This window comes from Neopelma chrysocephalum, unplaced genomic scaffold, assembly GCF_003984885.1.
Source record: "Neopelma chrysocephalum unplaced genomic scaffold, ASM398488v2 Primary Assembly neopelma1_67, whole genome shotgun sequence".
Classification (NCBI taxonomy): domain Eukaryota; kingdom Metazoa; phylum Chordata; class Aves; order Passeriformes; family Pipridae; genus Neopelma; species Neopelma chrysocephalum.
The window spans coordinates 1991700-2135878 of NW_020897726.1; the positions used below are offsets into that span (position 1 = coordinate 1991700).

The window sequence follows — 144179 nt, forward strand, 5'->3', positions numbered from 1 at the left end:
AGCAGGAATGAAAAGACAACCAGAAGTAATTCCAAGGGAAATGTATTGGTGACAACAGCTAGAAAATTAGTCATGAGTTTGCTACCAAAATAGAAAAAAATATTTTTGCTGTGAGTTCAGTATCATTTGAGAAGGCTTTTTTTTCTCAAAATAGCTAAAAACGGCACTTTTAGAATACTGTTTCTTTATATCAGATCTTACATAACTACAACTACTACCTCTTGGAGGACCATTATTAAAAATAAGAAAGGACCACACACTTGACATAGTTGGCCTACAATGAAAAGCTAACAGATTTAGAAAGTAATTCTTTTATTTTTCTGAAATGCAGGTCTCTCTGCATTGCTATACATATCCCATTTCCTTTATATTATCACATATTCTCTCTCTTCCTGTGATATGAATTGAAGATTGGGAGTTTTTTTGATGTCATTGACAGCAGAGAACAAATTCTGCTCCACTTTGGTTTATGCCAAGTTTCCTGGTTTGGTTTTTTGGGTTTTTTTTCTTTCAATGATTTTTAAAAAAGCTCATAAATTCCATAGTGCTTAAAACTGTATGTTTTTTGCAGCTGTTGCCACTGAGCTCATCTCAGTTAAGCAAAGTATGGCTTCAGGCTGGAGATGACTTTGGCCAGTAAACACTGCTAAATATAGATAATTTAATTCTGTACCATTCTGAGGCACTGGCTGACAACCACAGTTGTCTTTTTGTCTTTGATGCTATACCTTATAAACTGCTTAAAGTGTCCTTAAAACAGTCGGATTCCTTTTGTCATCGAGAAATCTCTTCAAACAGCAGCTGCCTCCCCTCAGCCTAGTGAGGAAGGAGAGGAAGGGTGTCCTCAAGCCCATTGCAGGGCTCAGACGTGAGGTATAGTGGTCACCACACTTGTTGCTTCCTCTGCTGAAGTAACGATCCGTGATAGAGCTTCTGCTTTTGCTGCAGGGAGATCTGCTCGCACCTACTTCATGATGGGCTACAGCTGCCTCTTAGCAGGTGGCATGTACCTTGGTGTAGAGGAGGATGCTCCTTACTCATATAATCATTTTTCTGTACTTAAGCAGACATCTTCTTACTGTTTTATGAGCCCAGTTTCTCACAAGGCAAGGCTTAGGCAGTCCTGCTCTCTCATGACCCTACATGTTTTTTAACTGGCTACTTTGAACCAGATTTGAAGGAACCAGGAAGGGGTTCATAGATAATAAATTGCTGCAAGTTTCTTGAAACTTGGTAGCTGTATGGTGCAGAGTCTTCATTTGTACTGCCACCAAGAGAGAGGCTGAAATACCTACGCAGCAGTTACCTGCTCAGCAGTTACCTGTTCTGCTTGGCTCAGACCGTGGCCAGGCAGCAGGTGGGACATGAACAGTTTCTGTGTTGTTTAAAAAAATGGGCCTTTTTTTTTTTTTGTTACAGTAACAAAACCCCAGGCCTGATCAGCTGTATTTGATTTATTTCATCCACTTAAAACTTAACATGTAGATCCAATACAAGCCTGTGATCCGAGGAACAAAAATGATGACTTATATGGTTTGATAAATGGATCTCCTTAGTTGGTAAAATAAGGAAGGAGACTCCCCAAAAATTTTTTACTACTCAGAATGATGTTAATTCAGTTGCTCGTGGAGGAATAACGATGCCTAACTGCAAATCAAAAATGTTTCAACTTCTTTTTCTTCTTTTTTTTTCTTTCTGAAGTGCAAATATGACTTTTGCTGGATATGCTTAGAAGAATGGAAGAAGCACAGCTCTTCCACTGGAGGCTACTACAGATGCACACGCTATGAGGTTATTCAGCACGTAGAGGAGCAGTCCAAGGAGATGACTGTAGAGGTAACAAATGAATATGTGTTTTTGAAAAATACCACTAAGGCTGCAATTCTCCATTTATGATAAGTTTAATCAAAATTCTTTCAAAACCAACTCCCAAATGGAAAAATGCAACCTTAAATATATCAAAGAGACAGAAAGAAAGCACTACTTATTTGTGGATAGAAACATAAGATTTTTGACTTTGGTAATAATCACTGGTGACTTGGCTCAAGACATTTTACTTCTCTGTGCCATGGTTTCCTTTTGTGAAATGGGCATGCTGATCCTGTAATTAACTGCTGTGCACTGCAGAAGACTTGCCTTAATTTTGGCATTTGGAAAGCCGCTTTGAATAGCAGGCACTCACCGTGTATCAATTCTTTGGCTACAGTATTTGCAGACTTGTGAATTTCACAAATTACTTTCGTCTCTTTACTTACGTGGCGCAATCAGCATTGCATACAATAGTTTATGTAGAAAAGAAAAAGTCGGTTATTTAATTATATCTAATGGTGATTCTGTATTAATTCATAAGATTTATTTTGGTTTATTTTGTTTCCAGGCTGAAAAGAAGCATAGAAGATTTCAAGAGCTTGATAGATTTATGCACTATTATACAAGATTTAAGAACCATGAACTTAGCTACCAGGTGTGGGTCAAGCCATTTTTATTGATTTTTGTTTTTATTAATCCAAAAATAATTATCTTATTGTGTTTTATTTATTTTATTTTTATAGTTAGAACAGCGCCTTCTAAAAACAGCCAAAGAAAAGATGGAGCAGTTGAGTAGAGCTCTCAGTGGAAGTAAGTATTTGCTGTGATCTATGAATTTGATTTGAAATCACATGTGATTGGCTAAACCTTTCTTTTTTGCATAGAGCTCACATTGGTCTGCTGTGTGATGTGATCCCTTCAGTACTAGAATTCGTAAGCATTGGATGAAAGCTAAATGTACAGTAAATCTTACCTATTCCAAAGACTCAAGGAGATAGTAGCATTAATAAGAAATTATTGTTCTGTGCTTACCTCTTTTAGTAAGAACACTGTGCAGCCACCAAGAACCTGCTGCTGTTTACTTGCAAAATATTTAACTGATATGCACAAAAGTAATGCTGACATCAGCAGGAAAATATTTTCACAATGGTTGTTTCATATTGCAGCTGAGGGAGGCTGTCCTGATACCACATTCATTGAAGATGCAGTGCAAGAGCTTCTAAAAACTCGCCGCATTCTTAAGTGTTCTTATCCATATGGATTCTTCTTGGAGCCTAAAAGCACAAAGAAAGAAATATTTGAACTTATGCAGGTAATACATGGATATATTTTGCTTTTCTAATGGCACTTTATTTTTTTATATTAGTTTTCAGTGTCTTTTTGCCATTTTTGTAGTATAAAACTGATATACCTGTTTTGTATTTGTAACCAAGTTTGGAAAAGTAGCACATTTTTTTTTACAACACTTGCTGCAAAAGGAGGGGGATAAAGACAGATAGAAGGAGAAAGAAAAAAAATTTCCTGTTAATCTGTGAGGGTAACATTTTAGCTTCAGTCTTTGTCTCCTTCTCTAGCTCCTCTATCCTGTCTTTCCCTACTGATGTATCTTTACATCTGGGTGAAGGCAAAAGTGGGGGACTACATGGGACTGCTGCCTCCTTTCCTTTCCCTTAGGTCCCTTGAAGATGTTCAATATGTCTGAGTGCAGGGAAATCCTGCTCCAAGGTGTAGGACAGCATGTATGTCAGTAACAGAGGAGGCTAGAGGGCAGACATTTCAGGGTATTTTGGTATTTCAAAAGGTATTTTCAGGAAAATGGATATCACTCTTCAGTATATATGGCAAAGAGCTCTGCCTCAGTCACGTTTTACTGTAAAACTGTTTTATTCTGTATTATTAACTATTGCAGACAGACCTAGAAATGGTCACTGAAGACCTTGCACAGAAAGTGAACAGGCCTTACCTTCGGACGCCTCGCCATAAAATCATCCGCGCAGCTTGTCTTGTGCAGCAGAAGCGGCAAGAATTCCTGGCCTCTGTGGCCCGTGGTGTTGCTCCTGCGGACTCTCCAGAAGCACCCAGGCGCAGGTAATCCTCGCAAAACACTGCACAAGTCAAAAAAAGTTCATTTGATAGCTGCCAAAGTGGGTGAATCCACTGTTGTTTTTTGACTATGAGATAGATGCTAAGTGCAGTGGTTGTAAATGATTGTGAAGGTGATATTTCTTGGACATTCAATCCTTATGGGGATTACAGCCTTTGGGGAAAAATGTATTTGAGGATCACTGCTCTGCTGTTGCAATCTAAATTGCTTCCTCATTTGTGATATGTTAATGATTAGATTAGGCTTCCATTTAACTTTTTTTAATCAAGATTCCCACTAAGTGCCTGGTACACTTCAAAAATCTCTTAAGCATTTGCTAAAAATATCAGGTACTTCTGTCATAGTCAAAAATTTATTTGTAGGGCTTTCTAGATTAATTTTGAGGCAAGAATTAAAGGAGAAAACTTGTTAAGTTTAGAGAGTTACAATTGCACTAGTTTTTAAATTTCAATAGGTTTTGAAGCTCTGGAGGTTGTTCATATTTGTTCTACTTCTAAACTCGATGGTATATCTTTCCATTTTATAGCTTTGCTGGTGGAACATGGGATTGGGAATATTTAGGATTTGCATCCCCTGAGGTAAACTATTTCCTTTTAATTTTTTTAACTTAGTTCTGCATATTCTAGAAACACAGGTACGATCGCAATCTGCATGAAGAGCTTCTTTATTTTGAGTCAAAGCATTTCAAGTTGGTTAAGCTTTCATTTCATTTATTTCACAATAGAAGGAAATATATTCATAGCTAATTGTGCAATGACTCTAAGCAATGCCTCTATGTGATATAGTTATTTAATGGGACATTAGAGAAGCTATTTTGCGTTCATCATTTTCCAAGTACATAACCAGTTTTATAACTGAATATAAACTGGTGTCTGTGTGCTGCAGAACCTTAATGTAATAAATATATGAAATTGTTTAGATTACTTTTGAATGCAACATTAGTCCAGCAGAATTTGACAAAAAGCCTAAGAAATTTCCATCCTTCTGTCACAATCCAAGAAAAACATGCAATCATACACCTAAATATTGTTAACTATTTCAAATGTTTATTTTTATTGTTATGTATTGAAGCAGGATGGAAATTGCATACTCAAATGACATTAACTTTTGCTACTAAACTAAGAATAAAAATTATAATTTTTAAATGAATGTTCTATGATCTGTGTATGGGAAAGAGTAAGTAGTTTTTGAGACTCTGCCCTAAAATATGAGAAGTTTCCTATAAAGCTTTCCTTTAGCATCTTAATTTTTATTAGATGTTTTGAGAACATTAGATTAAAGCATTCAGTCAGGAAGGAAACTTCATTTCAATATTTCCTTGGTGCTGTTTTCTTTCTATCTAGTCATTTTTAAGCATCCTAGAAAACTCCATGTACTTTTTCTATATATTTCCTTTACTATTGTTGCTGGTGAGCATCACGCTGGTGAGAAAATGGCTCGCTTCTCTACAAAAGATCAGCTTGCTTCTCCTGTCCAGTTCCTTTAGTTCTTTCTTTTGAAATAATGCCACATTTGATAATGTCAAACTCATTATGATGTTACTGTATCATCAATGGAACTGGTTATGAGAAAAAGCTGGTAAGAAATGTGTTGATAAGCTGTTCAGCAGTAGGTGCCATTGCAGCCGTGCTTAGATCATTGCTTATGAGTTTTTATGATTTGGCTAAATGTGGCACTGTGTAATGCAAGTTGGTTTCTTTGCTATGTAGCTATCATGAATACTTGCAACCACCTATGCTGAAGGAATTTTGTAGAAATAGTAATGATTATCTTTGTTTATTTTAGTTCATTTCACTACAAAGTGTTTTACATAGCGCTGTACTTTTACTGACAAGCAGTAGAATGACTGTGTATAGCAGATTATTACAGAAAACAAAATCTTACTGATTTTAGCCAGGAATGCTGATTGTTGTAGAACACTGTGTGAAACCAAGATATTCTTACCCAACACAATTAAAACTCCTTTTGCTTACATGTAGAAAATTGTTCCTTGTAATTAGAAATAAACTTTCATACGTAGTAATTAAGATCTCTTTCTAAAGGTTAATAAGCAACCAAAAGTTAAATGGCTCTTGGTTAAATCTATTATTTTATTGCAAATAAATGACAGATAAGATCTGCTATGATTAATAAATCTTAGTGTTCAGTAATCGCTTCCCATTATTACTTTCCTGATTCATAATGTTATAATTATATATTTTTAAAATAATTCAGTTATATTGTTCTATATCAGGGTTTGATTTTGTGTTATTTGGGGCACTACCTTCCATTTAGAAAAGCTCTGAACTCACTAAGAGCTGGAAGAATATTTTAGAGAAGAATCACTTCCTTTTTACCCTGTTTTTTTATGGTGTTCCACAGACTAACAAGCATATACTACTAACCACAGTTGAAGACAGTATTGGGCTAAATGGACCTTTTGTCCAGCTCAGTAATGCTGTTTTTATGTTCTTACCGTTTTCATGGATCTTGTTACATAGATAAAAATCTGCCCATGCTGATGATTTTGTGACTATTCCTTTTGGCTTGCATATGTCACGATGAATAAGAACTTGGTCTGAGACAGTTCATGGAAAGAAAACATACTCCCATAATATCATCTACACATTGTGTAAGAGAAATGATACTTCTGGATTTAAGTTTTAGGTACTTTATATATTGAGGTATTCTATGATGAAGAGTTAATGTAAGAAAGGAAAAGTAATGGTACTGGTATCTTTCCCAGTTCATTTGGCCAAATGAAGCCTTTGGGTTACAGATTTCCAAACTTGGGACTCAGGAAAATAAAGAGCAGTATTCTTTTCTGAAGAGAAGCTCTAGTACTGTGTGTATATTTTTATTGCCTTGTGTAAATTAATAACTGCAATTAACAAAAAACCTGCAATTAACAAAAGGTTTGGTGTCAGCTGTACAAACCAAAAGCATATCTGGAAATTTGCCCTCAAGCAATATAAAATAAGTTTCTTAGTATTAGGAAAGGTATGGAAATCAAACATTTATTTTCAAGTATTAAGATAATTAACCCTTGGGATGTTAGCTTGATGTGGTCAAGTGTGAGTCTTTTCCATAAATGTTATATAAACTGGTTTTGGTAAATACACATAATATGAGAAAATACAGGCTGTAGGAGTTAATACCCATGGGGTATGGCTCGTTAACAGCTTAGGTTAGGCAAAAATAGAGGAGATTTGTAATTCATGGAATAAAAACCTATCAAAGACAGCTCAGTAGAAGAGTATCCAACTGTGGCTCAAGAAGTTCCTGAGCCATAGTGTCCTGGAGGCTGGGAAAAGTATATCAAGTCCTGATGTATGTCTGCCAGCTTTCTGTCGTCTATCAAAAGTTATTTTCTACTGGGAGTTGCTGGCAACAGAGATTCTGAGATAACAATTGGTCTGATTCACATTAATTGTTTTTATGTTCCAAAATCACTAGGTATACATTTATTAAAAAGTGTGTCAGTGTGTGTGTATATAAAGTTTGGCATCAAAGCTTGTAGACAAAAAATGTGTACTTAATGGAATTCTTAAAAAGGGAGATTGCAAGTATTAAAATGTTGGTAGTACATCAAGTATTTTTCTTTGCAAATTCATTATTTTATAGATAGGATTACCTTGGAATTATTTTTGTTGTTTATGTTAAGCCTTGCATGATACAACTTGCAATTCATTTTTCTGGAAGCAGGTGATTTTATAATAAACTTATAAAATCACACATTTTTTATAAAAATGTGGTGCTTGTAACTCACAAAAATAGTACTGCATGCTGCCCTGTGTTTTGTAACCTTTGGTTTATGCAGGAATATGCTGAATTTCAGTATCGGAGGAGGCACAGACAGCGTCGACGTGGAGACATGCATAGTCTGCTCAGTAATACTCCGGACCCTGACGACCCCAGTGAGAGTACATTAGGTACGAACCTGCCTGGGGCTGGGTTTTTTCTCTTCCTGACTCAGAAATTGCTAGAAGTGACCACAATATTTGTTCTTCTGTGGATATGATTTAAAGAAGTTTCTAATACATTGCTGTATACAACGTAAAGGCTTGTCTCTGTTAGAAGTGTTGTTGACTTCATTGTGGCTGCTCCTCTTCTTAAAGAGAAATGCATTGATCTTCCCACTAACAACTCCTCAGCTGTTTAGCGCAGGTTTGCTTTCCTGAAGAAATTTTGAAGGGCACTCTTATATAGACGAGCTCTTTTACACCAATTAAAGGACCAGTTGTGTATAGAGTGTAGAAGAAGGTTCCCCTGCTACAGGCCTGTGGAAGGTTGTCTTAAGGCTGTGTTTCAAAATCCCGCTCAGAGGCTGTGTTGGCAAAGGTAGACAGGAAAGAAGTTGGCCTGGGCTGTGACTTCCAGCATTCTACTCTTCTGAGCAGTGCTACAGCTGCTAGCACAGTCCCTTAAGGTCACTGTAATTCGGCTGGGATGTCTCAGTTCCACCAGGACCTTGGCAAAGGTAAAAAATAGCTTGAATCCAAATCATACTGTGACACTGTTTCTGCAGTGTTGCCAGTTTGTGTGCTCTAAGCCATGCTGCACAAACTCTCATTGTTGTGTCTCATGAACTAAAGTCCTATACTTAGCTTGTTCTTTAAAACCAAAAGGAGAAATCCTTTACTGAGGAGAAAGAATCAAATGCTTTGGTTCTTCCCTATTGCAAATAAAATGCAAAACCATCTTGTTAGTTTGAGGACCAGAATTTGACTGAACACTTAGATGTGGTAGTGACAACCAGTGCAATGTTAAAGCATGCAAGAGAGTATTAGGTTGTCTCAGCCTATTTCATTTTGAGTTTTGCAGTGGAAGATTCCATTTTCCAAAGTCAAAAGAGCTACATTTATTTTTATTACAGAACATTTCTTTCTGAAAACAGCATTTTACTTCTATTTTTTGTTAGTTGTTTTAAGAAAACAGCAATATCAGTAATTAAGTTTACACTAATGACTCTATTCTTAATTATGCTGCAATGTTAGGGTAAAAATTACTGTAATGTTCACATTACAGCTGAGGTTTTGTCTTTGAAAGAACAGAGAAATGGGCAAACATTTGTAATCCACCTGTAAATGCATCATGTCTGTGCCTTTGCCCCTTCTGCCAACAGGCTCATGCTCCTGATAGCATAACCCATCCTTTCAAGATGGAGAAGAAGGGCATTGAGAGTAGAAAGGTATAAATGAGCCAGGCAGTCAGTGAGAAACAGTGAGACTGGTGTTTTGCCATTGTGTAAGAGTTGGTGTGGAAGGAGTGGTTTGGGTTGTTTCATTCAGAGTGAATAAAGGAGTAAAATTACACAATTGGAATCCAAAAGGAAGAGATTCTGTAAGTAGATAATAGTGGAGAAAGTTTCCTCACTGGTTCTTCAACCATTTTTGTTTCAATTGCCCAAACAGACACTCAGGAAGGTGGCAGTAGTAGAAGACATGGCACCTCCATGGTGAGTTCAGCTTCTATGGGTATTCTGCACAGCTCTTCGCTTCATGACTATACCCCTGTCAGTCGCTCTGAAAACCAGGATTCTCTTCAGGTATCTCTCCTAATCTCTTTTCCATTCTCTCTGCTTTGCTTGCCTTCCTCTGCTCTGCTTTTCTATGTCATTTTGTCTCTCTGCAAATTTTCTTAATTCTTCAATGAGACAGGGAAAATCTAGGACAACAAATTACACATTCACACTGGTAAGAATTGCTAAACAATCACTAATGTAACAATAGTCACCTTTTTAAATTGTGTTGTCAGTCTGTCAGTAAGAATTGATTCTGATGAGTGACCAATAGGAATAATGAATGAATTTCAGATTTGAGCCCAAATTACTTTTCATCCAAAATATGTAACAAGAGGCAAGTTTTATACTGAGAGCAACTTTATGTATTTCCACAGGCTCTGAGTTCTTTGGATGAAGATGACCCAAACATCCTGCTAGCTATCCAGCTGTCATTACAAGAATCTGGCTTGGCCATAGATGAAGAAACGAGAGACTTTCTAAATAATGAGGCATCTTTAGGAGCAATAGGTACCTCTTTGCCTACAAGATTGGACTCTGCTCCCATAAGTATAGACAACCCAAGAGGCGCTTTGAGCAGCTCTGAGCTGTTAGAACTTGGTGACAGTCTGATGAGACTGGGTGCAGGCAATGATCCCTTTTCAGCTGATCGTCTTCATTCACACCCCTGCAGTGATACGAGAAGTGGATTATACTCAACATCTAGTGATGCTGATTCCAGCAGTCAAGATCCCAATACCAATGAAAATCTACTTGGAAATATTATGGCCTGGTTTCATGACATGAACCCACAGAGTATTGCTCTGATCCCCTCAACAAGTACAGAAACAGATGAGGAGTCACAGCAACCCAGTACTGAAGATGGGTCAGCAGGGCAACCAAATCTTATAGACACAGGGCTGGAGCCTCAGGAAGAGCATGCACTATTTGAGGATGCACTCAAAAACGAAGGCAGAGGAACCCAAACAGAGGAAAGCACTTCTGAAGAAAACATTATTCCAAGTGAAACAGTATCACAAATTGGTGATAATAACAGGGAGGTAACAAGCACTCTGGATGCTTCAGGAGATACTGCTAGTCAGACTTCTCAAACCTCAAGTGAATGGATTGAACATGTGCATCTGGTATGAACAAAAACTAAATCTGGAGTAAAAGAATGGCAGTGACAGATGGTACAGTATGTGGAGTAAGCATTATGGAGGCTTTGATCCACATAACTACAGCTCAGTTGTAACCACTGATGTAACAACGGATATTTAGGAGTTCTCTTGAATTGTAGTTCTTCATAATAATGTGAACCTTTCAAGGAATATCCTTCGCATTTATTTAGGTAGTAATTGCCTTTTTGCTCTCAAGAGAAAGGAATAAGTAGGTTGTATTCCACATTCCTAATACAATGCAGCATCTGTTTAGCCTTAGGTTGATGATCCTTAACTTGAAAGTACGGATTAAAGGCTTACACTGATTATTTTGGTTGGTTTTCCTAAAAAATAGTTTATTCCATTTTTTTAGAACTCATTATTTCACCAAAATAACATCTGGCAGTTCATTTGCATTTTGGTTTTTGTTTTCCATAACTTTTCCTTACTCATTTTGCATTTTTGTTAGCAGTGTGAACGGAGGTATTTAATGCTTCTCTTTAGTACTGCTCCAGGAACAAGTTTTAGGGGATATTCTTTCCCATTAAAATCAAAGATTTTTTCATGTCTATTTACAGTCCAAATGTGCCAAACTGTGAACGGTTAACTGGCGGTAGCCTAATGAAACAGTGCAGTGTTACTCTATCCAACTAATCCCACAATTCTTAGCAGTGAAAGAAACCACTGGGTAGCATTGCTTCTCTAAATTTAACTGGCATGTGTTGCCACGGTGACTGCATTTAATTAAATGTAGCCTGTATCTTAAGTTAATAAACCTAATGCTGCTGTTAAACAGTTATTTTAAATATTAAAATACAGTGAGCTAGCAACAGCTATGCTGTATTTTAAGAGACACTTTAACGGAAGTGCAATCATAGTTCTTTGTTTTCATAATTCTACAAAGCATTTTATGCACTAATAGTGCAATTACTTTTAATGATAACATTTTATAAAAATATAGGAATACAGAATTTTCATATATTAGTCCCACAATTAAACCTTCAGATAACACATTCTGCTCAACATGTTATGGTGCCTTTGCCTAACCCAACTGGATAGTTGCCACAGTTAAACAAGTAATTCAAATTCAGTGTCTGTTCTGGAGTAACTATGCTATTAATTGCAAAGACCTCCATAAAACCACCCATGGCCTTGCCTTTACAGTAAATAACTAAATGTTCAGTCAGTGTTTTTGCATAAACAAAACACTACTAGGTATTTGTTCAATTGCACAATATTCATTTGCTGTGTGATTACTGTTTAGTGTAAGAAAAAAAATTTAAAAAAAAAACAAACAACAAAAAACCTTTTCCTAGTTGTTGTACCGTGAAAAAAACAAAATATACTGGTTTTAGATTTGCTTAAAAGCATCAATCTACAGTTAGTGAAATACAATGGTACAGTATGTAATTACAACTAGAGTAAGTTGTTCAAATGGCTGTTTTAATTACATATAATCAAAACTCGTCATAACATGAGCAAATTACATACACTCCATTTTAAGTTTTGCTTAACTGTTACCGGAGATTTGTTGATATGATATAAAAGTTTATTACTACTGAGTGTGCATAGGCAAGTGTCATGATAGCAAAGTTTATGTATTGATTACTGTGAGTTCAAGTGAGTGTTTTGGTAACTAATTCATGCAAATCCAGCTTTGGAACCTTGCAGTCATAAGGTTCATATTAGTAAAAAAACAAAGTAAGAGTATTTTACCTTTACCCCATAAAAACCTTGTCCATTTTGCAAGCATCTTTAGAGAGAATGAATAGAATAGTCTCAAATAATTTTCCAACTTTTCCTCTAGCCACCCTACTCCTGACATAATATTGAGCCTTTGAAAAATACCTGTAGGTATAAAGTCCTTCAACTAAAACAGTCCTTCATGACCTGCCATCATGAATTGGTCTGAAAGTTGTTTAACTCACATAGCTTCCTTGAATTTCTGAATAGAAAGATTCTCACAAAAAGAATATGTATTGCATTGAGATGTCTTGCAAAGTTACAGTAAGATATGTAAGAGTGCTCTCTGTGAAGATAGTGAAGTTTGTGGGTTCTGGTTTTTTGTAATTTGGTTAGGTTGTGCAGTATATCCATTGTTTCCGTGTTACTCTTATGAGCATGAAATTAGCCTATTAAATTTGTATTTTCTTGGTACTTATTTTAACACCATATTCATTGACTTTACAATTCAAAAATAAAAGTTTGGCAAGACTATTTTGTAAACCTGTTAATTTTATAATGTAAAAAAATTACTCTAACCTTGAATTGTTATTTGCACTTTCATAGTCTATACTTGATACATTCCCACTTTATATACAAGTAGGATACTACGACCATGTAGATGTTTGGCCAAATGAATGCTGTTAATAATATGTAAAATTCTTTGATTAAACATTTATTACTTAAACTAATTCCGTTCTGTCTTATTACATCTTAGACTTACTGTAGCAGATCCTTGAGACTGCTGACAGACATTTTTAGGATATGTTTAATCATGTGTCACATTAGTTTGGGACCACGTAGTAAGTTGAATATTTTGATTTGTAAATATTAGGTACCATCATTAAGCTTTGAAAACAAAATCTAAACCAGACATTAATTGCTACAGCCGTATTTTGCACTTGTTCTTTGTAGAATAAAGCCTTGTCAGTACAAAAAGTGGTGCTAAAGAGGGGGTGGGGCTAATTTTTGTGGAAGATTCTGCTAATCAGCGTTACTTAAGTGCCACTTAATATCCAGTCTTCATTGTTACCAGGCAATTCCAGAGCGCCTCTGTTACATTAATAGGCACTAAACTGTTCTGCTCCTTGTTACAGTAATGCCATCAACTTCCTCCACCACTCATTCCAAGATCACAGAATGTTTTTAGTTGAAAGGGACCTTAAAGATCATCCAGTTCCAACCCCCCTGCCATGAGCAGGGACACCTTCCACTAGACCAGGTTGCTCAGAGCTCCATCCAGTCTGGCCTTGAACACTTCCAAGGATGGAGCATCCACAGCTTCTCTTAGCAACCTGTTCCAGTGCCTCACCACCCTCACAGAAGGCATCCCACTTTAATACTCACGGAGGCTGGTAAAAATGGAAGCCAAACATGGATAAGGATAGCTAGTTTCTTTACAAAATATTGTCTAGACAATCTCCTTAGAACTGGACAATGTAGTGATTATTGTCCTTATTACTCTTCCATAGATCAGCCAGATATGGAAACTTGAGAGATGTAGAGAAACCAGTGATCATGCAAGACTGAGTGTCATTTTTAGCATCTTCTCCTCTTAACTGAAGAGTAAGGCAAAAGATGTGCATCAAAAAGATCAACTGTAAATACTGCATAGAGCTGTTTGCTGTCAGTCTTTGTATGAGAGCAAAGAAATGAATGGAGCCTTGACTTTCTGCAATGACATGCTTTCATTCCACTTCAAAAACAGACAAGCACAGAATTAATACTATTCCCCAAATGCATAACAACATAAAACAATTTAAGTAGTTCATAAAAAATTACTAAAAATAGAATAATGGAGTAAAGAAAAAATGTTTTCTAACTTAACTGCAAAGCTCTTGCTTCCTCAACTCTTCATAGTCACTTAAGGTTACCTCTTACTAGTGGAATGTTAAAGTTAATTGTTAACAGGGTGGCATTATTTTTAAATTATGCAGGTCTTCATCTTTACAGAAATCCTTTCTGCATTGAAATGCAAACTTGAGAAGGTTTTTGCATAGTTTTTTTTCTTTTTAGGTCATTTAGATGAATATCCAGATAAATGGAATATAAGCAAGAAAATATTTAATATAGGTGTTCAGTACTGCTCATACATAATCTTCAGGATTCGTATTATAGTGATATTTTCATCCAAGCATAAGTGTCTTATCCACCATAAGGTACTGGAAAAATGGTGGGGGATTTTATCTTGGGGTTTTTACACTGGAGTTGTTCACTCCATTAAAATGATTTACCTTTACATAGTTTCAGGGAGTATTTATCAGTTTATGAACCCAGATGTTTTTCTCTGAGCAACAGTGAACTATGCAAATTATTCATCAGTTATATTTTGGCCACTGCACCTTCTGCTCTAATTATCAGATCAGTTTTATTTATAATAATCTATTGGAAAGATGGTCTTGTTTGAACACTAGTATTTTTTACTCTGCAAATTCTACAGTCAGTCTTGTTGTCTACATTGTTTAATCTGGCAGTCCATGTAGCCAACCTCAACATGCCTTTAGGGAGCCAAACAAACAGCAATGTCATATTAATTATCCAGCCAAGATTCACTAACGTGATTGCAAAGAATGCTAGAGTTTATACATGTTGTAGCAGAAAACTATAAGTTCTCCAATTTAAAAAGCAAAACAAACTTACTTTGAAATTAGTGGTCTTTATTTTCAGTTCAGGCGCCTGGAGTTTGAGGCCCTCTCTCTGACCGTGACTCTTTGATGGCCTAAGTAAAAACCACGTTTACCCTATTTGTACAAAGTGAGCAGGGAGCTGCCTACCCCAGAGGGAAAGTTCATTAAAAAATACTACAATGCCAATCCTAAGTTTTTGACTGTTTTTGAAATCTCAGTGTAATAAATCAGCAATGGTAAATAACTGAGGTTGGTTTGCACTTATTGTGAAATTATGTACAACTGGCAGATCTCCTTTATATATTTTTACTAATTAATTAAAAAGAAAGTCTATATGATTAACAAGTTAATTTACATGTACAATGGGAATGTGCATGTTGTGCCTTCAGGCACACATCAGTGTTGACTCACAGCCATCATACAGGCTTATAATGGAGACACGAAAACATTCGTTAACAAAAAAAATAAAGAAAATGAATTTCCATAGTCACAGTTAACAGCAGTACCTACTATTGGCACTAGTGCAAAGAGAGTTAATTCCAAAGTCACAAGTGAGGTTGCACCTAAGGCCCACATCATTGCAGCAGAATTGTATAGGCTAAAAACCAAGCCTGAAGTATTTTTAGTGGCATGCAGTTTAGCTGGAACTACTAATTCAAATCCTGTTCAAAGACTTAATATCAAAAGTGCTCCAAGTCCTCAAGAACTGTCTCAAATGAAGCAGAAACAGTAACCTATGAAGATAACCTGCTAAACAGAAAGCTGGTACTATGAGATCCCCATTTGCAAGGAGATGTAATGGTGACAAATTGCCAGTTGTTACAGGAATAAGTCCTGAGGGCCCAAACCAACAAAACATGACAAGGGCAGAAATACTAACTTTTGTTAAAAGGTGTTATTTCTTGCTGTTCTTGTATCACAGAAGCATTCTAGAGTACAAATAAAGTCGCTTCAGAGACAGCTTTGGCAGGCTTTAAAAGAACCAAGTACTTGTGGTCATTTTATGTTATCTCTGCCATTGGTTTAACTATCCATCTCCCACAGGGCCAAAAACCAAAGACTTCACAAAATCTGAGGTTAGTTCATGGCTCTACCACACACTTGAAGGAGTAATTAAGACCCAGAAGCTGCAAAAAAGATGCATGCTACCTATGCAAGTAATAATTGTGCAGCATATCTCAAGAATAGCCTCAGTTTTGGCTATGGGAATTAAGAGAATAAAACCTGCTTTTCTCGCAAAAGACGTAATAAGTACCATAGTACAGGACCATGCGGAAATGCAGAGTGCACCAGTCCATCAGATTCATACCCAATTTCATGCATTTACAACACAAATATTTCTGGAAAAGCATTCCAGGTGCATCGTCTGCAGCTGACTGTGGAATAGTGACACTCAGAAAATAAGACCAAAGGATTCTTCAGCTGTGTGCCAGCAGACTATCAGATAGCAGTAGGAAGCTAAGAGGAAACAATGCAATGAAATCCACTGCACAGCAATTCAACTCCTCAAGCAGGAAATGAACAGAGCGTGTGTGGATGTGCAACATTTCCAATAAAAAACTCTCACTGAGCGCTCCCAGGAAGAAATGGTTCTGTATTGACAGCCAGTGTGTTTCTAACACAGTCCCCTCCCCTGGTGGAGCCAAGATTTTGTTTTCTCCACTTCTTTCTCCTGTCTATTTACATCTGAAGTATCTCAGAGCAGGGATGGGTTCTGATGACTCCAGCGGGCAGCCCTTTCTCTTACTGGGGCAAAAATAAAATGAAGTGGAAATTCCCATCAATTGCAAGAAAAGAGTTTTACTCTCCAACTTCATCTGAGCTTACACTGTGTGAAATCCCTCAGCTAAATCAGGCACTTCCAATCAGGCCATAGACTAAGAGTTGCCTTTCAACCCACTTCAAAGACAGGCTAGTTCTATTAAGGAGAATCAGAAAACTGAAGAGGATGCTCAAATTTTAGGATCAACATTCTAAAACTTGGGATCTGCCAGAGAGGAACTTAGAGAGGGGTACTTTTAAGAGGTCCTGAGCCCTCCTTCCCTGCTACCCATAATTGCCAGGTATTCAACAGCTCTTAAATCAAAATATTTCAGCTATTGCCTACACAAAAGTAACCAAGAAAGGTCACCCATGCTAGTTCTGTTGGGCAGAACTAAAATAAAAGACATGCTGGTTTTAATTTTTTGACAAAATATGCTAACCACTGCTCTTTCCATTACCCCTCAGGTGAGGTAGGGAGTGATCAAACAGCACTGACAGCCATCCTTGCCTCTCCCTGGTCTTTCATGAGGCCAGCAGAATAACATACCAAGTGCACTGTAATCTCAACATGTTGTTTGACCTTGAATTACATTGAAATGATAGTCAAAGCCCTGCTTTGACTTGCCAAGAAATGCTGAAATAAAACCCTTATGGACAACATAACATAAATATGGTTGGCTAATACCCATTGAATTATCACCTCAAATTAGCTTTCTTAAAGCTTGAGCTTTTTCGGTTTGAGTTTTTTTATTCAAGTAATAATTTAAAAGCAGAAAGAAAAATCACAGCAAATAAGTTATCACAATATACAGTAGCATATTTAATTAAGAATATACAGATATATGTAAAACACACACATTCTACATTTGTGGCAAAAAAGACCCTGCAGCATTGTTTTGGAAAGACCAAAGGGTTAGAAGCCCCGGAGTTGGGAAGATGGTAGGAAGGCTGGAGCAAAACTGGAGTTGAAAAAACCTATTTCTAATATTACTTGTTATCCATTAGCAATGTATCTTATAAAAAGTCGCAAAATGAAAACTTTCACAAAGTATTAAATACTTATCTGGACAGAAATGGACACTGTCATTCATTTCTAGCCCTTTTCTACACAGACTACTGATGCTATGCCAACGTGATGGCACTGAGAGGGGACCCAGCAGTGGAGAACTGCTGAGGTGGGTGGTTGGGAAGAAAAGCAGGCAGAAGCTGGAAAAAAAGTGGTGGGAAGAGTTTAAAAGTCTCTGTGAGATCACTGATCAGCAAGATAAAAGTATAGAGGGATGCATTAAAGAAGTAGGAAACAAAAACAGTGCCGAAGAAGTATAAACAGCTTGAAGGTAAATTGGGATTTAAATCAAAATCGAGGAAATAAGTTGAGGACTCGAGACAAGTAAGTCAAAGCTGGTATGAAAAAGAGGAGCGCAAGAGGTTAAGCATAGCTGTCCATGAGCCAGGACCAACCCAGGCAAGGCCTCTAGCCACTGCACACTGCATGAATGGAACATCTGTAAATAGATCCCTGGAAATTATGTCTATTTGTGTCCACTGAGAACAGAACAAAAAGAAATCAATTTAATTTGCACCAAAGAAGGTTTAAATAAAACCTAAGACGAACACTGAGTATGGGAACTAAGAGGCTGCAAATCATCGTGCATGAGTGGGCATTTCTTTCTTAACATCAGACTAGAGAAACATCTCCATGTGATGGTCAGAGACCATGTGAGTGGCATCAGGGTGAGGATGTTAGATCCATGGTTCCTCTATGTAGCTCTAAAAGTTTCACAAAGACACACATTCATTACCTTAGGTTTTAAACTATTTGATATGTGACAAAGGATTCATGCAAGAGGGGCGGTTGGCTTAATGAAGACCAAAACTTCATGTATGTTGAGGGTACTATTCTCCTGAATTGGGACAGCTATTGGAGTCCATCTCCTATCCTCCGACTTCATGTTGAACAGGAAGGATGACTGCTTGTAAATCCTGGGATGACAGTGCATGGTGTCCGCCTGCAAATGGGAATGGCACAGGTACCAGAGGCAGCTTCTGTGCTCTGCTTCACAGAATCACAGAATGCTAAGGGAGCTTAAAGATCACCTAGCCCCAAACCCCATGCCGTGGGCAGGGACACTCCCACTAGACCAGGTTGCTCAAGGCCTTGTGCAACCTGGCTCTGAACACTGCCAGGGTTGCGGCATCCACAGCTTTCCTGGGCAACTTCTTCCAGTGTCTCACCACCCTCGAAGCAAAAAATTTCTTACTAATATCTAACCTAAATTTCTCCTCTTTCGGTTTGTACGCATTACCCCTTATCCAATCACTACAGTTCCTGACGAAGGGCCCCTCTCTGCCTTCCCTGTAGAGCCCCCTCAGGAGGTTGCTGTAAGGTCTCCGTGCGACCTTCCCTTCTCCAGGCAGAACAGCCCCAGCCGCCCCCATCGGGTCTCCTCCCGCCCGCCTCTTTCCCTGGGAAGCACCGCTCTCTCTGCCGCGGCTTCTGCCGACGCACGAGGTGTTCCCTACGAGTGCCAGGGCTCCTTTCCCTGCGGGGGCCGAGCGCCGCTGCCGCCAGCAGAGGGCAGGGCCGGCCCCGCCGCTCCGGCCCCGCCGCCGCCACATCCGCCGCCGGCGGGAAGGGGCCGGCGCCGGGGCCCGTGAGGCCGCCGCGCTCCCGCCGCTCGCAGCCGGGCCCGCGGGCCCCGCGCCGGGCGCACGATGCCGCTGGGGCTGAAGCCCACCTGCAGCGTGTGCCGCAGCACGTCCTCCTCCATGTGGAAGAAGGGCGGGCAGGGCGAGATCCTGTGCAACAACTGCACGGCGCGCTCGGCGCCGCCCGCGCCCGCCGCCTTCGCCACCACCTCGGCCGCCGCCCAGCACAGCAACGGGGGCGGCGGCGGCGGCGGCGGGAAGCAGGTGGGAAGGGTGACGAGGGTGAGGGTGACGGGGTGAGGGTGAGCAGGGTGAGGGTGATGGAGCTGCCGAGGCTGGGCGGGGCAGCGGTGTTTCGGTGTTCCCCCGCGTGTTCATCCCGCCGTTCCCCCCAGAGCAAGCAGGAGATCCACCGCCGCTCCGCGCGGCTCAGGAACACCAAGTACAAGTCGGCGCCCGCCGCGGAGAAGAAGGTTTCCACGAAGGGAAAGGGCAGGAGGCACATCTTCAAGCTGAAGAACGTAAGTCGGTGTGTGGCGGAGCGGGGCGGGGGCGGGAGTGGGTCGGGAGCCTGTGCCGGGCTGGGGCGGACCCGGAGCCCGCAGGAGGGGCTGTAAATATAAACCGGTCACGAGAGTTCTGTGCTCCCTTCTCCACGTAAAGTCCTGGGGATTAAAATGTTAACGCTGTTGTTTTCAGTTTTAAAGTAGAAATTCTTGTGTTTGTAATTTTCTTAGAGAATAATATATCAGTATGTTGTCTAAAAAGAAAAAAAAATCCTGGTATTTTATGGTTGGTTTGTTTTAACGCTCTTGATTTTCTATTTTTGTGTTCTTTTCTTAGCCCATCAAGGCTCCTGAGTCCGTATCCACTATAATTACAGCAGAATCAATCTTTTATAAGGTATGGTTAATGCAAATCTATTTGCAAAAAAGATCATGCCGTTTCTATTTCAAATTTCAAAAATTATCACAGATAGTGAAAGCACTAGGGATATATTCACAGAAACTGTTCTTCCTTGCCTAGCAGTTGTGTAGGATATTGTTTTGCCTTAGTTATTGCTTTTAAGTCTTGCAAGGTAGTTTACCTAAGTAGTTTACATAGTTACCATTGTCCCATTTGTTGTTTTTTCTTTCAAGAAAAAGATGCATCTGGTTTCCTTAGTAATTTTTGCAATCAACATTTTTAAACTTTTTGATTTTCACATTGCAGAGGCCAAGCAAAACTGACTAGAGCTGACTGTTTAGATTTGTATAATGTTTCCTACCTTAGGCACAGAGGATATTGCCCATAGAGGGGATTAGCTGCAGTGCCCCAACATCTAAACTGGTTCCTGTTTCCAAGCTGATGGAAGCAGTCTTGAACACCCTGGGAACAAGATCTGTGGACTTCTGCAATGAAAGCAGAAGGGGGACTTCTCACATCATTCATGCTTGAGGGCACCTTCACCAGCATGCCAAGATGTTAGGGTTTTGAGGTTCTGAAATTTGCTTCTGTTTCCCAGCAGTACAAGCAAACAATTTGAATTGTTTTTCCTCCCAGAGAAAATTTCAGGATAGTCGGTGGAAGACTGCGCAGCCAGTGGTGGACTGAGATTCTATATACTCTCTAGGGACCTGATGCTTCACACCTGATATCCCAGATGAATGTTTGCTGTTGACTAGTTCAGAAAAGAATTACTGACTTGTGTGTTTTTAGCAGAAATTCCTAAGAATTATAACAAAACTTCAACTTAACCTCCATATGCAAAATGTTGCTGGTTTGGTACTTTACTGTGTTGTTGTGAAGGGGATTTTTGGGGGGCTTTTGTGTTCTTTTTATCTGTTTTAAAAATAAAAAAGAACCCTCCTGGGTGATTCTTGACTGATCTTGACAGTGCAGGGGCTGCATTGGGCTCTGCGAAGCCGCTGCAGCTCAGAGTGAGTCGCCTCTGATGCGCAGCCTCACGTGTTAGAGAGCACCATGGAAAATGACAGGAGGTGGATCTGTGTTTTGGAACTCTTTTGCACTCGAATGAGTGAACTTTTTCATACACAGAAAGCTGCTTCCCCTGCACACACAAGGAAACCACTACAGTTGCTTTTCCTAGAAGGTGGTGTTGCACTCTTCTGCTTTTGGCAGAATGAGACCATCTCTGCTCTGCAATCAGGAGTTGTAGCCTCAAACTCCTGGATATTGGGGGACTGCACAAGCAGTGCTGATGACTGGTTAGGTGAAACAGCTGTCTTTCTTAGGCCACCCTTCTTTTGCATGTGGCTGAATTAAAGCTGCCTTTCAAGACTGGCGTAATTTGAGATGAAATTTTAGGTATCGATACCTAAAATATTAATCAGAATCACAGAGTGAAGCTGACAAAATCAGATTGTTTGATTTCAGTGTAATTTGTTTGTCTTCTAGGGTGTATACTATCAAATTGGAGATGTTGTCTCAGTGGTTGATGAGCAGGATGGAAAAACATACTACGCTCAGATCCGCGGGTTTATTCAGGACCAATACTGTGAAAAGAGTGCTGCACTAACCTGGCTCATTCCTACACAAGCCAGCCCCAAAGACTGTTTTGACCCAGCATCCTATATCATAGGTAATTTCTAAGCCTTCACTTTACACAAGTAATTGTATGTGCCTAGACTAATGCAGAATTGTATTTTTTAAATGAATTTTATAGCTTCTCATTTCATTTATGCAAGTTCCACATTTAAGACCCTAATCCTGTAAACATTTACTGTAATAGCATTTATCTTGTGTGTATAATATGATTAGCACTACTGCAGTGAGTGTGATTATCTTGTACTGTGATTATCTGAGTGTGCTCACGGGGGCAGTTACACTTTTGGGAGTTTAAAGATCAAATTATTATTCCATAGATAGGTTTATACTGTAGTAACTTTGATTCTGATATACCAGTCCAAGTTGTTTCTTTTAAAGTTACCTGAATTACCTGATCTTTATCCTGGATATTTAAAATACACTGTGTGGAAGCACTAGCATAGAGAATGTTTTGCTAACAATGAGAAAATTATTAATAATTCAGAAAAATCCTTTTGACAGGCAGGCCACAAATAGCATACATTCAAAATAACTACAGTACTTCACATAAATAACTGAATGTTTCAAATGAAGTGGGGAAAAAAGACCAGCCCAGCAAAAATAAAGGTAGATGTTTCTTGCCTAGTATTTTAGGCCACTTGGCCAGGAAAGTCATTGATTGCAAAAGCAAATTCTCTAAATATTGTTGTTGCATATTTTTGAGTCCTGCATACTCCAACTTTATCCCTTTAAATTTTGTCTTTGATGATTTATTTTTTTTCCTAGGCCCAGAAGAAGATCTCCCAAGGAAAATGGAATATTTAGAATTTGTTTGTCATGCGCCTTCGGAATATTTCAAATCTCGATCATCTCCCTTCCCTACTGTTCCTACAAGGCCAGAGAAGGGCTATATATGGACTCATGTGGGACCTACTCCTGCAATCTCCATTAAAGAAACTGTTACCAATAATTTATAATTTTTTTTAAGGAATACTTCGGACAGGTTATTTTACGTCTATTCTCAGGCCTGTGAGCCTCATACAAGAGTTTTTTAAAAGTTATAAAATATGCCATTTTACTTTATGGATTACAGGATTTATTTATTTTAAATATATCATATCTTTAAAGAGGAAGTTTCCATTCCAGTTTATGCATCATTTCAGTGCTCTGCTCTTCAGACATTATTGCTCATTTTGGGACAAACCCACAAGTTTCATGTCATCTTTTGACTTCTGAAAGTTGCCTTTAGTTTTCTTACTTTCTAAATTATTTTCCAGAAAAGGAGTTAAATATATAATCATCCAGCACTTTATATACTTGTTTAATTTAGTTAACTGTGACTGCAGTTATTTACTTGTTAAATAATTTAAGACTACCTTCAGATAAACACTAAACATGGTCAGTGATGCAGTTAATGAATTTCTGTTACATGGAAAGGAGCGATCTACCTGGATTTCTCCAGACTGAAACCTCTCATCTGCAAGGAGGGACTTGTATTTAACAGTCACCTTTTAAGGTGAATCTGAATCTGAAACGTAATGTATGTAGCTTTCTGCTAAACTTTACATAAATTTCTTGGAAAGTTGGATGCAAATTATTGTTATTTGGCTTTGCCATCCTGGCATCCTTATGGCAGGAATGTATCTGCATTTCCAGAGCAAGCCAACACTGAGGTATGATTTGAGTTTCAGATGGTTAATATTTGTATGCATGTTAGCTTAGTCTCTTAAAATTGATTTTAAAATGGTTTTTCAGTCTTTCCAATTAATGATGACTAAAAAAATCCTCAAGCAATTAAAATGAAAAAAAACATTTGCTAAGGGAAATAAAAACTAATTTTATGTATTGACAGTCTCAGTATACCAATGAAAATATGTAAATAGCAGAACAGGAGAAATGACACATACTAATGTCCAAGTTTTCTGCTCTATAAACTTTTTACAAGCCAGTCAGCTCCAAACACTATGAGATGTGCTTGTATGGCCTAAATTCCCAGGGCTTACTGGTTCCTGCTGCCTGTGAAGGATAATAGCTATAAGTGGCCTTAAATTTAAATGTACGGATCTCTTCAGCTTTTTGTTTTCTTTTTGTGAACATATGTGACCATAGTACCCAGGAGCCCCAAATCAATTTCAATATATTGTATGAAAGCCTGTAAAAGTTGCACTGGGCCTATGTTTTAACTTTTAGTACAGTGGGACTCACGAGAGCAGGAAGCAGATATTGTTTCAGCCTGCAGCCTCTGTTATGCCCTCTTCAAATACCAGGAAGAACAGTCAACCTTAAGGGAGTAGGTGCTAGTTAATTTCAATAGTTCAAAATGTTCAGAATTTAGCAGTATATTGCTAATACAGAGTTAAATCTTAATCTTCAATTTCTTACAAACATGAGATGTGCACTCATGTTCTGTGTGTTGCAGAAATTAATCCCAAGGTGACCTTGCTCCTGACCTTCCTCTCCCTTCTCTCCTTTCACTTCCTCTAGATTTTTTTCTGATTTATCTTTATTAAATTAACAACTATAAGAAGATAAAAATAACAACTCTTAAAAGATATGTATAGTAACCAGAATGATTTCCTCCACTCAAGCATTTTCCTTCCTTTCTCTGCAGTCCACGGGGTATTCACTTGGGATCACTGTAAAGTCCCTGTGCTGCGTCAGCATAATCCGTGGACCTTTGCTCTTCTGTGGGCTGTCTTAGCTAGATTGGAATCGTATCTTACCTGCTTTATTTAGGTTGAAAAAGACCTTTAAGATCATTGAGTCCAGTGACGCTCAGGTGCTTTCCTTGACAAATCCTCATAGGGAGAGGGAAGAAAACAATGCTTTCATTCACAGAATCGACTAGGTTGGAAAAGACCTCTGAGATCATCGAGTCCAACATCTGACCTAACACCACCTTGAAGTTTTGCTTTTTTGAGCTACACCACATAAAAAGTACTTGCTTACCCTTTGCCTTATTTATCAGTAAATTGTAATGTAAAAGGAACAATTAATTTTTATCAGAATACACCTGTCTTAAATTTAGTGCTGCTGATGATTCCAAGTATTATACTTCCAACTATAGTCTAAATAGACAAATTTTTTTTTTTCGGAGAACTATGGAACAACTTCCCTTAGTAACCACAGAGCATTTTTATTTTAGTGTTTTATTATACAGGGAAATGTAAAAAAAATAATACAAATAGGCAAAAATTATGGTGATAAAATCTCTAAAGAGAGTGGGTCCGCAAACAGTGACTGTTATTAAAGCATTATAACTTTATTTATAGGTATTTGAATGGTTGCATTGTCCTGTTTTTCTTGTGTTCAGGACATCACCCAGTTACATGGGGAAATGACTGACTCTCCAGACAGCACCTTAGGGATGGACATAGCTGAAGAATGAGACCTCTGAGAGGAGTATCTCTCTCTGAAAATTTCCTATGTTAAAAAAATGAAGAACAAAAGGAAGACCTGCAAAATGGACTCAACAGCAGAAGGGATATCAGGATCCCATGGGAATGTGCTTCGATGCCCTGCAATTGAAGAAGCTGAGCTGGTCACCCATTTTTCTCCCTTTCCTTTGGCATCCCCTGTGCCAAAATGTAGGTAGGTTTCAAACTCGCATCAGTGGACTGTAAGTGGATACACTATTAGTGAACTTATGGCCTTGTGTCAAGCTTCAGAGCTTTGTGACCAGCCAGCAGTCGTTTTCATTAAGGCATTTTAGTTCTAAAGATGGAACATGTAGCTAAGAGCTGAAATCCACAGAGCTTGTATAATATACTGAGTAATGCATGGTACATGTGCCTGTGCCCTGAGGCGTAACACTGCAGTTCCTTCTGCCTGCAGGAAACTTGTGGGAGGAGTGGCCCACCTTTTCACCTGAACTTTACCAAAACAATACATAGTGGAGAGCAGTTTGCATTTGGGCAATGGCTTTGTTGGGAGCACAATGCTACTCTCTTCTGGGAAAAAGTGATGCAAACCCAATGGATAAATAAACGTGGCTCCTTGGGCTCTTTTTGAATTGATGCAAGGGTTCCCCTCTTGCTGCCGTGCTGTCCCACTCGACAATCATCTCAGTAACCCTGGCAAAGTTTGCATACACACAAAACCCAGGAACTGAGCCCCACAGTTTGGACTTAGCCATAGGTATCCAATCCAATCCAATAGCCTTGCTTTGAGGTAATGCAGCCTTATGAATATTATACAAGAAACAAAGAGCACAATTTATTGTAATTGGCAATATATTGTATACTATGATAAATAAACACCTTAAATGGTCTTACAGAACTGAGAACAAAAATATTAATATAGTATTGTAATTTCAACTGCTCTTTACACTTACTGAATTACAAAGTTCAGACAAATAAATCATAATTTTATTCTATTTTCACACAGATAGAATTGGTACATCTCTTAGCTAACAGAGTACATCTCTCCAAAATTATAAATGAGCATTATGTTCAAGCAGAAATACTTTTACAATAGTTAATACTTGTTAATAGTTATTTTTGTGTGCCCCCCACCACAGAGTCTTGTGATCGACAACAGAATTTTGTATTTAGCAACTGTCTCACCCACACAGTCACACTCATCTTTTGGAAAATGGCTTTCTTTTTTATTTTCAGCCCTTCTAGTTGGTGATTTGTTTTTCTTGCATTTGGTTTACAGCTTCAGTGAGATTATTTTTCTTCTCTATTTCAGTAACTTCAGTCTCAATAACAACTTCTTCATGGATGACATCTCCAGGTGGTTCATGCATCTTTATGAAACGCTGAAGTACTTTAATGTCTGTTTAACAAAACAGAAGTAGAACTGGAATCTAGTTGTGGATAGAGAGGTTAGTTTTACCTGAAAATACCAAGATTATCATGTGCTGGACATTGCCCCTGTAGCTGACCCAGAACAGTAAACTCAGGCATCTGTTTGCTTACATATGACAATTTGGGCTCCTGCAAAATCTTCTGAACTCCTTCATTTAGGGAGAACAGAGCAGGAGTGTTCCTCTTTTTTCATGAAGCAGTTTAGGTTTTCTTTAGGGGCAAAGTTGCATTCTTTGTAGGACAACAGTTCCTGCTGTCCTCCTACACAATCTGTGTTCATGGTCCACTTCCTTCCTGAAGACCATCCCCTCTGCCTTTTTTGGTGTAATGTACCTTGCTGTAAACCAGCCCTGTCAGCTGAGCCAGGTTCAAAACACACACAGGCTATTTTTTGTTTCCTTAACATAAATCTTTCTCTAGGGAATTTCAGTAGGAATGTTTATTTTTGTCTTCAGAGGGTCAAACTCTGATAATCCTTTTCAATGTTTGTAGTATCCTCCACAATTGATGTTCCCTTTCATTCTGATTAGGTCACATTTAGATAAAATCACATGGTAAGGCTGCTTGTGGCAGTGAATCTGAATTATGTAAGCAGAATTTGGGAACCCCTTCTCTCCCAAGCCTAGATTTCAGTAGGCCATTAAGAATCAAAGCAAAGATAACCTGTCCTTTTAATCAGTGTGCCCTTCTCAGGAGTATCTATTTCCCAAATTGTGGGAATCCATGTAGGGAATTTTCGAGTTACCTCTCCTCAAGGAGTTAGGACATGGCAGAGTGAAGATGTCATCTTGCTCATCCCGCATACAGAGGTAGAATTCCAGGGGATCTTCCCTGTTCGGTCTTCTGGTGGGATGCCTGTTTCCCCGGGATCTCGCTAGCCCATCTATTTCACTGATGGTTGTTTTGCGCCAGGTTGTTTTTATCACGTTTCTCACCTTCCAAAATGTCACAAAAGAGCTACTTACTATGAACTTCAAGGTGAGAATCGACTGTAGCAGCATACTGAATGACCAAGGGAAAGCTTGGTCAATGCTGCTGAAAAAACAAAGCCTGTGAGATCTCCATCAGATCTCCATGATCTCTGTGCACCTATCAGTTCAGTGCTGAGTGCATAAGCCAGCTATAAAGTCTGACTGCACAAAGTAGTCATGGCATAAGTGTTTAGAAATTAAATACACATTCAACAGAACATCATCAAAGGTTATAACAAATAAAAGGTAGTAAATCTAATTGAAAATCTTACCTATGTTCATCTTCTCATACAACCAAGAGTGGGATGGTCATACAGAGTGTGAGAAAGCAAAGCCTTTTGTGTCAGGAGAATCAATAGTTCTCCGTGGTGCTGATCCTGATAACTTCTGTTTTGATCTTCCTGCTTCTTTAGAGCTCTGTTTCTAAAGTGCTTTGTAACAGACTGCTGCTAGGCAAGATATCAGATTTGTCCCTTTTCATGAGAAGTTGACTGCAAACTGTGGAGGAAATGGAAGTAGATTTGGCATTTTATTGTTGGCCAAAACAAAACCAAAAGCAACCGCTTCATGTCTGATAAGTTTGCAGAGCCTGACTAGGTCTTAATTGCTCTTTTGGTATGTGGAAATGGTATGTTGAAACTTAACATATCCATATATGGCTATACATAGAAACAAATACTGTGGGACAATGACAGGAACACACTGCAATATGCAGCTTCAGTAGGCTTTTAAATCAAGCTTAACCTGTTTGGCAGGACTAACAGCTCACCCTGAATAAGTTGAGACCATCAGAAAAGAAACTGAAACATTCACCTCAGCTTTCAGTTACCAACAATATTTTTGACCAAGTTTCTGCCGTACTTCAAGGCAGAAGAAAGTCTTATATGTCTCTTATGGAAAATTAGTGTAAAACTCAGTGCAAGATCTGGGGGAACTCTATTTCACAGATCTTTTAACAAGATAAAAGAAAAATAAATCACATTACTGCCATAAAGGAGTGGCATGTGTGATACACTCTTGCCATTCTCATGTAGAGCAAAGATCTCTCTGTTTATCTGTCTGCACCAACCCTCTGCTCCTTGGTCAGACCAACTGGGAACGGAGGCAGAAGTTTCGAGTTAACATAAGAACAGATGTATTGGGGCAAACCTAAACTCTGTGTAGAAGTCCACCTCCAGCAATGGCCAAATCCCAGCTTTTGATGCCTCAGGAAGGGTATTAAGACTATGGGAATCACTGTATTACTGGCTGAAACACATTTCAGAGGTGCATGTTTAGGGCTCCTCTGCAGACTGAAGCGAATTTTCCAGTTCTGCTGTATCCTTTTTGATGCAATGGGACATGAACAGTACATAACCTTCAACAGCACACATGCAGGAACAGCAAGGGGTTTTTTTGAAAAAAACAGAATACTTCCTGAAGTATTTTCTACTTCTTTTCTTATAATTTCTAACATGCACATTCTTTTTAACAACAGGCTCATGTTTCATGGGGGATTATCACTGAAGAGTAATGAGCATTACACCCTATAATATTTTTTCTTTGCTTTTATGTAATAGGAAATTTCATCTGCCAAGTGCAGTCAGCAAGTTTTGTGAAAGTCTTCTGTAGTATTTTATTACCAACCCTTGTTTTTACAGGTCTGAAAAGCTTGCTCATTAGGGGTTTTTGCTGTTTCACTGCTCACTCCCTATCAAGATCAGGTGAGGATTTTAAACACCACAGATCTCTCTACACAGCACTAGTGTGACACATCCACAGTGCTGGGACACAGGTTCTGTGCTCTGCAGAACAAGAAAGACATGGACATGCTGGAACAAGTCCAGTGAAAGGTCTCAACAACAATTAAGGGACCAGAACATCTGAAATACAAGGAGAGAGTGAGAGCTGGGACTGTTCAGCATGGAACAGAAATGACTCGGCGGGGGGGGGGATCTTATTGGAGTATATAAATACTGGACAAAAGCATTTACCAAAAGTATAGGGATCAGTGAGACAATCCTACTGTACCTCTATAACAGCAATCTATTAATTTTGCAGTTCTAGTTTTCTCTCACCAAACCTAAATAATTGAGCAAACTGGGAATTAATTCTGCAAATACTTAAAAAACCACCCCAACAACTATCAAAAACAAAACAAAAAAGTCCCCATACAATGCTGTCAACTGAATATACATTACAGATCTCCAAGGGGTTTTTATAGTTAATGTATGAAAATGCTATCCAGTCAATACAGGCACACAGAAATAATCTGAAAGGGAGCTGAGGGCAAAAATCTAAATGCTTCCTCAGAAAGTACTCACTTAGCATGATATACAAAAAGATGTATACAATACTTGAGAGTTGTGTATGTTTAGAGAGAGCTCATGAATATAAAAAACATTTTGCCAGATACAAAATTTGAGTATTCCCTGATTCAGTACTCTCAGTATTCTGGTTAAAATATACAGTCCATAATATGTAGTAATATGCACAACGATAGCACAAGCTTTCAAGATTAAATGTTTTAACATGGGGTGTTGCATTATTACTTCATGCTTGGGATAAACTTGAAATTAAATAATTATGTTTTGTTTCCGTATTTTTAATGTTTAGAAAACCTCACCCAGTGCAAATTCTCACTCCACCCAAGACTCCTCCAAATCAGATTATTTGCAAAGACTAACTCCCAAAGAACTCTAGAAAATAAAGTTCAGTGATGAGGAAGCCCTGATACTTCCCACAAGGGAAGTGCAATGTCTCTGAATGTCAGTGGGTACTGTGAGCAAGACCTTCACAAGCAGTGAACCTTCAGTGTATTGCCTTTGATTCCAGCTACAAGAAGAAATTACCTGAGAGTATATTTAGTGTATGTGACCTCTGATGTGTCCTAAGCAGAAGATGCTGACTGAGGCTTTTATTGATTGTTCATAGGTTCAACTGCTCTGGGATGGCAGTTTCACAATTGCTTTTCTAGCCTAGTCCCTCCAGCTATTTATGATATTACACGTACCCAAAGAAGGTGTCTATAATATGATTCATGAGAACATTTTCAGCTCCAGAAGGCTGACAAACACATGCAAAGCTCTAAAGAGTTAATCTGGTCTGTGATCCATCCTGACAGCCACAGTGATGCAGCAGGGATGTGGGCTGCCTCCCTCTGCTAGGAAAAAGTGGGAAGGGTCTGAATGCTCAGGCTCCCATGGGCTGGCAAAGACACAGACAGATGGTGTCTAAACACAGCACCATGCTGATAAAGCAATTAGATAACTAGGACAGCTTCAATATATAAAAAAAAATGTTAGGCACACATTTGTGTGTATCCAAAACACCTACTTTTTTATATGTCACCTTCCTTGAAACTGAGCTTTCTAAGTGACCTGCCTTGTAACAATATGCTTTGTCTATTGTTTAAACCTAGTTTTCTATCCTGGAACAGGATACAAGAAGTCCCTCTCGCTTCATGTTTTAAAACATCATTACCATCATCACCACATCTTTGGTAAAATATTTTACTGTGCTGTTGTATTGTTTTGCCTGTGTTGCCACTGTTGGATCTTTTCAAGGAAGAGCACAAACACTTCAGTGTGCGTGCATTTATAATTTTCCATCAAGTGAATGAATTATGAGTATCAAGACAAAAAAATCAGGAAACAATTTAGCCTGGTGAGCACTATCTTGTGGACATTTACAAAACCAAGCATTTCCACAGGGAAGAAAAGCAGTTTAAAATACAGAAAGGCATGTTAGAAAAAAAATTATATGTGACAAGCAATACTGTCCCCATTTATGCAGTCCCAGTCAGAACAGAATCACTTATCACGCTAAGTATTTTGAACTAATTAAGTTTACTAAACTCTGGAAAAATTACATTTGTAATTTTTTGTTTGTTGGCAATTTCTTGTTAGCTAGAACTAAGAAGAACCCTCTTCAAAATCATATTGGATGTATTTCTTTAATTATCTGAGTAGGTTGTTACAGTAGCATTGTTTCTCTTCTGAGGGTCAGAACAATATCTTTTTAAAACACTTTGAATTCCATTACAATCTACAGAGAAAGAAACTTGATCTCAAAAAAAAAATTTAAGATCTGTTCTTCATAAAATACAGTCAGGGAGTTTCTCTGCATTTTGTTACAGTGCCCAGATTATAAAATCAACTCTTGCTGCCAGAGTTGGACCCACCTGAGTCACAAGACTGAAAATCTGCAGAGATGAAACCATACATGGGCTTCAATGCTGAGAACATATGCTGCTTACAAAATAACGAGGAAAGCATGAAAATCTGAGATCAGTGTTATTGGTACCTGCTTTTTAGCTCTGTGTAATGCAGCTTCTAATTTTTCAACTGTTAACTGAAAAGGGTGACTTCCTTCATCAGTCACCTACAGGAGAAAAAAAATCAGCAAGATAAAAAGACTGAGCTTTCCAAGGGGAAAACAATGTTACACAACTTAGGTGACAGAAACATCTTGCAATGCTTAAGGGAAAACATTTGCAAATCAAATTTACTCATAGTAGGAGTGACAGAGCTGACAAATTATAATCCCACCTGTCAGTGTGCACAGAATGGACACAATCCTGCACATCTGATGGCAGCAGCCTACTGCCATGCTGCAGTCTCAGAAAGAGATGGGCTGTCTCGAAAAGCTCTTCACGGGTCCCATCTCTTCATTTGGCCTCAGTTTGCACTTTCAGGTTTTTTGGATTGTTTTCTGTGAAACGTCTGCTAATGTATGTGAATGCCTCAAGCTTCACTTCACTGGACAAAGGCACGTGAACAGGCTGTGTTCTGACATACAGCCACATTTTGGAATTTACATCACCATAGTATGAAGCTGGAATAAGACATTCACCTAAAAACATTAGAAAATTAACACTTCCGATAAGCATTCCTCCCTCTGCCTGCCACCCACACCAGCTGCTTGTGGAATGAGGAACACGGCGGGGAGGCTGCTCGTGGCACTGGGGCGGCTCCCAACCACCGCCCCGTAGGACAGACCGACCTTCCCTGGTGCTCTACGGTGCAGGGCCCCGCATCCCTCACCAACAGAGGACAACAATCCCCGTGCGCCTCATGCCATCCCAGCAGACCTCCTGCTTTCCAGTGCAGGAATTCTGCTTTAGACCCACCATCTTCACCAAGACGTGGCTCCGTCAGCAGGACCTGTGGCACCAGGACAGCTGGTGGGGAAGGACGATGGGATCCACTCACCTAGATGTGGGAAGAAGGAGAGCTGGGGTCAGTGTGGGGGCAGGTGCTGATGTGAGGGAAGCCATGACCTTTTTCTCCCCAGGATCCATAGAAGAAGGAAGCTTCAATACTCTGACTTCAAGTGGGTTTTTTTCTACATTATATTTTAAACCTGTCCTTAATGAAGGACATTTTGGTCTTTTAGACATTGAGAAAATTATCAGGTTTTAAACTCCCGGAAAAATGGGCATTAGAAAATGGGATAAGAGTTAATTCTGGGGGAACTCTAAAACAGTAATGCACCAAAAAGCTCCTGTTGTAGCTTTTTAGCATCTAAAAAAGGTCATGATGCTCTAGTTATTGCATTATTTCAGCAGCACTTCAGCAATATACAAGCATTGTATTAAATATGTATTATTAAGAAACAATTTTATTACTGTTTCCTGAAACTTGGCAATCAATAAGGAAATGGAGATTAGCACTGAATCTGTAACAAGTTCATCTGAAGTACTCAATTATCTTCTGAACAGAAAGATGGCACAAAACCATGTAAATGGCTTTAATCCTCACAGTGCTTGTGGTGGAGAAATATGGCATTGACAGCATTTTATGGGTGGTTCTAAATATTTTGGGGTTTATTCTTTGCTTTTTATTCTACAAAGTTGCTGATCTCTAGAAATAAGGGAAATTGCCCAACAGCTTATGATTTCTTATAATTTCTGATGTACCAAAATCTAGTGTCACCATCCACTTATCCACTAGGTCTCACAAGATATGTAGTGTGCTACAGCTGTGCCTAAATCAGATAATAATCATTACTGCAGGGTCTCAAGAGCTGGTTTTGTGCAAACAATGAAGAAAAGGATCATCTTTTTGCACCCAGGATTTGCAGAGTGACTTTTCCCCTGAAATACCAGTTTTCACAAAACCATTTAAACTAATTCAAGCTATTAAAGACTTTTGGAGGCTGGTGTGTGACAGCAGCTGAGAGGTGCAAGATCTGCCCTGGTTATCTAATAGCAGCTGACATGACACTGCTGCTGTAGGACGTCACAGGAAGGTCGAATACTTTGGGTACTTGGGAGCCTTACAAAAGCCCTGCCAGCTGCTAGAGGATATAGAGGATTGATTTTTCCCACTTCATTTCTTAGTCTGACTCACACTTGTGATGTGAACACCAGCGAACTGATTTAGTATTTCTTTACCTACCACTACCTGAGCATCTGAAAGTATGTTATCCTATATCTCTTTGCTGCATCACTGGAACAGTTACTAAACCTTAGGCAAGAGAATTTCATTTCAGTGTGCCTATGGCAGATTGTTACCACTTGGGCTATTTCAGAAACAGGAAAACTAAAGCAGTTGAACTTTAAACCCAGGTTCTCAAGTGGCAGCTGTACGTGGGTTATTCTCAAACGATGCTTGTGAGAGAGAAGCGAATCCTTACCTGCCCACTGACATCAACAGGTTGTAGTCCAGTCTCCCAACTCCGTGTGGTGCAAATACCTACAGACCTCATGCAAGAAACTCTCTTCTGCTTCTGATCTCTTCCAAGTTCCTGCATTGCTTGTGGGTTTATGATTGCTATCTTAACTTCTTGGAAAGCAGGTTTCACACTGCATTCAAGGACAGTAGGCTAATGAAAGGATTCCCAGTGGAAAGATAGTACAATAATCTATGGAATTGTCTTTGTTAAAATCATCATTAGCCTGTGACTGGTCCTTTCAGATTTAATATCAGTGCATTATGAGATTATCAGTACTAGAAAGTAGTATTTCTAATAGTAATTTCCATTCTTAATGAATTTGGTAAACCATTATCTAGACCTAAATTAAATTAAAGTCCAGATGCTGCTACTAATTTGGGCTAATCTGGATGCTTTTGTAATAGTTGAAAATTTCTTTACCAAACAGAATAGATGTACTAAACCACAATGTACTTTAAACAACTTCAGTAAGGAAAGAGCTAGAAGACCACATTCTTATAGAGGTGCTAGGTGCAGAAAGGAACCTTTGACTGAAAGTTGTTAAGACAGTAGGTGAAAGAAGAAGTGGAAAGCTCCTGTTGCTATCTGAGAAACTACAGCAACTAATCAATTAAATTAACTGGGCTGAAGTTTCAAATACAAGTATGTAAAATAGAAGGTAATAAAACATTTCCTTAGGTCAGAGATGAAAACTAACTAAATGAAAACTATTTGAAATTTTAATCTCAAGGAAGAAAAAAAATATTTTGAATAAGCTCAAAATGTCACTGCACAAATAATCATAGGAAAAGAGATGACAAGAAACTGAAACACAAACAAACTACATCCTGAAGGCCAGAACCATAGAATCATTAAGGTTGGAAAAGACCTCTTAGATCATAAAGTCAAACCGTTTACCCAGCACTGCTGGGTTAACACACACTGCTGGGTGTGTGCTCACCACTAAACCAAATCCACATGCCTTTTGAACACTTCCAGGGATAGTGATTCCACAATTTCCCTGGGTAGCCTATTCCAACGCCTGACCACCCTTTCAGAGAAGAAATTTTTCCTGTTATCTAGTCTAAATCTCCCCAGGCACAACTTGAGGCCATTTCCTCTGGTCCTGTCACTTGTTATCCAGGAGAAGAGACCGACCCCCACCTCACTACAACCTCCTTACTGGACCTGAAAAAGTAAATAAACCCCCATGAAATTTTTGAGTTTCAACACATAACCAAAGCAGAGTAACTAGTTACAGTTTGCCAGCTCTTGCATTTCATTAACAATATCCATGGAGTTTGGCCTGCTTCTGTCAAAAGATAAATTACTTCAAACTACCTTACATTTCCCACAGTGTAAGTATGAGTTACCATGGAGCATCTGACAGGGAATGACTTGCTCCTTTGCATCAAATTGCTTCTCTGTTCAACCTCTCTTCACATTCACCTCTACAGCCATTTAAAACATGGTGAACCAGGAAAGAAATGACACTTTTATATAAGAAAGGTGAATGCAAGGTTAGAGGTAATCTAGGGCATGGCTCTAATGCTAAACAAACACATATCCACTTTTATAAAATAAGCATGATGCAAATGGCACAGTTGTATTGACAACAGTGGAGCTTTGTAGAAATACAACAAGGATTTTCAGTTTCAAAACCTACTGAAGCAAGAGTTGAGCATGAATAAATAGCAATAGCTTAGTAAAACTGAGGAAATCAGGGGGATTAACTGCTTCAAGCCAAGGCTTGTAGCATACCCATACAGGCTGCACCTGTACCAGGCTGCAAGAATAAACAGACAGATTATACATTCTTTGGCCCAGGGAATAGAAACTACAAATAGACAGCATGAACAATATAATCACATGGTGAATATGATGTGTTCTAATTACTGACATGGCATAGTACATTTCAATGAATTGAATAAGAAATTGGAACATGAAGTAGCACCATACAATTAAACATTCAGGAGCAGCTTAAGGAAGGCTGCTACTACCAATGTACCCGAAGAAGTGATCAGAGGAAGCCGAGAACATAATCTCAGCGCAGAAAGGGTAATAACGCCCGATAGCCCAAAGAAGTACTGGTGTGAAAAGACACATAACAGCTATGAAAAACCATCAAAAACCTGTTTTCTAATTGAAAAATTACCTACCTCAGGCACGTAAATAGGGAAGGAGGACTAGTAAAAAACCAACCAAGCTAAACCCTCCAGTATTGGCAAAATGCTGTCAAAGGGTTGTGTAGACTAATGGGAAACATCTCTAGTTTTCTCTCCTGTCCCCCTCTTCTTTTCCCCTCCTCTGTTAAGACCTGTTTATTGATGTAGCAGCTTCTCCATGCGAGACAATAATTGTGAATAATTTCAGGACGTAACATCAGAAAGCTTTCAAGCATCAGAAATGTTTTTATGGTGTCCAAGAAGAAAAGGTAGGGATAAGAAGGAACTTCTGAAATGTAACTTGATATTCTTCTGATTAATAAACAGTGGCATACAACAAGATATAATTATCCTGGTTGGGTTTTTTTTTTTTGCTATAGTTATTCCGAAAGTATTAGTCTAGCTGCCTACCAATAAACACATAAAGGACCCTCCTCTAAGCCCTCCAAAGGCCATTAGAGAATGGCTTTATAGTTTTTTTTTAAAAAAAACATTTCCACCATTAGATATTACAGTTCATTTGAACTGATTCTATTTTTGTGAGGGAATAAATAGGGACAGGTAATCATTGTTAGGATTTGGCAACTATATTGATAAAACCCAAGATTTAAAAGTTTATGTGATAAACAACAGGACAGAACGTAACCAATGTTCTCTCAAAAAATTTAATATCAATCTGAAGGAAGACAATTTTCTTCAAAATAAAATGTGACATAATCTTACAGCATGTAAATTTAAAAGAAACTTATCTTCAACTGCTGCATTAATAAATCCATATGAATATAAATAATCTGATTTAATCACATTTGTCATTTCCAGTTACAGTTTAGCAATTACAAACAAATACAAGTTACTAAGCTAGAGTAATTTTTTGTCCTGGTCTGAATGTTGAGCCACCTTGTCCTTTCCTCTTCTTGGGATTCTGAAAATTATCATACCTGGAATGAGAAAAAGATATTAGAAAATTCTTCTGACATGCACATGCCTCTTCAGATGCACAATAAAGCAACACAAAACTACAGATGTTTAAATATATTTTTATGGAAATGAAGAGTGCATGTCTTCTCAGACCTGGGGACCTGGAGAACTTTTCACCCACAAATTTAACTCAGAGAGCCCTCTGCCCTGCTTCCTCTTTTTCCCCAGCTTTTTTACTTCAGTCACTTCCAAGTCGAAGGAGACACATTCTCCTTTTCAGTATGTTTATACTTCTACAGATTATTGCCTTTTCCCAAACACGGTAGCTACAGAGACCACCCAGCAATTTGAAAATATGAGGGGCTACTACTAAGTGGGAGCAGGAAGGACCTAGCTCTAAGTCTTAGAGAATCGGTGCCTCTTTGTACCGGTCTAGCTCTTAACATAAAACAATCAGCTGTGATTTCTAGGTCCTACATTAATAAAAAACAATAAAAACCAATTCACTGATGAAATATTTTTCCTTTTTCAGTATCTAATTTAATATTTCGGAAAAAATTGCTGCAAGAAGTTATTCAACTCTGCTGCCATTCCCTACGTTTATTTAAAACTACTTTGTTCTGATGCATAAGGAACGTGAAAAATCAAATCTTAACTGAACTCACAATTACAAAAGAAGTAATACTTACAGTTCAGTAAAATTCTTCCAGTCATCTTGACTAATGGATGGTCTCATACCCTGAAGTGCAGTCATCAGATGGGACTGGGTAATAATTAAAGTGGTCTTGGCAAGCCCTGACTGATTAAGGGTGCTGTCCTCCTTGAAAACAGAACCATGAACAGACAGTGAAGAACGTGAACAGAAACACAGTGCCATCAATATCACTAACTCTGGAACCTCCTCATTACACGTACAGACAAATGTATTATAAACACAGTCACAACCTCCCCCTTGCCCCAAATTAATAACACAGAAATAACTGCTTAGTTACATGAATGTTAACTTCTGCCTTATTTTCCTCAAACTAAGCATCACTTTGCTATTTTTGTTACATTATATTTAATATTATTGCAGGAATTCTTTATTGAAATACCAAGAAGTGTGGGAAAACAATAGGGAACTGTTAAGACTAAGTAATAAAAAAAAAAAAATAAAAGCCATACTCCGTTCTTGCTTCTGTTATTGGCTTTGATAGCACTGACTTCTGTCCTCAGGTGCTCTATTTGCTGCTCCTGGTTGTTCTCCAGAGAGCCTTCTTGAGAAGCTACTCTGAGCATTGAAGGTTGTGAGGATGCTACATCTCTCTGAGTCAGGCTGGTAAAGTCGTAAGTGATGGAGTTTGGTCCGGAGAAACACAAAGAGCTCTAAATTGACCATAAGGAGAAATATATTAACTCATTATGGATCCAAAAGAGCTACTCCATCATTAGGAATTAGTCTACAGTTCAGTACAAGCTTGCCTCTGTGACAAAAGAGTAGTTTCTCTTTGAACTATATACATAGTTTTTTAACAGGAAGATTTAGGTTAATTTGCTCAGGTGTTTGGGCAATGAAAATGAAGTGTTTCATGCTTGGAAAAAATGTAAATATTTTCACAATGGCACATCTCAAAAAGAATAAAGGTCTGCTAAATCCATTGTTTTATTTACTTACAAAAATCTGGTTCTGAAATCTGGGCAAATTTCTATAGTTAGCTTTGGAATTACTTTGGAATTTAAATATTCATCACCTCCATATTCTTTGTGCACTTGGTAAAACATGCACCTTTCAAATTCAATAATTTTAGGAGATCAAAGTCCTTGTAGCCTTGCTGAAGAATTTTCACAGTCAGAGGAAAACTGAAGTCTCTAAAGATACATTAATTGCACACTGTCATCTATAATGTGAGATAGAACGTACCAAAGCACCTTAGCAGTCAGTAGTTAGTTCTCTAATGTCAAGGTAAGTTATTTTTGCCTTTAAGAATCAATGTAAGACAGTTTTGAAAACAAGAACTTTGATAACTACCTGTAATAAAAGTCCTACAACAGATTTTGAAAATGAATGTACCATGGATCACACCCAAACTCTGAAATCATCTGTTCACCATATGGAGCTCAGAGGCAGCATATCCTCTTGTGCTGACCTGTCAGCCAAGCAAGACGAGCTGGGAGTTGATCACTGTGCAGGTGCTGGGCAGCCAACCTGCACATTCCTGCCTGCAAGCTGGTCAGGGAATGCTGCTCTCTGTGCAACATGACACTACCACATCAGGAATTCTGCTTTGTAACAACAGTGATAGAAGCTAAGGTTTAGTTCTGTTCTTGACACAATTCCATGGTCAGATTATTCTATTAACACACATTTCACTAGAAACCAAAAAAAGTTTGTTGATTCTTAAGATTATAACTTAATTCTTGAAAGCTGGATGGTCATTCTTTAATGAATGACTAAGTTGAAAAAAAACAACAAGCAAACCAACCACCAAAAAGTCAAAAACTGTTTTAGTATTAAAGTAGCAGAAAAGTCCACATCATATTTTGTCAGATCACATCCTTCCATCCTGTTCCCCACTGTCGACTACAAGGTATAGACTGAAGACAGTTTGAAGGTCAAAGCAGACATAATTGTATTTATAAAACCCTATCATACTTCAGTTTTTCTGCTTCACAACTAATAATATTTAGAAAATTCAAAATATTGAGTAATTTACCAGTTCTGAAGGAGTTCCATTTCCCATCTCTGATTCATAAGAGCTTCCAAAATAAATACGATACATGTTGGACCTTGGGTCTTCAGGAAGCAAGTCAGACATGTCTAAAGAAACAAGAGATTGCTCTAGCCCTGCTTCTCCATCTATTGCTGAATCATCTGAGCCACTGCTGTGGTTTAGAAAAACCATGGAAGAGAGACTGAAGTCACTATCAGAACTAGATCCAAAATCCTGTAACAAAGAACAGAACATTAGAAGAGTTAATTCCTAAGTGCAATCTGAAATACATGAAAAATTTCATATACAATACATATGAAAGTATTGATAAATATTTTATTCTAGTAATCTGTCTTTCTCTAGGGGTGTATTTCCAAATATTTTGCTAAGAATATCCAATGCTTTTAAGCAGAACTTTCTGTCTTCATACTAGAAAAATAATTTGAGGAGATAATCTTAAATTTATTAGTTTCAACTGTCTCACTCAGCAAGTAACAGCAAGTAACAGCAAGTGTTACTTCTTTTGTAGATCTGTATCACTTCTGTCTCAATCTTTCCCTCCAGGCAATTTAATATCCTGCGTAAAGTGCTCTAGGATATTGAAGTGAGTCTAATTTTACCGTGCCTAATTGCAGTACTCATTTTTAGTCCTTTCCAACACATTTTAAGTGCTGATATGGAAATCATAGTTGTTGCTTTAGACTGGTGTCTGCAAACCTGTTTGATTGTACACCTCTATCAGTAAAAAATTTCTGAGCACACTCCACCAAGTTTATGCATAACTTATATACATGTACTATGAAGTTCTTATATTTTCTGCCTGCACCTCAATGGACTCTCCTGTGCACACTCTGGGGTGTGTGCACACCACTCTGGAGACCTCTGCTTCAGACAACAGATTACTCTTGTGATGGATAATCATGAGGTACCAACTACTTACTGATGCTACAAGTGACGGGAGAGTTAGGGAAGATCCTTCCCAATATTAAGAGATGCAACCTCAGAGTCCCATTCTTTGATAACAGCTGGGGCAAAAAGAACTCAAGAAGTCTCCTTGATTTTGCATCCCTGACCCAACCCTTCCCTTTGGCCCCTGAGTAGTGGAAGCCATGCCTGTCCATTTCCAGCTAGAACCAGAACACAGGCATTAAAAATGTGAAGAGAAGTGGCTGAACAGAGGCTAAAAGAGGAAAGGACCTGTCAGTCTGATAAGGAATACAAGGTGTGATTCTGTACTTTGAGATGGTGCCTGAAAGATGAACCAAAACAGGTCATTTCAGATATCACCACCCTCTTGCCACTTCTCTCCTGACTTCAATCAAACTCAATCTGTTGGAACAACTCCACAAAACCCACCAATTTTTTGCTTCCTCCATCATCCAAAATGTGCCATCTCAAAACCGAATTTGTTAGCTGTTCCTAAGAAACTCTGAGTGGGATCCCTCCTATTGATCTGTCAGTCATTCCTCACAACTGTGATAAACAGATTTGGGCTTACATAAATCTATTTAACATTAAACACCTATCATGAATGAAGGTGTTTAAGAGGTATTCAAACTAATTTGTTACATTACTCTTTATTTTTCTGCAAACATATTAAAATTTTAATCCTCTCTATAAAAGAAAACTAAATCTTATTCAACATAATTTGCTAAAAAACGTGGATAACATGAACCCTTTCAAACATATCAACATAAAAAGTGGAGAGGCTTCTTTTATATCAGTTTTATTTACCTGTGTTAAACTTAAATTTAGGTTAGAATGGATTGCCTCTAATTGGGCATTGTATAATAAAGCTTTTAGGTCAGCCCCTGTGAACTGCTCTGTTTTTGCTGCCAAATCCTGCAAGTCCACATCATTTGCCAAGGACAGGGAATGACTGAGAGCTTTTAAGATTTCATAGCGTGAATTCTGTAAAAGAAGGAAAAAAATGTCAGTAAAGCAACCTGTTATTTTACTTGTCCTGATTGCTAGATGGTACTTTGGCGCTGTCACAAGCAACTTCCTCTCTGAGGGAGAAAGGTGCTTTTTTAAAGAAGATACTACCCTAATACTAGAAAGATACTACCCCTAACCAAATGCAGTATACAAGGAAATTTATTTCTCTAAATATCCAGTTAATATCTGGGATTTTTATACATGAAATACATAAAAATATGAAGGTGAAGTCTGCTACTCATATGTCCTTTTGTAAAGAGAAGGATGACGGAAGTGAAAAATTTCTGTTTACTTGAATGATTTTACTCTAAACCAGAAGTTTAAAACACACAAAAAAATATAAAAAGAGAGAATACCTATGCTCTTAAGGCACAGGATTAACTTCTTCATGTGTGTGTCAGAACGAAATGATGTGGTACTTGTTAAATGTGTGAACTAATCTGAAAATGAACAGCACTAGTTTTTTCTCATAAAATGGGAATCAAATGCACATATTGTGCAGCCTCAAAGGAATGGCTACGGTTCAAGCAAATCGCATATTTACTGGACTCATAATTCAAAGGAAGATGCAGAACATTACAAACACTACGCTGCATCCAATTTCTTTCTGCAGATTAGTTCCTGTTTTAATTTTTAATTTTTTTTTTTTAAATCAGCCATATCCACAGGATATGACTTGATCCTGAAGACTGTGGTAAACAGCCTTTTCTTTCTCCAGTTTTATGTGAACACATTGACACTGAAGTCAGAATTTATACTGTTGTATAATTGGAGTTGGACAATCAATTCAACCTAGTCCAGGTTTGAAACGCCATATATATAGAAAAGGAGAACAAAGACCATTAGTTTGATTTTTTTCCCTTGCCTCTTATGTGAAATCATTTGTTTCCTCACCTGATCAGGAGGTGGACAGTACAGGCACTTGTCCAGTCGACCTGGCCTTAGCAAAGCAGGGTCAATCAAATCTGGGCGACTAGTAGCAGCTAGCACATAAACCCCTTAGGAAAGTGCAGAAAAATGCCATTAACATCTGCTGAACCTTTTCTTAAAAAGAAGCACACAGATGAATTGTTACCTTGTAAGCCTTCCACACCATCTAACTGAGTCAACAGTTGGTTAACCACTCGGTCAGTAACTCCTGTGTTGTCATGACCTCGGCGTGGAGCAATAGAATCAAACTCATCGAAGAAAATGATACAAGGCTTAGCTGCCTGAGCTCTAAAAGGAAAAAAAAAGGTAATACTTACAGTCTGTTTAAGTTTCAGTCACAGGTAAAATTGCTTAGAAATATTAAAGGTAATTGTTTTTGCTTCAGAGAACAGTTATCTTTAATGAAAGAACAGCAAATCTGTTTTCTGTAGAATTTAAGAGGTTCTGACTAACTGGATTGCAGTGTAATCACCACTCATTTTTATGACATACCTTGCACTTGCTTTATCATTTCAGAAGTGCTTAACTGTTATTTTAATATACATGAAAGTTCTAAAATCCAATCGCTCCAGAGATCTTGGCTTATGCACATCTAACAAAAAGACTGCCCACACCATAAATTGCATGAGAAGCAAAGGCTATGTAGGACATGTTTACATTACTGAGCACTGAGAGTCAGTAAGGGCAGACTTGTTAAACAGAAAAACCTACTGGCACTGAGGAACTCAATACCAAGTCTAATATGATCCTATGTATTAAGTGTGCATTACTAGTTGCAGCACACTTGATTGTCTTCTGGAATCATCTGAAAGGAATTCAGCATGTGTTTTCCAAGGCAGTTCCGTGATGTGAACCAGCGTGCTGTAAAATGGAGAGAACTGGGAGTTCAGCTTCAGAAGTGCACTCCTGATCGGAGCCAAACATGCAGTTCTTGAATAATGATGGTCAAGCTGAACCTGCTGAGACACACATCTGGTTCAGAACAACTGATTATTTCAGGTGATTTTGTGATCTGATGCCATGTCTCTCCTCAGACAACAAAATTACTTCTTGGTGCTTCAACCAATAAAATTAACTGATAATATCACAAATCTTTACAAAACGAACCTGTTAAAGATATCTCGAACTGCTTGTTCACTTGCTCCAATGTATTTGCTGAGCAGCTCTGGTCCCTAAAAAATAATCAGAAAAGAACACTCATGACACGTTTCTTAGTTTTAATGTTTAATTAAACATCAGCATAGATTTTGTGTACTAGAGTGAATTTTCTTGTAACCAAGACAGTGGCATCTTTGAACAGAAGAGCCAAGGGGTCTAGATAAGCCAAAAAAAAATTTTGAGTATTCCAACGTATTTTAAAGTAGTCATTTCCATTTTTCTACTATAACAGAACATGTATTACAGTATCACAAGGCATTCTATTTTAAAAATCTGTTTTAAATATATTGCTCAACTTCACTGTTCAGTGGAAACAAAATCCAAGGTCTTTAAAAAATGAAAAACTAAGAAGACCTAATTAGATTTTATAATTCTGCATAATGAGTAAGTAGACAAAAGAACCTCAGTAATAAAACTGTGAAGTTCCAGAAATCAGATAGCGGGATATCCAGAGACATGCAAAATTTTGAATGTGAGTTTCTTACTTTGTTCTTTTGCCATCACAAGCACATAATTTCAGCTACTATTAAGTTATTTCTTTCAGTCAATAAAATTAATCAATTAATCTTAAAATCTTGCTACCTTGATACTGATGAAGTTCATTCCACTCTCTCTTGCAACTACTCCTGCTAACAGTGTTTTTCCTGTTCCAGGCGCTCCATACAGCAAGACTCCTGATCTCTGTCGTATGGGCAAGTTTGCAAATAACTCTGGATACTGGAAAAGAGTTTCAATGTGATATATTCTAAAATACATAATGTACTGTAACATCACTGACTACTGATCACTTTTGTCTAAACAGAATGTGTGTCATTTATTTTTTCCACACTATTATCCCAGCAGCTCATTTGGACTGTTGTTAGTTTACCTGGGGCTGTAGTAGGTTCTGAGGTTTAACAGATACTTAAAATACAAGCAAGTGGGATTTTCTACCAAGACGAAACAGGACAGAATAGGGATGGACTAAAGCTTTATAATGTTCATGCTGCTACTTCTAAATTCCTATTATAACACTGAATTATATTATATAATTAATTCAAATTAATTCAAATATACTGTTCAGTCATTTCTCTGAAGACTGAAATGGATGGCTCATCTCAATGCTCAAGTTTAAAGCAAGGCAGAAAGGCCAAAGTAACCCAAGGGAGATTGATGGATTGGCATTCATCCTAAAGAAAATACTCCTCTAGCAAAAGCACCGGAGAAGACAGTTGGAATTGTTATTTTTAGAGAGCTTAATCACAAACCTTGCAACAGAGAGTGTAGCTATACTCCCATATTCTAGAGTAACACTTGATCTGTAGTAAAGCTCAAGCCATTGCCTTTTGTATTTGGAAAAGGGAAGGAGAAAGAGTTTTTCAGTAGCTGAAGACAGCTGAAGAATGTAAAGCTAGAAAAGTAGCTTAAAATCATGCCTGTCTTCTTTCTCTCAAACAGTGTGTCACATCTTAAAAATCATTCTTTCCCTACTAACATTATGAACAAAATTCAACTAACTAATTTAAAAGAACTTGGTACCTTTGCAGGTAAATAATAATAATGGCCCATCTTCGCGAACGAAGATTTGGGGAAAGGTCTTTTACCTTTCCAGCCTGCGCAATGGATTTTTTAGGTGAGACACAGCCTGCGCTGAACTGAGCCCACCCTTTAATCCTAAGGTTCATCTGCCGGGGCCAAGCAAGCTTGGACAATGGCAGTGAGGTCCTCAGGACGTAGGTTTGTTTAGAGTGTCCTTCTCATAGATGGATGGCCACACAGGGCTAACGACCTCCATCAGGCCAGGAGACCGGGATTTGAACCCGTGGTCGCAGCAGTGAAAGTCCTGCACGCTAACCACTAGGCCACCAGGGGTCTCACCTTTGCAGGTAACATGATGGTATCCGTGAGTATTTGCTTCACATCTTTTAAGCCTCCAATCCTGTCCCAGCCAAGGTCTTTAGGTTTATGAAGGTTGACATTTCTCAGAGATACTGGAGTAAAATCTTTTAGAACTTTCTGAAAATCCACAGTTGATAGGTTCAATTCTGCTTAAAAATGAAAGAAAAAAATTCTGAACAAAAAAAAAGAACACAAAGACTACCAGTAACGAATTCCTCACAATATGCAATAATTAAATACATTTTAAACATAAAAACTGGCTTTTTATTTCTGTACCAATCCACCACTTCTGGATAACAGAAGTGAGACCATGAAAAAAGGTATTTTGTTTTCAACATACCACCATTATCCAATGCATTTTGGTTAGAAACACAGGTATGAATGGCACGATCAACCAGCATAGTAAAATCTCTGGCAACAAAACCTTCTGTTTCCTTTGCAATACATTGGAGGTCAAGATCAGAGAAGTTCTTAGGATCAGAATTCAGTTTCTTCTTTATTATGGAATACAGCATTTCACATCTTTGCTTCTGAAAAACAGAATTGTGCAGCAAGCGTATATTGGGTTAACTATATATATGGAGTTCAGGAATTCAAAGAGTAAATAGCTATAAGTTACTAAAATTTCCTTAAATATTTGCATGTCACCAAACCTTCAAATAACAAACCTGAGCAGGCATGAACACAAATCAATGTTAGTTCTTAAGGTGCATTTCAATAAATTCACCAGTTTTATAACTTTAAGTATTTACCTCACCATGGCTACCTTAAATCCAACAACAATAATGAAACAACCCTCCACCCCTGGATTCTACTGTTTTAAACCCATTTTTTCTGTTTCACAGGAAAAGGAACCTCTTTCATCTTGTCAATATGAGTAGAAAATACATTTGAGATGAAATAACATTGCATTAGATAAAAATACTTGGGATAATTCAATATCTTTCGAAATCTTGACTTTTCCAGTGATGTCTCATCCTTATTTGTGTATTAGTATTAAAAATAATAAAAGCAGACTTGCAGGAGGTGGGAGAAAGCTACACTGCATCTAACATAGAATCCACTCCTCAGTGGCTTTTAATAGCTGGCCTGTGATGGAACCAACAGGAACAACTCATGTTAAATACAAATGAATCATTAGGGGTTCAAAGTATTTGCTTTTTCCTGCAAGAATGTTAATACTGTTTATTCTTCTCTCTATCCATTTTTCTTTTTAAAATGGACTACATTCAAAAGTAGAGGGATACAATTAATATAGAAATCCAAAAACCTTCCAATAAAATTAATATTTAGTTTTAATAACACCTAAAATACACTTTCTAGGGACATACTTATTTCTCTAAGCTGTGAAAAAACATACCTAGGTTTAATTTCATTTATCTACCTGTGGTGACTTAAATGTTTTTACAGAGTTGCTCCTTTAGCATCCCCTTCTATGTAACATGCCTATCTCACCTGTGTTAGATGACTTATTTTACATTGAACTGAAATATCCTCTGAATACACTGAAGGGTGGGGCCAACTGGGAGTTTTGACTGGATTACTTTTTTTTTTTTTAAACTTTATACTGACAGATGTAAGTTCTGAGGTATTTAAGCATCATGAAAGAATTTCTAAGATTTCCAGATTTTTTTTCTCATCTTCGGGTGTAACCTACTATTCTTGCAGCTGCTCCAATATCATATTTAAGGCTGATGGAAAGGCAAAGTACATTTTAACCATTTTATTTGAAATTACCTGATCTGGAGATCGGATACATTTGAAGCACTGGAATATGTGTGTTCCCTGTGCTGAAACCAGGGAAGGATGAAGGGAATGTTCAGACTCACTTGTGGCAATTAATGCAATCAAACTCCCCATGGAAATAACTTCTTTGATTAGATCTTTCAAAACTAAACACAGAAGACATTGCTCCATAAATTACAAAATAACAAAAGATTCTGCATTTCAGAACAGACATTTTTACTGTACTGGAGAGCAGCATTACGGCACACAAGAATTAACAGCTTATAACATATTATTTTTATTCCCATGTTTACAGGTTTTTTTTATAAATAAAAAAAAGAAGATGTACAGTAATTTTCTCTAGGAGAGTACATTCCATTAATAAAAGGACATCAGAAGTGCTCTTGAAAAGCTAATTTTGTTACATCACTGATGATGGCTACCACAGGATATTAAACATGGATTTTTTGTGTGTGCTATTATTCCCTCCATGCAAACAAAAAGTGAAAAATTATAAGAATAAAAACAGATGTTGAGTCTAGAACATAAGCACTCTAAGAAAAAAGTAATACATGAAAGTAAGAGAAATTAAGGGTGCAAAGTAGATCTTCCAGGAATAATCTTTAAAACTCTAAAGCTCTGTTGTATGCATTATACCTTTAAATAAAGTAGTAAGAAACCCAAACAATTCTGCATGTAACCTAAGAACACATTTTAAAAAAAGAAATTATAGTAAAATTTTCTGAACTTCAAAAGTAATTTAGTAAAAATTACACTAACTTCCTCAAAGTGAGCTAAGAAATGGGAGATATTTTTGCTATGGTTTTATTAATCTTGATCATTTAAATTTAATTTGCAATTTAACCCTGCCTAGATTTTTGGGAATAAAAAGGAACTGTATAATATAGGATATCAAACTACAATTGATTGTCTAATTTTTAACATCTGTGGATTGTTACATTGTAAAACAAATTAGAAGTTCTAAAAAGTATACCAAGTACAACGATAAAGAAGTTGGTACTCATCTAAAAGAAGTTGGTTATAAACATCAGTAAGAATCAAATTTATGTATTGCTGTAATTATAAATAATTATGGGAAACACACAATCAAATTATCAATAGTTGTCAGTTAAAGACTCATCTGCAGTTTGTAATCAACTGCAATGTATTTGAGTGCATGAACAACTAAAAAAAAAAAAAGAGAAGCCTTTACCACTGGCAGTGGTACTGACAACAGACATCACCATCAGCAGTAGTGGTGGAACCACCACTGGCAAGCACTACTCCAAGTTCCAGAGCGGACTATTTTGATTCAGCTAGTGGTCCACAAATGGCCTACATACCAAAATTTGTGCATCTCCGCCTGAATATCACATGGTCCAGAGGCAATAATGATACAGACAGAATTGTTCAGGTAGGAGAGGACAAATCAAGTGCAAGAAATTCTAAATTACGTTATATTTGTATCCAGACACAGGTAGCACAGTATTACCATAAGCAAGTCTATTGCTTTGAACGGTTTCAGGGCTGTTCTCATGTTCCGGTGTAGAAGGTACTCCAACAATGTGATCAAGATCATCCATCAAAAGAATGGATGGTTGTCTCCATGCTGCCTCTAAAAAAGCTTCTTCCACGTTTTTCCTTATGTTTACTAATCTTTTTCCTAAAACAAAATACTATTATAATGACAGAACGTATCAGGAAAAAAAAATCAGACTGACTGTATCTTGCTCACATAATACCACAATGTTTTGATTTGTCTAGCTTAACTTTACACCCATAAATCCAGGTACCAAGATTAAACCAGACAACAATCAGTAAAGAAAGGAGTCTACATCTTCTATAAAAAAGTACTAGAAGGATACACGTCCTAAAATGCGATTAATCATCTTTCAATAACTGCTATAGAAACCTACAGGTTTAATTTCCAGACAGTTAAAACCAGAGCAGTATCAGCAGCATTTCTAAAATAGCAGCATCAGTAGCTATTCTAAAACAGCTACTAAAGAGTCCTGCAATTGGAAGAATTTTCCAGAGCAAAGGACCAAGCTCTTCATCAATCCTTCCCTTTTTCTCTGAAGCAAGAAGCTTAGTAGGATCTTAAGCAAAAAGAGTACATCCATGCAACATAAGGGCTCCGTAAGAAAACAGTTAAGTATCTTCTGCTCTATAACAGCAAGACTATTTAGAAAACCCAGCAAATGAAAGAGCAAAAAAAAAATCCTTTTTTTTCCTGTTCCATCTCTGCGCAAAATACTCATTTTGAAGTCACAAAATGTAAGGATTCATCTCATCATCATCATCTATAATTACGAGCGCTAGATGACTATTGCCAAATATACTACTAGGTTAGTAAACATGCCATCATAATGAGGTTTCAGTTGGTCTTTTGATCCTTCTTTGGTGCCTGTATTATCCTTTCACCGAGCAATACAGGTATCCTTTAACACTTGCTTCACCTGGCACAGCTGAAAAAACACACAGTTCAACTTGCAGCTTCTTCCTATTTTGTAACAATTAGAAATAAGCATGGCAAGCATAGTTTGAATATGGTGGTAGTATGTGGAACAGAAACTGATAAAAGTGTGACATAAGCTTACAGCGGCTGTATTTTCATGAGACTGTTGAAGACAATAATTGTGAGGCATCAAACATCCTTGCAAAAGCAGCAATAATACTAGAATAATTATTAAGACTAAATAGAGTAACTTCATAACTGTGCCTCTTTATCCTACAGCAAACATTTGAGATTTAAAAAAAATCATCATACCTCTTAAAGCTTTACAATCAATTACTTCTACATGAGCATCCAGTCTATCGAAAGCTTCTCTGCAGATGGCCTTTGCTAACATTGACTTTCCACTTCCCTACAAAAGTAAATGTGAGCTGCTGTAAATTGACACAACCACTCCCTTCTTTTTCTGTGGTTTTGTCACAGTATACACCAATACACAAGCTTGAAAAGCTGTACAAATGCTGGGTTTATTCCTCACTAAAAGTATATATGGTATTCTGTCTTTGTATCACTTGGCAGAGACCAAAGCCCTAGAGTGAAACAAGTATAAACAAATTCAGAGTGGATACATCATACATATAGTGTTCTGATTCCACTGAGTTCAGTCCTAAGACATGCGCTAGTTTCAGTGGAATATAGTATTAAATAGATCACTGTAAGAAGCAACAGGAAAAGAATACTATCAACTCCATTGCCATTTTATGTTAGAACACAGGAGAAAATATTTTATCTTATTTTCATTCAATATTTCAGAGATGAGAGGTGTTCATCAAACTATAAACACAAAGTAGATTAATTCCCTATGGGAACAAACTGAAAGTGCATTGGTAGCAGTCTTTAAAACTTACATTTTTTATATAAATACACATGAAATATGAATATATGCTGAAGAAGTGTGCATATAATCCATATACATATCTACAAGATGATGTTTTGCTGAATTACCTCTGTTCAGTTAACTGCTGTTTTTTCAGCTTTGGAATTTGTGTGGTAACGAAGAAAACTAATGAAAATGATTTTGTAACTATGGAAAAACAATCTGGAAGGGTTTGGAAAGTGGAAGTAGCAAAGTATGTACCTTTCCTCCTGTGAGAAGCACCCCTCCACTTCGCAGTCCCACAGCAATAGTAGCCAGCTTTTGAGACAAAGGACGCCCCAGAAGACTGTGGCTTATGTGTTCAAACAAAGATGTTCCTAATTTGTCCACTCCTCTGAAAGGTAAAGGAAACATTAAATGGCCTAGGGTAGCATCCGTACACACAGAAGCAGCAACAGCCTGCACTACGGGAAAGTTACAATGCTGACAGATTGTGATGTACTTCACCCCTTCAACAAAAAGATGAAGACAACTCAATCTGAAGAGACAGCACTTCTATTCTGCAGTGGTGACACAAGGGACACAGACAGACATTGCAGAACACGCCCACAAAGGAAGGGCTATCTATTATTGTACACCACACTAGCATAAGGTAGGTCTCAGAAGTTAAAAATTAACCATCTTTTGGGGCTTCATCTACTTGAGTGTCTGAGTAACAACCTACTAAGGAATGTAACGAACTGGTAAAACACAGAGCATGGCTGGGTCAGAAAACTCAGCCTTTTCAGAAATGAAACAACCCATAGTTCATTTGAAGACATCCTTATCCTTCACTCATCCTCAATCTTTGTGACTTTCAACATAATAGTGCTCCTGTCAGGTCCACAAACAGCAAAGCTACCAGTTTTGTATTTCAACTTTAAACAGGAAGTGTTGTTCCGTGAGAAACGGAATGAACAAATGAATCCTAGTTTCTAACATTCCTACCCTACCACATCCCATCACTACCAGACTGCCACCGTATCAGTTCCCCTTTTCTCTTCAATAATGGTATGCTGAGTTGCTTTTCACAATCTCAGTAATATCCTCAGTCGCCCTTCGCAACACTGACAGCATACTATCACAACACTCCGAGCCTCTCAAGTCTCCTCTGCCCCATCCCTACTTCTAGTTGGCTACACAGTGCCACTGTTTTCCCTTGTACTAAGGACCACAGCACTCTGCATTTCTCTCCTCAGCTGACAATTCTGGTAAAACTTTTAGGAACCACAATTCTTTCAGACCCATACTATTAAATACAGTTAAACAAGTAAACAGGTTGAACTTATTGTGGGAAGAGGATTGACTGACAGACTGCAACTTGTCATCTATTTTGCTTTACTGGGAAACCTCAGAAGACGTAGAAGTCTTTTTATACTGCTTAGAACAACAGCAGAAGCTGCTGAACTATCAGTATTTCTTCTAAAACTCTCCAGTTCTGAGTTCCAGTTCTGATGTGGTCTCAGTTCTGAGACCTTCCATTCTATTGACAGAGATGCCAAAATTTTCAGTGTGACTGCCTTTAGTCACATGAAGTTTTCTATTCACTGCAGTAAGACCATTCAAGGACAAAATTAACCATCTACATGGACTACAATAAGGTCTGAACCTGATCTACCAAAAGATGCAGAGTTTTGTTTAAATCCGGCTTAGTTTTCAAAAACTCTGAATTTCCATCAATAGTATTTTTTTCTAATTCTCATTCCCATTCCCTCCCATGTTTTTTTCTATGAAAATATCTCACCCTAAACTGTTTAGTTTGTGGTATGGAAGGTTCTTGTCTGTATCACGCATAGGTGGCTGGCTGTCACCATCAGCTTTTCTAGTTACAGGATGTAAAAGAACCTAAAAGGAAAGAGTTAGGACTTTAGATTAAATATAACTATAGAAGAAGGACATAGAAGTGACTAGCCATTTTTGGAATTGTGTAAAGAAAATGTTGCATATATGCTTTGCTGAAGCTTATTGCGCTTGAAAGATGCATGCAATGGTGAAATGGAATAGATACAAATATTTCCAAAATACAATCCAGTGTTGACAGTGATGTAATAACCTATGATGAGATGTTGAGCCAATTGCTGTTTGTACCAGACTTTGCAGCCCACCATCTCTTTTCCTACCTGTAACTTGCTCCTTCTCCTGTGCCCTCACCTGTTGTGCTGGCAGGAGTACTCGTGAGGCAGAACAGTGAAACAGATCAGGAATCTGATCTGGGTGACAAGTAATTTGACAAAACACCTGGCATGAATTTTTCAGTCTTGTTCACCAGGGAGTTAGTATGGAAAGCTGGGCAGGCACACAGGGTTAACAGAGGTTCACAGACAAGAACAGGCTGGTAGGAGATGCTGACACTGCTAGTAAGAAATGCATTTTGCCCTTTCATCTTAGTACCACTCACTAGAACAATTTGTAGAAGCCTTATTGTACTTTACTACTAGTAAAAATAAAGCTCTAGTTTTACTTTTTCTTTTTTTTTAACAGAAATCCTAAATTTTGCAGAAAAATTCTATTCCAAACAGCCAAAAAGACACCATAATTCTCCACTAAAATTTCACTTTATGAGTTTAAAGACGAAAATTGTTATCCCAGTCCTATAACCACAATCCTGGAGTAATGGGCACTGGTTCAAGCAGGATTATTAATGGATTATTCTCCCAAGAAAGGAAACATGGAAGAAACAAAAGGCACAGAAACTGTATCAGAGAGAAGGCAGGGTGAGAGTGGTAGGTTTGAATGGGGAATATGTCTCATGTTTGGCAGAACAATATACTGTTCCTGCCAGTTACACGGTGAAGTGGTTTAGTTTAGCAAGGGAAAAAACAACTAAGTATAAAGATGTTCAAACTTGGACAATACTGACTTTCCCGTGTTCTAACTGATTTTTCTGACATTTTGATATAGACTATGAAACTCAGTGACAAGCATTGCATGCCTGGAATCTCAAGCTACAAAATAACAAAGATATAATTATATGAACAGACTAACATTATTTATTTTAAAAGGGAAACCAAAATACATAATATACAAAATGCAATATATTCGACACAAGTATAACAATTTAAATTACTTGATACCTGACTATGTGATATTTACTTGTATATTAGTCTTTTGCAGCAAACTGGGACTCAGTATAAAAATATTCTCAGACTTATTCTCTTCAGTGTGCACAGGATGCACTACACTAAGGACAAACTCCTCCATTCCTGTAAAAAGCCAAGGAACAACTATTAAAATTCCAAATAAATTCAGTCTTCATTCCTGACAAGGTAAACCAGATTAGAGTATTATTATGATAGAATCCGAAAGAATAAAAAACATTAATCATTATTAAAGCATACTTCAAGCTTACACTTTCCATGTAAAGAGGTATCAGTTATGTTAAATGGTGTATACAGAAATTAAACGGTATATTGGCTAACTAAATTCCATAGTGGACAGTCAAGACAGCTACAGCATAAGACAGTATTATCCTTACCTTCTTTAAAAGATAGATGTATACAGTCTCTGCTTGTCATCATCCATGGGTGATCATCAGTACTTGAATCCTGCAGCCAAGAACTGAAAGCACATTTAACATCATCTTCATGTATATCTTTATGCTAAATAGGAAAAAGGAAAGATGTAAATAAAACAAAACTAGGTGTAAGCAAAAATCTTTTCCTCCTATGCACAAGGCATTTGTTTCTTTTATGGCAGTAGACAGACAGAAGAAGATATAGAAGTTTTAGTAATTTAGAAAAGAGCATTTTGCCAACAAGCACCATTTCTACCACCTGCTCTATGGAAAGCACCTGTCTAGCCCTTGCTACAGTCACAGTTGAATCTCTAAAGATTTTATCTTTGGAACACTGACGTGAGGGCAAGGAAAAGCTTTTATTTTTGTTTTACTCATCTGTCTTGCCAGACCCAAGGGCACTGCTCAGCTCCTGGGTTTGAAGGTATGCACCAATATTGACCTGAGACTTATTTTAGGTGCTTGTTAGACCCCTCCCTTCCCTGTATACCCTTTTCCCATATAAGGAACCCTGGGCTCATACAACTCAGGGGCATCACCAACAAACTTCAACAAGCAGGCAAAATGACTTATCCCAGATCATCTAGATAAATGGAACAGGAGAAGAGATCGCGTATCTCTTGGCTAAGCTCCTAATCAGAGAAGCAAAACTCCTATCTAGAAAAGGAGGAATCAACAAAGATCTTGGAAGCAGTGTTCAGAAAGGAAAACTAAAGCTACTGTCATAATTGTTTCTGCATTTGTCTGTTTTTTTTCAAGAACTAAAAAAAATTCAACTGAATTAGAAAGGAAAGACAGAAATCTGTATTCAAAACATACAAAAGCACACATAACTACTTTTTCTTTACAATTTTAGCGGATTACTGCCGGAATATCACAGAATCTTCTGAGTTGAAACGGACTCACAAAGATCATCAAGTCCATCTAATACTTCTTTGATCTCCAACAAGAAAAAATATGCAGTTCAACCATTTTTCTGTAGGTAAGAAACCAAATTAAAATACTAGGGATAAAGAACAAACCTGCATAAGTCTTGTTATGATGGCAAGTGCTGTACTTAAAGCATGGGAAATAATCAGGCCAGTGTTACATAGTAAAAAGCATACAGTACTTTACAGAGAAATACATCCTTCCAGAGCTACATCTTATGGACTATGAGAACTGGTACTAAGTGTGTTCTTATTGTCACAGATGCTCACTCAGAATGTGTCCCACTTACAGGAAAACCAGAGGGATTCAATGATATAACTCTAGAAGATTAAATCTTTAGCATGAGGAAAAGAAAAATTAAAAGAAAGTCAAAAACTAAACAGCACATAAAAATTATGATAATTTCACTGCAACTGTCTTTCTTAGGAAATCCATTGGGCATTGCAATGTCTGGAAAATATAAGGATGTCTTCTCCCAGAAGACTTAAACTGGATATTTACTCTTTAACTGTATGATTATTTTTTGTGTTTGTTTTCATAGGTTTAAATGTATACATTTCAAATTTGCTAGGTTTGAACCCATATTAATGTACTTCAAATGAGGGTCTGATGCAAAATTATTATTGGTTATTGTTGCTATTTTGACAGTGTTTATGTTTGAGACCTAATTTAACAGAAAATTTATCTTTCCCCTACCAATGCCATTTCTCATTCATGTCAACATGCTTTTTAATATGAAAGACACCAGAAATTGTCACAATTTGAGAAAATGGAAGACCCTATGATTTAAAATGTGCTATACAGCATTCCTCTAACGGCTTCAGGAAACAAAAAGTCAAAATTTAGAAGTCCTGTTTCCTCTACCCTCTGTGACCTCTACCAGTTCCTTTAAATAGAAAATCTTTACAATTAGCATGCTAAACTAAACTATTTGAAATATCTACCAAGTCTAAACCAAAATTATAAAAAAACCTAGATAAGCCCTGTTTAAGTAGATCATAGCAACCTATTAACTTTAACATACACAGTCAAAAGAAAAAGCCAGGAATTATACAAAAAAAGAAATTCCTTTGGAGTTATGTCATACACAACAGACAACTTCCAAACCATCATCTAACAAACTAAAACAAATAAACATAACCCCCCCTCAACTTGACCAGAGTAACATTACCAGTTTTCCAATACATGAACAAGTACGTGACCAAGAATATCAACTTACTAAGTTCTGTTTGGGTTGCAGCATAAGAGACACAGGAATTTTAGGAATAGATTCAACTGATTGAATTCGGACTGCTGAGTGTATTTCAATACTTAGTTTTTTTCTCAGACCATCTGGAATCTGAAATATTTTAAATAAAAGCAAGTATTAGAAAGTAAAACAGTTATAACATTGCATATATCATACAAAGAATTTCTTCATCACTAATAAAACCTCTACATTTGATCATTGATCTGTTTGTAATCTGCAAGAGAATTAATAAGGAAACCATAAAATTGATGGTGGTATCAGACTCTCATTCTTTTATGCACACTTCTAATTACCTTTTATCCTATTTGTTAAAGTGCTCACTACAGCTGATCTTCTTCTAACTTCTTTAAATAAAACCCAAAAGCTTGAAAAAAAAGATTTAGGAGGAATTCTTAGAATGTTGTAAGAATGCTTTTAGTATTGGAGAAAAATAGCAATGCTATTTTCATTTGCTGATTAAAATTAATTTTACATGGGCAGGTAAATATACATAGGCCATTACAGAGACCAGAACTAAGCACGGCTGCAGCACAGAGAAAGAAAATCCAGTCTCCCTAAATTCTACTAGTCAGTTTACCCTTTTAAAAATAAAACTCCTTTTCAATCATTCTGTGTTCTTTTAAACTTATATCCAAATTGAAAACATTTCATAAATATTTATTAAGTCTGAGAGACTTTATGATTGGTGGCATTTGGAAAATTGTTATGTCTCTCAGAAGATTTCATAGCAAAGACCACTGCAGGCTCTTGCTCTCATTCTTAACAGAGCAATAAGTGAATGGTGAGAAGCGTATTATGTCAAAATAGTCAAATGGTGATTTGGAGCACATCTTATTTATTTTTGATAATCCCACGTGCTTTCAGGAAAGAAAGAACATAATCAGGCAGTAGTTCTGTCAGAACAACATGAAATATCAGCATCTCCACACCAGGACTTGTGCCACCTTGCCAAATGGCATATAAAAACTAAAACAGTGTAAATTATATAAAAACCAGTTATTTGATATTAATTTTTAAGATGTATTTTAAAGAGCATATAAAAAGACTCACAAACGTCATGTAGCACCTAGGATACGTGATCCCGTTACTTTACAGTTTGATGACCCCTAGAGTGCAAGGCACATTTCAAAAGTGTTAAGTGATGGTAAGAGCCTCATTTTGCAGTACTGAATGTATGTAAGTAGATACTTTCACTTTCTCATGAATACAATAGCTACCTACAGATTTTGGAACAAGCATGCATTCCCTCCAGAAACACTGAAGCACTTTCCTCACTTGGTGAAAAAATGCTGAGGGTGCAGAAACCCAGAGTACATTGTACATCTTGGAGTATGATGGTAAGTAATGTAGTCCAGAATGACTGCAAAGCACAGCTCTAGTAAACAGTACTTGATTCTAGCATACTCTACTTCAGAGCTTAACACAAAGTCTATATCCCAAAACTGCACATTAAGTAGCCAGTTCCACAATTATCCAAAAGAAAATACTATCAAATAAAAGGTCCAAAAGATAGTGTACTCAAACTGACCCAAACTCTTCCAACATGTAGGGCTTCCCCATTGTGGTCATACTCTATGACACTCTTTAGGTCTTCAAATCCATTCCAAACGATTTGAACAACAGATCCCTCACTGGACGCTTGACTGCTATTAGAATCAGAATGACTTTTGTCTTGCGTACTAGTCAAAGGCTTTTGCTTTTCAAGTGGCAGATTTTGCTTTGCTTCTTGGTGACGCTGTCTCGGGGAAAGCAGCTCATTAATCTTCCCATAAGATACTACCGGATTTGGATCCAAATCAATAAATTCTAAATTCCAAGGAAAAACATGAATAGCATTGCATTTCAGAAATGCATGAGTGGCAGATGCATTCTGTACGCTGGGAGGCTGGGACTGACATACTCTAAAAATGGAATCCATGTGAATTAAGTTCAGCAGCTTGTCTTTGAAGGTGCTCGTTTCATCTTTATCACACAAAGTCTTTTGTTTCTGCAAAGACGTATGAGAGAAAATGTTCCCTATGAAATTCCATATATTTGGGAGAACATTTGAGCCAAACGCCATGTTTGCATCAGCCTTACTCTGTTCAAGGATTCCAGGCTTTAAGTAAGGTTGTTTGGCAAAAGGATCCTTTACTGTTTCTTCTTGCTCCATGTTATTTTTCACAAAATTTCTGAGTAAGATGTCACTTTCTGTGGAAGGTGTGCTGGTGACATTCTCCTCTGGTCCATGCGTTTTGGGACATACCAGAAGCTCCGTGCACGGTTCCAATCTCCCATATGGGGCTGCTGGCATAAGTGTACCTAAGTATGAACAAAACATGCCAATGAATGCATCCACTCCAGCAAAACACCTTCCTGGAGATGCCACAAGAGCCTTCAGGTCTGCTTACCGATTCTGATGTAAACATGAGTGTGCTGTTCAATCCATACGGGAAAGATAGCTCTTGGAAATACTACTCGAATCTGGTCCAGAAGATGTTTTTCAAGAGAGGAAGCGTGCAGCTCCTGAGAAAATGTGATATCATTAAAAATGAAATACTGCATACATTTTTAGCATTTGTTTGAAGATAAAAACACTATATCTCTTTCTAATAAACCACTTGAAATATAAAATACAACTAAACCCCACATTTAGTATTTCCTTAGGGGCTGAAAAGAATGGGGCATTGTGCAAAAAACTGCTTGTGTCAGAACCTCTGTCATCTGTAAGACAAAGACATGAACACTAGAAAGGGTTTTATTACCAGAATTTCCCAATCATCTGCTGTGAGTGGTTCCACTTCTACTTGCTGACAGGAGGAGACATGGGAACAGGGTTCAAGAAATACCTGACAAAAGTAACACCAAAATATTTAACTTCTTATTTTTAGGCATATAAAAGCTCCATCTTTTATTTCAAGTAGAAAATTGACATCTCCTTCATTATATGTTTTCAGTACTTGGAACATACATCATCTTAATGACATCAGGTAATTCATAAACAGATTAATGCTCAATGGATTGGAAAAAGATTGCATTGGGCACACTTGGGGACTTCAACAAACCATGAATGGAATGAATGTGAAAAGCATCAAGAGCTTGATCAGGCGATAACAAACAATCAATTTTTAATACACCTTGATCACATAATCATCTTTCCATTTTTTATTCTTTATTTTTAAATGTACAGGACTTTAGAAAGCTGAAAAATTCATTGAGTTGTGCACAAATTTAGACAAGGAAACACCAGCTGAAAAATGAGGAAAAAGTACAATACAAAACAAGCCCAGGTCCTTTATGAATGGTTTCATAGGATGCAGCCTCACCTCCACAGAACAGTTTTAATGTCCGGTGTATCAGGAACAATGATAAAAGCTATTGTGGCTTAGGTTTTTCAGAATGCATTACACATGTATTTCAAAAGTCATTTTTTACCAAAGGTTTCATTTGACAAAAAATAATAATTTTCAAACAACATCATGTCATGACTTTTTAAACAAACTTCATTATTTTTTTCTTGAGATAAAACTAGTTACCTGCACTGTGAGAGAGAGAATTATATCAGGTCACCTTTTATAAAAGTACCAATCGATTTTAAATTCCTCTAGGCCCTCGGTTTGAAGTAAAAATTGAGAGGAATCTTTTCCCCAACATGGCAAATAGAAGATCTTATTGTTATGAAACACAGCAAACATGCAATTCCTGAATCCAAAATAATGGCAAATCCACCTAATTATTCACGTATTCATTCAATTGTAGAGATGATTATTTCCAGGCAACAGCTCAGTGAGGTTTTCTTGCATTTCCTTTGTCAGTTGTTTTCCTGTTGAAGGCTATTAATTGTTAGAACTGAAATGGGTAGATACCTTGCTGCTGAACTATTAAATTAGAAATTTCTGCAAAGAGACACATAATTTCTTGAGAAAATATGTTAAAACAGTAAAAAAGGTAAGATAATACACTGCTCTGATTCACATTCTTTGATGCCTTCCACTATGCTGAATAAAATTTTGCATATGAGACAACAGGCATATATGAATATACTACACAATAACACTGTGTAGAGCAATACCTTTCTATTCTTGTTTGTTTAAATCTCCACCTATTAATACAAAAACACCCCTTGGATTTAGAGGTTTTAGTAGTCCCACGTCATAAAACTCTGCCTGCCTCTTGGGCATCTCTTCAACTTCTGTCCAATGACAGAGTAATTTACAAGAGGTTTAACAGAGTGTCCAAGAGTAAGAGATGAATTTAAATAAATGTTCAAAGAAAGAGGGTACATGGGGACATATGGTGAAGAGGCAGAAAAAGGGATGAAAATTTAAACCCTAAATAAGTTAAACAAGAAGAAATATGCAATAAGTCAATAGTTACTTTAAAACAACAGGAACTCCTAGCAAAACATTCCCATTACCAAATTGTTCAATTGCCTACAAGTGTATTTTCCTAAAATTAATGGTACTGAGAATAGCTGCTCCATCCCTGCCAAGACCTACCTACAAGCATTATTTAGGCAATAGTTAATGATTTTATGAGAAAATCTTGTCATGTTTGAAATATTTTAGGATAGTTAATGTTTCTCATGAGCAGATATAAATGCAGTAATTGTCTAAATACATCAAACAAGAAGATCATAGCTAACTCATAAAGTATTGCCTTTCAGGTATCCTGCAATATATTCTTTATTTAAATAAGAACAAAAAAAATGCATTTCAAACCTGTTCTCCATCTGTGATGCCAAGTTTCTCTGCTAACTGTCTGTTAATCTCTGCAATGTTTTCACCTTGGTGACCTCGATGCCTGATTTCCATCCAGCTCAAAAATATTGGCTGATGACCACAGGATACTTTCACAGCTTGGCCCTATGAGTTCCAAAGAAATAAAATAAATTAACATAAACCAAGCTAAATAAGATGGCTATTAGACAACCTAAACTGTATTTAATTAGAGAGATCAAAGGAATTAAAAACAAACATTTTCTGGATTTTCCATTTTATTTGCACAACTCTTAACACAGAAGCGCATGTTGGTTTCAACTCTTAAAACAGCTTTTTATTTTTATGGACTATTCTAAAGTAGAAAAGTAATTCTTCCTTCTGCATTATATGGTATTAAAAAATATCTTACAGAAAAGTATAACTACACAATTGCATTTCCAAAATGAGGGGAAAAATATGCCTAAATTTCATAGGAATTATAACATTTGCATGGTCTCCAAGAGTGCTTTCATGACACATTTAAAATAAGTCACAAATCATATTAACTCAGACCAAAATGATCTTATCAATCTGTTTTAGAACCATTCAGGTATTTTGATTCCAAACTGAAGAATCTCAATATGTTCAGTTAGTTTCCATATAGAGAGACTGTATCTTACATTGTATCATTCAACTGGTATTTTCTGTAATTTTTTCAAAAATTATTATTTTTGTGAAAATTTAGTGACCAAGAGACAATGTACACTGTGAATATATCACAGATTTACTTGTTAACGTAGTGATATTTTCTGTTCTGTTCTCAACTGTATTCTAATAATTTCCAATATTATTTGACTTTTTTTGTAAACTCTGAAAATATTTTCAGAGAAGATACACAATGGTTCCAAGACTCTTTTACCAAAGGTAATATTTAATTCCCTGTATTCACAGATGAAGCTTCTCCCGAGTGTCTAATCTTTACACAACACTGAGTTTTATACACCATTTTGTCACTCACTTATCCAATACCTTCTGCAATGAGATTTAGCTTTTGATTACAGTTGAGTCTATTGTTTACTCAGTGCAATCTATTAACATAACTATTTACTCCCTTTTTAACAGTTTTATTAATGAGGTGTTTTTAATATGCAACCTCTATCAAGTTTTCAGAGATCATATCTTTTCATTTTACAGCTCAGGTTAAGTAAAAGCAGGAGCCCACCATAACCACCGATGTACAGAATGACCCTACAAGACCTCAAAGCAATTGCACTCCTCCCTTCTCCTATATCTTGCCAGCAAATCCGTAAAACATTCAGAAACTGTAGCTGAAATGAAGCTCACATTTATACTGCGTTTCTCGCAACTCTACCAACCTCCTTCTACCACCCCAAAGACGAAAGAGCAGGCAGGTTTTTACACGTCTGGATTGTCTTGCTGTTGTGAAATGCCCTTTTCGGCCTTGGGAAATCCGGAGGTTACCCTGCCGGGGGAGGGAGCCTGGGGCTGTGCCAGGGCTCCTGACCTCTGCTCCCGTCTCTTCCTCCTCACCCGGCTCATTCCTGCCATTTTCCACCCTGTTCTGCTGGCAGACCCGTAGTTCTGTGTTCATGGCACAAGGGACAAAACCAGGCTCTGCTCCCGTTTCCACGTGTGTAATGTTATTTACGAGCTAAGGTGCGCTCCCTGCAGCGGACCCGCGTCCTCAGCTCTGCGTGACGGGAACCCCCTTCTACAGCGACACAGTTAATTTATGTACACTAACAACGAGGATTCTGCATGGACGGACCACTTCACCTCCCACCTCGATGATAAATTCACACCTTATTAATGCACGGCTAATGTTGGCGAGTTACTGTGAGAGCTAATATGAAACAGTACTGAGAGAGACGCAGATGCTCACGGTGTCAGACCACATTGGGGGACATAAATTCCAATCTTTCCCGCGTTTTATTAGGAATGAATGACAACGCTGGACTGCGCAAGGGGCGAGAGAAAGGGGGTTCCTCGGTGCCTCCTGTGAGGGGTCCCCGGCCGCGGGGAGGGGAGGAGGGCGCTGCGTCGCCATGGCAGCGGGATGCGGGGGGAGGATGGAGTGCGGGGCGGATGTTGCGCTCCCGTAATCCTCGCCGCCCACTTGGGGCGTCCCTCCGCCCGGGCCCCGAGCGGCGCCGCCCCGGTACCTGCTGCAGGCGGAGGAGCGCGGCCAGCGCAGGCGACAGGTGCAGGAAGCAGTCGCGGGTCCCGCTCAGCACGACGGTGGCGGCGGCGGCGGCTCCGCCAGGGTCGCCACAGCCCCACATGGTCGCGGCCCCTCGGCCCTGCGCGCCCGCTGTGCCCGGGCACGGGCCCACCCACCGGGGCGGGGCCCCCCGCCACCCCTGGGCAATGGTACGGCCCACCCCCAGCCAATGAGGGCGCGGCATACCCCACTGCCCGCCTCTGATTGGCTCCGCCTCTCCGCCCTGAGGACGCCGGCGGTGTCCGTCCCGGTAGCAGCCAATCAGGGCGCGGGGCGCAGGGGCTGATGGGAAGATGGCGGCGGGTAGCGCAGGCCCGGGCGCTCCGTGCCGGCATCACGCGCAGCTGGGCGCGTGCGAGTCGCGCGCCAAGTACCGCGAGGGGCGGCGGCCGCGCGCTGTGAAGGTTTGGGGGGAAGGGGCGGGGCTGCTCTGGGTGAGGTGGGGGCACGGCCGGGTCGGGCTCGGGTCCCGCGGCTCCCGGGAACGGGACGGGGAGGAGAGGGAGAGGAGAGGAGAGGAGAAGGGAGGCCGTGGGCCTCGCCTGCTGCACCGCAGGAGCTTCTCGTTACCGCAGCAGAATTGCCGGGTTTGGGGTTTACGTGTGGGGTCAGTGTACAGTGAGCTGTAGCGGCACCTTATGGGACTGGTGTGAGAAAGGACCATAGAATCGCTAAGGTTGGAAAAGACATTTAAGATCGTCAGCTCTGGTGCCCACCTGGCTCCAGCTTCCTGTCAGGGAGTTGTAGAGAGCAATAAAGTTAACCCTGAGCCTCCTTTTCTGCAGGCTAAACACCCCCAGCTCCCTCAGCTGCTCCTACCAGGAGTTGTGCTCCAGACCCTTCTTACCCCACTCTCAGGACTCACTGCATCACTTCAGTGTCTTTCTTGGAGTGAGGGGCCCTGAATGAAAAGAGGGTTTGAGGTGCGGCCTCATCAGTGCCAAAACAATGGTTACTCCCTGTGCACACACATAAGGCACGTCTTTTTCTCAAACACGGCCCTCCTGAAAACTTTCAAACCTTCCATGTTTCATGAAGTCTCAGAGCTGTTCCTTTACTCTTCCCAGAGTATGCCATGGGCCGGGGACAGAAAGCCTAGTGTATCCACACAGGGACAAAGGCCACCATAGGCCAGCCATCTCTGGGCACTGGAGGATACACACAGGAGAAACAGTATGGATGTCCCAGGTGTGGAAAAAACCTTACTTGAATCTCCTCTCCCTAGACATGAGATCAATCATATTTCAACCCATTTGTTCGCAGAATGCAAGCAGGGAGTATTCTGCTGTCACAAGAACAACTTAGGTGGCTTGTCTGTGGAGACTGTTTTTTATGGTGCAAGTTTGAGAGCTGATTTCCCAAGCAGTTCCTGTTGTTGTCCAGAATTTGCTCTTTTTTTCGTTTTGTTTTTAATGTGTAACTTATGCTGTCTAAATATTTGGGTTTTTTCTTTTTTTTTAACAAACTTGGAATGAATTTCCTTTGATCTCAGGGTTTAACTCCCTGTTGTATGTAGTGAGCTGTCACAAAGCTTTCCTTAGAGTCTGTGCTGCTAGACAGTTCACAAAGCAGAAGGAAGTGGTTGGTTTAGTTTTTAACCTGCTGGGAAAAGACCTTGTTTCCCTTGGCATCCAGATTTTCTCTGTGTGTCTTAAAATGGTACGCTGTTGGATCATCGTAGCAAGGAGACAGCTCTGCACACACACCATCTGCCCCAGAGTATTGTGATACTTGGTTTTTTTCCTTTGTGAGGAGAAACCCAGTTTTCCTCACTTGGATGATCTCTCTGCCTGTGAACAAGACAGGTTTTTTAATGTGTTTTTTTATGTATTTTGACAGTGTCTCTAACAAACCAGTTACTAGTCAGTCTTGCATGAAAGCTGGCCAGAGGCTAGAGGTTTTGCTCAGCAAATGGCAGTATTCTGACCTCATGCAGGAAGGTCAGCTCTCATTTGTGTTTTGCTTTGAGTGAGAAGCTTGGGTTCAGTTCCTGCTCAGTGATGAGGAGGTCCCAGAAAACCATGCACTTATTGCCCTGCCAGACTCCAGAGTCAAAATAGAGTACACACAGGGATTTTCCTGAGAGGACTTGGGGAAAAACAGAAAACATGGAAAAAATGCCTGCCTTTTGCAATACAGCAAGAATGTGAACGTTTTTGAATATTCTTTGGTTTTGTTTTTTTTTCAGGTTTACACTATCAACTTGGAATCTCGCTATTTACTGATACAAGGAGTTCCTGCATTAGGTGTTATGAAGGAATTAGTTGAACAATTTGCATTATATGGTGCCATTGAGGAGTATCATGCTCTAGATGAATATCCAGCAGAGCAATTTACTGAAGTGTATCTTTTAAAATTCCAAAAACTGCACTGTGCAAGGTATTGGACAGGGCAATATCTGCCTCTTGTTGTCTTACTCTTTTATACCTTCTGTAGTTACAATGTGTTAAGATTCTAGATGAAGTAAAATCCTCAGTTTTGCCAATACAATTTAATTCCTTTCAGGGTGGCCAAGAAAAGAATGGATGAACGAAGTTTCTTTGGTAGTTTGCTGCATGTGTGCTACGCTCCAGAATTTGAAACAGTCCAAGAAACAAGAGAGAAGTTGCAGGATAGAAGAAAGTATATAGCAAAAGCAACAAATCAAGGAGGTTTGTGATTACATTTACTATAGAATCTTAACATCTTTCTTCAGGGGCGGGTGGGGTTTTGGTTAAAGAGGCTGTTAAACAAAACACTTTTTATCTAGCTTTTAAAGATGTATTTTAAGCACGCTTACAGTATAATGGAGACATCTCTCAGTATTTAGAGAACTGTATCCTTTTCAAAGCAACTTTTCAGTTTCAGTTAAGACTAAAATACAGAAATGCTTAAGCTTTAATAATGAAGTATTTCCTTCACTTTTTGGGTTTTTTTCAAAATGTTATCAGAAATTTCAAGCACTAGTAGGAAATCTGGGATGATATTTTCACCCTTGTTCCAGCTTATTCAGGCCTGCCCAAAGGGACAGCTTTGGAAGGAAGGTGACTGTACCAGAACTTTCAACAAAAAATTTCACCAGACTACATCTTGGCACTGGGGCAGTCAAGAATGGACTGGGTTTACAAAGGCTCCTGTACTGCAGAGTTCCCAGGCAGCACTGAAGGTTGGACAAGATGAGGAATAAGCAAATCGCTGAGTACAAGCTTCTCCTTTCTTGTGCTCATGTACTTGGGTATCACCATTCATTGCGTGAGGCTATTTAAAGGGAGTAAAACCAGTGATTTTTAACATCAAAACACCTGGTTTTTTTCAATTTTGCTAGACAGCCTGTCCTTGAAATCATAACTGGAGGTAAAAATAACCAATTTGCTATGTTATGAATATTTTCCTTTTGTTCTCAAAGCTGTGGAAATACTTCTGCTCGGGCGTTCCTCGTAAACCAGCAGAGGAACTAGGCTGGAAAACTAGTTTGAAAGGTACCACTTAAAAATCACAGAAAGCTGCCTGGGAATGGAATCTCACTGTATTACTTCTGCAGTTGTATTAAATGTTTCTTCTTATTTTTTAGAACTAATAATGACATGAAATAGTGAAGCTGGTTTTTTGTTTGTTTTAAAGATTGCTTTGTGTTAAAGAAAATTGAGGGCCCGAAGAAGACAGTCTCAAAGACCTCTGAGCATGACTGCCCATGGAGTACATCAGAATCGTATGCAGCCAGTAACTGGGATCCATCCTGCTTTACAAGTTCTCATGGGGTATCCCACAACACAGGGCATCAATCTGGGAATCATAATCAGAGCCTGTTAACATCTCCACACTATGATAACAATTGTGCTGAAACTTCTGGGTACTTTGGCCAAAACACATCCCTAACTCCCAGTGTAAATCCAGGAGGATGTACTCCACCAGCTTCCTTAATGCAGCAAAGAATGGTTCCAACTTATAGTGGAATTGACAGGTTTATGCCTCGTACAACTCACTTGCAAGAACGTAAGAGGAAGAGAGAAGAAGGTAACAGGTTTTCCCTCCTTGGAACAAGTGCGGACAATACTGAAGTCATTATTGGTCCACAACTGCCAGAAATACCTAAAGTGGATATGGATGATGAGTCATTGAATACTTCAGCTACATTAATTAGAAATAAACTGAAAGAGGTATGCGTTCTTAAAGTTCTGATAGTTTCAAACATATGTGGTTGTTAATCATAAAAACAGCAACTCTCAGGTAACTTAATTCTGCATTCACTCAGTATTACCAGTTTCTTTGCCAGTTAAAGCTAGCATATTGCTATTTAACGCTTCCATACTCTAGAGTATTGCAGACAATTATACTCCATACCTCTTACACTACCCTTAAGAAAGTATAAATGTCTGTGCACAGTCCTAAATGATTTTCAGTAAACCACTTTTTTTTTTTCCAACGTGTGGGGGCATGATAACTGTGCAGGTAGTCCTGCTGACTCCAGCGTGGTGCTGGAAAGGGATTGAAAGGGAGTGAAAAATAATGGGAGTCGCAGTTCAATGTAATTTAGCCTCAGTACTTCTTATGCCATTAAAAGCTGTACAGAAGCATTTATTCTATGCTGAGAAACATGAGTTAATCTATATAACCATTTATGGAGGGTATTAATCAATTAGCAGGTCAAACACTCCTGATAAAACTTTCCATTTACATTAAGATATGAAAAAGCTCCCTTGACTATAACTAGCTAGACTGATTTGAAAGGGCTTATATCTCCAGTCACATTTGTAAATAAGCACCACTTATATTAAATACATTCCTAAAATATGTGTCAAAATGCACATTTTTGCTTTCCCTTCCTTTCCTGAAATACCTGAGTTTAAAGAGCACAACCTTACTGTGAAAACACCTCTGGTAGGAAGAAGGGAGATACTTAATGCTCTATCACTGAGTATCTGAAATCAGTTTCTCTGGTTAAATACAAAAATGGTACTGCTGACTCTTCTAAGTTTAACCTCTATTGTGTTTAATTCTGCCTTTGGTGTTATTTTTTTCCGCTATGCAGCAGGAAAATTCAATTCAAGCATGATTATAGTAATACATCCCTCCCAATACTCAAATGTTGGAGATGTGACCTTACTCTAAAATAAGGATAAAAAGGTAGTGGTTACAGGTTACTAATTTTTTTTTCCCTATTTAGGTAGCAGATTCTGTTTCTGTGGAAAAGCCAGAGAGTAGATCAGCCAAACCACTTGTAAAGCAGAGAAGAAGAATATAGACACTGCTGGCAGGATCTCCCAACAGTCCTTTTATAAAGGATATAGTTTAAAATATTTATTTTTTATGTAAAAAGTAAAAATTTTTTTACACTGTATTTCAAAGGGATTCTGTTAAAAATTGTATCAATTTGTTTCTTGGAATGAAAAACTACTATAATTCATTATTGTTGCAATGTTGTCTTGTGTACCTTATACTTTAACATATTTCCTAACATTGAAGAACTTTATTTAGGTAGAGTCATGGAAGTAAATTCTATTTATGCTGTAAATTTTACAGTAAAGGAATACTGAAACAATAGTTTCTAGTTGCTCCTATTTTTACTATATCATGAAGAATGGTGAAGAAAAACACCCTTTACAGCAGTACTCAACAATGGAGTTACAGTTTACGAGTGTCTGGGAAAACTCTCTCTTCAAATGCAATCCTGCTCTGTTTAAAAAAAAAAAAAAAGAGAGAAAAGTTAATTTTCAGTTAACTAAAGGATTTATATTTATTGAGAAAATGCACTGGACTGAAACGTGTATGCAAGGAATAGGATACCTCTTGCTTTTTAGCTTAGAAAAGGTAAATCCATAGCACTAGTAGTGTCACTGCTGGGAGACCAGTCAGAACATTTAAAGTTATAGTTGAAGGGGAAATTCTAATTTTAACTGCTCAGCAGCAGGAATGTGTGGCCAAGGAATGACCTAGCATGGAGGGCAAGAAGACCCAGCTGCAGAATGAGGTAAATGGTCTGGAAGCAGGAATGCTAGAGACTGGGATGACAATGTAAAGGAGTGAAATTTCCCTTGGTGATGAGATTAATCTGCAGCATTGTGTTGCAACAACCCTGGAGTGGGAGTGCTCAGGGGTCATGTTTGGGCAGTAGAACTGGCATTGGGGAGATGAATCCAACACCAGGCTAAGATGCCCCATTCTGACATTCACAGGACTGGTGCTGGTGCAAGTGTACATAAAGAGTTGGCTCGTGCCACATCTTTGCAGGCTCCTTGCAGAACCACTTACAGTAGCTGGACTCTGTCAAATACATTATTCATTACACAAATGAGTGTTTAATTTGGGGTAGAATTAAAATTACAATAGCCCCAGTGGGAAATCTAGTAAATTATGGGTTTTCTTCATGTAAAGCTCATAGCTGAAATTTATTTATTGCTTTCAGGGCTTGAAAGGACATATAAATATTGTTCTCTTTTAAAAGTGAAACTAAAGACCTAGGGGAAAAGCAGCAGTTGGGTAGGGTAAAGAACAGAAGGCACAAATACTGTAAGCAAGAAACAAACCAAGTTTTCCACCTCTTGCCATGATTAGCCTGAATTGTGGGCCTGGTTTATCACCAACACTGACAAAAGAAGTCATTTTTCCATGATGATTAATGAAAGTGATTTTGTTCAGAAACTTTTTAAAACCTTTTCACTGGTGTTAAAAACCAGAGTACTTACTTTGGTTTTCCCAAACCTTTTAAAGTCTTTTGACAGCCTGCCAGGAGAAATCTGCATTTTGGGAACAGCTGCTTTGCAGCTGACATGGTGTAATGTAGCTTGCCATCGTGGCTATAAGACTCTTTCTTCCTGTCCTCCAGCCTACAGGTGGGTAAGCTGGCAGGAAATGCAGGCTTCCATCAAAGGAAAACTTGCCATGTTCTCAGCAGTCTTATACAACTCTTCTGTTTCTAGGAATCACTGTGCATATTTCAAATTTTATTTTGCTGTCTCTATGAAGCTACAATTTTCAGTATTTAAAAGTCACACACAGTTCAAATAGAATGACAATTACTGGATTAGGAAAAAAATAGAGCAGAAACTCCCTCCAAAGTAGAATTTAACTCTAAGGAAATGAGCATGGTCTAAATTACCATCTTCCAAAAAAAAAAAAAAATTGAAGTAGACATATTACTGATAAACAAAGCCTGGTTAGATGAAATTACAAAGCAGCAGTGCCGCTCTGAGAGCAAGAACTCTCAAGGTGGGTGTGTTTTTTTTTCCAGAAAGTTACCAGCCTCTCCCAAAAGACACTGTGAGATGACAGTTAATGCCATAATACACGTCTCCTTACCAACAGAACAGAAAGTATTGCACCTTTTTTTAAACTCGTACCTTTATGTCCGGCAAACATGGTCCAAAGGCTTCTAAGAGAAGGTTTTCATCTTTGACTGCTTGTTCAAAGTCCGCAAAAGAAAGCTTGCCATCATGATCATAGTCCTACAAAAGGAAGGGAACACTTCAGCCAAGGGTTATTACTTGTAGTGATTGTATTTTTGTTTAACAGACGTTTTATTGACATGGATTCTATTTTTAGTTTGATTGTACGCAAAATCATTTTTTGTGGTCATCAGTCTCTGCTCAGACAAGCTCCGTGTCACTTGCCTCTACCTAAAGCAAAAGGGGTGGGTTTGAAAAATAGAGAAGATGGAGTTAAATAAAAGAAGTTGTGATTCAAAACCTGGTTTTAAGTGAAATTTTTTGACCACCACCATAGAAGGGGAGAGTATATATCTTGATTTGATTAAAATATTGAAAGACAGTCCCTAGCTAATCTGGGTATCCTAGATTAAGCATGGTAAAACAAGCTTCACATTAATAACCTTGAATGTACTATTGTCATAGAATATATAAATTGGATAAAGACATTTCACGAGCAATTGATAAAACACAGATGTACTTAATAATAAAGCTAATGCAGATGCCTAACGCATAAATGGAGCTTAAACTTTTGAGTTTTCCACTTCTGACTGGGCTTTTGTTTTGGTTGGGTATGCACAGGTGGGTATGCACAGATTCACATACTAGTTTCTACATAAAGTTTATAGTACCTTCACATAGTAAATGACGTTTCTGTGAGGATACTGGACTGGAGCTCACTAGATCTGGATCATATTTCTGGCTTTCCTTAGGAGATTTTCAGAATCCCACTGTAAATCACACACTATATTTTGTTACCTCACAGAAGGTTCTAAGTTTCGGTTAATGAATGTTTGAAAGACACTCAGATACCACAATGAGTAAGTACTTGCCATTTTCTTCAGTACTATCTCTATCAAGTCCTTAATTGCCTCATCAGGGTCTTCATCTGCTGGTTGTTTGATAAGGGTGTCCTTCAGCATTTGAAACATTTCCTCTCTTGAAATGTATCCATCACCATTCAGGTCATAAACCGCAAAACAGTCTTTTGAATACAAATAAATTTCAAGTTGATTACAAACTACAATCACATACCATTAAAGCTATCTGTTACCTATAGAGAGAAAATTTGAATTGTACCTTGTACAGCAAATCTATTGAGCTAAATTTATTATATATTTATATTTGTAATAGTATCACATTTTGATATATGTATTAGTCAATTAGCACCTATTTTCCCTTTATAGTTAAAAATTATTTATTTCTGCTCAAATAAATATTATTCAGTTCACAGAAACCATACTTACTTACAGATCTTAGCTTCTCTTAAATTGTCAATTTAAAATATAAGTAAGGTTCTGGTTTAGAAGCCAAATTTCCCATAGTGGGGACCTGCTATCTCTACCAAAAGAACTTTGCACCTACAAAACACATCCTCATTTTTTCAGATGCTGGGTTAGAAAAGTAAAGGAAAAAGAAGAATGAGCTGAACTGACTGCAAAGAGAAAATCCCTTAAACAAAAGTATTTTGGGTATCGGCATAATTCCTCTTCTAATTGTTTCTACCTTCCCAGAATCAGAAATCTATGATCATAATAAACTTTACTATCCTTCACAAAACTTAATTAAACAAACAAAAGTCTTAAGTTAGGAACACAGGAGGTTTGTTTTTTTTTTCTGACAAAGACTTTGTCTACAGTGAAAAACACTCCTGGCATACACTTGTGACAGACAACACTGTGTATCACTACACACTACTAAATTCTATAGTGCTTACAGCAGGGCTGCATATTACTGCTTGTAGTGGTACTGACACATATTCATTGTCCTGGGCACACATTCTAGTGCTATGGCATCCCAGGCCACTTTCCAGATGAATTTACATAGTTTTTTAGGGATGGCTGATGCTGCAACCTGGGAACTATGGTTGCATATATAGTTCATGTTGTCATGAAAACAACATGCTGTCATTCTCCTTTTTCTTATCACCTTTTTTCCCCCCCATGTGCCCTATTTTTTTTTCTCTGCTTCTTAAAATTTTAGGGTTCTTGCTACTTTTTCTCCTCCATCTTTCTCTGTCACTATTGTCGAGGTTCTCACAACCAGTCTTACAGACTCAGTTTTTTCATCTATGCTTCCAAGCTCAAGAACTGCTGAAATTAATGCATCTGCTGCTGTGTCCCCACTGTGCCAGTAAATGAATGTTGGCACTGGTCTTGGTTGGCTTGAGACTGTGCTATTTAGCCAAAATCACCCTAGAGATACATCTGCTTCTATTTCTGTGTGTGAATACAAAAACATATATTTTGTCAAAACTGTATATTGTAGAATAAACTTTAGTTCCAATGCAACTTTTTGTAAGCAACAAAATAAGGCGGCGGCTATAACAGCAGTTTACACAGAAAAAATGCTGTCTCAGAGAAGCAATTTCAGGACTCAGTTTCATTGCATTAAACTATACAGAAGAAAACTTTTCAATTATCAAATACTTTATGAGAGTAACTACTAAATTAAAACAAAAGCAATGTGTTATTTGTCATGAATTCAGTGACTACCAGTAAATATTAGCACACAGATCAATCTTACATTTAATCTTCTCTTCCAGTGTCCCCCGAAGTAATATTGCTAAGCCTTCCACCCACTCCACCACAGTGATGCAGCCACTGTTGCTCTTATCAAAAGTGCTGAACACTGGGAAGTGTATTAGATACATTTTACATTTATATAATAGAGAAACAAACAAAAAAAATGAGTATTTTCTTGAATTTGTTGAAATTATAAACCCGTATTTTTTGTGAAGATGTTTGCCTGTTTTCACCAAGGTATGATTACCCTTCTTGAATCTAAGATGTAACAGTGAAAGGGATTTTGCCCCTCAGTTTATTGATCTTCCACTCTAGAATCCTGCTGACTAAGACATTTTGTTTGATCTGTTGCCTGACTAAAACAACTGCAGGAAGTATGCTTCCTGCAGATGTGAACCAAATAAACCAATACCCCTTACAATAAGGCATGTTTGCATGCAGATTTTAATTACTAGGTTTTGTCTCAGAAAATCCTGGAGAGAGCAATCCTAGAAACAACATATAAATATGTTAAATATACAAAGAAAAATAACCTCCTGTCTGTCATGTACCAAAATCTTTTTTCTTCTCCCTTCCCTAAGTAACTTTCAATTTTCACAGAATCGCAGAATATGCCAAGCTGGAAGGGACCCACATGGATCATCCTGGGCCTGCACAGGATCATCCCCAAGAGTCACACCATGTGCCCAAGAGTATCATCCAAATGCTTCTTGAATTCTGTCAGGCTTGGTGCTGTGACCACTTCCCTGGGGAGCCTGTTCCAGTGCCCAAGCACCCTCTGGTGCCTGCCCTTCCTCTTCCCCTTGTGAAGAAGTTGTAGACAGCAGTGAGGTCTCCCCTCAGTCTCCTCCAAGCTGCAGCTTCACTATTCATACAGCCTGTAATACAGTACTGTAATACTTCAAATCTAAGATACAATTGAAAGCATCTATAATAATTCATATTTTAGAATGTTAATTAGTAAGTTGGCTGAAGGAACATCTCTAATTGCAGAGACAAGGATTTTGGAATTGGAAAACGATAGGTTTGCTTTTGCAAAATGAAATCAGCGCCTTTGTATGTAAGCATTATTTTTAAGAATGTATACATGTAAGCTATCTACCAAGACACATTTGACTTACTGCATAAAACGGCAACAAGTTTTTATTTTATGGCATGTAAGTACTTCTCCTGCTAGAGAGATGAAGAAAAGTTGAACCAAGGGGTGGCTCTTGGCAGCCCAAGAATGAAAGAATGGCAGATTGATGCTTGCTCTGCATCCTCCTGTAGACACCTCTACATAGAGATCATTCATGCAACTTTCACAGTAACATGTTATGAATCTGTGAAAACATTGTATTTTCAAGGGGTTACTTGGCTCATTACTCTCACCTCCCTGTACTCTCTGCCCAGTGCTTTCAGTGCTGTTCACAGTGCCTCTATCCCAGAAGTCATCCACCCTAACATAATGCCTTTCTGGGACCTCCAGGCCCCAGCTAGAGCTGTCCACCAGCAGCAGTGACCGCAGCTCCGGGTAGAACCACGGGAGAAGAGGCAAGTGACACAATGCTGCCCTCTTCGATGGTTGCGATAGAAACAGCCACAAAGCAGCACTAGCACTGCCTCTGCCTGGTCTCCCTGGAACTAGAGCGTGAGCTACCCTGAACTATGGGAAAACTATTCCGCGTAATGAAAGAGAAGATGCCATTTTCCCAACAGCTCCTGAGCATAACTCCTCCTTTGCTGTCCTCGCTGGGATGAAATGGCATTATTTTGTCTCGGTACACTCATTGGGTCAGCAGCGTGAAACCAACGCCATCCCTTGTTTTCAGAAGTCTTCGCCTCACCTCGGTCCAGGACCACGTCGTCCGTCATGCCAAAGGCGGCGTACAGGGTGTCTCTGAACACGGTGCGGTTGAAGCCGGACACAGCGAAGTGGCTGCTGGACCTGGCCAGCAGCGCGTCGAAGAGCTTGATCAGACATTCCACTTCGCCTTCGCTAACTGCCCGGCCCAAACACAACCAAACACAGGTTATAAGTTACGCTGGTAGAACGCGGAGCAGGCACCAGGGCTTGGGCGCCTCGGCGCTGATCATGACACCAGTGACCGCGACCCCCCCGCCTCGCACACCCTGTTCCTGAAGGGGCGGCAGGAAACGCGGTGCCCCCCCCACCCCCCCCCCCCCCCCCAAGGCGAGCACAGGGACAACGGGAGGCGGTGGGGCGGCCGTGGCGCGGCTCCTGCAGCCCGGGGGACACTCACAGTGCTTGGTGGATCGGCTCAGCGATTCCGCCAGGAGCTGCAGCCTCTTCCTGCTCATGGCGGCGGGAGCCGCTCCTGCCGCCGCCGGAGCTGCCCTGGCAACGCGGGCGGGCAACGCGGGCGGGCAGCGCGGCCTGACGGCGCCACAGGGGCCGGGCGTACCCAAACACATACACAGGCGAAACAAAGATCAACTCTTACCACGCATTTAAAAAATAGCAGTCGTAGAAAATAAATAACTGCATTTCAAACTTGTAAAAAATGTTTCTGGAAAGAAGAGCTAAAAATTGAATACTGTATACAATACTGCTTGTTCATCTGCTGGCAGAAGGCAGAAAACTATTAAAGCACTTTTATTCCGGCATTGCTCGTTTTCTACTTTGTCTCTCTGCTGAAACTTGGAACAAGGCTGGAGGTGCTACCCGAGACCCACAGCACCATCTCACATACTCACGTGTGCACATCGGCAAAGCTGAAGAGCTGAGACCACACTTAACCTTCCCTTCAGGAAAAAGAGGATGCAGAATGAGATGAAACTTATTTGTTAACATACTGCAAAATGAAGCATTTTCCTGTCAGTACTAAAGCAGCTTTGCTGGGAACGGACAAAGCCCGTAAGCCCCTTATGCAGCTACATAAGCATGACAGCAGCACTTGAAGCCCACAGCTGGGCAGAACACGCAGTTATACTGAGACAATTAAAATGACATCCAGCTTAGGTATTTGGAAGACTGGGTCTCATTTGCATTTTTATTTCTTTCTGTGGCAGGCGGTTGTGTAAAAGTCAAATAAGGTATCACAGAGGACAGAGCATTTATGCTATGGTTCATTACAAGTTCTTCTACCAAAATGGCAACACCACAATTTAAAAAGAAACCAACCCCAACAAAACCAAACACAAACCCCAAATCAACCCCCTACTGTTCACTGCATCTTGCCTTTAATTTAACCTCACTGACAAAGCAGTGTCTAGAATTGGTAACATCAAGCCCAACACTATAAAATATTTGATAAAAATATTACTATCATTTAGAGGGACATTGCTGCAATGGTTGTATTGTCCCAAGAACTTCAAGTCAATTTCTCTGTACAAACGCAACATGAAATCATTTTTCTCCCATAGTTTTTAGTTATGGTTTGCAGACTAATAATCAATGTCTTAAAGCTCTTGAAATTCTTGGCAATACGATATTTGAAACATCTGTATGCAGAGGTAAGTTCTAAGTTAGCACCTGTGCAATGAAAAAAAGGGGTGGATCAAGAATACAATGTATAGTTGACTGCCTCGGATGGATGGGCAGTTGTTAAAAGCTAACAGAAGGCCCAGCAATCAGTATTTCAACGGAAGATATAGCAAGAATTTCATGTAAACTAAAATCGAATGGTTGCTTGTGTGTTCTTGTGTGCACATTTAATTTAAAAAAGCTTTTTTCCAATATCTAAAGCAACTAAATTAAAGTAAATCAGCTTTATGACTTAGGTTAGCATTCTGTAGCCCTCAAGTACAAAAATATAAATACCAACTGTTTAAACAGTATCTTTAATGAGATTCTGGCAGTAGTTTTTTTATCTAACAAGACACGTCACGTAACAGATCTGCCACTGAACTTGCTTAGAGTAAAATCAGCTTCAATATGAAGCTGTTAAGGTATCAAAACCCTGCTTTTTACATGCTAAATATCTTCAGCAAGTGTGCACTTAAACACAGCAATGAACTTTAACTAAATACATACATGAAACTCTGCATGTGGAACATAATTCATAGAACTGGTTACAACAAATTATTACCTGTATTTTGTTAATTTAAAAATGGTACAAATCATGCAAAACAATTCTAAAGGTAATGCAAACAAAGCTACCAGTGTTTGCAAGAAGTTTTCAATTAAACCAAAATGACATTAAATGAAATACGCATATTTACTAGCAAAGGTCTATCCCTATTTCAAAGAAGCAGAGGTAAAATACTCAGGTTTAAACTGTCAGTTATGCTGCAAAATGTCATTGCTCTTGCTTAATGCAGAAGCACATGCTTGGAAGCTCAAAACTGCTTATTCAGAAAAAGTCTGCTGACAATAGCTCTAGCTTCCCAGGAATCAGAGATGCTGCATGGATTAAAAATAGCGGAGATTTGCAAGAATCAAAGGCAAAGGCACCCTATTGAGTTAGCCAAAATGGTAGCATTCCCTTTCTTAAGCATGAAGACGGTTAGGGGCCAGATGATACACATTTCTACAAAGGCAGCCTTTTAAATGTTATTAATTTTCCATTAGCAGACACCAGCTTGTAATAGTTTAACCTGCAGGATGAACTTGGGATTTAATTTGTCCTGATTTACAAATAAAGACTATTACTAATGCTTTAAAAGACTACTTTTACTATCTAAAAAGTTTAACTCTTATTTTCCAATATTTTACACCTCGGCTGGCCTACCATCTCACATTGTTTCAAACATCCATCACTGCTTACTGGAATTTTCTAAAAGTTGTACCTCATGTATTAAGCAGCAGGCAATAACAATGGTCTGTCCCAGCACAGCTGCATCTGGCTGGCTATTGAAAGATTAGAAATATTTCTAAAACACAGGAAAACTCATGCAGTTTGGTAAAGTTGGCTGTCATTTCACAGTTTAAGTTTTCTTCAGTCATTACACTTCTGTTGATAGTCTTGGGTTTTTTTAAATATTATTCTGAATCCGAATTTGAACCAGCAATCTTCTTTTTCTTCTTTTTACCATGTTTCTTGTGCTTCTTTTTCTTTTTTGTTTTATCCTAAAAAAAAATTAAATGAAAGTTATTGTACAATAAGATTTCCATCTGTTACGTTCTGCTAAGGCAAAATGAGAGCACGGAAAGGATATCTCTGCAAAGACATTTCGAAAGAGATTTCTACAGAAGCCCATTGAGAAATCACAAAAAGAAAATTCGTATTTCACCCAGCAATTTGCACTATTATGAGCAGTCTTCAATTTATCTCCACCATGATATGGCTATTTCACACTTCTCATCAGTGTCACCATTACATTTCCTAATCTTTTTAATGATTTTCAGTGCTTTATAGATTACTGAGAAAGTAATATGGAAGTGCTTTGACGAGCCATGACATTTTATATATGTGGGATTAACTCGCATGTTTACAGATTTTGAAGTAAAGCACTTAAATTCACTGCGCAAAATTAACTAGCTCAACTGCACTTGACTAGAATCTCTAGCACTTGTACTTTGTTTAAAATAAACCAATTATAATCTCAATTGTAAATATAAATACACTCAAATTAACCCTGCTGGATTCAGTCCTGAAGCTAATATGCTGATCCACTGCACTTCAGAAGCTGAGATGTACAATCTTGTCTTCTTGCAAGCAGAATTTCAACAGGAATTCTCAAATAGGTGTGATATTATGTAAATGAAAGAATCAGTATAAAATGTACATGATTTTATAGATATTCCTTACATATTTTATATATATTCCTTACACATACATATATATATATGTTTATACATATTCCTTACACATACACATCTTCTACAAAAACACCCCCACAATCAATCACTGCAAATCTTACAGCAAACAGTTTATATGATTCTGAAAAAACAAACAAGTTCCATGAAAAAATGTGTACTGAGTATCACTGATACTCCTATGCTGTTATTTTTAGGTGACTAATGTAAACCTTCCCCTCACTCTAACTTATCTAGACAACTGAGATGCCTAACTAGGAACACTGCTGCTGACAGGAGAGAGATTATACAGACATCTTGAGTGGGCACTCAGGATCTCAAAACCACCATACTCCTAAATAAGGAGCCTTGGCTACATGTGATAAATTTGGGTTCTATATAAATCACTGCTGAACCCTCCTTTCACTTTTATCAACAGAAACAAATCAACAGAACTGAAAAAAGTAACAGGTTGCTGGCAGCTTTTTGGTTGGGGGTAGAATTATAATGGTGCAGATGTTGCAGCAATTATGTCCTAAGGCCCTTTTCATGGTGGAAGAGAGGAATTACATACAATGCTAACAAAGGAACAGCACTGATGTCTGTCTGTGCGGCAAACTGCTACTCTACCCGGTACTCTACAGGTAGTAGTAGTTCGAGTAGGTTGATACAGAGTACAATTCTACCGTAAGTGTTAAACATATAAATCTCAAATCATATATAGGTAAAATAGTGACAAATTCTTCTTTAATTCAACAATTGAAAAAAGTGACTTTAACAGGTAAACAGAGAAATTGTTAATTTAGATTCATGTGACAGTACACTATTGCTATAAAACATATGTATTAGCGAAAAATGTGAAATTGGAAATTAACCAAGTACAGAGTATTTATATCCTGAAACTACAGTGTGAGTAAGAGGGATACTTGCTGTTTTCTCCTTTTCCTCACTGTTTTTCTTCTTTTTTGCTTGCACCTGAAGAAAAATTAAACCAAATGTAATATCCATAGAAAGTTGAATATTTTCAAGAAAATTAATTCAAAATTACTTGTAGACAATAGAAGGTGGACTAAACAATTCTTCCTAAAATTTTTTATTAAAGATAAAAATACCAAAAACTTTGAGCGTGCTGCACTCTTAAATTCCTCCGTAGAGAGCAGAATAGTTTCAATAATATACTCAATCTAAGCTAGTTCATTCATTTACTCAGGTGAATCAGTAAGCTAAAAACACTATAACATCTGAAATTGAGGTTTCACTGACCTCCTCTGTCTGATCCGATTCAGATACAGATTCTGATGATAAAGGTCCATCACCACGATCTGCTTTCTTCCTTTTCCTGTGGTGATTTTTACCTTCCTACACAGAAGTAATATATTTGTGAGTAAAGTCAGGCCTTTCAAATTTCATAAAAATTCTGCTTAAAATTTAAGATTGAAATATCAGTTCTAAGTTGTGAAATATTTTAAAATATTGTTGACATTAAACTAACTACTCATCATCAACAAATTACCCTACCAAACTGTTAAAATGCTTTTAGTGAAAATAATAATTTTACATATATTCCTTTTTCTTGTTACCAAGATACAGCAACTTTCTAGAAGTGAGAGGAATAATAATAGTCTCTTATTTTAAATAATAACACATGGAGAAGTAAGTATTTGAAAATAAGACATTTCCCCACTTTTAAATAACGTATAACTGAATATGTTTCAATATATGCATACAAACACTGCAGCTTCAGACTCCTGCTTTGTTGATGCAACCAAAAGAAAAAGCTCTCTCTATATTTGTGTTGAACCAGGACAAGCTGTCCCTGCCAGCTACACTTCCAACATTTCATATTTAATATCAATGCATTTAAAAGGACAGTATTTTTAAAATTTTGATGTTGTGTGAGATTGGTTGATGAGCTACTTTTCTGCCCCCCTGCACTTCACTCTGGACCAGGCAAGGTGTTTCTAAGACTGGAGCTACTTTTCTTCACTCAATTTCTAAGGCCAAAAAATGAAAAAAATAATGCTAATAATTTTTTCTTGCAAGGCAGGATCACACATCTCAGCTGTGCTAATGAATCTATTACAGGCACCTCAATCATTTCGCAAAGGAACTCACGAAAAGTACCATGATGCAGCCCATCTGAGAGATGGGGGATCTGCAGGTAGGGGAACACCACTAGTCCCCAAGTGCCTTTCAGAAGATGTGTGAAAGCAGCATTACAATGAGGAACTATGGTAGACACTTGGTCTTCAAAGACAAGCTACTCAAAAGGAGTTGATGGGAAGTGGACACTGTAAAATAGAAGCAGGAGCAATGGGGAAAAAAATCAGTGCATTTGCCTCATGTGATGGAGAATTTGTACATCAGAATCAATACTATTGACTGAAGTGGTAGAGTCCAAAGTGATAAGAAAGGTAACTGGAGAGAAAGACTTGTGTGGACTCTGAAAGCATTGTTAGTTTACCCTTTGGGTAGCAATAACTAAAATTGAAGTCAATTAGATTATTTACAATAAACATAATGGAAGGAACATAATGGATGTATACAAAATGGTGCGGTGGTGGGAAAAGAAAGAGGGTTTTTGTGCTCAGAGAAAAGACACAATAAGGTAGTTTCTCTTAAGCTAATACAATTTCCCCTGCAATTCTTCAAAGCTGTCATAAGTACAGCATCTATAATTATGACTGCATTTAGATGAACATATCTTCTGCTTGTTTTTCCTTCATTTACAGCAACAAGCCAATATCCTACCAGGTATGCCACTGAAATATCATCACACATATTTTTAGCTCAGTGTGACAGCTAAAGGTAAACCCCAGAATACTAGAATGCAGCTGATCTACTACAGCAGATTAGATAAATTTTTAATTTACCTTTGTAACAAGAACAGATCCAGCAGTTTCCACTAATAACAATTACTAGTGCAGGAGCTGAATCCAATTAAAAGTCTATCTTAAAGCTGGGTGCGGTGAATACCTTCTGACTGTGTAGTTTTGGACAGAAAATTTCCATAGGTGTCAACTGAGGCATTCAATATTAAAAAAAGAAAGCTCCATTATGTATGCAAAATGCAGTTCTGATGTAAATATTTAAAGAATAAAAATACCTTCTCTTTTTCACAGTCTTCCTTTGACCTCTTCTTTTTTGTGCTGTCCTAAATAGAAAGGAAAACATAAACCATGACAAAATTATTTAATGAAAAAGGTAGTAATCCCAAAAGCAGTCCAACCCATAGTCTTTTTCTGTCTTTTGAAGGTAATTCTTCAAAGTTATCCTTTCTACCTTGCAGTGAACAGGAAAAATATGAAAAAGACATAATTTTGATGCAGCTGCTTACTTCCTAAATGATCAGCATGAAAAGTCTGTATGGCATCAGTTAACACTGTACTTGCAGTACAGATAGAGAGCCTCTGGAAAGGATATCAGCAATCACTACTGTAACTGCATATTACATGGAACAGTTGGGAGCCTTTATTCTTTATCCATGTCCATCTTCACTGATGAGGCTGGGGTTAAGCAGGTATTTCCCTGGAATTTTCTGCCTTCCAGTTTCAGCAGTGAGGATATCTCTGTCCCCCTTTATATAGCAAATTTTTTAACCTCCCATTAGCAAAAATTCATAGGTGTATGCAAACAAGATTCATCAAACATACCCTACTGAATTATATTCCAGCGAAAGCCTGTGATAAAGTCTACAACCAGAATCTTAACAAGGCACTGTAATATTAATATTTTGGCAAGAAGTGCAGTTACTATACACTGTAACACAGAAACATGCTAACATAACAGAACAAATTGCCTGATGTATCCTCTTCATTTTTTTGTTCATTCAATAAGCCTGTGTATCTACATTGCTCTACTTTCAGAAAAGGAAAAAGACAACCTCAATTTAAGATGCATTTGGGAAAGGCTTAGTTCTCCAACAAGATCCTATTCAGTCCACAGATATTTAGAAAGGCAATATTCTGGCCACTGATACCCTGCAATACCTGTATTTTCACAGATGGTGTTCAATTAAATAGCATATTCAAAAGAATTTCACAGAAAATAGTGTTAATGTAGTATTAAAACTAAACAATTGAGCAGCAAAAAAGCTAAATGTGTCTGAATTCAGAAAAATAACTACAAATGGCTGGAATAAAGAAAGTTCATTTTCTAAAGATCAACTTATTTCTGCCAGGCATTGGGGCCAGTGGAGGCAGATTCCAGACTGCATGCAGAAGATACAAGTGCAGCTCAGGCACAGTGAGAATGCACAGATTTAAATTTGGAAGACAAAAAACCATATTGATATGTGAAACTCAGAAATGTTTCTCTCTTTATAACACATGTGCATATTCACCTTGCTGTCTGACTCAGATTCTGAAGTTGAGCTTGCTGAAGATTTCCGTGAGGAGCGATACTTCTTTTTTCTTCTTTTCTTCCCTTGCTTTTTATCCTATCCACAAATATTGTAGAAAAAGGAGGAAAAACATAAACTTGAATTTATGCTCATTAGAATTGAAGATTTACATTAGATGTAAAGAAGAGGGAACACCAAATTCCTATATGTTATCATGTTCTCTTGAGGAATAAAGTATGCTACAATTGATTCTTTTATTGGATGACCTTCATAACTCTTCTGCATTGAAAAAATGTAAACTGGTGAAAAATCCAGGTTCTCTAGATTCTGTTTATTATTTAGATGTGTGCTGTAGAATCTGATTATCTGTAACAAAGATTTTTGCTAAAAAGTAAAAATGGTATGTTTGCATTTTTATGATTAGATGGGAGATTCTATTAAAAAAGCATACAATTCAATGTTAAAACAGAAACAGATCCAGTCTACAAGCCTGGAACCCAAAATCTATAGCGTCCACACAGAAACTATTGAATAGATATCTATGTCTAAAATTAACAACTTTATTATATGTAACAAATGTATCAAAATTAAATAGTTTTATGCAAACCAAGCCCGCAAACAATATTCTAAAACATATTACCAAAATCTGTGTTAAATAAGCCTCATGAACAAAACCTGATAGATTCCAATAAGTTAGCTCTTACCTCATCTTCTGAATCAGATGAACTGCTGGAAGAATCAGAGCTTGATGAAGAAGAGGAAGATGAAGACAACTTGACCAAACACAACAAAAAGTGAAGCTTGTGAGATGCAGCATTTTGTCTAGCAAACAGTCAAAAGCCCATCCAAACACTCCCTTTCAAATTTCTACGTTTTCGAAGCATCATCAATAAAATTTTACTTCTAAGAAGCTGATCCTATATTGATTTTCTTAAATAGAACTTCTAAGTAACTTCTAACATTTTTCATTTAATAATATCTATTTACTGATCTTTTCCTCCCTTTTACGCAGAAATAAAATTCTCCTTGAACAGAATGTATGCAAACCCTCTTTAATAAAAGTAAGTTAATTTAACACCTAAAATCAAAATTACGGCTACACTTTGTCTTTCAAAGAGAACTTAAATGACAAATAGGAACAACCCCAAAGCAAAAAAGCTCAGAAAAGTGAAAATTTTGCTCACCCTATTAGATTTCTTCTTTTCCTTTTTCTTTTTCTTAAAAGCAAAATAAAACAAATGTTACTTTGGCATAATTTTTTTTGCAATGTATTTAGGTTTATATACTTTGATGGTGGCTTTTAAAATGTATTTATTAAATTCTGTGTTGGCAGCATTGATGATAAATCCAGTTCCGAACACAGACTGTATGAAACGGAAAATAACTTACCTCTTTCTTTTTGGAGGAACTCTCATTTCCACCCAGTAATTTTTCCCTGTGTTTTTCCAGTTCTTTCCTCCAATTCTAAAACCAAACAGAAGCAGTGACAGGAGCATCATTTCCAAACAGTTTAAGCTCTCCTCTGCATGACATTATAGTTTCAACAGAACCCACAGAAAATAAACAACATATAATGTTGACCAAGGCTGTAATACACTTGATTTTACATAAGATTAATATTCATCAAAATACAATGCTAGTTCATGTGTTCAAGTTATTTGGCTTTAAGAGACCGTTATTTATATTGAAGATCATTAATTATGGCATTTTTGCTTTTGTATCACAGTGTTTCTGCTGGAGCACTTTTGAAAACCAGGGTACCCTATCAGAAAAACTGCATTTTTTTCTTAGTTCTAAAAATCACCTGAAACAAAACTTCAAGATAAATTCTCCTCGGCCTTCTTCAATGTGTCTGTAGTGTCTGTTCTGGGTCTTTTAATGTCAGCAATAATTAGATCAAATTACTGTACATATCTTCATAGAAATGCTCTTATTTTTGTTAGGCCAAGCATACCAGATGGATGAATAAAAGTCTCCTCTCATTGCTCCTTTTCAATCCCTCACACAGTCTCTAGGTCTACCTAAAATCCCCCCTTCAAGAACGTGAAGCATCCAACCTGCCCCCATCAAACTGAAAGGTTGCTAGGTTCAGTCTGCACTGTCAGACACATCATGTGCTCCCTTCTTTATTATTCTGATCCTCACAATGAAGCTGTATTGGTAATGTATTGGCAAAACAATGAAAATCTACATATTGTGCTGAAGGGACAGAAATATCAAGAATTAAGTAACCTGTGCATTGCAGTATGATACCCAGATCCCCATGTCAGCATATTGTGAATTAGCTGAATATTGCTGATGAGACGCATGGCAGATTAGCCAGGATACAGTAATGTGCACAGTGTGCTTCCACAGTCCAAGGTAGCATCTATGGAATACTGCGGTGGGTTTGTACTTTGACATAACAGGTACCCAGAGCTACCTGAGGGGTCTCCAACAACAGCCTGTTCTTCAATAGGCCACTATTCTCTTTAAATTAAAGACTGCACTAATGTTATGTTTTAAACAAAAAATCTCAACAACTGTCAGTAAAACAGGGGAGATAGCACCTCATTCAGAGACTTGTAATCTTTTCAACCGTTCAGAGATTTGTTCTTAGGAGCTTTAGGAATAACTCATGGCTATTTCACGATTCCCTGCAACCCTTCCTGCTGTTCTGCCATACTGAAAGGTTCTATCCATACCAGTTTCAATTATTTCACACTCAAGCAGAGATAAAATCAGGAAAGGAATGTGACAGAATACTAAACCAAACTCACCAAGCTAAAAGTCACAGAGCACGGAACAACTGATCCTTTCAGAACAGCACCCCATGGCCCTCCAAATCCTGGTACAACTTCTTAGGCAAAAAGGTACAGCAAGAGTACTAAGGGGTACTATGCCCTTCCAGTAACAGACGAGGAGCATAATCTACTTCAACCAGAAACTCACAAACAATAATGAAGATTACTGCCTGAAGCTTACCTCAAGATACCAGGACCCAAGAAGCAACAGAAGCAGATAAATTCATTGTAGACTAATTTCTCCCTTCTATACAACAGGAGTTACATGTGAAACTTTCTTATACTGGGGTGATTTCCAGTAGGTATGGAATGCAAGGATCAGAACAGCTGCATTTATAGCAGAGAACCAGCACATACTGTAATCAGCTTAGGTTGAGCAAAAAAGAAGTGCTTTGTAGTCCTATCTGTACATTGAAGGCCATTTTTGTGCCCTCTCCCATATTAATATTACATTTACATTCCTTGCCAAAGATGTCTGCTTCCAGTAATACACTTTTTCACAATATATTTGGACTCTGTGATATTAAACAAGTGAAGATTAGCACAAGAGGCTTAGGTTTATCATACCTGAAAATGCACTAATTTATTAATATAAGCACATGCATTTGTATAAATATATTTACATTTATGACAAGGTCAAGTTTTATTCACCAGCAAGTTTAAAAACTTTCTCTATAGTGTTTCTCTGAACTGAGAGTAACTATTCACTGGTTAAGTGGTAATCTTAACTCCCAATATAAATGAAACAAAATATTTACTCATTAAAAGCTTGAGTGAAGTGAAATACTTCACTCAAGTGAAGTATTAACAATAATAATAACAAAAGAAAAGTATAATAATAATTATTATTAATAATAACAAAATAATAAAATAATTATAATAACAAAAGAAAAGTAGCTTGTTGGATAAGAAGAATCATATATTGACAGCTAATAACATTACCAACCTCATTCATCTTTTCTTCAAACTCAGCCAAAGCCCTGGATCCTTTCTTTTTCTTTTCTAGTTGCTCTTTCACTTCTTCCCTACATGAAAAGGATGACAGATCACAATTTTCACAATTAAAAATACCTTCTTCATGCCCTCTTCAATGTCTAACTTTTTGTAGAGTTTTTTTGTCGTTTAGCCTTGGTTGAACTTTCAACAGAAGAAGCAGGAAAGCATCTTAGATGTTACACATATGGTAACCTAACCCTAATAACTTAAGTACGGTAGTTAAATCCCTCTGGAAGATCTAAAGTTAACTTTGCAATTAAGTAAATTGTTCTCTAATGTCTCATAAAAGTAGGCAAAAGGGACTGAACATAAAGTAAGTTGCTGATAATATCTCAAAGTGATGACTTCGTTGGGTAGGTAAACTGTGTTCTAAGAATATACCAGCAAAATGTTTTTCTAGAGATCAATTTGTTTACAAATTAAATATATCTGCAGGGTTTAGGTATTATTTATGAAAGAATTATTTATGAAAACATTTTCCTCTTCTGAGAAATTGTTGCCAAAAAAATACAGACAAATAAGAAATATACATTTCAAAATGAAATACTATTGTTTTTAAAAGAGAAGATTGAAAACATATTTAGAAAAGAACACTTTGGTCAGAGACAAGAAATCTTTTAAAATCTATTACTGGATATTCTGGGTGGGTGGGTAGGTACCAGTGTCATTTTAGTAAGAGGGAACAACTCTTTTACTTAAAAGGACAGAATAGTAGAGAGGTATTGCCACTTACCATGTTGGTCTTGGCCTGTTCAAGTAGTCTTGTATTGTTGGTCCTGAATTTGGTGCAGGACCTCGTGCTCTGGCCATAGCTATGGGATTCATATACGCCTTTAATATGAAACAACAAAAAGAAATATAAAATTCATCAGTTGTGTATGATACCAAAAAATCTTCTTTTTGTTCTTCACAAAAAAACCCATCTCATTCACTGAAAAATAATTCTGACTTGTTTCTAAAAATATAAAATATTTAACTAAAACAAGTTGATTGGGTCTGGCAGAAAAGACTCGGGTAATTGTTTTCAATTTGAGTTACACCGTGGCAGAAAGAACTGATCCACAAAGAGACCATGTTCCTTACAATTGCCCTCCCTGAGCAATGATTTTGCAAACTGAGAGTAGTAGCATGATTGCTGAAATATTCTTCCTTGGGATATGGAAAATGTAGTTATGGTTCAGCTCATACTCTCTGAGACAACCGATTCTATGCCTTTAGCATTCTGTTCAAAATTGATGACAGTAGATTCAATAAATTCTGCATGAAATTTCTTGCTGTAACACCAAAACAAGAAAGCAGTGGTACTCTGCTACAATTATGCATATTTGAAAATTCAGTGATTTAGGGCTATTTGAGGAGGAAAAAAACTCCAAACCCAAACCCAAACATACATAATGCCAATTTATGACATATTCCATCTTTCAAACCTATGCATTCTGTTTGGGCTATAGAAGATTAAATTAAAGCTTAGAATCCATAATACATCTCATCAATTAATGGAAAACTTGTAGCAAACAATTCTTCCATATTTTTTTATGTCAACAATAGTTTGTTCATGTGAAAGGGAGGTACATATCTTATCTCACAGGTTTTTATCACATCATCCCAATAACTTTACAATTTACTTCTGCAGAACATAACACACACTGTTCTTACTGTTCAGTTTGGAGATGAGGAAAAAGATCAAACAGCCCATACAATGCTTCTCTTTCATTGCCCAGTCTGAGACAATTTTTTAAAGAGTATAACATTTTGTAGATTCAAAGCAAAGATTTGACCATCTGTGTGGCTCCTACACGTCCAACACTGCTTTTTATCAGGCACTCAGAAACCACCATACACAGGAGGTGACCATTTGTGAAAGCTGTCAGAAGCAGCAGCTGTTGCCCCCACGGCAGAAGCAGCGACTACAGCAATGCTGAGTTTCTGGACTGCAAGCAGGCTGGTGGCCTTCAGCCTTCAGCTCTTGGGGATACATTTAGCCCTGGAAGAGGGACTCCAGGCTCTGCCTTGGATGGGGCACCTGGCTAAACTCCCCACACGAGTTTAGCTCATGATCTGGACCTGGACCACACTAAAGCAATCCAAGGACTCTTTCAAGTGGAACATTTTTTGACTCCAAGTTGACTTTGCAACTCTAAGGGTGACATTTGCTGCTATTTCTTGGGGCTTTGCTCTGTGGCTTTAATTCACACAAAAAGGGTAACACAGGCAAATAAACACAGGTGTGCCAACTGAAACAAGCAGCAGATGGGTGTATGCACTCAAGTAGCTACAATACTTAGAAAGAGGCATTCACATTACAAATCTGAGTAGAATTTTCGTAATTGAATTCAACTTTGAGTGGAAAAGGAGTTTCTTTAGGAATGCAGTAAACAGTATCTGAACACTGCTTTGACTAAACAAAGGTAATTTTAATGTACGAGATCCACTAGAAACTTGGCTTTCTCCAGTGAGCATGCCAAGTCAACTCTTTTTGGTTACCAATCAAGAATTTCTATCTTAAAGCTCTTTTTAACATAATTATTTTCTAAAAAACAAGGTCTCTTGCTGCTCTTAAATAAAAATTAACTACTTTCCTACCTGAGCTCGCATATAATGAACCTCCCAACAAAACTCTCTACCTGCAAAACAGACAACCACTGTCAAATGTTGTTTTTCTATTTCCTCAAACTGCCCCTGGACAACTGGCTAGGAAGCTTCCTCCCTTTCTTTAATGTTCCCACAGCAAGTACATAATGACTGAGTACTACACTATATTCCATGATTAGGAAATTTATGTCTTAAAACATGTTCTTATAATTTCAAACAGGTTTATTTATGAAGAATTACTTCACCAATAAACATTTCTACTTCACCAAACTGCATGTCACTAGCCAGAGACAGCACAGAAAAGCACCCTCAATAAAGAAAGTACTTGTCTGCACATTCATATTCTTCTGCTTGGCAGTTTGCTCAAGCAGATATTAAGAAGGTATTTGCTGTATAGCTTTCATGCTCATGAAAAGCATAAAGAACCTTCAACCAGGTATGGTTCTCTGGGCAAGCAATACTAACTACTACTGCCTTGCAAGTATCCTATACATGTGAAAAAGCTCGTTTATTTTCCATCTTCAAACAGTAAAAACAACGGTGTATTTAAGAAGGGATGTGTTAGAGAAGTAACAGAAAGCTCTACAAAAACACAGGAGGAGCAAAGGGTCCTATATTCTAAACTGTCTGTACTAGAAAGCCATGATGGCACAATGAACATTATATAGGAACTTTATAGTCTCTATAGTATAGAGAAAGATTTGCTGGCATTGGTAGGTATATCCCAACTGTTGTATTAAAAGAAAATTAAGAATAAGTAAATACACACAAAAAAACATTACAAGAGGGCAATTTCAAGCTTAGGTCCAGTCTTAGGAGTCTAACACTGTCAACTCTTTCTTAGTAGACTCCATTATTTTGATACCCCAATAAAGCAATCAAAGGCACTTTGCTATCCCTCTGTATAGTGTATATGTCCTTCATGTCTACTACTATATTATTCCACCGAGGTATGCAAAGATGTGAATGGATCTGAGTATGAACACACAGCATATACTAGAAAAAACAAAAAAGGGAAAAAATAAAAGTATTATGATTTGTGTTTAATCATAAAACTCAGTTGCAAATTTACAATGCCTAAATGATTATGAGTGTAAGGTGAAAGCCTGATACAAAAACATTTAAAGACAAACAGGAAGAAAGATGAACGTGGTAACTGTGTGAAATCAGGCTCTGCACTCAGGTGTGTAGAAGCGCATTTTTTGTCTGCTGAGCGCTAGCTCCCGAGGCAGCAGTGCTGCGTAAAGCTAAATTTCAGATCGCTCAGGTATAGCTAAACGCCAAGTTTAAGGAAATACGGCTGAGCACAGCAAAGAGCTACTTCAGCGAGTGCTGCAACTCCCAGCGGGAACGTTTTATTTTTGTACGGACCAGGCCAGCATCTTAATCACCTTCCCCCGGCAGATCACAAAGCAGGCGTCAGTCACGATGCTGCCAGATTTGACAAGGCAATGAAAGACTCTGCCAGAGAGCCGCGGGCACGTGCCGAGGGAGGGACACCCCACACGGGGCTCCGGCAGCTCCCGGGGGGAAGCGGGGCACGGCCCGCCTTTGTCGCCCGCCGGCGGGCTCCCGAGCCCGGCCGGACCCCAGTCCCGCCGCCGCGTACCCAGCCGGCCTCCAGGAGCCCTCGGCCCGCCGCGGGCAGCCCCGCCAGCTCCGGGCCCCTCCCGTCCCCCGCGGCGGCCCTTTCTGCCCCGCCCGGCGGCCGCAGCGCGGCGGCGGCCGGACAGGCCCGCCCGGGCCGAGGGAGAGCCCAGCTCCCCACAGCCTCCGCGCCGGAGGTGCGGCGGCGGCGGCGGCTGTGGTGGATCACAGAGGCGCTGCCCGCGTTACTCACCACCCGGTTGTCCCGCTTCCCCATGGCGCCGCCGCCTCAGCCCAGCGTCCTTCCCCGCGCCCGGGAAGCCTCGGCCCCGCTCGGCCCCCCTCGGCCCCGAGCGGCCGCGGAGCTGCGGCTGCGGCGATGGCGGCGGCCGCACAACACCCCCTGCCGGGCCCACGGCGCCTCAGCGGCCACCGCGGCCCCTCGGCGGCAGCGCCCGCCCCGCCCCGCCCCGCCCCAACTCGCGCGGCCCCGGCAGCGGCGGGGGCGGAGCGGGCGGAGGATGGGAGGGGCGGGACACTGCGGGGCGTCGGGTGGGGCGGTGGCAGTGGCGGGGAGGCAGAATCACGCACAGAGTGTGACAGGATGGGTCAGGTTGGAAGGGATCACAGCGAATCATCTGGTCCAACCTCCCTGCTCAAGCAGGGGCGTCCCAGAGCACATTGCACAGAATTGTCCTTGAATATCTCCAGTGAGGGAGACTCCACAGCCCCTCTGGGCAATCTGTTCCAGTGCTCGGTCACCTGCACAGTAAAGAAGCTCTTACTCATATTCAGGTGGAGCTTCCTGTGCATCAGTTTCTGCCTGTTGGCTTCTGTCCTATTACTCAGCACCACCGAGAAGAGCCTGGCTCCATCCTCTTGGACGTGCCCTTTAAATGAGGTCCCGTCTCAGCCGTCTCTTCAGAGGCCGAACAGGCCCAGCTCCCTCAGCTTTTCCTCGAAAGAGGGATCTCCAGCCCCGCAATCATCCTCGTTGCCCTCCGCTGGACCCACTCCAGGAGCTCCATGTCTGTCTTGTACTGAGGAGCCGCCGGCGGGGCGAGCGCCGGGACAGCCTTTGTGAGGGGGAGCTGGGGGTGGCTCTGAAGGGAGCCTGGATGAAATGTAAACGTGCACTTGCATCCCGGGGCGCCCGTCTGCAATCTGCATCCCGGGAGAGGGCAGAATTTCATGGCGAGGGCTTTGTCTCTTGATCCATCTAGTGGCCAGTTACAGGTGGAAACGCGGTGTTACTTTTTCCTTGGGTAGATGCATAGACTAAAGTATTATGAAATAGCAGCCTGTACCGACATCAAATTCAATGAAACGGGGCTCTATTTGGGGAAAAAAGAAAAACAAAAATAAAAAAAAAGTGTGTACTCATCCCTCGGTAGCCATCTGCACTGCAAAATAAAGCACATTGTAATATTGGCAGGTTTAATATTACATTAAGGTATTGGAAGTGCTAACAGAAGCCCATGAATCACCGGGATCTACTAACATGAATTTTAAATGTCCTTTTCTTAAAGCGTTACCATTAAAAATTACTGCATATTAGTCACTGCTTTGTAAAAATGACAAAAAGTAATCATGTCAATATGCTAATCATACAAAGCACAAATGAGTTTTGTTTCTGAAATAGTTTTTCTTTCTTCATCATATTTGGGAACAGCTGGAACAACTGGTGAGCCAATGGGAATTTGTGATACCTAATTGCTTAGTAAAACCAAGAGCAGGCTGTGAGGAACTAGAAGGAAGCTAAGAAACCGACTACACGAGATTTGCAAGTAAAATTTGTTCAGTTGCAAATTAAATTTAGTGTTCAAAATTGCAAGATAGTGTGTAAAGGAAGGGATAATGTTTATTCCTCAGAAAATAGCTGATATGTTTTAAAACAAGGATGGCTACTTTGGAAAGACATCGGGCAGTTCTCCCTGAGCTGCCTGCAATGCTCGAGAAGTACAGTGAAGACAAAAGAAACTGCATTAAAATACATACAAAATGAAGTTGGAAGTATCACTGAATATATTATGATACCCCGTTTGTGAAGCACGGTGATGTCCTTGTCCTGAAAGCATCTTCAGCTTTGGGCCATTTTGGAGTACCCCTGCACAATCTGGTTTTCAGGCGGCTGCACCATGGCACTGCACCCCTGCAGGCTGTGCCCAGCACCACTACAGCCCTAGGCAGCACAAGGGTGGCCCCAGGTGTGAGAGCATGGCTGTCTGTGCGTCCCTTTGCTGGCATGGTGGCCAGGCTGCTGGTCTTCGTGGGCTTCAGCTCAGCTGCAGCAGAGTAGGTAACACCTAAGCTTCATCAAGTCTTCCAGGACAGAATTACTCTTCAGAAATGTTTTGACCAAATTTCAACTAAGAGAGTTTATTCATCCCATGGTTTGCACCATTAGACTTTGAGCCTGGTACCTGGAAATAGTAAGACTTGCCATTGCAGGAAGGCAAGTGCATTGGGGTCCCTCCCTGTGCAGGCACTGGGCAGAAGGGAGTCCTCTGCTAGGCACTTCACAGTGTTTTAATTAGACCCCAATTAACTTTTCTTCCCTGGCTGCAAAGGCAGCTTGGGAGTCCAGCCAGACAAATCAGATTTCTAAAAATGGAAAATACTTGGGGAAAGGACTTCTGTGTGAAAGGAGACTGAAAGATGACCTTGTTTATCAAAGGAGTGGGTGGGGGGAGCAACATAACTGATAGGTACAAAATGAGGAGTGATTGATACTGTGCTATCTGCTTTCCATTTATCAGTAAATGGCAGGTGAATGATAGACAAAGACAATGCATTTAAAATTCTTTTTAAAGGAACATTTGTTTCTATGGTGCTGACATGTGACACTTAGTGCCATCAGACAATTTTGAGGCAAAGAGGATGAGAACACTTATGAGAATAACGGGAAGAGTAACATTTGTGCTTTTTTCCTACAAGGTCCTTAGTATTTTGCTTAATGGATTATTTTTTTAATACCATTTTCTTTTCCATAATTAGGTTTTATGAATTCATCTTCTCACACATGAGGGCTAGGAAGAAAACTCCCATATGGAGAATTTGTATCATAATTGTCAACAGACAGTAGAATTTTCTTCTGCGGTGTCTTGCTCTGAGCACTAACAGAGATAAAACACCAGATAGTATACAGATCTCTGTAGTATTTCTTATGTAATGTTAAATATTTCCATGATTTTTCCCTTTTTCACAATCCATTAGCTATGGCTAACATGGGTATTTGTGACTCTGACTGGCCTCACTGCAGTTCACTTCATGTCTGTCCCTGGCTGGACTGCTGCTCATAACCTTAAAATGTGCTTAAAGACTAATTTGGAATGTCACGTAATGTAAAGGTGGATGTTTTTATTTAAGGCTGTGTTGCATCTGTAGCTTATAACCTTAGCTTATAACTAAGCAAAAGACTTCCGTGGTTCCTTCTAGTTTCTAAGGGCACCACAAAGTTTTGGTTCTCAGCTATAAAATCCTTTGAGGCTTTAGGGTCTGGTTAGCTTTCCAGTCATTTCTGTCAGCTTTCATCCAGGAGCTGACACCCCTTTGGATGCTTGAGCTAATACATTTTAGATTCCTACATCTGGTGGCTCACTGGAGGCCTTATTAGTAGAAGCTACTTGTATCCTGCTCTAAAGAGCACTTAACGATCTTTACAATAAGCTGAAGCTTTATTTGAATTGTTTTGATGAACATTTTTTGGTTGAAGACAGAAAAGATGCAGCTGATTTTAGTCTGATGTGTCATTTTGTGTTTGACTCAAAACCCACATTTTTACCATTTCTATACACCCAGAAATGTTACTAGTCAAATTTACAGCCAATCAAGAAAAAACAGTCAATCAATAAAGTGTGCTCGGCTCCTTAAAAGATGAAAACAGCAGAATCTTTAGGAATACACAAATACCGCGCGTGTTAGTGCAATGGTGGATCAAGTAACCTTTGGGAAAAATATTGCATTCCATGGACAACTGAGAGCCATTATGGCTGTTTTACAGCACAATTTGCCTAGACTAAAACAAAGATTTCAGGAAAGACAGATTACTGCTGAATCACAGATTCCCAGCAATTGCAGCAATGTTTTGCCTTTGAAAGAAAAAGTGATCTCATATTTTTATTTTTTTTTAATGGAATTCATCCTAGGTAAGCAATAAAGTAGCTCAGAAATGAGAAATCGGGACAAATGAGGTTAGATTTTTATAAAACGAAATTTATATGGTAAGTGCTAGAAAAGGTGTGCATGTGCTTATGTTTCTGTGTCTGGTTGTGTGTGTTTGTTGATTTTCTAGAATACACACGGTGTTGAGAAAAACACTTGCGAACATACAAACTACAAAACCAATGTTGCTAATTTTCTGTATTTAATATACAATACTTACTGCATTTGTATTCATTTTACATTTTTAGACAAAAGAAAAATATAGCTAGAAGGGTGAAGCAGTTTTAAATACAAAACTAATTTTTGCGTTTTTACTTTTCAATAATTTGGGAACAACTAAAGAGAACTCAACACTGTGAAAAATTTTATTATATTGATTTCCATTCCGAAGCTTCAGCACCCAACAATAAATACACAACTTTGCTTTTCTTGCACTGCCAGCAGCAAAACATTCAGTTCCAAAGGACTGTAATTCTGATTTAATACATTATTGATAACTTTCTGTGTGCCTTAATTTAATTCTGCTGTATTGACACATGATTAGTTTTGCAGTCAACCATCTTTACAAACTTGTAAAAGCTAAAGAATATGTTATACAGTAAGGTGCATGCTCCGATGAACTTCAATGCAGTCAATGTAAAGTAGCCCCAGCTGAGGGTGTTCTTAAAGCAGAAAGCCCCATAGGGTGAAATCTGGGACACAGAGCTGGCATGCAGTTAGATCAAAGGGCTTTGTTCAACAGCTTGCAAAGGGAGCTCTAGAGTTTCCCAAGTGTCTGTGTTACTTCCCAGCCATTCTGTACAGCAGAAACATACTTTTTGCTAATGTGTATATGGTAATCAGCAGCTGTGCAAGAAGAGGAGAGAAGCTGCAGGATCTCCTGTACAGCAATGGCGCAAGACTTCTATACCACAGTTCACATGTTGTAGCCCCTTGATGTCATATTGATGACTAAAAGGTAACCCGGTATATTTGAGTAACAATTCAAGAAATCGCTTTTACGTTTTCTGTGCCTCTGCAGGTGATATTGTATTTCACACATAGATGATTCTAATGCTGAATGCAAAGAATGCAAAGAACACTGACTAGTAACTATTAAGCACAGAATAAAAAACTCAATGATGCACCTTTAAAAGAAACAGTAACACACGCACCTTTTCATGTTTGTACCCTGATTAAAAGAACAATATGAATTTCAAGTATGAAGTGATACAGTGAAATCATGTCCTGTGAATAGGTATCAACGGTAGTTTAGGTAGTACAGTTTGCACCGTAGGTAACTTTCCATCTTGCAAAAGAGAATCCTACTGCATATGTAGGTAAAGTGACTTGAAATGCTAAAACCCAACATGCCAACTGTCGCACTGGTATAAACTGATACAATGCTGTAGAAGTCAACAGGACTATGCTGATTTTCACCAGCTGACTATATGCCCTAAGGTGAATGAAGAAGAGTATTCCAAACTGCTTTGCATGTTTTCCTTGAATTATCAAATCCTAGACACCTCCAGAGCAAATGATATTTTATGACAAAAAAGGTGGAAAAAAGAGAAAAAAAAAGAAGTCAAACAGCATTAGAGGCTGTTTTAATTTTTTGAATGTATTTCATGTTTGTGTTTTTTGTGGTTTTTTTTTTGTTTTGGTTTTTTTTTGTAAAATTATACTGAGAAATGTAGATACCAAGAGAGATTTTAATTTGCTAACAGATATTGGTCTGGTGTAATATCGATTAATAAAGTTACTCTGGATGTGTCTCAGAAGCTGTCACTGTTCGCAGTATTCTGTAAACCTGAAACCACGAGTTTTAATAATGCCTTTTGAGAACATAACTTATCTTGCAGATTCTGAAACCAGTATCCTGTGAGAGTTACAAAGAGGCTTAACTTTATACAAGTCTTTTGTTCAGTGGGATTTGTAATGTGTAAGGTAGGCACACATGGAGCAGTAAGAACTGAATCTTATTTCTGATACGTTTATGTACCAGCATCCTGCTTTTCTCCACATATCCAAATGCCACTAAGAACTGAACTTTTGTATTAAAAAAGGAATGAAAAAAATTTTGAGAGAAATAATGTTGCTAGAGTTAAGATTTTTATCACACATTACCTTTACATAGTATTCTTGCTGATTTACTAAACTTAAGTATCCTTATATAGACCTGAGCTGCCTGACACTGAAATTTGTAGACTTACAAGGCCAAATTCTTGGTTTAATTTAACTGTATTCAGTGGAGTTACAAGAAAAGTAAATCATCCTAAATAATTTAAAATACTTTGAAATCCCCATTCTATTTCATGCAACTGTCCATGCACAACCCCTGCCCTCCCCCCCCCCGCCCCTAAATTTGCTGCCTTTATGCTTTTGTTTAGGCAGCAATCTTATTTCAAGCCCAGGTGGGCAACTTTATCACTGCAAAAAACTTTATTCAGTTACAAGATGTTGCACAAACACGGCCCCTGGCTTAAAGCACCTGGAATCGACAGATACCTGCTGGACCTGCTACAAACAAACTAAAGCCAAAGGCAGTCTATGTAATGTTCTCTAATTTTAATTTTTCAGACAACATTCTCCCACTATCTGTAAAATTAGCTCTACAATAGCATTTTGAAGTAATTTGCTTATTCCTTTACATATTAAGACAAAGATGCTCTAAAGCATAAAAAATATTAAATCCAAACACACATACTACTTTAGTTGCAAAACTCAATGTACAGTATGAAGCTTATGTATAATTTTTTTCTGACTGATCTATCTTTCTGTCTCTCTAAGAAGCTAGCTTCCCTTCAAAAACCCAAACTGTATACTAAATGCAAATAAAGCAGCAAGACTCAATACTTTTTTGCAACTACCCTTTTGCAGGACTAATGTGTTTTCATAAGAAATAATATACTGAATTATAATAGTAATAATTTAGGTTAATGTCAAATAACTTGAAGATAAATGTGTCCACATCTTCAATAAAAACTGACCCCATTTACTGGTGTCTTGGTGCTGTTACTAACCATGTGTCCTCACAACTACAGTCAGTTACTAAAGTAAAGCCTTTTTCTGCACATACTTTTTGTGAGCAACTATACTCACATGAGTAAACCTCCTCTACTCTGTGAGACTGCTCAGGTAAGGTACAGTACTCATGTGTTTGCAGACTTAAGCCTTCAGACAGAAGAGTATCAAGCGAGTAAGGAAGTACAAATACACTTTCTGTTACACAGAAAGTAAAAGACAGACATACCCACGAAAGCACCCTGTGATGCCTTTGGGAGTCATAATATAAACATTGTTTCCAAAGTATACAGTTCCAACTTCTAAGACACTATTTTGAGGGTATAATTTTTCTTTAACTAGAGCATTTGAAGACATTATACTTTTAAAGCTGTTCAAAGTAATGCAGCAAAATATTACTTTAACAATAAAACCCATATGAGATTCAAAGGCACATACAGACCACTTAAATGAACTGGAATGAAACGGACCATAAATACATTAATCTGAATTCTTGTTAAGAATTTACATGGAAATTAAAGACTACAAGGAGAGAATGAATGTTCATCTGTGGGCTTGGCTTCAGTGCCAAAATCATACAGCTTTGTGGAGAAAACAGGTCCTATTGGAAAAATAAATGGCACCTCTATATTTTCCCTGTCTTAAGTATTTTAAAATGTGTTTCTTGCCTTAACAGAAGTGACTGCCTTGCTTGTGAAAGGTGCCTGGCTAAGAGTCCTCGAGACTCTTTCAGTCCCTGTTTCAATTGGAACTGGCTCTCATTCCTTTACCAAAAAGCACCGTCATAATGTAAACTTCTTTTGCTCACATTGCTGTGACTCCAAGTGGGTTGTAGGAGGGACGTTCAATCTCCAGGCAAAGTGATTTTGAACACTGTGGAGAATGACAGTTGATTGTTTAACAGTGCTGAATGCAAGGCAGGCGTCATGGATATTGAATTCTATTTGTTAGAATTTAAACAAAACAACTTCACTCTCGTGACCAGTGACAGGACTTGAGGAAATGGCATGAAGGTGAGTCAGGGAAGGTTTAGGTAGATACTAGGAAAATGTTTTTCACACAGAGCATGGTAGAGAATGGAATGGGTTTCTCAGGGGAGTGGTCACAGCACCAAGCCTGACAGAGTTCAAAAAGTGTTTGGACAACGCTCTCAGGCAGATGGTGTGATTCTTGGGGTGTCCTGCGTAGGGCCAGGAGTTGGACTCAATGATTGTGATGAGTCCCTTCCAATTCAGCATATTCTATGATTATGTGATTCCCTTAACATTAACCACTAGAGAATGATCAAATTTTTTAGACAGTGCTGTCCTGCTCTTTTTTTGAGCTGGTGAACTATAGGATAAGGATCTTCTATTCAACTTATGCACAATAGGAAGGACAATGGCAGTGGTGGAGGCGAAATAAAGCAAATCAAATCAAAACAAAGCAAAGCTGGAAAACCACTGGGTTGCTAGACATCCAGGGAGAAAAAGCCTCTAATCTCATGATGTTGTAGTCCTTCTATCATGTTATGATAGGTAACTTCAGTTCAAAATGTGCATGGCGACCAAAACTTTCATAGAAGCACAAACCCACTGAGCTTACATAAGCTACCTTGTACAGCCTCACATCCACGAACTTCTAACCAGCATCCAATTTTTCATGTACATTTTAACTGCAACCCATGGCCACACCCACCTTTCTTAAAGGGACTCCAAGATAAAGTCCCTGCAAGAAATCATGATGGGTTTTGGGTCTTGCTGGAAAAAGATTTGAGAAGCACTTTTTATTTAACTAGCACTCTGCAAACCCAGGCTACATTTTGAACCCGGTTTGGTGGGTTTTTTTCCTATCACAGATGAAGGATGATTGTTTGAGATGTATCATCTCCCTGGAATACAACATTTCCTTTTCTCACAGAATGTCGAGAAATCAGTATAATTTTTTTTTGTGTAGCGGGAGTTTTCTTAGGGAAGTTCTTACAATACTGCTGTTTAAAAAGCGAAAAAAAGTCAACTGTCATAGAAATAGTAAGTATACTGTCCCCTCTAGATCCTGGAAAGACTTTCCTCAGGAGAATATTTTGGGGGTTAAGGTCTGTTTGTCCCTAGTACTTGTGGCAGGGGTCTGTAATCTAAACTGCCATAGCCAAAAGAAAAGGAATGAGCTTGACTGCCTACCTGAACATAAGTTATCTTGAGAGTTGGGGACTGTTTCATAGTTGCTTTGCCTCATGCTGGGAGGAAACCTCTCCCTGGGAATAGTGATCTTGGGAAGGGGAAAGGAAGAGGGGTAAGCAGTAGGAGGCTGGCATTGCATCTTTTTTGTATTAATTTAAAATCTTCTGTATAACAGAAGCATCATTGGGTGTTCTTGTAAATGTGTGCATCACAGACAGTTTTCCAGGGATCTTCCGTACTTAGTAAATTATCTTCTAAATCAAAAATTGTTTTGCCTGACCAAATACTTCACGGTCAATCTAATCTATTCTAGCTCATTGCTTTGCTTGAACCAAAATGTATAAAAGTAGAACACACTTTGCCATACTAGACTGTACCATTTCCCACTTCCTAATTAGGAGCAAGTTAAAACTGGAGTACAAATCACTGGCTGCATGCAGACTGGGGGGCTGCAGAATCGCAAGGCAGTAATTTAGCTCACAGCTTCTTCAGTGGCAGTGGAACTATGAGCTGGGTCAGATACAAGTGATAGGCAACTGTTGCTACAGTGAGAGGAAGCAGAGTGCTGGAAGACTGTTGAGGAACAGACTCCCCATGGTTTCTTTCACAGTCAAAGAAGGATGATCAGGGATAAGGAAAGGACAGCTTGAGTGGCTGGGTGATCTGTCACTATATGTATTTAACAAATGCCAGAGAACTACTGTGTAGCATTAGAGGTTTCCCATCCCTATAACTGTGAAATTTGTCTCTGTGCCAAGCCTAGTTGCTCACGCTTAATGGAAGGACCAAAATTAGCCACTCTGTGCCAACACTTACCCTGCCACCCACACACACAGACTGAACACAACAAAATGCTACGTGTCTCACATTCGGTGTTTTTGGAGATTGCATAATAATAGTTAACATTAGCACTTAGATCGGCACAGCAGCTCAGAAAGTTCCATTCCTGCTGTACAACCTACAAAAACTTTTCCATGGCAGATGATTTTGCATTATTACTTGCACTGGGTGTTGGACAGACCTGCTCTTGTAAGATGGTGAACCATCTGGACTGATCCAGCAAAACTTGCATGCGGATAATCTTATCAAAATCCAAGTGTGCAAACCCATGCTATTTTGGATTGCCAAAACTGGGCTGCAGTTTGCAGCAGGAGTCAGCTGGTAGTGCACACCATTGCACATTAATAGTGGCTCTCCTGCAGTAGAGCTGTACATTCTCCATTTCTGCAGCTGAACTACAGGCACTGTCTCTGTGGCCAGCTTAATCTGCTCTCAAGTTGTCTCATACAATTTTTTTGTATCTACCCAGAAAAAGCTCTTGCTTCTACAAAATCTGATTTAAAAAATAGAGCTGCTGCTGTGTTGAAAAATGGCACTGGAAATCATAACTTGAGTTGGCATAATAAGTATCTGGCACTAAAATCCCACACCAGAGTCTTGCTTTATCATCTTATGTTTATGAAAGTAAATGACAGGAGAAAACAAAACGTGGGAAAAAAGTCTTTCTCCTACTTCTACATGCAACCTTTCAACATAGTCAAATTCACTTGCCAACGGTCCTACTCTCTTGTCCATTTTTCCTACCTTTACATTGCATAATTTTCCCCCTCATCTAGCCACTCAAATTAATCCTAACATTCAAGAACTGGGTTTTCTTTTCTTTTAAAAAAGGCTGAGAATTCACATAACATGACATATGTGTGAAACATGGAATAAGAGGAAGGGCTCCATATTGCTCAATATTCATGACAAACTTTTTAGGAGTAATTGTACAAAGGAAGCTGTCAGTCTGTGAAAATTCATTTTCCACCCAGTGGCAGAGACTGGTCTTTGGCTGGATTTAACATGAGCATGTCACTGGGATTGAATATCCATGCAAACAATAGAAAATGTGTTCTTTTCTGGCATGTGGATGGGCTTAAGGTGCAGAAAGCTAATAGTGTGAATGCAAATTTGACTTGCTCAAAAATGGACGGTGAGCTTGAGAGCTTTACAACATATCCATGGAGACATCACCAAAATAAATCACAAGTTTAACATGACATGTCTCCTTTCAGTAAAACACTATGGGTTGCTTTAGTGCAAATGAAGATTTAAGTGGCAGTTAGAATAAGTTAGTACTTGGATGCTTTTTTTTTCCATAAAACCCTATCGACTTTGCAAGGTCAGTGAAAAACTATCAATTTCAATGCATATTTAATACACATTGTTTGCATTTACATTTTTCACATTAAAAATATGCTCCTTTTTCACTTGTCCTGACAATATTTTCCCAATAGTTCCTTAAAATCTCCTTTTTAATCTTTACTTAGTGTCAACTGTTTGTGTTTTTGTTTCTGGTTTTTGTTTGGGTTTTTATAGAAGGCAGTATCTTATGTCTGACCTTTTTTGAAACAAAAAAATCTGCTCTACCACAATCATCCAGAATCAAACGTTTTATCTTTATTTTCCATATTAAAGTTGGTCTAATACCTAACAGCAGAGAGAATAACATGTATAATAAAACACACTTCTCAAAAGACAGTGAGTGAACCTGTGAAAAGTAGCATGGCACAATATTTTCTTCTTATTCATCAAAACAACCAACAATTACTTTGCAAACATGACATCCTCATTTTTTTTTGTTTTTTAGGACAGAAACAACAGGAAAAGACACTCAAACATTTACCAATGTGGACTAATAGGCTGAAAAAAACCTGGAGTGTGGGCACAGCCTACACAGAAATATGCACAAACCCTATATTTAGAATTTTACTAGGCACACAGAAGGCAACACAGGTGTATGCAAAACTAAGGCTAAGCAAGGAGGTGCACAAAGATATTCTTTTCTAATCACTGGTTCTAGGCTGCGGGACTAAAAGAAGCAACACTTGATAATAGGGATGACATAGGGGACACTGACACTGCGCAGCTATTGAAAATTTGGAAGAACCTTGTTGGAAACAGCACTTGTGAGCCTAACTGAAACCTGTTTCCATAAGGAAGTTGAAGGAAAAGAACTGGAAGGCTGTGTGGACAGGGTGAAGAGAGAAAAGGGCTGCTCCATATGGACTTCTATGGTGCAGCAATTAGCACTTAACTAGCTGGCTTTGAGGACTTTTTTTCCCTTGGCTATTTGGTTGATTTTTTTCTGCAGAATTATGTAGTAGTGATTAAAAAAAAAAAAGGTTGGTGGGAGATAGAAATTGCTCCTTCCTTACTTAGAACACCCTGTTCTCTGCTGAGAAGAGCACAGTGTCTGCTTGTGGGTGCTCAAGGAGCTATATTTAATATATCTTTTGTTATTCAGTATTTTTTAGCTGCTGTTGAACCACTCCTGTAGAACACATACAGGCTTAGCTATCACTAAGAAGAACTGCACTCTGAAATCTTATTTAAAGGGTGTACAAAGAGTTTTCATCACAGCGCTTTCTTTTTCACGTACTCAATTCCTACATCCTACACATATAGCACTAATGAGTAAAGGTACTAAAATACTAGAGATATACCAGTGTAAAATAAGAAGAGCAAGGGCATGGGTTTGAGCACAGTCCCACAGTTGTCTGTGCTGTCTAATTACAAACACGACTCCTGGTATGATTTTAGCCAATGACAGTGCTTTGCCCAGCCAGAAAACAGGCTTTCTCATTTTACTAGTGTAAGTGAAGCCCCACAGTTTGGCAGGGAAGACTGGAATAAGAGTAAGCCTATGGCATGTCAAATGGAATTTCTTCCTAGAGATTTGGAAAAGGAGGTAATTTGAAAAATTATTGGTCCTTTGAATCTAGGCCCTCGCTACCATAAGGACCCTATTAGAGAAATATTTTCCCTAACCCTGCCAAGACAGAACTTAGATTTCTTGTTTATGTTCCTTCCATTCCCACTGGAAGGATGTTCCAGAATGTGACCATTAATGCAGCCCTTCGCAAGCTGTTCTCCTGAATACCTCATTTATAACCTGATCCTACTACGTTAGACCACATACAGCACCACGTTGCAGAAGCTCTGCTTTTGATTCCATAAACCAACTTCTGTTTTTCTCTGCTGCTCTCTGAGCTCTTTGTCTGATACTACTGCTTGGGAAATACTTCCCCAGTAGTAAACTTCCTTGTGATTTCCACATTTTCATTAGTTTTTGGGCCAACACTAACCTTTGGCTTAAAGTGTTCTCTCCCCTCCTTTTTGTTTTACCCTAATAACGTACCTACATTCAGCAATCATATTCTCTCCTACCCTTTGCTTTGCTAAGCTTAATACAACAGGTTCTTCTTACATGGAACAGACATACATTTCTATCTGAGAGTTTTAAGCCTAATTTGAAAATATTGTCTTCTCCCCTACATTTTCACCCTATATTAGTTCGTGGAGAGCTCTGAGGAGAGTTCCCTGAACAGTTGCTGGGAAGCCACACCAGCTGAATGCCCTGATAAGGTATGTATGATAGACAACTCAGCACAAGGTAAAACATGGAATGTTTTTGAAAGTGCTAAACTCTGTAGAAAACTTTTCTATTTGCTACTGTTGCAAGAGTCTCCCAAATTTTGTCTCTGTTTGTTGTTCTAATTAGTGTTTAAAAATTGTTAGCAAAAATTTCATTCTGGCACATCCTTTTCTTTGAATGCTAAAAATTAGTCACGCTGGGGTCCATTGACCCATGGAGGAATGGAGTTGGGAGAACACCAGTACAGTGGGTTCATAGTTCCCCTTGGATGTAGGAACAGAGAGAATGACAAAGGGAAGGCCAGCATTAGAGGGTTAGCTGCTGTGACCACTCCCTGGCTTTCAACTGGCTGCTCACAGAGCTTCAAAAATTCTTGTGTTATGCATCTGTGCTATCTCTGTGTGCAGATGCCTTATGCATGCTCTTGCCAGGCCTAATTTGCAACTTGCCTGTTCATGCTGGTAAGTTTGCATAGCCTCATTCTGGGCATGAAGAAAAGCACAGGCCACTGCATGCAAGTATGCAAGTGGTCCTTTTAAAATCTGTCTTCTCTAAAGCAGACCTAATTTAACCCCATATCACATACTTATGTGTCTAACAGTAACAAAAAGCTTTATCCAAGAGACAGGTAAGATCCACTCACTATCCTGGTAGTGGACCACGTCCCAGACAGCGCAGATACCCGAAACAGAGTTAACAGCGAAGTTTGCCACATCAGTCAGTCTATCACAAGAGAGAGAGAGAGAGACTTGCCAGGGAGAGGGCTACAAGTTCCTCTGTCGCAACTAGAAAAATTATATTGCTCAACTCACTGATAAGGACCTGCTTCTGCCAAGCATGCTGTTGATGAAGATACAATGCTGGTTCACTACCTAGACAAGATCAAATAGAAATGAGGAAGAGAGAAGCCTAAGGGACTGTCACAGGAGTAAGCAAAGCAGGCTGCCTCACTTAGCATCAGTTATACTTGTTGGACCAATATTTTCCCCCAAGTCATATCCAGGTAAATGCACTAAATTCCTGCTAGGGAACAGCTTTAATGGATTTAAAATATTTCATATTCCCCAGTACAGTATTAAAAAAATAAAAGTTTCCTTTCAGAATACTGAAAATATATTTTAGTTAAGGTAAAAATACTAAATATAAAATTCTCATGTAATATTTAAAATAACTGTGCTATAAAGACATGTGAATTGCTTAGTTATTTTGACATTCAATAATAGCACATTAACCCTAGTGGAGAGGCATGTGCCAGTATACCCACATGGTGGTTTAGGAGAGAAGGTCATACATTTCTGCATAGAAAACAAGTCTGCTTAATAAGTGACATCTGAGGGATTTTGAGACAGTAATGTTATGCACTTGTGATGCATGGGAGGGTGTTGCAGGTAAGGCAGCGCAGTATACAGCATACAGCAGCACAAATACTTATCTGTGCTTATTATAGGTATAGGATTCTCTGCTTCTGAACCAGAAATATTTTTTCTTTTTTCCTTTTTGGCTGCTAATCAGAACAGGTTGAAGGTGAAAATCTATATTGATTTTCATTGGCTCTGCTCATGTCTTTGAGCTGCATATCAAAAAATTTTGAATGAGATAAGGAAAATATACTTGCAGCTGTTTCCAGGGGAAAATGATGGGTTAGATGATGGGCTAGAATGTGCCTGCATTTCAACACAAACCAGCCATTTGGAAACTGAAGGAGTTTTTAAGAACAAGACAGTTTTTTGAAACGTGCACACAAACGCAGCTAGACAATAACTTGCTTGTGCATGAAAAAACCTAAAAGTTGGTACATTTTTTATGATCGCCATCATCACTGTTATTTTCACAGAGCAATGAAACAATAAAATAATTCATCCAAGTTTTCAAGTGGGGAAGCACCTGCATATATGCTATGAATGAACAGTAGCTGGATGTATTAACACGTGTATCAGTTAACCGCAGGTTGCAGAGATCTGATATTTCAATGCCATTCTTTAAATATCACTGTAAGAGATCACAAAATAATAATAAAAAAGTACCACATCATGCTTCAGCAGCTAGAGAGAGAGAGAGATTGCATCATGTTTTGGCAGTGACTCGATCATCAAACTCCACACTGGCAGCATTCAATATTAGAAGAATAAAACGGCGGCAAAACCAGTCAGCAGCTTCTCTTCGTCTGGAGTTTTCCCAGGTAGATAAACAAGACAAAAACAAAACAAACATAAAGCTACAATGGGAGCAGGCCAAAGCCCTGGCCCTTGCATTGCTCTGATAAAGGTAAACTAGATTGATTTCCATGGATAAGCATATCACAATCCCGAAATAAAAGATAAGTGCATAAAACCTCCAAATAATGATCTTCGCTAGGACAGCTATGTGGTTTGTACGGGACAGTGGCCTTGTCAGCTACATGTCTTGTTCATTTATGGTTCATCTTCAGTCAGCATTTATGATGCATTCACCTCACTGGAGTTTTGGCTGGATGACATGTGACAGTCCAGATTTTCCTTGAATTTCTCCAGATCATGGAAATACGGGTGAGAGAGGGCAACACAGGCAGATATTCTCTTGGCTGGATTGAATGCTAAGCATTTCTGAAAGTATGAAAAGAAGTTGGTTTTAACTAAAATGTACAGTTAACAGTGCTATCATTGCATACATACATTATGCATACCACCTTCAGTTTATGATCAGTATGAGACACAATAGGGTCTCTGTAGGTGGTGCATGATGACCATCATATTGAAACAGTGGGGTCATAGTATAAGAACATGGCATCCCCTAAACTAGAAGAAAATTATATGCTAGGAAATTCAAGCGTTCGTAGTTTAGGAAATCCCAGAATGTAGGTTTTCTTGAATTCACATGCACAGGACATGCCAATGTTCTGTGTTCAGCTTCTCTCCTTTCTTTCTAGCTGTGACTTGATGGTCTTCTTCCCAGATCTGTATCCCAGCCTTTGTCCAGCTAGCACTGAAATCTCTCTTGCAGCCCTGCGTTTTATACCTTGTTTTTCACTCTTCCTTCATTCAGCTCCAAATACTATTCTTCCTATTATCCTTGTCTAACCACTTCCTACTCCTACTTTCTTTTCTTGTACCATAACTTCTATAATTTAACTTCTGAAATATAATTCAGTGACTTTCAATCCTACTCTCCCCTTTTATCTGTGGTTCCCAGTTATCATCTCTTTGCCTAACATGAACAGATTCCCTTCCCACCTCACCTTCAAGGCATAGATATCTGTCTTCTTCCTCCTTCCCTCCCATCATGCCTCACATTCACTGAGCTCTCTGCCATATATTATACCCTGTTGCTCCCAGAATCTAATTCTTGTCCCATGTCTAGCTTCCACTTGCAGACTGCCTGCAAGCACAATGGATGTGTTTCTCCCTTGTTATTTCAAGTGTCTAGATGTAGTCCAGCTTTCTGCAGCTGGGAGCTGCAGTCATAAGGACAGTGGAGGACGATCTGCTGTTGAGATAATGTTGGCCACAGACAGTCATTCCTGAAGGGATGCACCAAGTCTGAAGAATTGCACTGAGCCCAGTCTATCTAGCCCATATGAATCAAGATCTTTTAAAGACTTCTAGAGAACAAATATAACTAGATTTCAACAAACACAGCAAGAGGCAATCTTCCACTTGAAGACTGAACTCAAGGACTAGGGTTTCTAACGTATCTATAAAAATGATAGGAATAGCTGTACCAGCCCAGTTTGATTGCTTCTGTTCAGTCTTGCCATTTGTAAGAGGCAACGACTGATGAATTCTAAGTCTCAAGTTTTCAGCACTCAATGGAAGGCATGCCTATTTCCTGCTTTATTCTGTATCCAGTATACCACCAAAAACGGTAGATCTACTTTTATGCTCACTTCAGGCCTATACAATTAGAATGTCTGAATAAGTGGCACTGCACTGGTCAGTAATGAGGAACTAATGATAAGGTCTAAAGACAGATCAAACAGGTACTTCCCTGACTCAGTTTCCTAATCTCTAACTATTCTCAGCTCTGACACCTCGTGAACCAAAGGCAGTGTCTTTTGTTGTTTTTTTCACGCATTTACATGAATTTTGTCTATCTACTTTTGAACTTTCCTTTAATAACTCCATTAAATGGAAACTTAAGTGTTTCTAGGCATGTTGCATGCACAGTGGGAACTATCAGTCACGCGACTTGGGGAACAACAAACAGGAACTCACAAGAAGCAAGTCTTTGCCTAGTTCATCAATATCTGGTACAAATTTTTCAATAGGTTGTGCAGGTCTGGAAGTAAAAGCATTTCTTGGAAGGGCAACATCATTAGGCCAGTCCTCCTCTTCTGGGAGTCCAATTACACTGTGAAATGAAAAACATAATGTTAGGTCTGAATATTTAAGCAGCTTCCCCTTTATATTGATTATATTGAGTGGCAGTTTACTTTAGAATATTTTGGTTTAAATGAGCTTAAATATTTAATTGTAGATTAGTGCATTGATCTCTGTGAATAGAAGCTGATGAGTGTAGGCCCTCAGTGCGCCTGGCAGAAATCATTTTGTGGCCAGCACAATTCTCTGGCCTAGGTCTCAGTTTTCTGAGTCTTTTTGTTGAAAAAAAGGCTCAGTGCTTTGGAAGAAAGTTGCTCAGCTCTTGACTGGATGGTGCAACATATGTCTCTCTAGAATTATTAAAAGCAGTAAATTTCAAAGGGGAATTGCATGCAAGGATCTTTATTCACAAGAACAGGGACTGAGAGAGGAGTGTGGGTCAAGATGAGGGTAAGGCAATAAAAGGGATGTTTCATAATGCTTCAAAGCTATGTGCAGTAATTGTTGCCCAAATTTAAACAATTTATTTGCTTCACAATACAGTTTTCAAAGTCTCAATTTAGAAGCGGCAAGGCACTTGAGTGTCCTTGTGTTTTTGCTTTCAATTGTATTTTAATTTTCTCTTTAATAAAATATTATAATTTCTTTTAATAATTTACTTATTCTTTAAATTATAAAAGATATTTTTACTTATTAAACAATAATGTTGAGGTCTAAAATCCCCCAAAATGCAATAGTAGGTAAACCTCCAATAATGGATTATGTCTCATACATTTCATATTTTAGTTTCATGCTAGTATTTGTGGGATTGAAACAATGGTTTCTGATGAAAATTCTGGAAAAGACCATATATTACTTGTCAGGTTTCAGGAAAAATAAATTTTTATAGCCTGTAAAAATCGAGATTTTTAATGGGAGTGCTGACAGGGTAAGACAAGAAAGGACATAAAAATAATGTCATAGAATACTTGAGGGTAAGACAAGAAAGGACACAAAAACAACGTCACTGAATACTTGGGTCTGCACAAAGCCCAGTGCCACTAGGGAGCAGCATTGACCTTCCTTCTTACTGAGGTTGTCATTAGATTGGGTGAGGCCATGGGCCAAACACACTGAAGTAAATCATAGGTTACCTCAGCAAGTGGAATTACCCCACCTCTACCTGCATGGATCTGGCGCACCTAAAATACCTCTGAAAATTAGTATGTCCTCAAAATAACAGCATGGCTGGAAGGGCAAAGCAATTACACTTTCAATCTCAGGACAATTAAATTTTACTACATCTGAACATATCACAGCTTTTGGGAAATGCTAAGTTAAATCTGTGTGAAAAACTGAATTTGACTTCTATCATCAGGTACGGTGTGGGCATGGGGCAACCCCCTTGGCCACAGTAATGAAAGGATTGGCTGTTTGAGGATCCGGACCCATATTAAATATAATACAAAAAGCATCTTAGGAAGATGGGGGAGTTAAGTATTTTAAATAACAATGACATTTAACCTGTCATTCAAATGTGTTTGGTTAGTCCCATTTCTTTTAACAGTCGCATGACAGAGCATGACATGGGCAGCATAAGCACGGGCACAGGCAAAGCTAATGATAAGAAACCAGGAGGCAACCTGTCAGACACGGAGAGTTGAAAGGAGAGACATTTTTAGTTACACACTCACGTAGTACTCAAAACTCTTAATAATGAATGTCTGAACAGATGCTTTAACTCTGGTCTGGTAGCACTACCATTTCAGTGACTAAGTTTGGAGTATCTTGGATGAGTTTCACCTATTGCCAAAGGTTCAGGCCTGGTCTTGAGAAATGCTGAGTACTTTCCACTCCCATTGATCACAATGGGAGACAAGTCTGTTCAAACCACTGCAGCATTTAGCCTGAAATCTATGAGGATATGCCACATGCTGATAGTGTCTTGGAAAAGCAGGAAAATGTTTTGGGCCACGTGCAAGGGATTTACTCTCACACAGTGGAATTCTATCTGACAAAAATCAGAATGCACATGCAAAGCTAAGGCAGACCACAGTCCCATTATCTGAAAGAATGCATCAGTCCAGATTGCAGGAAAATCCCAAAACTACTTTCTGTCCAAATTAATCTGCAGAATGAGTCACTACTGTAGAAAGGAACAACCCTCCTACAAGAAGAGCTATGCCTAACTGTAGGGGGTTCTCCAGCTGTGGAAACACAAAATAAACACTATCTGGCATTACCCCTCAGAATCCAAGACAGAAACTTCTGAACTATTTAAGAACTGCACAAAAGAAGCAAACCCAAACTTTTGCTTTAAGTAGATGTGCAAGAAGAAACTTCTTCTAAATTTAGCACAGCATTTTCTTTTCTTGGTGAATTCTTTTCTGCACAGGTAATCTCGGCCCCTAGGGATAGAAAGATGCCTGTTGGAGGCTGCCATTAGCAACTATGTATTTAATCCTAGCCCAGTTAATTTCCAATTTCCCCTTAAATGTCACGAATGAATCAAAATCCTTCAAAAAAATCACAGCTATGTCTTTTTTAATTATAAAATATGTTGTATGTATCAAAGCTGTCTTCATTTAATAAAGCAGAACAATGTAGGACTAAAGGAGTAGCTTTGGCAGAAGAAGAAAATATGAACTTTAAGGACTGATTTTTCTGGATTGGGCAGGAAGAGCTATTCAGCGCATGACAAATTAACCACACAAGTGAGTCACATACACTGGTATGGTATGCAGGAAAGGGAAGTCAACTGTGTGAAATCAAGACCTGCAATTTAGGAACCCCATATTAAATAATGAAAGTGCTTAGAAACAGATCTGTTATGATTTGAGATCTGGAAAAACAGTTAAACAGAGAAATTAATTATTTGTTCTGTTTAAGCTTTTCTTAGAAATTTTACTATCTTCTCTTTGGAATATCTTCAAGATAATAATCTTTCAGAATAATACTTCTCTTTCTCTCTCTCTTTCTCTCTCTCATTTTGTGCTATCTATTTCTTATTTCATTCAGATCCTTGAATCCCTGCAGCCTTTTCCATACAGAAAGGGAAGACAGAGGTGCAGAGGCAAACAGGCATTCATTCTCTGCACTGGTACCAGCCCTACGTGGCTTTGGTTTCCTAACTACACGCTACATACATCAGATCTTAAATTTACATGGCTCTTAAAAATACAGAAATGTTTCTTACTCTGAAGTAATATAATCCTACTTAAATCATATTGGTGATACCAAGAACTTAATTTTGGAAGAGCATTATTCTACTTCAGAGAGTTTAAAGTCTACCCACTTCCTTACTGTACTGGATATATCCGAAAAAGAGAAACACAAACTCCTAGAATGGTAAAATGGTTTTAAAATAAAGCCAATTCCTCTCTGACAAAGCACATGTTAAAATGGTGATATTCCTTCCGTTCTCACAGTTACCTTCCCAACCACAATATGGACTGTTAACAGGCTACACACAGTAGATTTTAAAAGCTAATATAGTATCTTATTTACAGAAGTCTTTTCTGCAAAAATGCTGTTGGTTATTATCTTAGAGATTTCAGGTTAGTAACAGTTTTAAAGTTGTTTTCGGAAATGCACAAAGAAATGACTGAAAAATAAAACCTCCATGTTTGTTTATATGAAGAAAATCTCCTGGACTTAAATGTTTGGGAATATGTATGAATGGTACATGCACAATATGTTTAAGAGACTGAAAAAGCCCAAAACAGAAGTCGCATAACTTCCTGATGATGGCTGTTAGTTTTGCATAACTATATTCCATGTTGCTTCCTCCTCCCACTCTGACACAGAATATACGGAAATATCATGTTGCATATGGTAGCAATAGGAAATATGTTTTAGGAATACTTTGTTTTAATCACATTATTGCATAAGAACATGGCAAAGAAATTTCACAGGGTTTCAATGTTAAACAGATATTGACATAATGCAACTAGTTATTACTTACTCAAAGATTTTTCCTAGCTGATCAACATCTGAATTTCCACGGAAGAGTGGTCTGAAAGAATAAAAAAATTATTTTAGGATGTGACTTGGTTTAATTAATGTGAATTTATACTTGTCATTGACAGTTGCCAAAGTAGGGTGAAAGAGAGTTATTTTTTTGAGACTTCACTTCTTCTGCTTCCATGTTTTATCCAGTCTGTGAATGTACCTTTCAAGTTTCTACAAAAACTGACAGCCAAAGAGGACAGATGACACATATTTTTGAATAAACTACCTTTTAAATTTAATTGTATCCTTTAGCGTGAATGAAATAACCTTCTCTCAACTAATGATATCATTAACAAAATAGCTTTCACTATAAAGAATGTATAGCTGCTAAGACAAAAACAGAGTGAATGTCATGCAATTCATTAAAACATGATAAAATTAGAGATTAATTATTATGAATATAAATTCAAAATTAAATTTCTTGCATACCGTATATTGGAAATGTGCTCTACATTTAAAGGGTCAAATAAATGACAATGGATTCATGAAGGTCTGTAAAGAATGGGGTGTGAAACGGTACAGAATTTACCTTGAAGTAGAGGAATACTTCTGCTGCATAAATAAAGATATGTTCAGGAAAAAAACAAATTATTAGGCTGAATGTCCAAAGGCTTTCAGAAAAACAGTGACTACAAATACTTTTAGAGAGTGGTACACACTTTTTCCTTTCAAAGTGCAATTTAAAATATTTTCAATCATCATGTAAAAAATACTATCACCCCATAGTGCCTAAGGAAAATATGAAATCCTGATTTGTATGGCAGTATGGCTGTATTACCACCTTTGTTGAATTCAGTAAATTGTGAACAACAGTGCAATTTTATGTTGAAACTCCCAAGATATTCCAACATTTTGCTGACAGATGATTAAAGATCTGGCCAAGAATGAGGGCATCTGTGAAGATCAGGCCACAGATGTTGCATACCATTTTGGTTCAACAAATGGTAGATTACTCCAAGAAACACAATTAAGGCAAACTGCAAACTGAGACAGTAACTTGGGTGGACTGATAGCCAGGCTGCCCCTCTCTTTGGGAGCACAGCTCTCCAAGTACAGTGCATGCTGTAAACTCTGGGTTACAGTTTCTAAAGCCATTCCACTGAGACACAGTGACTTGACAAACAATGTATATTCCCATGCTTTCACTGGTAGCCTTTGGTTATGGCAAAACATCCATTCTCCTGCCCCTCTCGGCATACTCCTTTTCTGCCTAAATACAGGACCTTTACACCACTGATAGCCAAAGACAAAATTTCATGTTGCTTTTCAGAGGAGAAGACCTCTCCCATCTACACTGGCAGAACAAGGAGTAGTCAACTATAGTCCTTCCCCTCTTGTTGACCATATGCAGGAGCAGGTGTATGATCTCGACCTCCTTTTGCTAACCAGGAGTTATTACTGAAAAATAGCACTTTACACCTTGACACTCATGTAGACAATAGAACTCCACGTCACTGCCTATCTTGTGGGTCCATACCAAATACAGTAAGCAGACACAGAGCACTGCGACATTTCTTAGTTAGACATAATAATCTCTTCAGAAATCTGTGCCACCAAGAAAAAGCAGTAACTGGCAGACATGCTGACCAGCTTTGATGAACTAATTATGCATTTTGTCTCGTTCATGTTTGCTGCCATTCAGGTCATGTTGTATCAACTTATACTCCAAACTCTTTGTGCAGGGACATTGAGAGAACAATTTCATCAAGTCTGATTTGAAACCGCATGACATGAGATTTGATCCAATGGGGTAAAATGTGGTAGCCTGTTACTTGTCCATAAAGGGCTTTATTTATTTTGATTCTGAATAAACTATAAATAACATAAGGTATAATAAATACTATAAATACCTTAAGGTATACAGCAATACTGGCTTCTACAAAAACCCAAAGCTTAACTCACTCAGACAGGAGCATCTACTTTTGCCCTAAGATCTGATTCTGATTCTCAAAACATTCAGTAGCTACAATCCTAGTTTTGTTTGTGGCAGCAGACACACTCTGTATCTTCCAAAGTCAAGCAATATGACAACCTTTGACATTTTTTTGAACTACTGCTTGAAATTAACATACACTTTGAGTATTTAATTTTGGCTCAAGTGTTACAATATTGGAGTCCTTTAAACTAACACAATCTACACATTCAAATAATCATATCCATGCAAATGGAAAGCTGATTTAATGTTTTAAAATGTATGCTGAACCTTGCATTAATGTGAAAGCTTGGCAAAGTCCGCCTTGTTAGCAAATCACCCTAGGCAGTGTCATGCCAAAACAAGTATGATTCTTGGGATTTTTAAGGGAGGTTTTTCCCATCGTTGCTGCTGTCTCAGATTCACTAAGGGCTGAAGCAAGAATTTAAATTCTTTTGAATATATAATTATATAACACAAGGTGACCTTCCAACATACTTCGATATTTCATCAAAATGAAGTGTTATTAATTCATCTTTCAGCCTCCTATCCATCCCACCATCATGACTACAACAGGATGCCAACTCCAGGTTAGGCATTATAAACATAATGAAATTTGCCTCGTGGATTTTGGCTGGAGGCTCAATTGGAATATTGGGCAGATGATTAGGGAAATAGATCCACTTAATCAGAAGCTGTATGAAGATCTCATCCCACATTTTGGCACTAGTCACTCTTTATTAATGACTTGCCAGCTCTGCACGTCCAGTACACATAAAAACTTCCACCTCAGGATGATTTTTTAAAAAATTCTATTCTTAAAGGTGGACAGCTCTCCCACCACCTTTGAACTGGGAGCACACTCAGCAGTCACAGAAAAGTAAAATTTCACCTTTGTTCTTGGTATCTTTCACTTGACTCATTCACCCACTCACTCCCTGAGGTTTATTTACTCAAGCTTGATCCAGAAGTCCTGACTTGGGGATATGTTCTCCTCTCTGTGATCATAATCTGTGTAAGACTGGTTAAACTCTGAGAGTCTGATTTTGTAGTATTCCTTCTTTTTTCCCTCAGGAAAGGCATGGAACTGCATTTGTATCCTGTGGCAGAAGATGTGAGTCTTGTCCTGTGGCTTCAAAGAACTCCTAAAATCTGTGTGTATGTGCACCTCAGGAAAGGGGGATATTCCAATGGATGAAAGGGCTATCCACAGGGATACACTTGCCTTTTGTGTGGTTCCTCAATCCTCTCAAACTTCCCTGACTTTGCCTGCTCTGAAAGTTCCAACACCATTGCTGTTATAAAACACACACTGAATAGGGAAGAAGATGGGACAAAAAGATTTAGAGTGTACCTATATTTGATTTCTGTTTGGGCAAGAAGTCTCAGATGTTTCCTATTTTTGTTGGTTGTTTTTTGATTTTTTAGGGAGAGGGGAGGAAGAAAATATTACAGGGAATATGCAAGTGTCCATCTTTTTTGACTACTCTTTCTCCAGGCCTTGGAGCTAGACCATTATCCACTGCCTCTGGAATGATGTCTACTGAATGGAGGAAAACCCCTTTCATGTCTAATGTAGGATCAGAATGCCCTTAGCCTACAGATACGAAGATATATTGGAAGCATCATATTACTACCCTGTCCTGCTAAACTCCTCTTGAGTCAATAAGCATGTTCCATAGTTTCTGAGGTACAAAATGTGAAGTTGCACAATTAAAGGGATACTAGCTATGAGTCTGCATTGTGACTATTTCTACAGGACAAATCCATCTACCTTTCTATATGGTAGTCCAGCACAAACATGCACATGACTCCTGGGCTGCATGAAGAACAGCATTTCCAGTAGGTCAAGAGAGGTGATCCTTCCCCTCTGCTCAGCACTGGTGAAGCCACACCTGGAGTGCTGGGGGTCCTGTTCTGAGTTATCCAATACAAGAGACACATGGACATACTGGAGAGTGACCAGCAAAGGACCATGAAGATGATGAAGGGAATGGAGCATCTGGCATATGAGGACCAGCTGAATAGCTGGAACTCTTTAGGCTACAGAAGAGAAAGGTCAGTGGGGATCTTTATATGTATAAATACCAAAGGAGGGTGCAAAAAAGACAGAGTCGGACTCTTTTCAGTGGTGCCCAGTAACAGGACCAGAGGCAGTGGACACAAACAGAAACACGGGAGTTTCCCTATGAACATAGGGAAACAATTTTTACTGTGGGGGTGACCAAGCATTGGCATAGTTCCCCAAAGAGATTGTGGAGCCTCCCACCTTGGAGATGGTCCTGGGCAACCAGTTCTAGGTGGCCCTGCTTGAGCAAGGGGGCTCAGACCAGATGATATCTAGAGGTCCCTCCAATCTCAACCATTCTGTGATTCTGTGATAATACAGAAATAAAAATACAGATGATAACATAAGGTTGCAATGTAAAACATCACAAATCCTGAAGAAGTTACCATCTGCTTATAGTTTAGAAGGACTTGCACCACTAATTTTCTGGCCAAAAAGCTCTCATGCTTATATGTAGCTGAACAGACTAGATGTAACCATTCACCAGCTTCAGGCTCTTTTTCTCTTGTCCATGTCTCAGCTCATGTTTTTGTTTCATGCTGAGTTTCACCTTCACTAAATATTCTTTCTATTTGAACTGTATATTAGCGTCAGAAAGGTTGAGTATTTTATTTTATAGACATTGTGTTTCATGTCTGTGCTACTCAGTAAAAACTGAGATATAAACATTTCCTAAGCAAGTCTCCATGAAACAATTTTCCCTGGTGCAACTCCATGGACATGCCAAGGGAATTCTTAGAAGTACTGTATACAATAACGAAGCAATGACACCCAAGAGATAAATGAAGTTTAACTGTAAGCTGGCCACAATACTTCTAGACTTTACTTTCAGTCTTTGGTCTACAAAGGAAAGAAAGTATGTACTTTTCATTTAAAAAGTTAGAATTTTCATAAAGATTGGAATTAAAGATATTGATAAGCACTGCTCTATTCTATACTACAGTGCAGACACAAGGAAAAAATCTAATAAAACCACGTGCATTGAGGCACAGGAAAAGATATCTGCAGGCTTCTTGACACTGACTGACATTTTGAACTAATTAGTAACATTCTGACTGGAAATTATCTTTCAGTTTCTGCAACTGGTTTACTAAACTACGGGTAAAATGGACACATTAAAGAAACTTCATGTGAAGAAAAACAGTACTGAAGCTAAGAAATTCTCTTTCTAACCAAAACATATTATTGAGCTACCATGACAGTTCTGGAGTTGCAAATACAAATGCTTCCATGGCTAGACAAGCCTAGTATCTTTCCAGATATGTAAGACGTAACTTCCAAAATAACTACCTGGGTTCTTTCTGCTAGTCCATTTGCTCAGTGTGGTGACAACAGCAGTTGGGAATTCTAGCCCCTTCCTTGTTATCACAGCAAAACGGTAAGGATAATCTCTTAGTTACTGACTTGAATATATGAAATATTCTCAGTGAAAAGTCTGTATATTGGTGATCCACAGAAAGAACATCATGAGTGGGAAAGGTACAACTTGATTTTTGGGCAAGTGGGGCTTAGGCAGTCTGGTTGAAGAGATGCCAGGGAGAAGTGCTGGGAAGAAGAGCAGTGAATTCAGAACAGGTCGCTGCTGTTTTGAAGGCATTACTTGAGATGGGGGAGGTGTTGAAATAAAAAGTCCATGATTATTTGACAGTGAAGAAAAAGATGTAAAGGGAAATGATATAGCAATGGTTCATGAAAGTTGTACATGGAATTTTAGAATCTGGTAGTGTTGTAGCAGTTACGTCTAGGAGTTTTTACATCTGTATGTATAAGAGCAACAAAGTGATGGTGAAGAAACTAAAAAAGCTAAAGCCAAGAAACATTTGCCAAAGAATCCTGCATCATGCCATGGGAAACCTGCCAAGCTATATAGTCAGAGATATATTTAAAGGATGGGCTTCTTTTTTTCCTTTACATATTACAAAATGTGAATAGTTGGTAAATAATTTTGTCAGATTCTTAGTTACTTGTTATGAAGCAAATATTTTCATTTTGAGAATTAAAACCAAATATGACCTAAAACTAAAATTATGAGATGACTAGAAATAACATGATCTGGACTGTCCTGTGGAAACCTTTATTCAGAGGGATTATTTCTGAGCTGATTCCTCACTCTTGTTCCTACCCCTGTTTCCCTTTGACAGATTGCCTAGACAAGTCTGTACTGCAGGCATGAAAAGAGAAAGTAAAGCAAGAAAAAAAAGTATCACCGTTTAAAGATGAAGATCCCTGGCCCTTCTGATATGTAAAATGAGTAAGGTACAATATAAAACTTTACTCTGAAAACAGGCCAGGCTGACAACATTGCACGCTCTGGACAGTTACCCACTTCCAGTCACAAGTGACTTGCCTCAGCTGTTGTGTAATTCAGAGTTCTCATTTTAAAGCTAACATTTTCTCGTACTTCTCCCTCTCCTTTCCCTTTAATAATATCTTTGTGTGGGTTGGTGCCAGACACTGCATAGGAAGAAGTTACTTCATGTAGAGGTTATTATACTTAATCATAAATTGCTCAAAACTTTTAAGAAACTTATCTTCTCTCCTCCTATATATAAGAAGAAAGATGACACAGATAAACCTTATGACTGAGGAAATACTCTTCAGCTAAAATCTGACAGAAAACAGATCAACCATCTTGAGTTTCTCATTTTAGTCTTTAACAGCCCAATTTTTGTCACTTGAAATTCTATCACTCTTCAAGTAGGATAGTACCAGAATCATGAATTACATCTCTAGGATAGGGCTATGTCAATATTGAACCATTATTAGAATCAGATCTAATGCATCCAAACCTGCAATAATTATTATTTTCTCTGGAGTTTCTCATGTCACCCAGTAGACAGAAGCAGGTAAAACAGGTAGTTTCTGAAAAATTACTGCAAATTTTCAGTTCTGTAGTGCGTTGAGTTTATTCTCCACTGCTATTTAAAATGAAGTAAATGAATTCTAAAAATAAAGGTAATATTCTGACCCCCAAATGCACATATAGCCTGGCTCCTAAGAAATATATGGGATTTCTTCCTTGAACTGAGAAAGTAAAGGGCTTTCCAAGCTGGGTGCAGATACAAGCCAACAAGGGAAAGACTCAATTTGCAGATAGACATGCATGTTCCCTTTGCATGCATAACTGAATGGCAAATGTTTCTAAAAGGGAAACCAAACAGAGGCATTGTTTACAGTCTTATGACCAAAGCAGGGCCAGACTAATCTGTAGAGTCAAGTCCATCCAGTATACAGCAAAAAGCAAGAAAAAGACCATGAATGAGAGAAAATATAAACATCTTCAAAGCTTCCTTAGGAACTGGCAAAGGCAGATCTTTTTTCTAGGTGCTTAAAATGTGCTTGGCACGTTTCATGTAAGCATGGTCTCAAGTGGCCTTGGAGCAGAATGATGGGCCTTGTCCCCCACCACTGACATAAAAGGGATCTTTATCACAGACATCAATGACCCCAGGATAAGCCAAGTGAGATCTGGTTTCACAACCTCTTATAAGAAAAAAATGGTGCTTCAACAGAAGGATACATACATATATACACACACACACATATATATATGTGCATATACATATATGTATGTATATGTACATGTACATGTACACGTACACACATATAAACCCCCAAAAGTAAGATAAGTGCACATATTATCTTTCACCAGAATATGCTGTAATATGGGCAGATATCATCTGTTCCTAGGCAGAACTGCTTCAGAATTCATTGTTTAACATTACTTTTTGAAATAGAAGAGCCTTGATAGATTGAACGTCCTTCACTTACTCTCAGCACGCACGTCACAGTTCTCTTATCTGTGGATATTTGTTTCCCTGCAAGATTTGTAGGTTTATTTCACTAGGACTTTAAGGGTTATTATCTCAACTCAGGAAGCATGATATAATAGTGACACCTTGAAAACTGTCCCAACATTTGAAGCAAAATCTGGAAATACATACACAAGTGACCTTGGAAAAAGAGAAGGGGAAAAAAGTAGAGTCTCTTTCCAGGATGGAAAAAGAAGCATTCCTCTTGTTTGTACTGACACTCTACCAGCAATATGATTGAACTGTGTGCTAAACACCCACCCCATCACTGTGCACAGTTAAATTATACCTACTAGTCCATCAACATTTCAAAGTTTAACGATATAACTGCAGACTTCTGCATTTTTATAGCACTCTCAAAGAAATATTGGTATGACACATACAATATGGTCATGCTCTTCCCATGATCACTTATTTAGCTTTCTGTATTTTCTTCTCTTTCATGAATCTATTTCATATCCCTTTTCCAAATGTGCACTCTTCAAAACTGTCACATTGCTTTGCTCTTGTGCAACTCAGGGTTTGAAGGCAGTAATTGAGCTATGGATTAGATAAAGGCTGTCTTACGTGGATGGATGGGGGGTCCTTACTCTCCTCTTCACTCAAACAAGCAATGGTGCAAAAAAAAAGTGTGTAGGATGCTGTGCAAAGGCAGTGTGTGTGTCTGCACAGAGCTCCTTGTGCTTGTGAACAAATTTGCCCATATTTTCCTTGAAAAGATCTATATCCTCCTTTGAGAACACGTCAGAGCTGTTTTTCACTACTTCTTTCATTTAACTCAAATTTACTCCTTAGAACTTTAGCAGGTAGCACTCCAAAATGACACATTTTAGCCAGAATATGAAGGTGTTCTTTAATGCTGTATTTTAAATAACTGATTTTAGAACATCTATATCACAGCAAAAGAACAGTCTTCAAGGTAAGCAATAGTTTTAGTCTGTTCCTAATCTTGATAAAATAAATGAAATGAAACATTACAGAAGTGAAATGAAAGCAGTATTCTGCAGAAAGTATCTACTTCTTTATCCTGTATGAAATTTCACTGTCAAAATCTATTCAAATCACAATTTTCAAAGAAACAGAATGAATTTCTTATAATCCCATGATTTTTCTTGCAATGACTCTGAGAAAACTCATCAGTTGATATTTACCATATTTACTGGTTTAAAAACTCCTTTTAAAATGGACTTTGCTCTGTGAGTCTCTAATGCTGGACTAGTTTGGATCAAGGGTATATGTAATAGGATTTCAAGTCTGAGACTCTCTAATTAAAATCTAATTAATGTTCCACAATCCAAATACATTTTCAATCAGATTGCTTTCCCAGTAAAGCTCTACACTAAGAGACTTTGTGTGATTAGATTGATTTCTCTTGGAATAAATTCTTTTAAACCAAATGTCTAACAGTGTTATAATTCTTATATCAGCTATGAAAAACTATGAACACATAATTACTGACCAAAGGAAATTAACTCTTACCTACCCCTGATTCTTCCACATCAGAGGAGAAGCAAGTTAATGTAAAGGGCACACATATACTACACATTCAATTTGTCCAAAGATACTAAGTAAGTTAATATCCAAGTATGTGTTTCCAGGTTTTCCAGGGTTTTATTTCTCTCTCAGTAATGCTAAGCAAGGAGCTTCACAGACTAAAGTATACTCTATAGATAACAGAGCTTATGCTCTAAATATTTAATACCACATAATGAGAAAGGATGATGTTATAAATGATGTTTAATTTCCATCAAGGGACCCCTGGTGGCCTAGTGGTTAGCATGCAGGACTCTCATCTCTGCGACCCAGGTTCGATTCCTCGGTCCCCCGGGCAGATGGAGCCCGTTAGCCCTGTGAGGCCATCCATCTATGAGAAGGTCACTCTAAACAAACCTACGCCCTGAGGACCTCACTGCCATTGTCCAAGCTTGCTTGGCCCCGGCAGATGAACCTTAGGATTAAAGGGTGGGTTCAGTTCAGCGCAGGCTGTGTCTCACCTAAAAAATCCATTGCGCAGGCTGGAAAGGTAAAAGATCTTTCCCAAAATCTTCGTTCGCGAAGACTGGCCATTATTATTGTTAATTTCCATCACTATGAGTTACACAGAAAATGGCACATCTATTTGATTAAATTACTAGTCTAACTTTTTTTTCCCTCTAGAACTGGGAAGAGTACAGCAGAAAAGCAAATATCTGACTACAAAAGCACCAGAAAAAATTCTGAAAGACAAAATTTTTTCTGTCATCTGCACTAGTACAGTGACAGTGATAATGATGTAACAGAGGCTGTGCATGGGCACTCTCTGAGACTTCAGACGAGAGCTCCAACAGATGTCAAATTTCCATATTTGAAGGGAAACACAGAATTCAAAGATGGTATACACAATCTAGAACATAAAATTCTCAATACAGAATAAAATTTGAGAAAAAATGACTTTTTTTTTTTTCTTCTGGGAAAACGTTACAAGGTCAGAGAGAGAATCCTTGGGTTTTCTCTTCAGCTGGGCTTCAGCTGCTACTATGTGGTGTCAAGCACATTTTGATCTCTGATCACTTTATTTGCCCCCATATTAGGTGTTAATGGCACCTGCTGCTCTAAGCCTCCCTACATTTTCAGATAAACCTGAAACATCAGAACTGCGCCCACCCATGACTAATATGTCTCATCACCTTCAGCTGTAATAAAACACTCTTGGTCAGAAAAAAATTCTGAAAGCGGATTACAACCCTTCAGACAAGAAAGGCAGGGAAAACATTTCAGTACTAAATGGTAAACTTATGTGAGCAGAGGTTAAATTTCAATTTCAACCTTTTTTCCCCAGCTGCTGAGTCTGAATGTCAAAAGACATGAAAGTGGCTTAGAAGGATGGTGTGAAGAAAATACTTTAATTTTTAGCAGCTGTGCTGGCTTAGGGTGAATTAATAAACACCTGCAGAAAAGCTTGAGATAAGCATTTAAGGTACAAAGTTATGTATAGCAACCATGCAAGGAAAATTGATACAGTTTTCAAAGGCGACTTAAACTAGATACAACTTTGCCCAAAGCAATACTTTGTCCCATACAATACACTCCACTCATGCCAGAGAAACTGGGAGATGTACATTCACTGGCCCATAATAGTGCCTAGTAATCTGAGTTCAACTATTAAGAACTCTCTGGTTACTTCACCTGTTCAGCCATTAGTGTTTTCACATAAAATCTTTTCTTCCCACTTGAATCCTGACCAAAAGAGTAAGTTAATTTCTTATATTAAAGAGGAAAACCAAAACCTGTCTTCCAGGTGATGACATTGCTCAGATGCCCCCTCCCCCATGCAACTGCATCATTAACACACTTTGTGCTGTAGATTTGTGTGTTACAAGGCTCCTCAAATTATTTTTGCAACACCTTTTATGCTATTGTCTCTGCTTTGCCATTGCTGAGCCATAAGCCCTGCTGCTGTGCTGTGGATTTGACATTATTTTAATGGAAAGAGCATACAACTCTGTCTTTACAGAATGAACATTTCCTTAGTCTCTGAAGTACTGAGCACGAGTAGCTCCCTGAACCACCGCACACCTTGAACATTTCTGTCCCCTCATCACTGTGTTGTTCACCACGTTCATGTCCACTACAAGGAGCTCAAGATCCAGATGGAGATGGGAGTAATTTCTGAAAAAAAAACCAATCTGATTTGTTCAGAATTAAACAAAACCCAGAATCCTCTTCTGGAGTAAGTGAATAATTAAGTAGAAGCTTCTTCCCATGGTAAGCCATTTTATGCCTTGCTTTCCATACAGTTTTCACTGGTGTGTTTGCCAAAAATAGAGAGTTTACCAAAAGGTCTATTCCCTCTTTAAACTCCACTTGCACTTGCTAGCAAAAGTGCCCTCAAAATCAAACTCTTAAAAGATCTAGGAGATGAGCAATACCTCCCTCTCCTTTTGCAATTACTTTCCAGAAAAGGAAAACTGATTTCAAGACAGGAGAGAAGCAAGCAAGCCTGTTTCTGTGCTTCACTGGGTAGAACACCCAGCTAGGATATGGTTCTGACTTTGTAGATATACTCTTTCATTGCTAATGGTTTGATGAGATCTAGTTTTAACTCAGTATCTTCATTCTTACTTACAGCACCAGAGTATGATTCATCAATGCCAAACAGGCTTAATTTAACAGCTACAGATAGGAACATTACTGAAAAATCTCTTGCTATGTATACTTCTTTAGATGCTGAAAGCTTGCTCTCAAATTATTTGGATATAAACAGCACTTTAAAAATTATTCAATTGTACAGAACAGTGTGTATGCTGTACTGACATAATCATAAAACCTGTTTCATGCACATAATCTAATAAAAAAGATCTGATAATTCACTATAGTTTGTGAAATTCTGGATGATATAGCTGATTGAGTCATGTACCTTTAGGTAACTGATTCAGACTCAGTGAAAATCAATAGTAACTCAATCTTCATGCCAATTTACTCCAGCTCAGTAGAATAAAGGAGTGGGAATTAAATAATCCCTTGGATGAAATTCTTATTTGACAAATGTCTATATTCCAAAAGCACTCACTACTGGCAAACCTAGATATGTTAGAAAAGAAACTATGAATACAGAGACTATCTAAGTAAAAGAAGAAATACTTCCTCAGTGATTGTCTTAGACTTGCATCTGGACAGAATGTGTTCACTGCATCTATAAAAGGAAAGCAGAGCAAATTATGTGTGTTTCTGGAAGAAGTCACATGGTTTGACTATGCCAGATTGCCGGTTCCTAGAAGACTGCAAAACGAAGCATGCCACAAGCATAAGAGGGCAGCCAGGCATGTCACATGCTGTCATGAAGAGCTCTCAACCTCTCAAATCCTGGCTCTGCCTCTAGCAGTCCGTGTACCATGGTGGCTGTGTCTCACATGGACTCATTTGTACAGGGTTGGCATGTCAGCAGGTCAGGCAGAGCAAGCAAGCAAATGTGATGGCAGTGCCACAGGCCTTGTGCAAACAAAAATTAGAAGTAAGGCAACAACACGTGCTTTCATATCACAAGGCAAACTATGGCTTCAAAGGAAGAAGAGACAGGAACTAGTGTAAGCTAGTGTGAGCCGTATCCTACCATGCCTCTTCTGTATTTTTTAGTACACGGCCAACACCAGGACCCTGAGAACTGATGGCAAAGGCACCTCCGGCTATGTGTGGGTAACAGACGTGCTGCTCTGTGGCAGGTGGCACATACATGAAGGAGAGGCTGTGGCCACCTCCCTTCCTCACAAAGTTAGACTCTATCTAGGTCTTTGACATCTGCAACAACAGACAATGCAGACTCCTAGACCAGTTGGCAAGTTCTCTGCAGTGTTCTGGACCCTGCAGGGCAGGTAAGCTTTTCCATAGAGGCAGAAGGGAGTGCCTTTGGGCACTGCAATTCCCTTAGAGAAATCGTTTTCCAGAAATCTAAATATCAAACTTCTTGCTTTCTTATTGACATTTTGAGGTCTCCTCTCACAGCCAATTATTTACTTGGTACAAGGTAGTACAAAGCCTCAGAAAGCGTTATGTTTTGCCCTGTGTCCTTAGTTGTTTTTAAACTCCTGATGTTGTCTATTCCTTTAGCTGCGCTTTCCACTTCTCTCATGCCCGTTTTTGGGGTTTTCTTAGATGTAAAGAACTTCTAACAGCCTTGGTGACCACCTACATATGGAGAAGTGCTAGTCTGAAGCTGTTGAAAGATACAAATGTGAGACAGTTTTGTCCTATATACTTCTGAACTAGTACATACTGTCTTTATGATTAACCAATGGGAGGTAATTATTAGATTCCTTTTCTGGACAGTCAAATGCAGAAAACTCAGTACAGCTGCCCAGATCAAAATGTCTGACTAGACACTCAATTTGGGAGGCCCCCCCCACACTTGCGAGCTCAGCAACATGAATCACAGTTTTAAGTCTAGTCTTTCTCACCCCTCTCCAGTGCCCAGGAAAGGATCTCAGGAGTTTAAATACCTTTTTGTAGCCATTTTCTTATGAAAGAGAAAAGCAAATAAAAACAATGTTTAGTTCTATTACGAGTCAAACAAAAGTACACAGAGCTTCCCTCGGCCAAACTCTAGGCAAAAAGCAAAGTCTCTCTCAGCCAAGTTCCTGAAGAGGGAAGCTGTTTGAAAGAGCCAGGAGACCCTTTCAAATGGAAAGTCTTTGGGCAGCGTACAACTGACTATCCCTCTTCAGGCTGGAGAGCAAGGGGCACGGATAGCATTGCTCTGCTTCTCTCCTGTTCTCTGGCTGGTGGAGTGACTGCCAGAAACAATTTGCAGCTGGGGGTCCCGCCAAAGCAGCCCTCAGGCTGCTCTGGCTTACCCCAGGTATAAACTTGTCTTTGAGACACCCCAAAAGACACAAAGGTGGTGCACCTTCACACTGACTGGTCAGCAGCTGTGCCCAACACAGCTCAGATCCATGCATTTCTGCTGCCACCTGCATTTCCAAATATCCATTACAAATGCTATGATGTTAATAGCAAGGACTTACAACTATCTACATCATGACTGACATGTTGTGGTCTTTCTCTTAACCACGAGGTCTTTTCCTCTGACCTCTGGCCAGGCTAATTCAGATTGTCACAGACAATCAACACTCTAAGGAATACATATATTTTTCAGGACCATGTGTTCAGGGGTATTTCAGACTAGTGTTGTTCCACCTGCAGTGCAGAAGCTACAGGAGGCTTTCCAGGCGGGGATCTCTCTTGTGAGCTCCCAGCTGGGCTTACACTGTGTGCAGCCACTGGTTGCCAGCCCAGAGCCACCCAATCCCAGTCCCTTGGCCACTGCCCTTGACATGACCTCACACCTGAACCGAACAGTCAAATTAAACTTGGTCAGCTAACACCATTTCTGTGGGGCTTGGTCAGCTAACACCATTTCTGTGGGGCTTCTTACCCCTCCTTCGAGGTTCTCTTCTGTTTTTTTGTCATGGGTAGTGGCAGTTTTTGGTTTCTATGGTTTATCAACGGTTTCCCTTACCAACAGATCTATTCCTCTGACTGAAAGTCTGGCACAGCTGGAAACTAGAAGGAAAACCACAAGTGAATGGCCTGGCACTCACCACTCATCCCCAACCACAGAACGATACAGTTACTGGATTTGACTAACGGCTATCAAACAGCCCAACTGCAGACAGACGGGCATCAACTACAAAAGGCTTTGGGGGAAAATGTGAGCTAAAAACCAACACGGTATTTTACTTTTAATGGGATGATGCTGTCTTGGAAACACATCTATTTCGTACTCAATAATTAGTGGTATTAATCTGACTGCTTGCCCTTCTCTCCATTAACTGCATTTGTCCTTTGCCTAAAGCCAAAGCAAGTTCTGCCTTACACATTAGATTAAACAGAAAACAATCCTGATTATTCAGAAAAAAGGAGTAACACGAACAAGGGCAGTCTTCTGCTTTCCTTTATGTTACATTGCCTAATGTTAGTTACGTTTGAAGCAAAATGCCATTGTTGTGCTATCATTAAGGTCACTAAGTTAAATTGTGGTTTATGTCCATTCAACTTTTAAAATGCTTGAAAAAAATCTTTTTAATAGGCTGGTCACTTATCTGGGGAGGAAGAAAAAAATCCCATTTTATTAGGTCTGGTTTGGAAAAACGATCAGCCTCCCACACACCCATATGCACATGAATGGCAGAAGAATAAAGGATGAAAAGTGCAAGGCACAGAATTTTGAATGCTGACAAGATCTTTCTAAGGAACAAACCTTCTCCCAGTACAGTTAGTCTGGACTATGGTGAACTTTTATGGCACTTGCAGCTTCAATCATTCTTGTAACAAAACAAGATAATTTCCAAAAATGGCAAAAACAAACTCAGGTCAGAACTGTATGGTACTTTGGTTCAAAGGTTACGAATTAAGCTTTGTAGCTTTCACAGTTCTAAGCTGAAACATCTACCATTACCTGTTAAAACAAAGATGAAACAGAAAAAAAAAGTTGTTGTTTTACTTTTTTTCTGCTACCAAGATCTAACTGCAAGCAAGCAGACAAGTCAATGATTACACTTTGGAGCTCTTGGTTCACTAGATATGTTGGTTTAAGGTTCACTGGAAAACACCAGATAATATGATTGCAAAGTCTGTGTTTAAATTGCTGCATGATAAAGAGAACAGCTCTCTCTTAAACCACATTTAAAATGTTTGGCAGTTTATATGGAAAACCTAACTTATAAGCAGCATTCATAGCTGCATTTACTCAGTTGCTTTTTGCCTAGATGTCTCTACTGTCTTGGTTTTATTATACCTTCCCTTACAATATCCAGTTATACATCCTATTTTTTTTTGCTAACAGATTCCTCTACTGCTCTCTCTAGTCCTCTCTTCTTTCCAAACTAGATTCGAAAATTAATTACAGATCTTTTCTCAGCTTTTGAAAGACATTTCATAATGTGTTGAAAATAAGAGAACAGAGCATGAAAAGGGAAAAATTAAGCTACGAACTGAAAAAAAAGTAGAAACTTTGCCATATGGAGGAATAAAGGATCTAGTAGGCAAAGCCAAATATTCCTACTGCTGCATAGCTACCGTGCCCACTTAAAACAGTGAGGACTAAATGATCAGATATGCTGAAGCACTGGGAAATAACTGACAAAGTATAAAAATGCATCTGAAATGAGACAAAGTATGTCACAGAAGTATTCCTCACAACTCCCTGCATGGCAGTATTCATGTTTTAGAGGCTCCTTATTATCTTTAGAGTCTCTTTCCAGACTCTGTTCATGGTACTATTCTCTTATGTGCAGAAAGGTAAAATAAAACTGAAGTCTTCACGCCTATCTGTCAGAGTTGCCTTTCCTTCTCTTGTGTTCAGTATGTCCAGGATTTCATCTGCAACATTCATACACAGAGCAAGAAGTTAAAACCCCAGTCTGGTGATAATTCAAAATGGTGTGCAAATAAAGATAATTTTAAGAAAATAAGGAATATAATTCTTCCCCACTAAATCATGCTAAGGTTATCTGTTGATCTCAGTTTGAGACAGAGTATTTTTATGGTGGATTACGTGACTATGCAGTCTCTCTCTTCTGCTGTCATCCAAACCAAAGTATCTGCAGTGACATCACTGATGCAGTTGGGCTGTGGCAAGAGTATGTCCTGCACATAGAAAGACAAGCTCTATATAAAGTTGAGAAGTATTTTGCTGATAAAGTTCTAGTATATGATACTTTACTGTTGATTATAGACTTTAAACAAATGTTTCTGCTTTCCCAATTGTTTGGGTATTTGAATAATATCAATGGAAAAAAAAGCCATGACATACTGTTACTTATTTTGAAGTGAGGGTCACGTAGCACATATAAACCCTCCTGTCAGTTATGCACTTGCAAAGTCACAGATTGATTGTTCGTCAAGACCATTCAACAGCAAAGCAACTCATCACAAGGAATGACTAATCCAGGATATGTCTGGAGTAGAGGACACGGTACTTCAAATTTCCAAGCAATTCTCTGCAATAGCAGCATTTCTGTCAATAAGTTCCCCCAAAGCCCACTGTCCTCTTCATTTTCTAGATGAAGAACATACTTAAGCCATTGAGAATATGTGGCTCTCCTGTTGAACACTCACTGCCAGATGTATATCTAATTTTTTTCTAAGTGCAACCTTAAAAGACTATATCTGTGAGACATTAGCACCTACACTGCCTGTGCCATTCAGAGCACCAGGGAACCTGAAGGCTCTGTTACAAGTTATCACTTTGTTGCCTCCTAGTAACAAATGGGGGAGTGTGTACCTCCTCCTCTGCATAAGGACATGCATACAGTAGCTCACATACTCATGGCCTGATTTCCTTTGAAGCAACTTTTTGTGTGTGTGTATGTGTGGTATTTTAACAGACAGATAACAACAAGTATATTAGCAGAATGGCTTAAATTCTTGCAAATTTAGCTTGTACGCACTCTTTTGCTTGTTCTACACAGCCTCACAAACACCAGAAGAGAGTCACTGTGAATTCAACCCCCAGCCTCAGCTCTTCAAGTGACAGTTCTTCAAAGTTCCCACATACACTGCAATCCATATTTTGAATGAAAGTCTCACTGTCCTGGGTCCATTTCACAGATGAGACGGACGAAAGATTGTACAGACAGCATCACTGAAAAGAATTTCAAGGCATGGAAGCCGGGACAACACTATTGTCCTTGCCAGTTTGCAGCACTGTCTTTTACAGCAATCTCTTCAAGTGCTGCATGATGCACATTAACAGAGAACAGCTTTGCCTCTCTGTCACACTGAATTGTTTCTAGAGAGGTTACAATTCCCTTTAAAATCAGGATTAATTTCAACAATGATTTCAGTGAAGCCAAGACTTTACCACATGATTCTGCTAAAAAGAGTTACTCTTTTCACTCAGTGGCAGAAGTTGAAACTCTCCTATCCAGCTTCAGGTTTTGGAGACAGCTTAAAAAACAGGTGTTCCTGTTACACTTGGCTATTTTCTTCTGCTACCACTTGACCATCTTCATCCCACAAAACACTGACTGAAACTTCAGTTGCAGAGCCGACTGCTCTTCCTTCACTCACAAGTAGGGGGTAGGAGCAGGGGGAAGGTGGGTCCCCCATCTCAGTCATAGAATCAGAGAAACATCAAGGTTGGAAGAGACCTTCAAGATCATCCAATCCAACTGTCAATCCAGCACCATCATAATCACCCCTAAACCATACCCCCAAGTGCCACATCCAGATGGCTCTTCAACACTTCCAGAGATGGCGACTCCACAGCCTCACTGGGCAACTTGTTCCAATGCCTGACCACTCTTTCAGTGAATTTTTTTTCTAACATCTAAACTGAACCTCCCCTGGTGCAATCTAAGGCCATTTCCTCTTGTCCTTTCACTTGAGACATGGCAGAACAGACTGACCCCCACCTCATTACAACCTCCTTTTAGGTAGTTGGAGAGAGCAATGAGGTCCTCCATGAGACTCCTTTTCTCCAGACTAAACAACTCCAGCTCCCTCTGCCACTTTTCATAGGACATGTTTTCGAGACTCTTCACCACCTTTGTTGCAATTCTCTGGATGTGCTCCAGCACCTCAATGTCCTCTTTGAAGTGAGGAGCCCAAAACTGAAGACAGGACTCAAGGTGTGGCCTCACCAGTGCTGAGTACAGAGGGACGATCATCTCCCTAGTGCTGCTGGCCATACTATTCTTATGGTCTCCTTTCAGAGCCCCATCCTACCACTGGGTTCTGTAGCTGACAGAAAAACTACATGCAGTGGATCTGCATTTCAAACTGTACTAATAACCTATGGCTTGTTTGGAAAGGAGAATAAAGATTTACTATTTTTTAGTGCTTTAGAGACTTTACAATTACTCAATACTGTAAGACGTATCTAAGAATGAATATATGTCACTTCTAGGTTTTTTAAACCTGATATTATAAGATTACACACAGTTCGTAGGTCCCAAATCCAGTGTTCACATCACCAGATGAGGCTCTAGGCTTTGATTTTATCACATCTGTAGACATTATTTAGAGCAAAAAAGTCCCAGGCTCACATTTTTTTCTACACAAATAATATAACTCCTCTAATTGGATGAATTTATACCAGTGAAAGACGACTTATATGCCAATATCTTGTTTCCCTATGTCCGCTGTTTGTGTCCACCAGGGAACTTGTCCCATCATAGGTATTTTAGTAGAGTCAAACGTCTCTTATCTGTTGCTTCAATTTTCAAGCTGGTAATGCAATAACTGTCTCACATATACTAGGAGCTGACAGAGTAGGCTGAAAAAGGAGACAACTGCTAAAAACATGATTTAATACTTAAAAAGGAATAAATAATAACCTCATGCTACTAGTGCCAATCTTGTGGCTTATGAATTTCTGGGACTGATCATCTTACCAAAAGCAGGCTGATTAAACCACCATGGAGCTGGTGTGTGAACGGTCTCAGTAAGAAACCCACGTGACTGGAATTAATTTCCCTCTCTGATAGATGAAGCTTGGGGCACTGAGATAATATTGTTTCACTTTTGGTTTGGGGAGGTGGAAAAGGTTTTTGGGAGAGGACTGCCTTTCAAGTTTTGGGTTTGAATTGGTGTCTGTAACATTTGTGGAGATTGCATATGCAGTCACAACAACTGGCCACTCTCCCGTGTATGACTTCTTCAACCAGCTTGTGTGGGTTGTGAATAGGCTATAAAAACTGATGGTCTCTTCCGATGAATTTTAGCTCCGTATTTACTTAACAGGGAGACAAACTCAGTTGCTTGTGTAATATTATAGTTAAACTCGCCCAGCTGGAATTGTTATAGAGATCTGACTCATTAGTCCCACATGCACACCTAACAACATCCTAGTATTTGCAGGATTGAAATTATATAGGATTATGATTTTGAAAACTGGGCATGTATAGATGAACTAAGAACTAAGTATCAAAACATTTCGACATTTTTTCTCAAGACTCCCTACTCAGAAGAGAATCCAAGACCGGTGGTCCGAGCTTCCTTTTATAGAGCATTTCACCCAGATTCCAGTCTTTTTCCCCTTTCACACTCATTCACCTTGACTAGGTATTACGTAATCAAAGCAACAAGACAGACAGCCCCTTCTTCCCTAAAACACTGGTCATGGCTTCTTGCTTAGGAGTTGCCTGCAGCCCTTGAGCCAGTTGGAAGAGTTTTGTGTATCCAGACAGAAGTGGATGCTACTCCCATGTTTGCCTTTCTCTTTAATGAGGTGTTCACTAAGAGGTACAAAGCCCTTTCCTATTGGCCTGGAAAATGCTCAGCCTTAAAATGAAACCTTTTTATAAGTGATCCTTATTTTTATCTAAACATTAAAAAAAAAAAGGGCCAAAGGATGCTGCCATGCCATCAGACCCCTGTCAGTCCTGCCAGCTCTATCTCTGAAGGATTTTGTGATATGGTAGCAAGCCATAGCATACCTTACAATTTTCCTTACTGGTTATTCCTATCCATGCACCACAGCTTTTAAATCACAAAGAAAACAGTCACTATGACAATTACATTTACACTTTCACTAGATAATGACAATTCATCCAAATGTATCTAGAAGTCACTGCAACCTGCTTAATTAGACAAGAAGTTTAAAACTGAAACTACCATATAAGGAAATTTTCAAATGCTTTATGTGGGGGTGGTCTCATCAGCAGTGCACATGGACAGAAAAAGACACACAAAGCAGAATAGTTTCTCTGTACATAACACATATACTTGACTATTGAGCAATTTATTGCTGATCTGTAAGTAGAGAAGAATCCTTGGGAATCTGTTTGAGGAGTTTCAGGATACAACATTTATGTATTCATCTTTGGAAAACCAACAAAACTGCATCAAAATTAAAATGTGTGTTTTAAAAGCAGCTGTAACTTTATACAAACCTCAGATTGCAGGAAGAACAGAGTGGAGAAGTGTAATTTTTTAACTGAATCAGCCAAGATGAGAAAAATGTTCAAATTTACTCTAGGTGTGTCTAGACAGAGATCTATTTATTCATTTTTTGTGTCTAAGTCCTTTATAAACTTCTGTGTATTTCGGATCTACTTCTTAAACAAATATTTTGTTTGCATTTGTCTTAAATGGTTTTGGATTAAGAGTGATTTAAATTAAATGAGCTGTCTTCCACTCAAGAGACATAGCAATCTATAATATAAGGACTGGACCATTCAAACAGAGCTCACTTCTCTCCTACACTTGTCTAAACCTACAGCACCCTCATGGTGTTTGCAACAGCTTACAAAACTATATTCAAGCAAACTCAAACTGTCAACTGCCTCCTTGACATAAATAGGATTTAGATGTGTTTTGTGATGCTGTGTAGTGTTTTATTTGAAACCCATTCCAGTGAAGTCTCTGGGATATAAAAAAGCCCAGAGGAGTTTCAGTACATTTCTTAAAAATGTACTGAAGAGCTTCAAGTTCTTTCAAAGAGAAAGCAAAAGAGAGTAGGGAAGGAAGGCAACAAGTACCCAGTAAGACAGAAAAAAGAAAAGGCTGTCTTAATATCAAACCCATGTCTACTAAGCAAACAATCTCATACTCTTATCCTACCAACACCAGTGGAAATACAGATTGGTGATTATCCAAGGGCACTACCATTTCCCAGCAAAATCGCTATTGCATTTATTCAATCTTTTGGAGTTTGCTAAACGTTAGTTTATTGCTACCAAGGTCACAGGAACATGGGTTTTCTTTTGCAATCCATCAGGAGAATCAGAAAGACAACATATATCATGCAGACAGTATTGCAACATTAACCCATCACAATAGTCCATGGAGATACCATTCAGTGCTGTTCGCTGTAGCTTTATGGCAAAGAGCCTTGAGAACAGTCTTCCAAATCATGCTTGTACACGTAAGTATGTGAAAGTCATGTTGTTTGCAATGAAAGAACATAGTACATACAGACTTGACAGACTCCTGACCTCTACAGTTTTTGACAGTCACCCAAATTTAAGACTGAGAATGTCAGACTGACCCTACATTTGGTGAGAAAAATAGAAGTCCTGGTTTTATCAAACTGTGGTTCATATCAGATCTCATTTCCATTAAAAAAAAAGCTCTGATTCTGTAATATTAATGTAATATTTACATTTGTATACAAGTAGAAAAATTAACTGCCTCTAATTTAATTTACTCTGTTGGCTTTAGGGAATCAGCAAAGCTCATACTTCCTTAAAGAGGAAAAATGAAATTAAATTGGTGGGGCTTGTATATGGCAATATTTCTTATCTGTAAGAATACTTCAAATTAAATGAACGTAATGAACGTAATAAAGTTCTGTATTTGTTTGTCCTGTATCACTCTTACTGCAAACGAAGCTGTTGATTCCACTATTTGAATCAGAAAAACTATCAGCAGCTTAACGCTACTGTGAATCTGTCAGTATATGGGCTAAGACTGAATCTTTAAAAGTTTGCAGTGGAGGGTTTAACTGATATTCCTAAAAGCCACATTCTTTTTTTATCTCGTCTTCTGACCTCATTTCTAAGTCAGAGACAGAGAGGCTGGAGTATAATAACTCTACCCAGGCCATCTGACCAGGCAAGAAGCCCAAGCAAAATGAGTTGTCCATATAATATTAATAAGTAGTGAAATCCCAAAGTTATTTTGCAAGACTTCAACTATTCAAGTATTTTGAACTTCACATTGTATAAATTAAACAGTTGTTTCTCAAGGCCCTTGCAGTATTGCTTCTCCCTGTAAATTGTACTGATTCTGGGTTTTAGGCCACACAGTGTATATTTTTCTTTCACACTTTCTTTCTGTATATTCTTTGACTTCGCAGTGGGTGTTACAAAAGGCTATTCAATTTCTACATGGAGAACACCCAGGTGATGACAACATGCACTTTTTGCCGTAAGCTCAATCCAAATGCATGTAATGGGGTTAACAGCAAGACAGGTTTACCTTGTTAAAATTCTTGCAGGTTTGTTCCTCTCCACACCCTACATGGTACAACCTTCATACTAGCATCCTTCGATGGGGAAAGACCAGTACACAAGAGCTCGTCTTGCATTCGCAGCTCATCTGCATCCAGGTGTAATATTTTGCAGCAAGATGGGGGGGTGGTGGTGTTTGACTACATTTAACATCTCTGTTACCCTACCCTCAGACTACGTAACTTGCTCTTAAAAAATCCTACCTCCGTTCCCTACCTCCAGAAAAACTTTACAGTAACTTCTTAGATCTCAAATATGCCAAGAGGGGACTACAAGTCAACACCTGATGCTCCAATGCATGAACTACAGAGGAAGAAGACTATGCCAACTACAGTATCCAGTTTTCCTCAGGGTAAATCCTTCCCACAATACCGCTTTACTCATTGGTAACAGCATCTCTTCCCCACTTTTATCTGCATTTGGATTCAGGTGCAACAGGAACATGACAATGTTCATACAGGCTTTACCAAGAGCTGAGGCAGACTCCCATCAAAAGAGACTCCAAGATGGCAATAAGTATGAATTTGCAGTGGGCATTTATATTTTGCACTGTAAATAAAACATCCTATCAGACTTTTCCAATATAAATGTGATTCAGTGTACTGCAACAGGCATTACTATACATTTTTTCAAATGAAAAGCACGAAGAAATAAAACTGTGTTTCTTACTTTCGACGGAACATTTCTGCAAATATGCAGCCAACACTCCAAAGATCAACTGCCGTTGCATAACTGGACTGAAGCAAGACTTCAGGAGCTCTATACCACAAAGTAACAACCTGTAAAACAAAAAGAAACAGAAGAGAGATCACACTTAGCTGTAGAATTACAACCTCATGAGTGTTGTATGCGCAGCTTCCAATTAGTTTAATCCATGTTGTAAAAACTCACATATTAGGGCAAACGGGTTTGGCCATCAAATAGAAAAGGGTCCTGTATGGAAAAATCTCAGTAAGGATAGCTGCAGTGATGATGACTCAGGAAGTGAGACCACTTCTTGTCCAGAAGAGTGCGGTTCAGGGTACAAGAAAACTACAATATCAGAGTACAGCACTGGTGTGACATCTCAATACCACAGCACACTACCAGAAACTCTTTGAAGCTTTTGCAGCTTACAGACCCCAAACACTTTCCAGTAGAGATTTGGGCTCTCCATAGAGCAAATATTAGTCTATTGAACAAGGCCTTGTTTTGCTAAAACAACTTTTGTGGACCCTTTATATGTAGTCACCAGAGCCAAAGTGTAAAAAAAACAAGCTACTGTGGTTTTACCCATAGGACAAATCAGAACCTGTAGCACATATCTGTTCTCAGCCCTTTATTATGTACTATTTTCTGTAAAAGAAATGGGATCAACTCAGGCGCATGAGCCAATCAGGATAAACACGTTTGACCTGTCTCAAAAGCTCTCTCTGAAGAAACTGAAGAAATTATAACTTATTTTTTTTACCAGCTGGATACAGATTAAGTCAAACCCTTCCCAAAGCTGTCCCTTACCAAAGGTGTAAGTGCTGTCTACTGTGGTTTCCTTGCATACAGAGGAACCCTAAACTCTCAGTTTTCAACTAAGCAACACAGCACAGGAATTCCTGGCAGATTCCTGACCTTTACCGTTGCACCCACGTGTTGTTGGTTAGACCAGCACTAACTTCTCTCACAATGTATTTTCAAATGATACACTCTTTCCCATGGACATACGCTATGTAAAGCGCCTGCTTTTAGGCTGTTCTTGTCTCGGTGATTATGTCACAACATGTTGCAAAAATCCAGTGGGAATTTTATTGGCACTGCTCTATCGATGTACTTTGATGAGTCCTGCTGGACCCACAACAGAGATGGGACAGTTTATATTTATCCTTTTGTTTCCCACAAGTAGACCAAATACAGATGAGGGTGACTGTATCTTCAGTATATTTGTAGAAGAACACAAGGAGCTTCTGCAGAGTCCGACATAAGCTATTATCTTGCTAGAATATAATCTCAGAGCCACAGGAGCATTCTGCTCCTGAATACAGTTATAATCCAGCCATAACAACACATGACTGTCAGCCAAGTACCAATATTTTCTCAGTGTGTGCTATAATGTAAACCTCTGACTATTAATCTGGGGCTGGGCAGGTCTCAACAATTATTGGGTTGTTTCTCCAACAAACACAAAAGTGGGAAAAGCAGTATTCAGGAAGAGCATGAAACAAAGTAAAAACACTGAAAAGAAACAAGGATAGAAACAAAGAAAAATATAAGAATGAATATAATTTTTAAAATTACGTTAACTAGGATAAGTGAGTTCTGAATTTCAAGACCAACAGAAAGAATGTGTACGAAGAGTGGGCTTTTTATGATAACAATATAATTGTCTTCTAAGGAAAAATAACAATGGAAGTAATCAGCCGAATTTGCTGGTCAAAGCCAGCTGAAACAAAAGCAAATACAACATTTATTATAACCATTACATGCCCTGACAGCCTTTGGAACCACTGAATGGCTATTGAAGGGAGGTTCACGGATATTTGCACAAGTGGTCATATTTGCTAACGGTTCTTTCAAACACTTTGATCTTTATTCATAAAATCTGTCTTTGAAACGGTTCAATAATACAGTGCAAAGTACTGCACTGGCAAGGTACACTTCTAGATACCTGTCCACAGAAACAGAGTCTTGTGTGGAAGTTGGGCATTATTTAGCTCCATTTATCTTGTTCCTGATTTGCTACCATACCAGTGAGGCTTTTCAAAAACACTTCTCTCTATAAAAAACAGAGAAATTTCTTCAGAGATTCACTCAAGGGAAAGATGACAAAGGTAAATGAAGGTCAGGGATTCTCTCTGGAGCTGCCCTATCTGAGTCAGATAGAATTCCTTCTAAACACATTATTTTTCCTAATGCAGATATAGCTCTCAAGCTGAACTACACTTTTATTCCCTCAGTACATTTGTGGAAAAGCTTATCGAAGAAATGTTGCTTTGAGAAATTAGATATAACAATTTCAATCCATTACTGTTTGTTAATGGCTGGGTGTAGTGTCAGGAGGAAGAGTTGTGTGATCTTTGATCCGTGGGAATACCACCAAACCTCATGATTCCTGGTTTGAGATCCACACGGCTCTTCTCACATGGAGCCTAACGGTGATTTAATCTCCCCAGTCCACAAGCCCTGCAACGTTAGGGCTTTGCACTCTCATAGGCAAAGAACTGGGGGCTGTGCGGTTATGAGACCGTCCGAATATTGCTGACAATGTACACCCCAAACTGGAATCCTCTCCAGGGAAATGTGGTAGAGGACAGATGCTCCTTTCCTGAGAGGAGCGTTGCAGAGCGTGCCCGGTCCCCGTGCTTGCCCAGAGGAACAGTGCTGTTCTCAGACAGCTGCAGAAGCACGTTAGCTGCTTCTCCCATGTGACCCCTTACTGGCACAGTTCCTCAAGCATTTGCACCCTGCTACACTCCATGCATGCATACACAGGGGACTGGAAGATTTTACTTGAGTAATTTGGAAACTTACACCTTTTAAAAAAAAAGATTTCCAAAGACTTACAGTTAAACTTCAGCTAATGCCTAACTGCGTTATAGTCAGAGAGGAAGTAATCTGTGTCGAGCTGTTTTGACATACTCTGTCATTAATGCGTCATTATAGAAGTGATCAAGTAACCTTTATGGTTTGTAACATGCAAGTCTTTGTTTCAAAATGTGAACCTGAAAGGGATCAAAATGTACTCAATGTCAGTTTGCACACAAGTAATGCCACAGATGACTCCTCTTGTGGTCATGGTCTTCTCCTGAAAAGCACAGGATGATGCAGATGATGCAGTGGTTTTGACACAGTTTCACACTCTCTCTTACCATAGAAACCAAGAAAATATTTGTGGACACTCCATGAACATTTGTAGAGAAGTAGAAATGAAAATTATTCTGAACACAGGATATGGTGAGGCTGAACAACCACATCATCATTTCCTCTTTAGCACAGTTCTGAGCGAAAAAATGCTTTACTTAGGTAAGCCACACCACCAGGGAGACCTGGGTCTCCCTGAGTGATAGCACACGTGATAGAGAGCTGATTGATGAAGTCCCATTTCTAGGAAGAAAAAAGCAAGCAGCTGCATCACTACATCTCACTTAAATTCTGTCTCTCCTGAAAATCTGACACACATGAAATGTGGCACATGGTGATTATTCTGTAGGAAAAGGGGTTCATGCTCACATGGTAATGGAGATCCTAAATTCAGCACAAGACTCCTAAATACTTTGGAGGTTGTAGACTTTAGTGACCATGTTGCATTTTAGTCCTCTCATTTAAGAAGCTTCTCTCCTGGCTCCTCTCCCCTGCCTGCCACAAGCCACCCTGACAGCATCACCAAACATGCCTAATTCCCTGTTACTCCTCTGCAAATGCCTGAGTGGACACAGCCTGCTGCCCTGCTACATCCCACATGCTCTGCCTTCCATCACATTCCCCATCTGCTCCTTTGCACCTCCAAGCTCCCTCAAATTTAAAACTCTGTCCTCTTTTCTTCCAACTGCCTCCAAATGCCCCTGGGAAAAACTAACTCCTTTTTCCCCTTTAGCCTCTCAGCCTACTCTGCCCGTCCTGAGGATACATTTTTATTTAACAGATCAAGCTACATATGAAAAGATTGAGAATATTTCATATATGGAAGAAATACGTACCTAAAGAGGTAACTCTGCTCCTTTTCCAGAGCACATTTTATGTTTTCATTACCCACATAAGATGGGATGATATCAAGTAAGAACAGTATCAGTAGCTGCAGATCACTGCTTCTAACAATTTAAATGTCAATAGATTTAGGCAGCACTTCATGACGAAAAGAAATGAAACGTGTATCTGAGAAGCATTAGAAAGGAAAAGAAAATCTGCAAAAGTCTACTGAGGCTGTGGCTGACCCTCTAAAGAAGGAAATATGCTCAATGAGAAGCAAGGGAAGAGCTGTATTTAGAGTCAGAAGGAGAACTTCATTTTGAAATAAAGCTTTCTGTCTTATTATACCAGACAGATGTTGCTATCTGGCACCATCTAGCCCCAGGAGTTTCAATCCTGCACTTCACGGTACCTGTTTCTGATGGAAAAATTGAATTAGTGGTAAGTGTCTGCTCACTAGCAATGTTAACACAAGATCTAGGCATTGCGTCAGTCTCATTTAATTTCCATTTACTTTACAGAGCAGATTTTCATTTTTGGATAACTGCTTAATTTAAATGGATCTGCACAATACACAGCCCTTTCCAAATATAGTTGCTGTCTGAATAGCATTCAGTTCAAAAAAGACAAAGACAAACAGTGGTTTAGGGATGGGGTTGAGTAACATAGACACAAAAGACTACATTTTGGTTTGCCACAGACTTTAAGTACAGACCAATGCCCAGTTGCACAGCTACAGGAACAAAGCAGGGATCAGACTGTAACACAGCAGCTATGTCTGTGCTAGGAAATTAAATAGGACAGGAAATGTTCCTTTGGCACCGAGACCAACAAGTACAGAGTGGTCTATGTCTATATTATTAAATTCTCAGCCTCCCAAAAAAGGTGACCACATGCAAACTGCTTATTGGGAATGTCTTTGGTCCATGCTTAACTGCCTGTGCCTAGGAACTGTCTGGGGAAGGGCTGGTTGGAATAACTCATGCCAGGAACCATTCTAATAATTTAACAGTATAGACAATTGAGCTCCAGTACCCACTAACATTTTCTGGCACTCTTTAATCTACTAGCCAGTGAGTCACGCTGTGGCCCCGGGTCTTCCTTTCACTCCAGAGAGGAGGCATTTTGCTATGCTTCCCTCATCAACTCTGATTCAGAGGAGGTTCTAGGAGAGCAATGGGATGGGGGAGGCATGGCCCACTCCTCATCTCACCCAGTAACTGGTCTTACTTTATTCTAAGCATGTTGTACACGTCAGATAAACACATGCTGCAGTTGCTTACTATCTATGAGAAAAATCTCATGTATACAAATGTAGACCTCCTCCTTTTAAATATCCAAAGCTGGACGAGATTAATTCTATTCTAATTAGTTCTGAAGTGGCTTTGAAGAGAACTATCAAACCTTTTAAAACACTTCCACAGAAATCATGCTACAAAAGAAATTAGCAGGATGCTTAAATTAATCTAAAGTATCCTTGAATCCAAGTAAAATTCTTCTTCCAAGTATTTTGCTTTTGTGATTGTGGTTTCTTCTGTGCTGATTTTGTTCATTATATTGGCCATTAGATGCTAGCTAATTTTGTTATTTAAAGCATTTAAATCTCATGAAAGATTATGTGTAAAATTTTTTTTTAATGTTCCTTACCATGGTTCGTAAACTCTGGTTTTTTGTTCAGTTCTCACTAATGAGGCTTTCACATGATCTTTGGAACATCTTTTTGACTATTTTTCACTTATTTTGTCCTTTCTTTTTGAGTGAAAATGAGGGAACATAGCTACAGAATATATGGTGTAGTATGTAGAATCTAGCTCTTTAGTGTCGCTTCATGGTCTCCCAACTTCACAAAAATTCTTTTGCTTCAAACTGTTCAGGAGGACGCAAAGTGGAATCTTTCCAACTTCACTATGGACCTGCTACTGCATGCCTTCTTTTTCTGGTCTGAGATTCTAAAACAACTTGAAAAGTTTTCTTCAAGCTTTGTAAAAAATTTCTTCTCAGCTGTGTGACTAAGATTGACACACTCACCACAGACAGGCTGAAGAGAACAGAATTACAGATGGCATATTGATTTGAAGGCTCACTGCAGAGAGGCTCTCTCCCTAATCTACTTCCATCTCACCTGGTAGAACACATTGTTGAAAAGACTCAACAGAGTCTGAAAAGAAGAAATGTAATTTCTTAAATGAATATGCTAAAATGGCTCACTGGTCTGACAGTGTAACATTGCTTAAAATGAAATCAGTGTAATACTAAAAATTGTTTAGGAAAAGAAAGAATTTGTTTAATAACGTTTCATTACCTGCAGTTTGGAATAGTAACTGACTACCAGGACTGAGCAGGACAGAAGTGGCAATCCAGAGGGCTGGTGACACTAAGTTATGAGATGATGTCATTTCTGCAGGAACACGGGCCCTGACACTTGTCCTGTGTGCTACTCTGAGTCTTTCACGCAACCCAACATGCCCCCGCTCTCCAGTCCTCTTGCACAGCAAATCATCCCCCCCAGCTGCTCTGCTCCAGCAGCAATATTTCCCACCTCCCCCTTCCACTTCCATGCCCCGCAGGAACACTTCAAAAACCTTTGGAGTGGAACACACCTATGCCACACAGGGAAACTTTTTGTGTGTTTTTGTGTGAGAGTCCCAGGAGATAAGGAAGAGGGTAGTCTGGGGAGTGCTGGAGGGGGGAGCAAGGAGAGAAGAGGTGAGGACGGGGG

The 144179-nt window shown here is 38.7% G+C and overlaps 7 protein-coding genes across 21 annotated transcripts in view; 3 read left to right on the forward strand and 4 right to left on the reverse strand.

The window, feature by feature from the left end:
* Positions 1-12966, forward strand: part of ANKIB1 (ankyrin repeat and IBR domain containing 1) — an 84562-nt gene extending 71596 nt beyond the window's left edge. For 2 of the 5 annotated variants that reach the window (XM_027684823.1, XM_027684824.1), the window contains exons 12-20: positions 1702-1836; positions 2378-2464; positions 2553-2619; positions 2976-3121; positions 3719-3897; positions 4440-4491; positions 7713-7824; positions 9307-9440; positions 9791-12966. In XM_027684823.1, coding sequence (XP_027540624.1) covers positions 1702-1836; positions 2378-2464; positions 2553-2619; positions 2976-3121; positions 3719-3897; positions 4440-4491; positions 7713-7824; positions 9307-9440; positions 9791-10543 — 1665 coding nt within the window. In that variant the 3' untranslated portion in view covers positions 10544-12966. The remainder of the gene's footprint in view (positions 1-1701; positions 1837-2377; positions 2465-2552; positions 2620-2975; positions 3122-3718; positions 3898-4439; positions 4492-7712; positions 7825-9306; positions 9441-9790) is intronic. The other 3 variants (XM_027684825.1, XM_027684827.1, XM_027684826.1) reach the window with 3 other exon arrangements.
* A 6335-nt stretch (positions 12967-19301) lies between these two features.
* GATAD1 (GATA zinc finger domain containing 1) lies at positions 19302-23436 on the forward strand. The gene is made up of 5 exons (XM_027684839.1): positions 19302-19578; positions 19710-19835; positions 20158-20217; positions 21712-21895; positions 22627-23436. The coding sequence occupies exons 1-5, from the start codon at positions 19381-19383 to the stop codon at positions 22815-22817; spliced, it is 759 nt and encodes a 252-aa protein (XP_027540640.1). The 5' UTR covers positions 19302-19380; the 3' UTR covers positions 22818-23436.
* Positions 23437-37074: 13638 nt separating this feature from the next.
* Positions 37075-63711, reverse strand: PEX1 (peroxisomal biogenesis factor 1). 3 transcript variants are annotated; one of them, XM_027684740.1, is made up of 24 exons: positions 63587-63711; positions 61425-61568; positions 59469-59552; positions 59115-59229; positions 58253-59025; positions 56695-56814; positions 54507-54630; positions 54125-54234; positions 52776-52876; positions 51254-51386; positions 50431-50527; positions 49153-49323; positions 47673-47725; positions 46276-46465; positions 45915-46081; positions 44640-44774; positions 44007-44071; positions 43045-43187; positions 42864-42967; positions 41766-41942; positions 40035-40265; positions 38506-38706; positions 38031-38161; positions 37075-37361 (listed from the first exon to the last, which is right to left on the reverse strand). In XM_027684740.1, exons 1-24 carry the CDS (start codon positions 63704-63706, stop codon positions 37277-37279), a joined length of 3774 nt encoding a protein of 1257 aa, XP_027540541.1. In that variant the 5' UTR covers positions 63707-63711; the 3' UTR covers positions 37075-37276. The 3 variants fall into 3 exon arrangements, with proteins under 3 accessions (XP_027540541.1, XP_027540540.1, XP_027540542.1); XM_027684739.1 differs by having other exon boundaries at positions 47673-47827; XM_027684741.1 differs by lacking the exon at positions 63587-63711 and adding an exon at positions 63201-63305 and having other exon boundaries at positions 47673-47827.
* Positions 63712-63932: 221 nt separating this feature from the next.
* On the forward strand, positions 63933-70743 carry RBM48 (RNA binding motif protein 48). 4 transcript variants are annotated; one of them, XM_027684612.1, is made up of 5 exons: positions 63933-64049; positions 65834-66024; positions 66151-66296; positions 67246-67781; positions 68789-69044. In XM_027684612.1, exons 1-5 carry the CDS (start codon positions 63939-63941, stop codon positions 68864-68866), a joined length of 1062 nt encoding a protein of 353 aa, XP_027540413.1. In that variant the 5' UTR covers positions 63933-63938; the 3' UTR covers positions 68867-69044. The 4 variants fall into 4 exon arrangements, with proteins under 4 accessions (XP_027540413.1, XP_027540412.1, XP_027540414.1 ...); XM_027684611.1 differs by lacking the exon at positions 63933-64049 and adding an exon at positions 64093-64833 and having other exon boundaries at positions 68789-70743; XM_027684613.1 differs by lacking the exon at positions 63933-64049 and adding an exon at positions 64093-64344 and having other exon boundaries at positions 65830-66024.
* On the reverse strand, positions 69172-76424 carry EFCAB1 (EF-hand calcium binding domain 1). Of its 2 annotated transcripts, XM_027684617.1 has the most exons (6): positions 75814-76424; positions 75397-75552; positions 73572-73676; positions 71879-72030; positions 70962-71066; positions 69172-69297 (listed from the first exon to the last, which is right to left on the reverse strand). In XM_027684617.1, exons 1-6 carry the CDS (start codon positions 75983-75985, stop codon positions 69247-69249), a joined length of 741 nt encoding a protein of 246 aa, XP_027540418.1. In that variant the 5' UTR covers positions 75986-76424; the 3' UTR covers positions 69172-69246. The 2 variants fall into 2 exon arrangements, with proteins under 2 accessions (XP_027540418.1, XP_027540419.1); XM_027684618.1 differs by lacking the exon at positions 73572-73676.
* A 121-nt stretch (positions 76425-76545) lies between these two features.
* FAM133B (family with sequence similarity 133 member B) lies at positions 76546-91929 on the reverse strand. Of its 2 annotated transcripts, XM_027684615.1 has the most exons (11): positions 91804-91929; positions 88105-88202; positions 87322-87400; positions 84982-85056; positions 84777-84809; positions 84297-84365; positions 83593-83688; positions 82357-82404; positions 80514-80609; positions 80181-80225; positions 76546-78581 (listed from the first exon to the last, which is right to left on the reverse strand). In XM_027684615.1, the coding sequence occupies exons 1-11, from the start codon at positions 91825-91827 to the stop codon at positions 78495-78497; spliced, it is 750 nt and encodes a 249-aa protein (XP_027540416.1). In that variant the 5' UTR covers positions 91828-91929; the 3' UTR covers positions 76546-78494. The 2 variants fall into 2 exon arrangements, with proteins under 2 accessions (XP_027540416.1, XP_027540417.1); XM_027684616.1 differs by lacking the exon at positions 84777-84809.
* A 9915-nt stretch (positions 91930-101844) lies between these two features.
* The window catches only part of CDK6 (cyclin dependent kinase 6), a 134209-nt gene continuing 91874 nt past the window's right edge, over positions 101845-144179 (reverse strand). For all 4 annotated transcript variants that reach the window (XM_027684691.1, XM_027684692.1, XM_027684693.1 and 1 more), the window contains exons 5-8: positions 137474-137583; positions 113535-113585; positions 109487-109622; positions 101845-107878 (exon numbers count right to left, since the gene is read on the reverse strand). In XM_027684691.1, the coding sequence (XP_027540492.1) occupies positions 107732-107878; positions 109487-109622; positions 113535-113585; positions 137474-137583 (444 nt within the window). In that variant the 3' untranslated portion in view covers positions 101845-107731. The remainder of the gene's footprint in view (positions 107879-109486; positions 109623-113534; positions 113586-137473; positions 137584-144179) is intronic.

Excerpts from the sequence above, each read along its gene's own strand:
- GATAD1 (XM_027684839.1), top strand. The coding sequence starts at position 19,381 with ATGCCGCTGGGGCTGAAGCCCACCTGCAGCGTGTGCCGCAGCACGTCC. Across the intron at positions 19,579-19,709 it reads GCGGCGGCGGCGGGAAGCAG|AGCAAGCAGGAGATCCACCG; the intron begins GTGGGAAGGGTG and ends CGTTCCCCCCAG. Across the intron at positions 19,836-20,157 it reads ACATCTTCAAGCTGAAGAAC|CCCATCAAGGCTCCTGAGTC; the intron begins GTAAGTCGGTGT and ends TTCTTTTCTTAG.
- PEX1 (XM_027684739.1), bottom strand. The coding sequence starts at position 63,706 with ATGTGGGGCTGTGGCGACCCTGGCGGAGCCGCCGCCGCCGCCACCGTC. Across the intron at positions 51,387-52,775 it reads CACAAACTAAACAGTTTAGG|AGGAGTGGACAAATTAGGAA; the intron begins GTGAGATATTTT and ends TTTACCTTTCAG. Across the intron at positions 44,775-45,914 it reads CCATCATGTTACCTGCAAAG|TATCCAGAGTTATTTGCAAA; the intron begins GTGAGACCCCTG and ends ACTCTTTTCCAG.
- RBM48 (XM_027684611.1), top strand. The coding sequence starts at position 64,678 with ATGAAGTCTCAGAGCTGTTCCTTTACTCTTCCCAGAGTATGCCATGGG. Across the intron at positions 66,025-66,150 it reads CAAAAACTGCACTGTGCAAG|GGTGGCCAAGAAAAGAATGG; the intron begins GTATTGGACAGG and ends AATTCCTTTCAG. Across the intron at positions 67,782-68,788 it reads TTAGAAATAAACTGAAAGAG|GTAGCAGATTCTGTTTCTGT; the intron begins GTATGCGTTCTT and ends TTCCCTATTTAG.
- EFCAB1 (XM_027684617.1), bottom strand. The coding sequence starts at position 75,985 with ATGTGTTTGGGTACGCCCGGCCCCTGTGGCGCCGTCAGGCCGCGCTGC. Across the intron at positions 75,553-75,813 it reads GAGCCGATCCACCAAGCACT|TTAGCGAAGGCGAAGTGGAA; the intron begins GTGAGTGTCCCC and ends TGGGCCGGGCAG. Across the intron at positions 72,031-73,571 it reads ACTGGAAGAGAAGATTAAAT|ACTGTTTTGCGGTTTATGAC; the intron begins GTAAGATTGATC and ends TGTATTCAAAAG.
- FAM133B (XM_027684615.1), bottom strand. The coding sequence starts at position 91,827 with ATGGGGAAGCGGGACAACCGGGTG. Across the intron at positions 84,810-84,981 it reads GTTCCTCCAAAAAGAAAGAG|AAAAAGAAAAAGGAAAAGAA; the intron begins GTAAGTTATTTT and ends TTTGCTTTTAAG. Across the intron at positions 84,366-84,776 it reads AAAAGAAGAAATCTAATAGG|TTGTCTTCATCTTCCTCTTC; the intron begins GTGAGCAAAATT and ends TGTTTGGTCAAG.